General features: G+C 38.1%; 2 protein-coding genes across 2 annotated transcripts; both read right to left on the bottom strand.

Moving 5' to 3' along the window:
• Positions 1-56,780: 56,780 nt before the first annotated feature.
• Positions 56,781-118,621, bottom strand: LOC127953404 (zinc finger protein 501-like). Its single transcript, XM_052552644.1, has 2 exons — positions 118,065-118,621; positions 56,781-60,048 (listed from the first exon to the last, which is right to left on the bottom strand). Exons 1-2 carry the CDS (start codon positions 118,303-118,305, stop codon positions 59,078-59,080), a joined length of 1,212 nt encoding a protein of 403 aa, XP_052408604.1. The 5' UTR covers positions 118,306-118,621; the 3' UTR covers positions 56,781-59,077.
• On the bottom strand, positions 85,442-95,888 carry LOC127953390 (uncharacterized). The gene is made up of 2 exons (XM_052552625.1): positions 94,839-95,888; positions 85,442-88,661 (listed from the first exon to the last, which is right to left on the bottom strand). The coding sequence occupies exon 2, from the start codon at positions 88,240-88,242 to the stop codon at positions 86,725-86,727; it is 1,518 nt and encodes a 505-aa protein (XP_052408585.1). The 5' UTR covers positions 88,243-88,661; positions 94,839-95,888; the 3' UTR covers positions 85,442-86,724.
• Positions 118,622-144,179: the final 25,558 nt, after the last annotated feature.

The raw sequence follows: 144,179 nt of genomic DNA, 5'->3' as shown, positions 1-144,179 counted from the left end.
CAGTTTATAAATACAGCTATAAATAGCTTGTTCTTGGTTTATAAGCACATTTATTAAAAAGGAGAGTAAAGGGTCAGTTATCTTCCTATGAAAAAAAATAAAATAAAAATAAACAAACAACAACACAGATTGATACAGAACTCAGAAATGTTATTGTGGATTTATGATAAAATCAGCCTGTAAATGAATTCATTCTCCTCCAAGAAGACATAAGTAGTTCACACCAAACTGTTTTAACATGAAGCCATATACTGAAGATGTTAAATTTCGAAAGGGTTTAGGATACCTTAAATGGTGTGGCGATAGCGATTTATTAAAGTAACATAAAAAATACAATAGTTATTTTACTATATCTTTAACATTTTTAATTCCAACTCTTCATAATTTTTTATATACGTAGAAGTCATCATTTGAAGGAAGCACAGTAAGTTTCATAGCTTTATCATTTTCAAGAGCCAGCATAAAATTAAAACTATCATAACATATAAATCAAGCTTGCAATTCTTAGTACCAATAATGGCCACCAGATGGCGCTATAGGATTACTTTTAAATAATTATTGTAGAAACAAGTATGATTTAAATCATTTATAGAAATCTTTCAAAGAAAAATAATATGAATTTTATGTATTTTACTGATAAAATGACCCTCACTTAATTAGAATATCAAGCTGAAGTATTGTGAACTGTATATTAAGAATAATTCTTTATAGGCTTAGGGACAGATATGTTTTGAGTGACTCTTGAAGGATCAGCACCACATCCTCTTTTACCACTGTTTAAAGAATGTATCTTACAGTACAGGTGCGGATGAATTTTGAATGGCTTGAATGGTTTTGTCGTGGTGATTTTTTGAAATAACAGTAAAAAAGTAACCAGTAAATGTCTTTTATTGTTTTAAAGTGCAGCTTCTAAACACTTAAAAAAATTGTACACATAGAAGACAAGTCATTCTGAGGAAATATGCATAGTTTCATGACTATACAACACTATATGGATGATAGAAAATTAAAAAAACTATCATACATCTGATGTCACTCTGTCCCTCTGTCACCGTGGGTGATGTGTGTGTGTGTGTGTGTTAATTGAATTAGGTGTGAAACTATCAGGGAGCATTTAGTCTCCAGCGCCAACATTTTACAGAACTGCCACTTTCCTGGAGTCTCAGAATTACAATGTGTCAGGTTCTGAGAGATCTAAGATTCCAAAAAATTATTTAATTAGAATACCATGAAGTATTGTGAAATACTATATATTAAGACTTATATATATATAAGACTATATATAGGCTTTCTGAACCGATTACAGTGACTCGTGAAGGACCAGCACCACCTCCTCTTGTCCGATGGTTTGAGGAATATATCTTCCAGAATCCGGGATTAAGATTTAGGAGCTCATTTTTATTCCACCTCCTTTCCTGAAAAGTCTGTCTTGCAGAATTGACTAAAAATTAATCTTCACATTAATTCCTAATTATTTTGCAATTCTTTTTGTCAGTTCTTCTTGACCTGTTTTTTTTTTTCTTCTTCTTTTCTGACCTCATGACCCAGTCAGCATTTTTGTACAATGGTCAAGTCTTAACTTATCCATTTCTGTATTGCATTTGTGTTTGATATTTCTCATGGGTATTTCATAATTTTCGACTTTGAGTTAAAATAGTTTGAGTTAAAACTCTTTTTTAGTGCATTTCATCTGTAAAAGAAAACATGCCTAATAATTCTGCACATGAATATAAGGAGTTTTTCTCTTCCAGCTTTCCTGGACTATTGTATAACACTCATAAATTATTAAATAAAAAATAATGGTAGTTATTAAGATTGATATGGTTTGGAATTGGTAAAATGTGCTTGGAAAAAAATCACAAAACAATGTTTTAATGTTTAAGTTTGGAATATTAACTGACATGAATGAATGCTATATAAATATTGTTCATGTTAACATAATGTTTATAAATGAAATCTTATTGTAAAGTGTTACTAAATATATATATATATATATATATATATATATATATATATATTGTTCTGTGAATGTGATTTTAAAGTCTAGATGATTCGGATTAACCCTTTAACTGCCATATCCTTTAAAACCTCACTGCCAGAGGGATATTGTGAATGCATGTGCCCGCTGGGCACAGTTTACCTGATGCCACCGGGGTGGCGATGGCATTGGTGGCTTGAGCCCGCCATCGCTGCTTGCAGCTATATTTATTATTATTATTATTATTATTATTATTATTTTTTTTTTTCAACGTCTCGGGGGCTTTTGGGGCCCTTAACGTGCTTAAAAAGTCTTGAAAATTGGCACACAGATTGGAACCTGCGGCCATTAGGGCCGGGCAGAGACTGATACACGGGCGTGGCACAGGGGCTCTACAGCGCCCCCTGGAATATGGAGGGCCATATATCATACATTCTTGCTCGTAGACGAATGAAACTCGGTACACATATAAATCTCATCAATCCAAACAACTTTTGTATTGCATATCATAGGCTCCGCCCAACAGGAAGTTGGCTATTTAGGGTTTAGTATTCAAATTTTTCGTCAAAGTTGTGGGGGCTTTTGGGGTCCTTAACATACTCAAAAACTCTTGAAAATTTGCGCACACTTTGGAATCTGTGGCCTTTAGGAGCCTGCAGAGGCTGGGACCCGGGCGTGGCACAGGGGCTCTACGGCGCCCCCTGGAACACAGTCAGAAATGTTGATGTATAGCTCACACATACTTGCACATATTCATATGAAACTCAGTACACATATAGATCTCATCGTGCCGAACAACTTTCGTATTGCATGTCATAGGCTCCACCCAACAGGAAGTCAGCTATTTAGAGTTATGTAAAAAGCGCATGCTCTGGAATTTGAAATACTTGTCATAGGTTTTTTTCTCGATTGCCGCCAAACTTGGTCAACATGATCTCAAGACACTGGGGATGAAAAATTGCCAGGGGATTTTTGATATCTCGAACGGTTTGCTCGTGGCGAGGCGTTGAAATTATGGCGAGAAATGAGAAACAGGAAGTGTCTAATACCGTCCACATACATTTCCTGATTTTAATCAAACTTCATCAGATTATTCGTTGTATGATGTCGATCGCATATATGTGACTATTAGGAGTCAAAGTTATAGCGCCACCAACTGGCAGAAGGAAGTGTGTCATTTTCAAAATGATTTGAATTCAGCATCTTATTATTACTCGATTTGCTTCAAACTTCATCAGAATAATGTTAAAACACAGCCGATATAAATCTGCAAGGGGGATATTGATATCTAAAAAATTGTTGCCGTGGCAACATGTCAAACTGGAATACTTCTCAGGTGATTTTGAGGCAAATAACATACTTAGAATTTCACAAAACTCTGAACACACATCAGTATTTCTGATAGGAACTTAAATTGTGAATGGATTTTGGATAGCTTGAATGGTTTTGCCGTTGTGATTTTTTTAAATGACCTTACAAAGGGAATCATTATTGTATTTTTAAATTGCAGCTTCCAAACACGTCAAAGAATTTTTTCATACAGATGAAAAAGTCATTCTGAGGAAATATGCATAGTTTAACGACTTTACAACACTGTATGGATAACAGAAAATTAAAAAACTGTCAGACATCTCATCTCACGCTGTCCCTCTGTTTGAGTATATGTGCTTCAGACTTCCATTGTCTGAGAGATATAGCGCCCCTACAGGTTCAATTCCCGGACTTTTACTTTGACTTTTAAATCGGTTAAAAATACAAATAAATACTTAGATTTAATTCACACTGACAAGCTAAACCAACATATCTGATTATTACCGGTTCAGGGCTCATGGATAAATTATTTCTGGCCAGAGATACGTGAGAAATAGGAGAGATGAATCACCGCTGTGACCACGAGCGTCTGGAGTAAAGAGCTCAGAGAAAACGAATTTATTCCTGTTTTAAAGCTTTTAAAAATAAATTATTACAGCGATATCACACAATCAACCAATTAGAACACACCAAGAGCTAAATTCAGATGTTTTTGAACTGTTTGTGTGAAAATGAAATATTTGTGGCTGCCTATCTGAAATCACGCCTCCGATCAGCGCGTACAGTGTCGAGCTCAAAACAAACGAATTTATTCTTGTTTAAGAGCTTTTTTAAATAAAATATTACCACAAATGCACACAATAAACCCATTGTAACACAACAAGAGCTAAATGCAGGTGTTTGTGACCTGTTTAAGTGTGCAAGACTATTTGAAAGCGCGACTGGCAGAATAACATATCTCTCGAGCTGCAGGATTCTGTCTTTCGTCGTACGAACGAACACATCACGGACAAGATTATTTCAAAATACATAATAGCTTGGCGAATATAAACGAAAACAGCCACGTGAACATAAACTGGATCTACTGGATTTGAATATTAAAGTGACCACATTTACCACTTGCTTCTGTCTTCAATTTTAATCTATATAAAAAAGGAAACTCATTCGACTTGGCTGCTTTTTTAATGTGTGCGTATTTATTTATTTACCTTTTTATACATTTTGTATAATTTCATAGTTTGTGTATTACAATTATAAAAACAAAAATAAATTTAGCCACTCACATAGAAATAGCTTAGGCCTTAACCTTTTTCTGACAGTTTTAGGGATTTTTAAAAATCCTAAAAAAAACTTATTTGTGCTGCAAATAATAATTTCAAACTCATTTGATACTGACCTATGACATCCTGTGACATTATATTTATTTGAATTTACATAATCTCATAGATGTAACAGTAAATCTGTTCAGCTCACAGATCAATACTAAGCTGTAATGCAAGCAGAACTTTCACAAATGCTTATGAGTCATTTAAGGATTTGATAACACTGTAAAATAATGTCTAATTTGTTAACATTAGCAAATTCATTGATAACACTTTATAATAACTGCACTCATTATTAAATAGTCAGTTCATGCTTTATAAAGCCTTGTCCCAATATTAATAGTCAGTAGTAAGCAGTTTATAAATACAGCTATAAATAGCTTGTCCTTGGTTTATAAGCACATTTATTAAAAAGGAGAGTAAAGGGTCAGTTATCTTCCTATGAAAAATAAAAGATAAAAATAAACAAACAACAACAACACAGATTGATACAGAACTCAGAAATTTTATTGTGGATTTATGATAAAATCAGCCTGTAAATGAATTCATACTCCTCCTCATACTACTCCATACTCCTTTTTCAACATTATGCCAATATACTGAGATGTTAAATTGTGAATGGGTTTAGGATAGCTTAAATGGTGTTGCCATAGAGATTTATTAAAGTAACATAAAAAATACAATAGTTATTTTACTATATCTTTAAAATTTTTCATTCTAACTCTTCATAATTTTTTATATAAGTAGAAGTCCTCATTTGAAGGAAGCACAGTAAGTTTCATAGCTTTATCATTTTCAAGAGCCAGCATAAAATTAAAACTATCATAACTTATAAATCAAGCTTGCAATTCTTAGTACCTATAATGGCCACCAGAGGGAGCTATAGGATTACTTTTAAATAATTATTGCAGAAACGAGTATGATTTAAATAATTTATAGAAATCTTTCAAATAAAATAATATGTATTTTAGGAATTTTACTGATAAAATGACCCTCACTTAATTAGAATAACAAGCTGAAGTATTGTGAACTGTATATTAAGAATAATTCTTTATAGGCTTTATGGACAGATACGTTTTAAGTGACTCTTGAAGGTTCAGCACCACATCCTCTTTTACCACTGTTTAAAGAATTAATCTTACAGAACAGGTGTGAATGAATTTTGGATAGCTTGAATGGTTTTGTCGTGGTGATTTTTTGAAATAATAGTAAAAAAGGAACCAGTAAAAAAAAGTGCAGCTTCTAAACACTTCAAAAAAATGTACACATAGAAGACAAGTCATTCTGAGGAAATATGCATAGTTTCATGACTATACAACATTATATGGATGACAGAAAATTAAAAAACATACATCTGATGTCACTCTGTCCCTCTGTCACTGTGTTGTGTGTGTTTGTGTGTGTTTTAAGTGAATTAGGTGTGAAACTATCAGTGAGCATTTAGTCTCCAGCGCCAACATTTTACAGAACTGCCACTTTCCTGGAGTCTCAGAATTACAATGTGTCAGGTTCTGAGAGATCTAAGATTCCAAAAAAATATTTAATTAGAATACCATGAAGTATTGTGAAATACTATATATTAAGGCTTTATATATAGGCTTTATGAACAGATTAGACTGACTCGTGAAGGACCAGCACCACCGCCTCTTGTTTGATGGTTTGAGGAATATATCTTCCAGAATCCGGGATTAAGATTTAGGAGCTCATTTTTATTCCACCTCCTTTCCTGAAAGTCTGTCTTGCAGAATTGACTAAAAATTAATCTTCACATTAATTCCTAATTCTTTTGCAATTCTTTTGTCAGTTCTTCTTGACCTGTTTTTCTCTTCCAGCTTTCCTGGACTATTGTATAGCACTCATAAATGATTAAATAAAAAATAATGGTAGTTATTAAGATTGATATGGTTTGGAATTGGTAAAATGTGCTTGGAAAAAAATCACAATAAAACAATGTTTTAATGTTTAAGTTTGGAATATTAACTGACATGAATGAATGCTATATAAATATTGTTCATGTTAACATAATGTTTATAAATGAAATCTTATTGTAAAGTGTTACTAAAGTTATATATATATATATATATATATATATATATTGTTCTGTGAATGTGATTTTAAAGTCTAGATGATTCGGATTAACCCTTTAACTGCCATATCAAGTTCAAGTTCAAGTTCAATTTATTTGTATAGCGCATTTACAACAGCCTCCTGGCTGACCAAAGTGCTTTAACATAAGAGCAAGAATATTACACATACATAAAAATAGACCAGACAAAAAATTTAAAACCACCCATTTCAAAATGTAGCATAACACAGTAGTCAGTACACTAAGGAAAATAAAAAAGTTTTTAGCAAAGATTTAAAAATAGACAAGGAAGGGGCCAGTCTGATCTCTAAAGGCAGGGTATTCCAGAGTCGTGGCCCAGCCACTGCAAATGCACGCTCCCCTCTACGCTCCCCTCTATCCTTTAAAACCTCACTGCCAGAGGGATATTGTGAATGCATGTGCCCGCTGGGCACAGTTTACCTGATGCCACCGGGGTGGTGATGGCATTGGTGGCTTGAGCCCGCCATCGCTGCTTGCAGCTATATTTATTATTATTATTCTTCTTCTCCATAATGAATCGCATTTTTGAAGGCCTAAACATACTCAAAAAGTCATGAAACTTTGCACACACCTCAGAACCGGCGAAAATGTACATATGATATGGGTTTCAGAAGTGGGTGTGGCAAAATGGCTCAACAGCGCCACCTATACACATTCAACGGTGTGCGCCTTGAGCTACGTTTCATGTACATGTATGAAAATTGGTATACACATGTAACTCTCCAATACCTACAAAAAAGACTCTTGGACCAAAATTCTAAACCCAACAGGAAGTCGGTTATTTTTAATTTTATGAGCAAATTTTGTGTCATTTTTGTCATTTCCATGCGTTGTATTTTAACGAACTCCTCCTAGAAATTTATTCAGATAAACACCAAATTTGGTATGCCTCATCTAAAGGCCTTTGCGATGTTAAATTGCGAAGATTTTGAGTTTTCGTTAATGGGCGTGTCCGTGGCGGCCTGGCGAATTTCGATGATTCGCCATGAAAAATGAAGTTGCTATAACTCAGACATACAATGTTCAATCTGCCTCAAACTTCACATGGTTGATAAGACTCTGGAACTGAACAGATTGACATGCCCATATTCAGTTATAGTCATAGCGCCACCTATTGGCAACAGGAAGTTACATATTTTATGCTCCGAAGAACTACTCCTAGAAATTTTATGACATCAATGTCTTTTTTGTGGTCAGTCTAATCTAAAGGCCTGTGCAATGTTAAATTGTGAAGATCTTGAGTTTTCGTTAAAGGGCGTGTCCATGGCGCGGTGACAAAGTTCGATGTCTCGCCATGGGAGTAGAAGTTGTTGTAACTCAGGCATAAAATATCAGATCTTGCCCAAACTTCACATGCTTGATAAGAGTACTGACCTGCCCACATCTGGAGGCCAATATTCCATTGGGTGTGGCAAAATGGCTCGATAGCGCCACCTATACACTTTCAATGGAGTGCGCCTCGAGCTACGTGTCACGTACATGTACGAAAATCGGTACACATATGTAACACACCAATAGCTACAAAAAAGTCTCTTGGTACGAAATCCGAATCCCAGCAGGAAGTCGGTTATTTAGAATTTTCTCTGCAAAATTGGCATCGTTTTTGCCATTTTCAGGGGTTGTACTTTAACGAACTCCTCCTAGAGATTTATTCAGATCAACACCAAACTTGGTCAGTTAAATCTAAAGGCCTTTGCGATGTTAAATTGTGAGGATCTTGAGGTTTTGTTAAAGGGCGTGTCCATGGCGGCCTGACAAATTTCGATGTTTTGCCATGAAAAGGAAGTTGCTGTAACTCTGACATACAATGTCCAATCTGCCCCAGATTTCACATGTTAGATAAAACTTCTGCCCTTAATAGATCTACATGCCCACATTCAGTTATAGTCATAGCGCCACCTATTGGCAACAGTAAGTGACATGTTTTACGCTGCGACAAACAACTCCTATAATTTTTTTGAGATTAACATATATTTTTTGGTCAGTCTAATCTAAAGGCCTGTGCAATGTTAAGTTTTGGAGATCTTGAGTTTTTGTTAAAGGGCGTTTCCATGGCGCCATGACAAAATTTGATGTCTTGCAACAGCAAGAGAAGTTGTTGTAACTCAAGCATAAAATGTTCAATCTTCCCCAAACTTCACATGTTTGATAAGAGTCCTGGCCTGAACACATCTGAAGGCCAATATTCCATTATAATGATAGCGCCACCTGCTGGCAACGGTAAGATTGGCACATATATGGGATATACTTTGATATATTCCACTTATATTTAGGACATTAAATGCATATTTCTCAACGTTCACCTTTTTACTAAAGCCACACGATGGCGGTGAGCCCGGGTGCGAGGGCCCGTTCATCGCTGCTTGCAGCTTTAATTAGGGCTCAAGCCCAAAGGGCGAGAGGCCTATTGTTTTCCTTAGGATTATTTTTTATTATTAGGGCTCAAGCCTGGAGGGCGAGAGCCCTATTGTTTTCCTTAGGATTATTTGTTATTATTATTATTATTATTTATTATTATTATTTTTCTTCAAGGTTTCGGGGGCTTTTGGGGCCCTTAACATGCTTAAAAAGTCTTGAAAATTGGCACACAAATTGGAACCTGCGGCCATTAGGGCCGGGCAGAGACTGATACACGGGCGTGGCACAGGGGCTCTACAGCGCCCCCTGGAATACTTAGGGCCATATATCATACATACTTGCACGTAGACATACGAAACTTGGTACACATATAGAACTCATCAATACAAACAACTTTCGTATTGCATATCATAGGCTCCGCCCAACAGGAAGTTGGCTATTTAGGGTTTATTATTCATATTTGTCGTCGAAGTTGTGGGGGCTTTTGGAGTCCTTAACATACTCAAAAACTCTTGAAAATTTGCACACACCTTTGGATCTGTGGCCTTTAGGAGCCTGCAGAGGTTGGGACCCGGGCGTGGCACAGGGGCTCTACGGCGCCCCCTGGAACACAGTCATAAATGTTGATGTATAGCTCACACATACTTGCACGTATTAATATGAAACTCAGTACACATATAGATCTCATCGTGCCGAACAACTTGCGTATTGCATGTCATAGGCTCCGCCCAACAGGAAGTCAGCTATTTAGAGTTATGTAAAAAGCGCATGCTCTGGAATTTGATATACTTGTCATAGGTTTTTTACTCGATTGCCACCAAACTCGGTCAACATGATCTCAAGACATTGGGGATGAAAAATTGCCAGGGGATTTTTGATATCTCGAACGGTTTGCTCGTAGCGAGGCGTTGAATTTATGGCGAGAATTGAGAAACAGGAAGTGTCTAATACCATCCTCATACATTTCCTAATTTTAATCAAACTTCATCAGATTATTCATTGTATGATGTCGATCGCATAAATGTGACTATTAGGAGTCAAAGTTATAGCGCCACCAACTGGCAGCAGGAAGTGTGTCATTTTCAAAATGCTTTGAATTCAGCATCTTATTTTTACTCGATTTGCTTCAAACTTCATCAGAATAATGTTAAAACACAGCCGATATAAATCTGCTGGGGGGATATTGATATCTAAAAATATTGTTGCCGTGGCAACATGTCAAACTGGAATACTTCTCAGGTGATTTTGAGGCATATAACATGCTTAGAATTTCATCAAACTCAGAACACATATCAGTATTAGTGACAGCTAGACACTGGCAAAAGTTCATACGAGGGCGTGGAAGAGGCACTCTATAGCGCCACCTTTTGTCAAAAGTGAGGGGGTTAGTTTTAGCTACAGACACCAAACTCAGTACAAAAATTGTTCTTATCAAGACGGACAACTTTCTAATTCACAGTCATCAGCTACGACCAACAGGAAGTCGGCTATTTTGATTTGAATGTGGATTGTTTTTTACATTTAGCTGTGAATTAATGCATACTGCTCAGAGGAGAGTAACACTATACACACCAAACTTGGTCTACATGTTGAAAAAACATTGAGGAACTTAAATTGTGAATGGGTTTTGGATAGCTTGGATGGTTTTGTCGTGGTGATTTTTTAAAATGACAATAAAGATGGAATTATTAATTTTCCTGCATTTTTAAATTCCAAACACTTCAAAACCTTTTTTCATACAGAAAAAAAGTTATTCTGAGTAAATATGCATAGTTTCATGACTTTACAACACTGTATGGATAACAGAAAATTAAAAAACTGTCAGACATCTCATATCACTCTGTCCATCTGTTTGAGTGTGTGTGCTTAGACTTCCATTGTCTGAGAGAAATAGCGCCCCTACAGGTGCAGTTACCGGACTAAAAAAGGGAGGAGACTGTCTTTTGGTTTCGATTTTAAATCGGTTAAAATACAAATAAATACTTGGATTTAATTCACAATGACAAGCTAAACCAACATATATGATTATTATCAGGTCAGGGCTCATTAATAATTGATGTGTGGTCAGTGATACGTGAGAAACACGAGAGATGAATCACCGCTCTGAGCAGGAGCGTGTGGAATGATGAGCTCAGAAAAAACGAGTTTATTCTTGTTTTATAGCTATTAAAAATAAAGTATTGCAGCCATATCACACAATTCACCAATTAGAGCACACCAAGAGCTAAATTAAGATGTTTTTGAACTGTTTGTGTGAAAATGAATTATTCGCAGCTGCCTATCTGAAATCACTGCCTCCGATCAGCGCGCACAGTGTCACAAGTTCAAAACTAACGAATTTATTCTTGTTTAAGAGCTTTTTAAAATAAGTTATTGCCATAAATGCACACAATACATCCATTATAACACAACACTAGCTAAATGCAGGTGTTTGTGACCCGTTTAAGTGTGCAAGACTATTTGAAAGCGCGACTGGCAGAATAACATATATCTCTGCAGCTGCAGGATTCTGCCTTTCGTCGTAAGAACGAAGTGAACACATCACGGACAAGATTATTTCAAAATACATAATAGATTGGCTAATATAAACGAAAACAGCCACGTGAACATAAACTGTTGAGAAATAAATCTGAAGTGGATCTATTGGATTTTAATATTAAGTGACCGCATATACCAGCTGCTTCTGTCTTCAATTTTAATCTATATAAAAAATTTAACTCATTCATCTTGGCTGCTTTTTTAATGTGTGTACGTATTTATTTATTATTTTGCTCTAACAAGACTAAATCTATATTTAATTAAATCAATTACATTTTATTTTACATTTGATTTGTCCATTTCTGCATCTAAACGCCTAAAAACCTAAAACATGCTCTATTATACTATTGTTAGCAATTTCTTTATCGTCCAATTTATCTGGTGTACACTTTTATTTTCATAATAAACTTGTTTGTTAGATTATACACAGTTACAGTGGTCTATAATAAATATTGACAGGTTTTATTCAAGCTGTTTAGAATGAATGCAGTAGGCTAATTTTTTTTTAATGTAAATCCAAAAAAAATAAATAAATAAATAAATAAAAAACATTGGAAAATAATAACTGTTGTACTTTTTTTATACATTTTGTATAATTTTATAGTTTATGCATTATAGTTATAAAAACAAATAAATTTAGCCACTCACATAGAAATCTTAGGCCTTATCCTTTTTTGACAGTTTTAGGGATTTTTAAAAATCCTAAAAAACCTTATTTGTGCTGCAAATAATAATTTCAAATTAATTTGATACTGACCTCTGACATCCTGTGACATGATATTTATTTGAATTTACATATTCTCATGGATGTAACAGTAAATCTGTTCAGCTTACAGATCAAGACTAAGCTGTAATGCAAGCAGAACTTTCACAAATGCTTTTAGGTCAATAAAATCATTACAAAACACTTACAAATCATTTAAGGGATTTGATAACACTGTAAAATAATGTTTAATTTGTTAACATTAGCAAATGCATTGATAACACTTTATAATAACTGCACTCATTAGTAAATAGTCAGTTCATGCTTCATAAAGCCTTGTCCCAATATTAATATTCAGTAGTAAGCAGTTTATAAATACAGCTATAAATAGCTTGTTCTTGGTTTATAAGCACATTTATTAAAAAGGAGAGTAAAGGGTCAGTTATCTTCCTATGAAAAAAAATAAAATAAAAATAAACAAACAACAACACAGATTGATACAGAACTCAGAAATGTTATTGTGGATTTATGATAAAATCAGCCTGTAAATGAATTCATTCTCCTCCAAGAAGACATAAGTAGTTCACACCAAACTGTTTTAACATGAAGCCATATACTGAAGATGTTAAATTTCGAAAGGGTTTAGGATACCTTAAATGGTGTGGCGATAGCGATTTATTAAAGTAACATAAAAAATACAATAGTTATTTTACTATATCTTTAACATTTTTAATTCCAACTCTTCATAATTTTTTATATACGTAGAAGTCATCATTTGAAGGAAGCACAGTAAGTTTCATAGCTTTATCATTTTCAAGAGCCAGCATAAAATTAAAACTATCATAACATATAAATCAAGCTTGCAATTCTTAGTACCAATAATGGCCACCAGATGGCGCTATAGGATTACTTTTAAATAATTATTGTAGAAACAAGTATGATTTAAATCATTTATAGAAATCTTTCAAAGAAAAATAATATGAATTTTATGTATTTTACTGATAAAATGACCCTCACTTAATTAGAATATCAAGCTGAAGTATTGTGAACTGTATATTAAGAATAATTCTTTATAGGCTTAGGGACAGATATGTTTTGAGTGACTCTTGAAGGATCAGCACCACATCCTCTTTTACCACTGTTTAAAGAATGTATCTTACAGTACAGGTGCGGATGAATTTTGAATGGCTTGAATGGTTTTGTCGTGGTGATTTTTTGAAATAACAGTAAAAAAGTAACCAGTAAATGTCTTTTATTGTTTTAAAGTGCAGCTTCTAAACACTTAAAAAAATTGTACACATAGAAGACAAGTCATTCTGAGGAAATATGCATAGTTTCATGACTATACAACACTATATGGATGATAGAAAATTAAAAAAACTATCATACATCTGATGTCACTCTGTCCCTCTGTCACCGTGGGTGATGTGTGTGTGTGTGTGTGTTAATTGAATTAGGTGTGAAACTATCAGGGAGCATTTAGTCTCCAGCGCCAACATTTTACAGAACTGCCACTTTCCTGGAGTCTCAGAATTACAATGTGTCAGGTTCTGAGAGATCTAAGATTCCAAAAAATTATTTAATTAGAATACCATGAAGTATTGTGAAATACTATATATTAAGACTTATATATATATAAGACTATATATAGGCTTTCTGAACCGATTACAGTGACTCGTGAAGGACCAGCACCACCTCCTCTTGTCCGATGGTTTGAGGAATATATCTTCCAGAATCCGGGATTAAGATTTAGGAGCTCATTTTTATTCCACCTCCTTTCCTGAAAAGTCTGTCTTGCAGAATTGACTAAAAATTAATCTTCACATTAATTCCTAATTATTTTGCAATTCTTTTTGTCAGTTCTTCTTGACCTGTTTTTTTTTTTCTTCTTCTTTTCTGACCTCATGACCCAGTCAGCATTTTTGTACAATGGTCAAGTCTTAACTTATCCATTTCTGTATTGCATTTGTGTTTGATATTTCTCATGGGTATTTCATAATTTTCGACTTTGAGTTAAAATAGTTTGAGTTAAAACTCTTTTTTAGTGCATTTCATCTGTAAAAGAAAACATGCCTAATAATTCTGCACATGAACATAAGGAGTTTTTCTCTTCCAGCTTTCCTGGACTATTGTATAACACTCATAAATTATTAAATAAAAAATAATGGTAGTTATTAAGATTGATATGGTTTGGAATTGGTAAAATGTGCTTGGAAAAAAATCACAAAACAATGTTTTAATGTTTAAGTTTGGAATATTAACTGACATGAATGAATGCTATATAAATATTGTTCATGTTAACATAATGTTTATAAATGAAATCTTATTGTAAAGTGTTACTAAATATATATATATATATATATATATATATATATATATATATATATATATATATATATATATATATTGTTCTGTGAATGTGATTTTAAAGTCTAGATGATTCGGATTAACCCTTTAACTGCCATATCCTTTAAAACCTCACTGCCAGAGGGATATTGTGAATGCATGTGCCCGCTGGGCACAGTTTACCTGATGCCACCGGGGTGGCGATGGCATTGGTGGCTTGAGCCCGCCATCGCTGCTTGCAGCTATATTTATTATTATTATTATTATTATTATTATTATTATTATTTTTTTCCAACGTCTCGGGGGCTTTTGGGGCCCTTAACGTGCTTAAAAAGTCTTGAAAATTGGCACACAGATTGGAACCTGCGGCCATTAGGGCCGGGCAGAGACTGATACACGGGCGTGGCACAGGGGCTCTACAGCGCCCCCTGGAATATGGAGGGCCATATATCATACATTCTTGCTCGTAGACGAATGAAACTCGGTACACATATAAATCTCATCAATCCAAACAACTTTTGTATTGCATATCATAGGCTCCGCCCAACAGGAAGTTGGCTATTTAGGGTTTAGTATTCAAATTTTTCGTCAAAGTTGTGGGGGCTTTTGGGGTCCTTAACATACTCAAAAACTCTTGAAAATTTGCGCACACTTTGGAATCTGTGGCCTTTAGGAGCCTGCAGAGGCTGGGACCCGGGCGTGGCACAGGGGCTCTACGGCGCCCCCTGGAACACAGTCAGAAATGTTGATGTATAGCTCACACATACTTGCACATATTCATATGAAACTCAGTACACATATAGATCTCATCGTGCCGAACAACTTTCGTATTGCATGTCATAGGCTCCACCCAACAGGAAGTCAGCTATTTAGAGTTATGTAAAAAGCGCATGCTCTGGAATTTGAAATACTTGTCATAGGTTTTTTTCTCGATTGCCGCCAAACTTGGTCAACATGATCTCAAGACACTGGGGATGAAAAATTGCCAGGGGATTTTTGATATCTCGAACGGTTTGCTCGTGGCGAGGCGTTGAAATTATGGCGAGAAATGAGAAACAGGAAGTGTCTAATACCGTCCACATACATTTCCTGATTTTAATCAAACTTCATCAGATTATTCGTTGTATGATGTCGATCGCATATATGTGACTATTAGGAGTCAAAGTTATAGCGCCACCAACTGGCAGAAGGAAGTGTGTCATTTTCAAAATGATTTGAATTCAGCATCTTATTATTACTCGATTTGCTTCAAACTTCATCAGAATAATGTTAAAACACAGCCGATATAAATCTGCAAGGGGGATATTGATATCTAAAAAATTGTTGCCGTGGCAACATGTCAAACTGGAATACTTCTCAGGTGATTTTGAGGCAAATAACATACTTAGAATTTCACAAAACTCTGAACACACATCAGTATTTCTGATAGGAACTTAAATTGTGAATGGATTTTGGATAGCTTGAATGGTTTTGCCGTTGTGATTTTTTTAAATGACCTTACAAAGGGAATCATTATTGTATTTTTAAATTGCAGCTTCCAAACACGTCAAAGAATTTTTTCATACAGATGAAAAAGTCATTCTGAGGAAATATGCATAGTTTAACGACTTTACAACACTGTATGGATAACAGAAAATTAAAAAACTGTCAGACATCTCATCTCACGCTGTCCCTCTGTTTGAGTATATGTGCTTCAGACTTCCATTGTCTGAGAGATATAGCGCCCCTACAGGTTCAATTCCCGGACTTTTACTTTGACTTTTAAATCGGTTAAAAATACAAATAAATACTTAGATTTAATTCACACTGACAAGCTAAACCAACATATCTGATTATTACCGGTTCAGGGCTCATGGATAAATTATTTCTGGCCAGAGATACGTGAGAAATAGGAGAGATGAATCACCGCTGTGACCACGAGCGTCTGGAGTAAAGAGCTCAGAGAAAACGAATTTATTCCTGTTTTAAAGCTTTTAAAAATAAATTATTACAGCGATATCACACAATCAACCAATTAGAACACACCAAGAGCTAAATTCAGATGTTTTTGAACTGTTTGTGTGAAAATGAAATATTTGTGGCTGCCTATCTGAAATCACGCCTCCGATCAGCGCGTACAGTGTCGAGCTCAAAACAAACGAATTTATTCTTGTTTAAGAGCTTTTTTAAATAAAATATTACCACAAATGCACACAATAAACCCATTGTAACACAACAAGAGCTAAATGCAGGTGTTTGTGACCTGTTTAAGTGTGCAAGACTATTTGAAAGCGCGACTGGCAGAATAACATATCTCTCGAGCTGCAGGATTCTGTCTTTCGTCGTACGAACGAACACATCACGGACAAGATTATTTCAAAATACATAATAGCTTGGCGAATATAAACGAAAACAGCCACGTGAACATAAACTGGATCTACTGGATTTGAATATTAAAGTGACCACATTTACCACTTGCTTCTGTCTTCAATTTTAATCTATATAAAAAAGGAAACTCATTCGACTTGGCTGCTTTTTTAATGTGTGCGTATTTATTTATTTACCTTTTTATACATTTTGTATAATTTCATAGTTTGTGTATTACAATTATAAAAACAAAAATAAATTTAGCCACTCACATAGAAATAGCTTAGGCCTTAACCTTTTTCTGACAGTTTTAGGGATTTTTAAAAATCCTAAAAAAAACTTATTTGTGCTGCAAATAATAATTTCAAACTCATTTGATACTGACCTATGACATCCTGTGACATTATATTTATTTGAATTTACATAATCTCATAGATGTAACAGTAAATCTGTTCAGCTCACAGATCAATACTAAGCTGTAATGCAAGCAGAACTTTCACAAATGCTTATGAGTCATTTAAGGATTTGATAACACTGTAAAATAATGTCTAATTTGTTAACATTAGCAAATTCATTGATAACACTTTATAATAACTGCACTCATTATTAAATAGTCAGTTCATGCTTTATAAAGCCTTGTCCCAATATTAATAGTCAGTAGTAAGCAGTTTATGAATACAGCTATAAATAGCTTGTCCTTGGTTTATAAGCACATTTATTAAAAAGGAGAGTAAAGGGTCAGTTATCTTCCTATGAAAAATAAAAGATAAAAATAAACAAACAACAACAACACAGATTGATACAGAACTCAGAAATTTTATTGTGGATTTATGATAAAATCAGCCTGTAAATGAATTCATACTCCTCCTCATACTACTCCATACTCCTTTTTCAACATTATGCCAATATACTGAGATGTTAAATTGTGAATGGGTTTAGGATAGCTTAAATGGTGTTGCCATAGAGATTTATTAAAGTAACATAAAAAATACAATAGTTATTTTACTATATCTTTAAAATTTTTCATTCTAACTCTTCATAATTTTTTATATAAGTAGAAGTCCTCATTTGAAGGAAGCACAGTAAGTTTCATAGCTTTATCATTTTCAAGAGCCAGCATAAAATTAAAACTATCATAACTTATAAATCAAGCTTGCAATTCTTAGTACCTATAATGGCCACCAGAGGGAGCTATAGGATTACTTTTAAATAATTATTGCAGAAACGAGTATGATTTAAATAATTTATAGAAATCTTTCAAATAAAATAATATGTATTTTAGGAATTTTACTGATAAAATGACCCTCACTTAATTAGAATAACAAGCTGAAGTATTGTGAACTGTATATTAAGAATAATTCTTTATAGGCTTTATGGACAGATACGTTTTAAGTGACTCTTGAAGGTTCAGCACCACATCCTCTTTTACCACTGTTTAAAGAATTAATCTTACAGAACAGGTGTGAATGAATTTTGGATAGCTTGAATGGTTTTGTCGTGGTGATTTTTTGAAATAATAGTAAAAAAGGAACCAGTAAAAAAAAGTGCAGCTTCTAAACACTTCAAAAAAATGTACACATAGAAGACAAGTCATTCTGAGGAAATATGCATAGTTTCATGACTATACAACATTATATGGATGACAGAAAATTAAAAAACATACATCTGATGTCACTCTGTCCCTCTGTCACTGTGTGTGTGTGTTTGTGTGTGTTTTAAGTGAATTAGGTGTGAAACTATCAGTGAGCATTTAGTCTCCAGCGCCAACATTTTACAGAACTGCCACTTTCCTGGAGTCTCAGAATTACAATGTGTCAGGTTCTGAGAGATCTAAGATTCCAAAAAAATATTTAATTAGAATACCATGAAGTATTGTGAAATACTATATATTAAGGCTTTATATATAGGCTTTATGAACAGATTAGACTGACTCGTGAAGGACCAGCACCACCTCCTCTTGTTTGATGGTTTGAGGAATATATCTTCCAGAATCCGGGATTAAGATTTAGGAGCTCATTTTTATTCCACCTCCTTTCCTGAAAGTCTGTCTTGCAGAATTGACTAAAAATTAATCTTCACATTAATTCCTAATTCTTTTGCAATTCTTTTGTCAGTTCTTCTTGACCTGTTTTTCTCTTCCAGCTTTCCTGGACTATTGTATAGCACTCATAAATGATTAAATAAAAAATAATGGTAGTTATTAAGATTGATATGGTTTGGAATTGGTAAAATGTGCTTGGAAAAAAATCACAATAAAACAATGTTTTAATGTTTAAGTTTGGAATATTAACTGACATGAATGAATGCTATATAAATATTGTTCATGTTAACATAATGTTTATAAATGAAATCTTATTGTAAAGTGTTACTAAAGTTATATATATATATATATATATATATATATATATATATATATTGTTCTGTGAATGTGATTTTAAAGTCTAGATGATTCGGATTAACCCTTTAACTGCCATATCCTTTAAAACCTCACTGCCAGAGGGATATTGTGAATGCATGTGCCCGCTGGGCACAGTTTACCTGATGCCACCGGGGTGGCGATGGCATTGGTGGCTTGAGCCCGCCATCGCTGCTTGCAGCTATATTTATTATTATTATTATTCTTCTCCCCAATGAATCGCATTTTTGAAGGCCTAAACATACTCAAAAAGTCAGGAAAATTTGCACACACCTCCGAACTGGCGAAAATTTACGTCTGATATGGGTTTCAGAAGTGGGCGTGGCAAAATGGCTCGATAGCGCCACCTATACACGTTCAGCGGTGTGCGCCTCGAGCTACGTTTCACGCACATGTATGAAAATCGGCACACACATGTAACACACCAAGACCTACAAAAAAGACTCTTGGAGCAAAATTCTAAACCCAACAGGAAGTCAGATATTTTTTATTTTATGAGCAAATTTTTTGTCATTTTTGCCATTTCCATGCGTTGTATTTTAACGAACTCCTCCTACAGATTAATTCAGATCAACACTAAATTTGGTATGCTTAATCTAAAGGCCTTTGCGATGTTAAATTGCGAAGATCTTGAGTTTTCGTTGAAGGGCGTGTCCGTGGCGGCCTGGCGAATTTCGATGATTCGCCATGAAAAATGAAGTTGCTATAACTCAGACATACAATGTCCAATCTGCCCCAAACTTCACATGTTTGATGAGACTCCCAAACTGAACAGATTGACATGCCCATATTCAGTTATAGTCATAGCGCCACCTATTGACAACAGGAAGTGACATATTTTACACTGCGACAAACTACTCATAGAAATTTTATGACATCAATGTCTTTTTTGTGGTCAGTCTAATCTAAAGGCCTGTGCGATGTTAAGTTGTGAAGATCTTGAGTTTTCGTTAAAAGGCTTGTTCATGGCGCCGCGACGAAGTTCGATGTCTCGCCATGGGAATAACAGATGTTATAACTCAGGCATAAAATGTCCGATCTTCCCCAAACTTCACATGTGTGATAAGAGTACTGACCTGCACACATATGGAGGCTAATATTCCATTGGGTGTGGCAAAATGGCTCGATAGCGCCACCTATACATTTTCAATGGAGTGCACCTCGAGCTACATGTCATGTACATGTACGAAAATCGGTAAACATATGTAACACACCAATAGCTACAAAAAAGTCTCTTGGTACGAAATCCGAATCCCAACAGGAAGTTGGTTATTTTTAATTTTCCCTGCAAAATTGGTGTTGTTTTTGTCATTTTCAGGGGTTGTATTTTAACGAACTCCTCCTAGAGATTTATTCAGATCAACACCAAACTTGGTCAGTGTAATCTAAAGCCCTATGCGATGTTAAATTGCGAAGGAATTGAGGTTTCGTTAAAGGGCGTGTCCATGGTGGCTTGACAAATTTCGATGATTCGCCATGAAAAATGATGGTGCTATAACTCAGACATACAATGTCCAATCTGCCCCAAACTTCACATGTTTGATAAGACTCTTGACCTGAACAGATCTACATGCCAATATTCAGTTATAGTCATAGCGCCACCTATTGGCAACAGGAAGTGACATATTTTACACTGCGACAAACTACTCATAGAAATTTTATGACATCAATGTCTTTTTTGTGGTCAGTCTAATCTAAAGGCCTGTGCGATGTTAAGTTGTGAAGATCTTGAGTTTTCGTTAAAAGGCTTGTTCATGGCGCCGCGACGAAGTTCGATGTCTCGCCATGGGAATAACAGATGTTATAACTCAGGCATAAAATGTCCGATCTTCCCCAAACTTCACATGTGTGATAAGAGTACTGACCTGCACACATATGGAGGCTAATATTCCATTGGGTGTGGCAAAATGGCTCGATAGCGCCACCTATACATTTTCAATGGAGTGCACCTCGAGCTACATGTCATGTACATGTACGAAAATCGGTAAACATATGTAACACACCAATAGCTACAAAAAAGTCTCTTGGTACGAAATCCGAATCCCAACAGGAAGTTGGTTATTTTTAATTTTCCCTGCAAAATTGGTGTTGTTTTTGTCATTTTCAGGGGTTGTATTTTAACGAACTCCTCCTAGAGATTTATTCAGATCAACACCAAACTTGGTCAGTGTAATCTAAAGCCCTATGCGATGTTAAATTGCGAAGGAATTGAGGTTTCGTTAAAGGGCGTGTCCATGGTGGCTTGACAAATTTCGATGATTCGCCATGAAAAATGATGGTGCTATAACTCAGACATACAATGTCCAATCTGCCCCAAACTTCACATGTTTGATAAGACTCTTGACCTGAACAGATCTACATGCCAATATTCAGTTATAGTCATAGCGCCACCTATTGGCAACAGGAAGTGACATATTTTACACTGTGAAAAACTACTCCTAGAAATTTTATGACATCAATGTCTTTTTTGTGGTCAGTCTAATCTAAAGACCTGTGTGATGTTTAGTTGTGAAGATCTTGAGTTTTTGTTAAAAGGCCGTGTCCATGGCGCCATGACGAAGTTCGATGTCTCGCCATGGGAATAAAAGATGTTATAACTCAGGCATAAAATGTCCGATCTTGCCCAAACTTCACATGTGTGATAAGGGTCCTGGTTTGAACACATCTGTAGGCCAATATTCCATTATAACGATAGCACCACCTGCTGGCAACAGGAAGATTGGCACACATATGGAATAAACTTTGATATATTGCACTTATATTTATGAGTTTAAATGCATATTTCTCAACGTTCACCTTTTTACTAAAGCCACACGATGGCGGTGAGCCCGGGTGCGAGGGCCCGTTCATCGCTGCTTGCAGCTTTAATTCTTCTTCTTCTCCCGAATGAATCGCATTTTTGAGGGCTTTAACATGCTCAAAAAGTCATGAAACTTTGCACACGCGTCAAACCTGGTGAAAATTTTCGTCTGATATAGGATTCAGAAGAGGGTGTGGCAAAATGGCTCGACAGCGCCACCTATACCAAGAAAATCAACAGCCTTCCAGCTATGTTTCACGTACATGCACGAAAATTGACACACATATGTAACACACCAATACCTACAAAAAAGACTCTTGGAGGGAAATTCTAAACCCATCAGGAAGTCGGTTATTTTTAATATTATGAGCATTATTTGTGTAATTTTGGTCATTTCCATGTGTTGTATTTTAACGAACTCCTCCTAGAGATTTCTTCAAATCAACACCAAATTTGGTAGGCCTAATGTAAAGGCCTTTGCGATGTTAAATTGCGAAGATCTTGTGTTTTCGTTGAAGGGCGTGTCCGTGGCGGCCTGGCGAATTTCGATGATTCGCCATGAAAAATGAAGTTGCTATAACTCAGACATACAATGACCAATCTGCCCCAAACTTCACATGTTTGATGAGACTCCGAAGCTGAACAGATTGACATGCCCATATTCAGTTATAGTCATAGCGCCACCTATTGGCAACAGGAAGTGACATATTTTACGCTGCGATGAACTACTCCTAGAAATTTTATGACATCAATGTCTTTTTTGTGGTCAGTCTAATCTAAAGGCCTGTGCGATGTTCAGTTGTGAAGATCTTGAGTTTTCGTTAAAAGGCTTGTTCATGGCGCCGCGACGAATTTCGATGTCTCGCCATGGAAATAAAAGATGTTATAACTCAGGCATAAAATGTCCGATCTTCCCCAAACTTCACATGTGTGATAAGAGTCCTGGCCTGAACAGATCTTCCGGCCAATATTCCACCGGGTGTGGCAGAATGGCTCTATAGCGCCACCTATACACTTTCAACGGAGTGCGCCTCGAGCTATGTTTCACGTACATTTACAAAAATCGGTACACACATGTAACACTCCAATACCTACAAAAAAGTCTCTTGGTACGAAATCCGGATCCCAACAGGAAGTCGGTTATTTTGAATTTTCCCTTAAAAATTGGTGTTGTTTTTGCCATTTTCAGGGGTTGTACTTTAACGAACTCCTCCTAGAGATTTATTCAGATCAACACCAAACTTGGTCAGTGTAATCTAAAGCCCTTTGCGATAATAAATTGCGAAGGACTTGAAGTTTCGTTAAAGGGCGGGTCCATGGCGGCCTGACAAATTTCGATGTTTCGCCATGAAAAAGGAAGTTGCTGTAACTCAGACATACAATGTCCAATCTGCCCCAAACTTCACATGTTGGATAAGACTCTTGACCTGAACAGATCTACATGCCAATATTCAGTTATAGTCATAGCGCCACCTATTGGCAACAGGAAGTTACATATTTTACACTGCGACAAACTACTCCTTGAAATTTTATGACATCAATGTATTTTTTGTGGTCAGTCTAATCTAAAGACCTCTGTGATGTTTAGTTGTGAAGATGTTGAGTTTTTGTTAAAAGGTGTGTCCATGGCGCCGTGATGAAGTTTGATGTCTCGCCATGGGAATAAAAGATGTTATAACTCAGGCATAAAATGTCCGATCTTGCCCAAACTTCACTTGTGTGATAAGGGTCCTGGCCTAAACAGATCTGAAGGCCAATATTCCATCGAGTGTGGCAAAATGGCTCGATAGCGCCACCTATACACTTTTAACGGAGTGCGTATACACTTTAAACTGAGTGCGCCTCGAGCTATGTTTCACGTACATGTACAAAAATCGGTAAACACATGTAACACACCAATATCTACGAAAAAGTCTCTTGGTACGAAATCCGAATCCCAACAGGAAGTCAGTTATTTAGAATTTTCTCTGCAAAATTAATGTTGTTTTGGCCATTTTCAGGGGTTGGACTTTAACAAACTCCTCCTAGAGATTTATTCAGATCAACACCAAACTTGGTCAGTGTAATCTAAAGCCTTTTGCGATCTTAAATTGCGAAGATCTTGAGGTTTCGTTAAAGGGCGTGTCCATGGCGGCCTGACAAATTTCGATGTTTCGCCATGAAATAGGATGTTGTTGGCATAAAATGTCCAATCCTCCCCAAACTTCACATGTTCGACAAAAGTCCTGCCCTGAACACATCTGAAGGCCAATATTCCACTATAATGATAGCGCCACCTGCTGGCAACAGGAAGATTGGCACATATATGGAATAAACATTGATATATTCTACTTATATTTATGAGTTTAAACGCATATTTCTCACCATTCACTTATTAACTAAAGCCACTCGCTGCAAGTGAGCCCGGGTGCGAGGGCCCGTTCATCGCTGCTTGCAGCTTTAATTCTTCTTCTTTTTCTTCTTCTTCTTCTTCTTCTTCTCCCGAATGAATCGCATTTTTGAGGGCTTTAACATGCTCAAAAAGTCATGAAACTTTCCACACGCGTCAAACCTGGTGAAAATTTTCGTCTGATATAGGATTCAGAAGAGGGTGTGGCAAAATGGCTCGACAGCGCCACCTATACAAAGAAAATCAACAGCCTTCCAGCTATGTTTCACGTACATGCACGAAAATTGGCACACATATGTAACACACCAATACCTACAAAAAAGACTCTTGGAGCAAAATTCTAAACCCAACAGGAAGTCGGTTATTTTTAATATTATGAGTAAATTTTTTGTGTAATTTTGGTCATTTCCATGTGTTGTATTTTAATGAACTCCTCCTAGAGATTTCTTCAAATCAACACCAAATTTGGTATGCCTAATATAAAGTCCTTTGCGATGTTAAATTGCGAAGATCTTGAGTTTTCGTTGAAGGGTGTGTCCATGGCGGCCTGGCGAATTTCGATGATTCGCCACGAAAAATGAAGTTGCTATAACTCACACATACAATGTCCAATCTGCCCCAAACTTCACATGTTTGATGAAACTCTGAACCTGAACAGATTGACATGCCTCGAGCTATTTTTCACGTACATGTACAAAAATCGGTACACACATGTAACACACCAATACCTACAAAAAAGTCCCATGTTACGAAATCCGAATCCCATCAGGAAGTCGGTTATTTAGAATTTTCTCTGCAAAATTGGCGTTGTTTTTGCCATTTTCAGGGGTTGTACTTTAACAAACTACTCCTAGAGATATATTCAGATCAACACCAAACTTGGTCAGTTAAATCTAAAGGCGTTTGCGATGTTAAATTGCTAAGATTTTGAGGTTTCGTTAAAGGGAGTGTCCATGGCGGCCTGACAAAATTCGATGTTTCACCATGAAAAAGGAAGTTGCTGTTACTCAGACTTACAATGTCCAATCTGCCCCAAACTTCACATGTTAGATAAGACTTCTGCCCTATTCAGTTATAGTCATAGCGCCACCTGCTGGCAACAGGAAGTGACATGTTGTATGCTGTGACAAACTACTCCTAGAATTTTTTTGAGATTAATGTATTTTTTGTAGTCAGTCTAATCTAAAGGCCTGTGCAATGTTAACTTGTGGAGATCTTGAGTTTTTGTTAAAGGGCATGTCCATGGCGTCATGACAAATTTTGATGTCGCCACAGCAAGAGAAGTTGTTCTAACTCAGGCATAATTTGTTCGATCTTCCCCAAACTTCACATGTTCGATAAGAGTCCTGCCCTGAACACATCTGAAGGCCAATAGTCCATTATAATGAGAGCACCACCTGCTGGCAACACAAAGATTGGCACAAATATGGAGTAAACTTTGATATATTCCACTTATATTCATGAGTTTAAATGCATGTTTCTCACCATTCACCTATTTACTAAAGCCACTCGCTGCCAGTGAGCCCGTGTGCGAGGGCCCGTTCATCGCTGCTTGCAGCTTTAATTTACATTACGTTTGCTTCTGCTCATGTCCCTGTTGTTTGGTTCCATTTTGTTTTTGCCTTGTTGGCTTTTTTGTTCTCATTTATTAAAAAGTAATTTCTTCCCTTCACTTGGACCCAGACCCTGTACTTTCCTCTGCACCCTTCGCCATGCCGTGACAGAATCCAGCCAGCAAACATGGGTCCAGCAGGGAGGTTTCTCGATGTCCACCAGGGAGATCAGGCCATCAAGGATTATGCCAGGGTCTTCTGGGTAGGCCTAGCCGAGCCCTTCAGGTCCTTTATGCCATTTTGGCACCCTGAGGAGACGCTGGAGGATTATATCAACCTGGCTCTGCAGGTGAGCGGCTCAGCCGTCAGGGTGGGGATGCCTACCCAGGATGTTCCCTGCGAGGCGGAGGGGCTCACTTCTGGCTTTTGCGAAGCGGCAGCAGTGGCCACTCACGATGCCCCCGAGGCGGCGGTGTCTGCTCACGATGCCCCCGAGGTGGCGGTGTCCGCTCACGATCCCCCCGAGGCTGCGTCGTCAACAGTTAAATCTGTTGGCCTGGCAATCATGTCCAAAAAAACTTTAGTAACAAAGTCAGATGGATGAGCTGGGGATAATACATATTTAGTATGAGAATAGTTTTACCTTGCCACAGCTTCAATAATAACATAGCGACCGTTCCTATCTTTAATACAGTTTAAAACTTTGAATGGTAAATTACGTTTAATGAGAATAGCAACACCTCCACTTCTAGATGTAAAAGATGAAAATATATCTGCCCAAAAAAACCCTGTTGTATTTTAAATGTTCACTCAAATGAGTTTTTTGTAAAAGAGCAATTTCGATATTTCCTTTTTTCAAAAAAGTAACTTTCTTAATTTAAAGGATTATGGATACCTCGAATATTCCAAGTACAAATCCTGAGCACTCTAGACATTAAAAACTGTACAGACAATCAGTGGATCCATAATACATATAATCACAAAATATATTCCAGTAAGTGTATCCTTCAAAAATCTGAGCTTTGAACAAAAATTTAATAAAATACCAACAAAACAGAAAACTATTCAAGGGAACAAACCTGCCAAACATGCAGGAAGGACTATTCTTACTCTTTTCTTCTGTAGGCAACCACCTACCCCCACAAACACCACTCACATCCTTTAAAGGTCCCCTTCTTTATGATCCCATGTTTTAAACTTTAGTTAGTGTGTAATGTTGTTGTTAGAGTATAAATAATATCTGTAAGATGCTAAAGCTCAAAGTTCAATGCCAAGTGAGATTTTATTTAACAGAATTCGCCTAGAAAAAACGACCCGTTTGGACTACAGCCCTCTAGTTCCTGTAGTAATGACGTCACTAAAACAGTGTTTTGACTATCTCCGCCCACATGAATTCCAAAAAGGGGGGCCTGGTCTTGTTGCGCTCCGACGGAGAAGAAGGAAGAGCTGCGTTTTTGTTTGCCATGTCGTTGAAACACTGTTATTTTCATCTTGGAGTCAAATCATTTTTGTTTGGGCTTCAGAGGGACGCTGTACTTGGAGATTAATGGTTATAATTTATGTTTAACTCGGTTCCCGAAAATTATAATCCACATGTAAAACTATGTGTAGCACATTTTGCTGAGGACAGCTTGCTGAGGACAACTTCCTCAATCTCAATCAGTTTAATGCCGGATTCGCACAAAGATTATTCTTGAAAGATGGAGCAGTTCCCTCTTTGTCTGGAGAAGGCGTTGTTTATGTACCACAACCGGTAAGTGTATTTTATTATTTAAGTTGGTGCATTTAACAGTTTCTGTAACTTATTACACAAAGGGCAATGCTGTTTAGTTTTGTTAACTAGATGTTAGGGCTGTGCAAAAAAACGAATGCGATTTTTATGCGCATCTCGTCAGTAAAAACGCTCCTGTGATTACAAGTACATCTCCAGCACGTGCGTTCTAGCCCAATCACATTAGCAGGAGGTCAGTGTGCGCTCAGCTGCTGTCGAATCACAACACAGGATCCCACCGGAACTCGTTACGTATTTCTGAAGGAGGGACTTTATAGAACAAGGAAGTGATCAGCCGTTTTTATGACAGTGAAAACAGAGGTATACCGATAGGTGAATTTTGTGAAAAATACTGTGTCTTATTTACACGCGAAACATGAACACATGTTATATTGTATACTGTAAACTCAACGAAAGCTTAAAAAAGCGTGAATAACGGGACCATTAACATAGGGTAAACACCAACATCACCAAGCTCTCAGCAACATAATACAACTTCTTCACTCAGTGAATTATTTTGTTCATGTACCACATAACTTCAAAAGTTTGTCACGCTAGCCCAGACTATCAATGAACGCAGTCACGTCATCAGGTGAGGCGAATCGCTTCATCGTCCCATTGATGTTCAGCCTCAGAGTTGCAGGATACAGCAAGGCATATTCGATCTTCATCCTTTACAATCATTTCTTGACATCGTCAAAAGCTTTGCATTTCTAAATCACTATTGCAGAATAATCATTGAAGAATTAAATCCTCGGTCCCTCGTTAGCGCTCCTCTCGGGATCCGTGCCAACATGACGAGTTGCGCTCAATACTCACTGCTTATCCGTAAAGTTGTGGAACTTTATGATGACAGGCCTGGGTCGTTGCGCAGGTCCTGTAAAAGGCGCCAAGGAGCGATGAGCATGATTAAGCTTGATCCGCTCCCTGCTTTCGTTGTAATCTTCAAGTAATCGGGCAGCCACTTTTCAAAGAAATGCACCGGATCACTGCCTTCGGCTCCCTCTGGCAACCTGAGTAGATGAAAATAACCCGCAATTCTCCAGATCGTCGATATGCACTGACATCTCGCTCACTTTTTTTTTTGAAGATCAGCCACTGTAGCTTTGAATGTGTCATTGAGTACTAATCTGAACTCCTCTGGCCACTGCTCAACAGAATCTTCTGAGGTCTGATCAGTTTGCATGTGTTTATGCTGCGCTCAGCTTTTGATCCGAGTTGATAAGCAGCTCAAATGAGTAGCCTGTTTTGTTACACTTTAGTTTGTTTGTGATTTGAAGTTTCTCATGCAATAGAAATTGCAGTGCTTATGAGTTGGGAGATGTGGTGGTCAAATCAAAATCTTCTTGAAGGTTTATAACGATCAGCACTATTATTAAAAGAAGAAAATAAACACCAACCTGTTTGTTGTTCAGTATCTTCAGTGTGTTTGATTCTGCAGGATTCTGGTTTCAATAATATGAATAATGGTAAGATCAAACACAGAATTGCATTTACAGATTTCTAACCAACAAATACACTCAGTATTGAAACCAGATCTCCTGTAAAATGCCTTAACACTCTTTTCATTAAAGACATCAGCATAATAAATGAGGTGAAAGCAGGAACTATTGACATGACATAAAGTGTTTTTTCAGCAGCTCTGTTAATATTGAGCCTCAGACTATCAACACTCATTCATCAAGACATTCAGATCATTAGCAGGTCATTTCACTTTATTCTGAGTGTTTGCTGTTAGTAACACATTATACTAGTCAGGATATATGATAAAAGCCTGTAAGTGCCTTCCACTGAAAGGCAGTAGGCCTACTGTAATGTATCACAATTTGGCTTGGATAAAAGATCAATGATAAAGAAAAATGCTGTAAATATTTATTTTTAAGTTTATGTTTTCCATTGTTTATATCTTAAAGGAATTTACATTTTTTTTTATTGTTATCAGTTAGTCTTAAAACAAACTCAGTAAATGACACATATTTTTGAATTTGGCAGATTAGTTATTCCCACTGCGATTCAGCAATAAATGTTGGAATATCTCCATCAGTTTACAAATGAAAATGAGCACCAAATCAACAGGAAGAGTTCATTAAAGAGGACAGAGAGAAGATGAGTGATCCAGAGCCCTACTGAATCAAAAACAGTGAAGATACTGAACAACAAACAAGCTGATGTTAATTCTTGATTTGTGTGTATGCATTTACCTGTTTTTCTATTTTGGTGAGGATTTAAACCTGAATGCACATAAGGGCCTTTCGCACTGCAGGAACCTTTTCATAGTACCAGAACTAATTGTGGAACTACCCACTTTTGGGCGTTTTGGGATGATTTTAGTATCGGACTGCCTTTTTTTTTTTCGAGAACCAAATTAGCTTCTACTCCAGAGCAGGGTCTAACCAGCACAACTGGTACTACATGTGACATAAGTATACATTGATTGGCCAGTAGCGTTCAAAAACGGCCTCACCCGCCATGATTTAAAACGCCATGTAAACATACTGTAAACAATGTGTCAACTTATTTTGCAAGTATGATGAACGGTGATAAATATATATGGACGCTGAAGTGCATTCACTTGTAGCAAATGTAGCACTGCCAGTTGTTGTTGGAGACTTTTAGCCATCCTTTCCATTCTTGTAATCACTTTATGTATACGTTGACATTCCATGTCCATTAGTATAACATAAATATTGCTTGGTCAGAGAGCGACGAAACAGACTAATTCCACTAGGGAACCAGTTTCCTAATGTTTCTCAGACTTTCTAAAACAGTTTTACCAGCTAGATAAATTACTAGCTGAACAGTTAGCTCTGAGTGATTAATGTAAAAATCACAAGGCCACCAATGCAGATCTTAAGGCTAAGCTAAATGCACAAGTTTATGTCTCCCAAAATGCTTAACAGAGATGGGGCTAAAAACATGTTCACTTCTTGGAGGAGGTGACTTGCTGTGTTGAATCTAGAACATTTAGTTCAGAGGAAGCCTGTGCCACTGCTCAAGAAAGTGTGCCGATTTCAGTTATTAAGGTGATGCAGCACCGTAACAGCGCAGAGTCGTGGACCAGAATGCATTGTGCAAAGAAAGCATTAGAGAGTCATGAAAATCCCCAAACTTCAGAAGAACACAACCCTGTGACAAAGATAGCAGGTTTTGTAGTTCCTGTCACAAAATAGGCCATACAGAGGAAACATGCTGGTCACTGGGTAGGGTTAGACCTCCACCTTATTTTCAGAAAGATAGGAAACCTCTTTCTAAAGGTAGATATCAATGCTAATTTGCAGGTAAAACTCTTAGTGAGTTGACTGCGTTGTTCATGCAAGGCCTTCAGGTACTGACTTCACTTGCTAGTGGTTTAGCAGCTTAATAGCAATGTGTTTAATATGGAAACATCCCAATTTTAATAATCCTGTTTGTATTTTCAAATTTGTAATTGTGCTCAAGACATGTGCACATAGATCAGACAGTATAGTTGTTTGTGTAAACTACATGTGCACAAAGACTAGTTGAGTTCATTCTTTTAAAATACACAACTGTTTTACTGTAAGTGCGTGAAACACTTAGGTTTAAATTTGTAGATGATACATGCATTTTAGACCATGTGTCTTGTTTGAAATTGAGATAACTGTAATACTGGAATTGTATAGCAATTTCAAGTTGCATGTGTGTCTATGCTGAGTTTGTTTGTCTTCTGAGTGGTACACTCTGCTATTTTCCATATAGCTGTAGTTAAGCCACGTACAGGAGCATAGAATTGCCATGTGGCCACAATGTGATTCACAATCGTCTTAACAATGAAAATGCTTTCCTCACAACAGGATCTAATACCTCTGAACTTTGCATTTCATCATGCCCTTAACATAAACCATTGGTATGGAAGCACTCTGAGCCAGATCACACCCCATACTCACATTGTCAGGCTGGCTCCCTGTAAATTTGCATCACAATTGTAAAACTTCCTTGTCTTTGTTTGGATCATGATCGCACTGACACATAGCCTCTGCTAAATACAGACACATATATAAAACCCTTTGATTTTCACACACAGGATAAAATCTGTTTAGTTTGGGTTTACCTAATCACTTAGTCTTTATCTCACCAAGTTTGAGATATAAATAAGTATTTATCTTCCTTTCCTAAGTACAAACATTTTTATTGATATATCATTCAATTAATTTGATTTCTGTTTCTTTGTATGTTGTCCATTTCAGTTGCAACAATGAACATTTTAATTTCTGTATTTGGTTATACTGAATATTTGCTGATACGCTTACTGATGAAGGGTGTGTTAAAAACAATAATTTATTATTTTATTATAATGAAATGTATTGTAATGTTCCCAAAAACAGTGTAAGAGCTTTTAAGACCATCTTTTGTTCTCACCTTGACCAATGTTTTAAATACATACATTTAAGGGCTTTTTGCCAGAGACAAATTCAATCTGATTCAAGGGTGCAACACCATCTGAGGAAGATCTCTCAAGCAGGACTGAAAAGAAAAACAAAGACTGGCCAGCAACAGCTGCAACAAGTCTGGACCAGAAGCCTGGAGATGACATCTGCACACAACAGAAATAATGTTTTCATGGACTGTGTCACATTTTGCCTCTTTAGGTGTGGCGAACAGTGCCAAGGGGGGAATTTGTAAGTCAAAAATGATGAAATACATCGGTTTTTCCTGTCTCAAACTATCTTGAGTAACAAAAAGCCCACTTGGCACTCCTGATGGCATTGAAGTGATGAAGTCAATCAAGGTCTGTAGGCCAGCATGTGTTTACATCGGGGGTCTGCTAATTGTGACACCTTTTGCACAATGGGTGAAGCTGTCGTCTGCTGATTGGTCAGGTTGAATGTCTCACATTTGGGTTTCAGTCACAAGGTCAAGGAAGGGATAAAAGAAGACTGTGAATGTTGCTCTAGGCTTTTTTCTCTCTTCTGGCTTTTCTTTGCTGACTCCTTTGCTGGAGCTCTCTTCTCGGGCCTTGCCCTTTCTCCCTCTATTTCTCCCTCTCTCTTTCCTTCTCAGGTAATATTTTACATACATATTGGGTACAGTTAACTATATGTTTTACCATCCTTCATCTATTTTGTAACCAATTCAAGTGTAATCTATCGTTATTAAATCATTTCAATTATTAATTATGTGCTAACTAGTCTTGACTCAATATTAACTTGGTATAAGTGGCAATGGGTGGTAATAGAGTAGAAATGTACAGTTTTATAACATCGTGCTGATAACGTTTCTTTAGTCCTTTCGCAATCCTACAGCCTGAACGTCTGTAGGCAAACCACCCTTACACATTGCCTAAAGATTAGTAACATCGTAAATAATATTTAACAGTCATATACATGTGATTTAATTTGACATGACATGACATTCAGCCAAGTGTTGTGACCCATACTCAGAATTTGTGCTCTGCATTTAACCCATCCAAAGTGCACACACACAGCAGTGAACACACACACACACACACACACACACACACACTGAACAGACACCCAGAGCAGTGGGCAGCCATTTATGCTGCGGCGCCCGGGAATTAATTAACAGCTGTCTGGCAGTCAGTTGAAACATGTACTTACAAAGTCAAGGACGCTGGGCGATGTGGCTCTGAAAAGAGCCTTTGTGTTGTATGTAGGTGCCACTGACACACAAGCAGAAGAAAGAAAAGTAGGAAACCTTACTGGTTATGAGTGACATTTTGCAAACATCTGTATGAATTAAAATATATATGCAATTTTCAGCAGTCATTGTTCACTAAAATGAGCACGGCCAATCATAAATGCAGAGTACAACATTTTAAAAGAACAACACTTTTATTGTCTTTAAGACAGAGATGACTCAGACTTATTATTCAAACATAAATGTCAAAGATTAATTTAAAGTAAAACTCTTAATAATGTGCCTAGCAGTTAAAAAAATCTTATTGCAAAAGATGCCGGTTATACGTTCTCAGACATTTTATCCACTTTTGTTTGCAGCAAAAGTGAATCAAGAAGAAATGACTGAACATTTCACTATTAAATAATACATGGGTCTGTATTGATGAACAGAATAGTCAAAGAAAAAAATATTAATATTTTACAATAAAAACTGGCAGATCAGAGATTTTTTTATTACTTTAAGAAATACCCATTTAATTACTTTATTAAGACATTACTGCATGCTGCATGATGTTGCTTTAATTGATCTTATCCCAAATACTGAGAGTTATATTATAGTCAATCAAAATATATAATTACAAAGTCAAAGATGCTCTCTGATTTGGCTCTTAAAAGACAAGCAAGAGTCAAAAGAAGAAGAACGAGAGAAATGTATTTGATGAGACCTTGCAGCCCACAAACAAATAAGCCACAATAAAAGATGCATGTTCATTCTTAAAGTATAACATTTTTATTATTATCGTCCTTGTTAATAATAATTACAACCTCAGGAAGGTTTTTTTTTTCTTCTTAAAACGCAGCGTAGAATGCCTTCTCCAACATGTTTGATGGGTAATGTGTCCCCTCACTGTTGTTTTCGATTCTTTTCCAATTCTATATTTTTTTTTTTTTTGATTAAAGGAACCTAATTTCCGCATGATGACTGCAGGATAGGTCGTATAATGTATCCTTCCTATAATATGAAGCTTAGTTTGTAAAAAATACAATAAATAAATTAAACATAAAAATGACATGAACATTTTAATTTTGTCAGCTTTATCCATGAAATTTAATGACTGATAGAGCTCATAGTTTATCTGTCAATATGCGCTCTCGACCACTGATCTATGCTCGTGATGTGTTCTTTTATAATTATCATTGGCTGATAGAAATGTATTTTAGATGGTAATAAGTTCAAGACCCTCAATGATCTATTCTGTCATGCAGCGCTCAAAATTGTGGACAAGCCAGTTTTACTGTAAAATAATCTCTGAATCATATATATGTATATGTATATATATATATATATATATATATATATATATATATATATATATATATATAAAACATTTAAAAGAATCTTTTATCTCACAACTGTTGTAATTATGACTTTGGTGAATTATGCTTCTGAAACAGAAGGCTACATCCTAAAATTCAAATGATCAGTACTGACTCATTTTCTTTCTGTTTATTTTTGTGAATTTACATGTGTGCAGACTTTAACCTAGAACACTATCTAAGACTTGATGGCTGTTCAGTCAATTCTTCGTCATCAGTTAGAAACCTAGGTGTGCCATTTGATAGCAATCTTTCCTAAGAAAGCCACATTTCTAGCATTTGTAAAACTGCATTTTTCCATCTCAAAAATATATCTAAATTGCGGCCTATGCTCTCAATGTCAAATGCAGAAATGTTAATCCATGCATTTATGACCTCAAGGTTAGATTATTGTAATGCTTTATTGGGTGGTTGTTCTGCACGCTTATTAAACAAACTAAAGTTAGTCCAAAATGGACTAGTCCAAAATGTTTAGTCCAAGACCAAAATGGTTAGTCCAAGAGTTCTTACTAGAACCAGGAAGTATGACCATATCAGCCCGGTCCTGTCAACACTGGACTGGCTCCCTATCAAACAATGTATAGATTTAAAAATGCTTGAGGTTTAAATCTAGATTAAAGACCCATCTCTTTAACCTGGCTTACACATAACATACTAATGTGCTTTTAATATCCAAATCCGTTAAAGGATTTTTAGGCTGCATTAATTAGGTAAACCGGAACCGGGAACACTTCCCATAACACCCAATGTACTTGCTACATCATTAGAAGAATGGCATCTACGCTAATATTAGTCTGTTTCTCTCTTATTCTGAGGTCACCGTAGCCACCAGATCTAGTCTGTATCCAGATCAGAGGGTCACTGCAGTCACCCGGATCCAGTACGTATCCAGACCAGATGGTGGATCAGCACCTAGAAAGGACCTCTACAGCCCTGAATTATAGACCAAGATGGCGGCGCCAACACATCGCAAGGCTCAGTGTCTCTCCAGTTTTTGCAATTTTGCAGTATTATTCCTGCTCATCTCGGGTCTGTTCATACTGACTTTGGATATCGGTGAGGACTTTACCAGCAGTTTTATCACCAATCTTCGACTCATCCCTGAGATCGCTAGAACACCTGAGGCTACGCACTCTACCCGGCCGGGCGGAAGTGCTCGCAGGCAGCATCAAGATCATAAACAAAGGCAGGGTACGCGCGGAGGTCTAAGAGTCAAGCTAAAGCTAACACCACTCCGGCTCTCTTTACCCAGCATTTTCCTCGTTAATGTGCGGTCACTGGTGAACAAAATGGATGAGTTACGACTCCGCATCACCCACAGTAAGAGACTTCTGGACTGCAATGTCATGGTTTTCACAGAAACATGGCTACACAGCGACGTATCCAACAATGCTATTGAGCTAGCCGTACGCTACACGTTCTGGGCAGATAGAACGGCAGATGACTCCGGGAGTTCACTTCCACCATAATAACCGCAGTCTATATTCCACCGGATGCTAATGCCAAGCTTGCTTTAAACGAACTTCATGCAGCCATTAGTAAACAACAGACTGCTCACCCGGAGGCTGCTTTTATTATCGCGGGTGATTTTAATCACTGCAAATTAAAAAAGGTACTCCCCAAATTTCACCAGCATGTTTCCTGACACACCAGAGGAGACAAAACTTTGGATCATGTTTATACAAACATTAATGGAGCTTACATCGCGACACCCCCTCCCCCACCTCGGACAGTCTGATCACCTTTCTTTGTTACTCACCCCTAAGTATTCACCCCTCATCAACCGTGTGAAGCCATCAGTGAGGACCATCAAAGTGTGGCCAACTGGAGCAGACTCTTTACTTCAAGACAGGTTTCAACACACTGACTGGAGTATGTTTGCTTCTCAGGCTGCCTGTGGCTTTCAGACGGACATTGATATCTACACCTCCTCTGTACTGGATCACATCAACTCCACCATTGACAGTGTAACAACAGAAAAACAGATAACAACATACCCTAATCAGAAGCCATGGATGAACAAGGAGGTGCGACTTCTGCTGAAAGCCCACAACACTGCCTTCAGGTCAGATGACGCTCAGGCCTACAGTAAATCCAGGGCTAACCTGAAAAGGGGCATCAAAAAGGCCAAGTACTGCTACAAGCTGAAGGTAGAGGAACACTTTTCCAACTCTGACCCCCGACGCATGTGGCAGGGCATCCAGATCATCAGTGACTACAAGTCAAGCAATTCCACTCCAACGGTCACAGACGTCTCCTTCCTTAACGAGCTAAATGACTTTTATGCTCGCTTCAACAGCGACAGCAAGGAGACGGCCACCAAAATCTCAACCTCAGAAGACCACCAACCTCTCAAACTCACCTCCACAGATGTCCACACTGCACAGAGCCGGATCAACGCACGCAAGGCTGCTGGCCCTGATGGCATTCCTGGACGTGTGCTTAGGGCATGTGCAGAGCAGCTTGCAGGGGTCTTCACAGACATTTTCAACCTGTCCCTAATCCAAGCAACTGTGCCAACATGTTTTAAGTCCACATCCATTGTGCCAGTACCGAAACACTCCTCCCCAACGTGCCTCAATGACTATCGCCCCATAGCACTCACACACATCATTATGAAGTACTTCGAGCGACTGGTCCTAGCACACCTCAAAGACTGCCTCCCACCCACACTGGACCCACACCAATTTGCCTACCGCAGAAATACGAGCACAGAGGATGCAGTATGCACAGTGCTGCACTCTGCACTCACAGATCTGGACCATAACAACACGTATGTTAGGATGTTGTTTGTTGACTTCAGTTCAGCATTTAACACCGTCATTCCCTCCAAGCTGACATCAAAACTTGGAGACCTGGACATTAATACCACCCTCTGCAACTGGATTATGGACTTTCTGACCAACAGGCCTCAGCATGTTCGGTCAGGCCACACCCACTCCTACACAATCACACTTAACACTGGCGTACCACAGGGCTGTGTGCTGAGCCCATTCCTTTACTCCCTTTACACCCACGACTGCAAGCCTGTGCATGGATCCAACTCCATCATTAAGTTTGCAGATGACACCACGGTGATTGGCCTCATCACAGACAACGATGAGACTGCCTACAGGGAAGAGGTACCGCACCTGGCCACATGGTGCGCTGACAATAACCTTCTTCTTAACACCAATAAGACCAAGGAGCTCATTGTGGACTTCAGGAAGAAGAAAGGAAGCACTCATGACCCCATCCACATTAACGGGATGGTTGTTGAACGTGTCTCCTGCTTCAAGTTCCTGGGAACCACAATCTCGGAGGAACTGTCCTGGGCCACAAACACCTCCAGCCTGGTCAAGAAGGCTCACCAGCGCCTTTTCTTCCTCAGGACACTGAAGAAGAACTAGCTGTCTTCATCCATCCTGGTGAACTTCTACCGGTGTGCGATCGAGAGCATCCTGACCAGTTGCATCACAGTCTGGTATGGGAACTGTTCAGTGGCTGACCGCAAGGCACTGCAGAGGGTGGTGAAAACTGCCCAATGCATCACAGGGACACCACTTCCTGCTCTTGAGGACATCCAGAGGAAACGCTGTCTACGCCGAGCTCGCAGCATTCTCAAGGACTCCTCTCACCCTGACCATGGACTGTTAAACCTCCTGCCCTCCGGGAGGCGCTTCAGGAGCCTCCGGACAAGGACCACAAAATTCAGGAACAGCTTTTTCCTTAAAGCCGTCTCCTTGTTGAACTCTGCCTTCTGACACCCCTCAACACCCCCCACACCATACACATAGACTCCTCCCCCTCTTCAACACTCTGACTAATTTATTTATTCACAACAAGCAAAAAACAGTAACTTGTTATTACTTGCACTACTGTCTGTTCATCCAGGAACACTGTACAATCCATTTGCACACTGAAATATTTTCGGTGCACTTTACTGTCCATTGCAATACTGTAAATTATAGTGTACATACACTTTTACATAATTCATCTGTATAGTATGTTCATAGTACACCTATCTGTATATCATGCTAATAGTATTTAATATCTGTAAATTATGTCCATAATACTTATCTGTATTGTTATTGTACATATTATAGACATGGTATATTCTGTACTTACTGCTTATTGCACTTCTGGTTAGATGCTAACTGCATTTCGTTGCCTTGTACCTACATGTGCAGTGACAATAAAGTTGAATCTGACTTTGCTGCAGCCTGGAATTGAACTGCTGGTTTCGTCTGGTCATAGGAGAGCTGGTCCTCCAACTGAGCCTGGTGTCTCCCAAGGTTTTTTTCTCCATTCTGTCACCGATGGAGTTTCAGTTCCTTGCCGCTGTCCCTCTGGCTTGCTTAGTTGGGGACACTTCATCTACAGCGATATTGTTGACTTGATTGCAAATAAATGCACAGACACCATTTAAAATGAACAGAGATGACATCACTGAATTCAATGATGAATTGTCATTTTGCATTATTGACACACTGTTTTCCTAATGAATTTTGTTCAGTTGCTTTGACACAATGTATTTTATATAAAGCGCTATATAAATAAAGGTGACTTGACTTGACTTTTGCAAACAGCAAAACTATCTGAAGAGTCTCAGAAGTTCTACGTAACATGTCAACCAACCCATCACCAGGAGGGTTTTCCCAAAAGACGTCATCCAAATGACAGCTCTGCATCCAATCCGAGGCATGGGGATTCCCTGAGATGAGGCATCAAGCGCATCTCCAACTTTACTTTTCAGCGGAAATGCAAGTAAAACCATCAAACCTAATTTCTTGCTGAACTAAGTGCAAACTGATTTCAAGCAGTAAAAATAAGACACATATCTGCTTTTGTGATTTTCTTGGTGTAATCTAATGAATAACTTACTCCTGGGACTTCATTCAAATCCGTTATCATTTTCTCTAGTAACTGTGTGTGTTTATTTTAAGATAAAACTTTGCCCAGATCCTGAGCTTCCTAGCTTGTAACGTATAAATTTTCATTCTGTTTGTATTCTCAATATCGATAAAGTAATATAAACAGAATTATTAAGATGTACTGATTTTAAGTTGAAGAAATATAAACTAATTAAATTTGGAATCAGTTCAATAAAAGCCTGAATCTTTAGATTTGATTCTTCTCAAAATGAATGAGCTAATATTTCCTTACATGTGGAGGAGAATGCAGGCAGGCAAATTTGACCTAAAAAAACATATTACCAAAACATTTTGTGTTGTATTTGTTCTAGTTTATCCGGAAGAATAGACAGAGAAATAGTTTGTTGTGCCATAGGCACTTTTTTATGGCATGCCAGTGTTTGAATGAATGACTCAAGTTCTACAGTAAAGCACTTAATTGTCCTCAGAGACATAATGAGTTGCCCTAAAGCACATAAGAAAGAAGCGAGCGTGTTCCTCCTTTTCCTCTCTTTTAAGATAAAGGCCTTCATAGTTCAATTTGTTTGTGCGTGTTCCACATCAAATTCTTCTATGTAAGTTATCTCCCCGGTTTGAGACATTAACCTAGTTAATTAATGTTCTCTTGCCAGTTAATTTACTAGAACTAGTGAACTTTGGAAGGCAGTGCTCAGACAGAGTGTCTGAATGTTATGTTATGGGAGAATTGCGAAATCTTGATCAAGTACAACTGTGGTTAAATCCATGTTTTTGTCTGTAGACTAAACGTGCTGAAATCTGCAATAACGTATTTTATTAATTACAGTATATCTGTAAATCAATATATCTCACTCTAACGAGCGGAGATGGTTCAGTGCTAAAAGATAAAAATCTAAATAGTGCTTTGTGGTTGTTAAAGGGGTCATATAATGCTCATTTTCCCCAAGTTTAAATGATTCTTTAGGGTCTTAACCCTTGTGTGTTGTTGGGGACGTTTTCGTCCACTAGAGGGTAAAGTTGAGTTTTATTTTGGCCACAACTTTCTCTGGGTTTGAGCTAATGGAATGGTTTTTGGTGACAAATCTTATTTTGACCCATATTTTGGTAAAATTGAAAAATGTTATTTTTTTCAAAAACTCAACGGTACACTGTGGGCAAATTCACTACCCTTTTGGGATTTTTGTGGATGAAAACATCCACTAAATTAAACTGCTGTAAAAATGTATCAGATAAATATTTTCTTCAATTTTTTTTTTTGCATAAATCTATTCATCAACCTCAGTCCTGATCAAAACTATAAAAATTTTTTTCAAAAATTCCAAGATTTTAACTTTTTAATTACCAAGTTCATAAATGATGTCACTGATTTGGGAAGAAACCCCCCCCACAAAATTACATATTTCCAATATAAAAAGTGATTGTGGACTGGATATTTTTTTTACCTTTTATCACAGTCTTGGGCATGTCAAAGATTAGTAACAACATTGGCTTTGATGCATTGTTAGTTTTTGTGCAGCATTAGATTAAAATGTTTTCTCCCTAATTTGTTGTTGGTGGCTGTTTTTGCCCCATTGACTTCCATTATAACAACATTTTTTGATTGGAAAGCCACAACACCATATAATCATGCATTCTTGATTGTTTGTGGTTTTCCCTTTTGGCAAGAGGTAAAAAAAATAATATTTTTTTACAGTTGATCACTAGGTGGGACCATTAACCCTTTAGATAGGCCTGTGCAAAAAAAGGCTTAGTTTCTGGCTTGTATGGAGTTATATGGAGTATAATAGCAAATTATAGTGTGTGTGTGTGTGTGTTATAGAGAGAGAGAGAGAGAAAGAGGGGGAGTGCACCTTGATGTAGAGTATCTGAAAAAAACAAAATATGCACATCATGCTCTCAGAACAACATGGAGTAAACAATAAAAAAAGAAGTGTGTTTATACACCTGCTGCCTCTTGATGGTGAAAAGTACAGATGGCCTATATGTGAAATGCTCATCTTTTCTTGTTGGTAAAGCCAGTTTAAAAGCTTAAAATTCAGTAAAAAAAATCTACTTCTCATCAAATTTATGAACAATGTATTATGAACTAAAATGCAATACCAACTTCAAATAAGCTGCAGCTCGCTGGAGGGGTCACGCTACATAATAATTTCTAAAACTTTGGTACAAGTCAAGCCCTTTCTCGTGTTGCTTGCTGCTCTTCTCACCATTAAATATCCAGCACGATGGCATGCAAGTGTTTAAATCCATGTACTTTGCTTTTGTTTAGTCTATTCGCTTGTTAAGTCTGACGTCACGTAGCAGCGCTTCCGTGTCCAAACGCTCTATCAGTTACCATGAGAAAACAACAAAAGGTGCTAATATAAACTCACAATGTTATAGAATGCTAGCGAAAAAGTTATAATATTAACCTTTAACTCCATACAGAAGTACCAGATAGCCAGACAATGAAAATATGAATATAAAAAAATATATATAAAAATTATTTGTGTTTGAGACGCTGTGAGCACGGAGACTGTAGTGTATATCGTAAGTTTGAAAGCGTTTAACTTAAATTATCAATATGAATAAACAGTGCTCATAAACGGCTGCTGAGGTCATATTCTTGCGAGTTGAGGCCTGGACCCGGAAACAGCGATTCTTATGTCATCACTTAACAACCGAATACTTTCACCACCATTAAAAGGCAGCAGGTGCATAAATACACTTTTGCTTACTCCGTGTAGTTCTAAGAGCTGAGGTGTACATTGTGATTTTCTGATATTGTCACGTTTGGTGATACAGGAAACACAGGGAGATCCAAATGCAGGTGTGAGATTTTATTAAAGGGCAAATCCAAAAGGCTAAACAGTCCAGGCAGGGTCAAACCCAGAATATCCAATAAACATAACAAAAACAAGAACACATGGCAAGAGCCGACTCAGGAAGGTATCACAAATACGACAAGGACTCCGTGACACAGACTCAGACAGACCAGGTATAAATGCACAGAAGAATAATGAGGGAACAGGAGACAGGTGAGGAACAATCAATTACTCAAACAAGGAGTAAGGTGACCAAATAAGGGAAGAGGAAGTGATAAGGTGACAGACACCGTGGGAAAAGGAAGAACACAACCCAGACACTGTGACAGTATCCCCCCACCCCTCCACAGAGCAGCTCCCAGATGCTCCACGATAAACACAGGTGGAGGCTTAGGGGGAGGCACGGAGGGCCAGAAAAGAAAAACATGGGGAACAGGTACCAGAATGAAAACACAACACAGGGAGACCAGGAGGGAGGAGGACCGGAGGAGGTTCAGGGGGAGGGACGGAGGGGACAGACTAACAGAGGGGAACAGGGACAGGAGTGAACACACAAAACAAAAAAACAAACAATAACATGAAGCCCCCCCAGGGTGGAGCAGAAGACCACCATGTCCGTGTGGTCAGAGCGGAAGCCCCCCAGGGCGGAGCAGAAGACCACCACGTCCTCATGGTCGATGCCAGAGTCCCCCAGGGCGGAGCAGAAGACCACCACGTCCTCATGGTCGATGCCAGAGTCCCCCAGGGCGGATCAGAAGACCACCACAACCGTATGGTCCGGGCGGAAGCCTCCCAGGGCGGAGCAGAAGACCACCACTGCTGTGCGGTCAAGGCGTAAGCCCTCCAGGGCGGATCAGACCTCTGTGCAGCCGGACCAGCGGAACAACGAAGCTTTGGTAATCCTCTGGTGTTCTTACTGGACTCCAGAAGATCGGTGTTGGCCTGACTCCTTTCGCGAAGATCATTGGTGACTGGCACTTGTTCATGAAGATCACCGGTGACTTTACTCAGTCCTTGACCATCACCGGAGACTTGACTCAGTCCTTGACCATTACCGGTGACTTGACTTGACTCTGAAAGGTCAATGGTGACCTGCCTTGTCTCTGGAAAGTCCATGGTACCTAGCCCTGAGTCTGGAAGGTCATCGGTGACTAGCCCTGACTCTGGAGGGTCAGTGGTGACTAGCCCTGACTCTGGAAGATCATCGGTGATTAGCTCTGACTCTGAAGGGTCCACGAACACCTGACTCGACTCTGGAGAGTTCACTGTTACCTGACTCGACTCTGGAGGGTGAACTGGAACCTGACTCGACTCTGGAGGGTCAACTGGAACCTGACTCGACTCTGGAGGGTCAACTGGAACCTGACTCGACTCTGGAGGGTCAACTGGAATCTGACTCGACTCTGGAGGGTCAACTGGAACCTGACTCGACTCTGGAGGGTCAACTGGAACCTGACTCGACTCTGGACTGCCTGTGGAGACATGAGGTGCCTCCGCTTCGGGCACCGACTCTGGAACAGCCTCGGGCACCGCCTCAGTCATGGCAATGGGAGCGGTCTCGGGCACCGTCTCGGCCTCCGGAACAGCATCGGGCACCGCCTCGGCCTCCGGAACAGCATTGGACACCGAATAAATTTAATAAATTTTCTAATAAATTTTTACAGCAGTGAATTTGAAAATTCCACAAGGGTTAATCAAAAGACTGTAACATAGTTTGTTTAAAATTTCTCAATGGTAGTGTAAAAAAAACCCAGTCAATAGCTCTTTTCAAAACACACTGGTCTGTGGAATTCTCCTTTAATGTTAATGAGCTCTGTCCCTCTCTTCCATCTGTCACGGTTCATGAATTCGCATCTCTCTCTTGCCTGTTTGTGGTGGAGTCTGATTTCTGATCCTGGTCTCTTGTAAGATCGTTGTTTGGATGTTCCTGCCTGTTCGTTTGTCCTGCATGTCCGCCTTCACGTTGTCAGCATTTCTCGGATTATCACTGCTGTCAACTTCCGGATTTTTGTTTGCAGACAGGCTCTAAAAACTGCTAGGGCAGAGCATATCCACAAACTCATAGAAAATAATCAAAACAATCCAAGGATTTTATTTAGCACAGTGGCTAAATTTACAAATTACCAGACGCCACCTGATTCAAATATTCCATCAACGTTTAATAGTAATGAGTTGATGAAATTCTTCACTGATAAAATAGATAACATTAGAAATACTTCAGTTTCATCCATCGCACCCAAAGATAAACTGCAGTGCTTCACAACTATAGGACAGGAAGAGCTAAATAAACCTATCACTGTATCTAAACCAACAACATGTTTATTAGATCCTGTACCCACTAAATTACAAAAAGAGTTGTTACCTGTAGCCGAAGAACCACTTCTCAATATAATTATCTTTAGGTCACATCCCAAAACCATTCAAGCTGGCGGTTATTAAGCCTCTTATGAAGAAACCAAAACTAGATCCTAGTGAACTGGCAAATGATCAGCCAATTTCAAATCTTCCATTTATGTCTAAGATTTGAGTACTGCAGCTCTGAGAGCAGCATACAGTATTGTTCAAAATAATAGCAGTGCAATGTGACTAACCAGAATAATCAAGGTTTGTGATATATTTTTTATTGCTACGTGGCAAACAAGTTACCAGTAGGTTCAGTAGATTGTCAGAAAACAAACAAGACCCAGCATTCATGATATGCACGCTCTTAAGGCTGTGCAATTGGGCAATTAGTTGAAAGGGGTGTGTTCAAAAAAATAGCAGTGTCTACCTTTGACTGTACAAACTCAAAACTATTTTGTACAAACATTTTTTTTTCTGGGATTTAGCAATCCTGTGAATCACTAAACTAATATTTAGTTGTATGACCACAGTTTTTTAAAACTGCTTGACATCTGTGTGGCATGGAGTCAACCAACTTGTGGCACCTCTCAGCTGTTATTCCACTCCATGATTCTTTAACAACATTCCACAATTCATTCACATTTCTTGGTTTTGCTTCAGAAACAGCATTTTTGATATCACCCCACAAGTTCTCAATTGGATTAAGGTCTGGAGATTGGGCTGGCCACTCCATAACATTAATTTTGTTGGTTTGGAACCAAGACTTTGCCCTTTACTAGTGTGTTTTCAAGGGCATGTCCTCTTCAGCATAGGGCAACATGACCTCTTCAAGTATTTTAACATATGCAAACTGATCCATGATCCCTGGTATGCGATAAATAGGCCCAACACCATAGTAGGAGAAACATGCCCATATCATGATGCTTGCACCTCCATGCTTCACTGTCTTCACTGTGTACTGTGGCTTGAATTCAGAGTTTGGGGGTCGTCTCACAAACTGCCTGTGGCCCTTGGACCCAAAAAGAACAATTTTACTCTCATCAGTCCACAAAATGTTCCTCCATTTCTCTTTAGGCCAGTTGATGTGTTCTTTGGCAAATTGTAACCTCTTCTGCACATGCCTTTTTTTTTTTAACAGAGGGACTTTGCGGGGGATTCTTGAAAATAGATTTGCTTCACACAGACGTCTTCTAACGGTCACAGTACTTACAGGTAACTCCAGACTGTCTTTGATCATCCTGGAGGTGATCATTGGCTGAGCCTTTGCCATTCTGGTTATTCTTCTATCCATTTTGATGGTTGTCTTCCGTTTTCTTCCACGTCTCTCTGGTTTTGCTCTCCATTTTAAGGCATTGGAGATCATTTTAGCTGAACAGCCTATCATTTTTTGCACCTCTTTATAGGTTTTCCCCTCTCTAATCAACTTTTTAATCAAAGTACGCTGTTCTTCTGAACAATGTCTTGAACGACCCATTTTCCTCAGCTTTCAAATGCATGTTCAACAAGTGTTGGCTTCATCCTTAAATAGGGGCCACCTGATTCACACCTGTTTCTTCACAAAATTGATGACCTCAGTGATTGAATGCCACACTGCTATTTTTTTGAACACACCCCTTTCAACTAATTCAACTAATTGCCCAATTGCACAGCCTTAAGAGCGTGCATATCATGAATGCTGGGTCTCATTTGTTTTCTGAGAATCTACTGAACCTACTGGTAACTTGTTTGCCACGTAGCAATAAAAAAATATACGAAAAACCTTGATTATTCTGGTTAGTCACATTGTACTGCTATTATTTTGAACAATACTGTACCTCTAAAAATCATAAAAGCAGAGAACTTCAGAATCATTTAACCAAATTTGGTGAAACTTGAACACTTCATGTCAAAATTGTCTGACTCTCACCCTACCTTCCCTTTTCACCCTGGGATCCTTCCTAATTAAGGCTAAAGTAGGTCAACAAGAGAATCGATAAGCGTCCGCCAAATATTGAACACGCAGCTAGAAATGCTCTGATTTATGTTTGGTTGTGAATCCTAGCAGCTTTGAAACCAATACTGTCATTGCTATTGTTATTTTTCCGCCACAGAGGAATTGTAATACCAATTACAGAAATTCTCATTTCCAATGCCCTGTTTAGAAGCATCCTTCTAAATCAATCTTAACAAACACACCCACCAGAGAACTACTTCACTGAGAACTACTCACTTGAGCATTACACTCTCAATATCAACCCACACTTGACACTGCACACTTACACCACTGTTTTGCCTTATTTTGGTTTTGTTTTGTCCTCTTCAAGGTCTGTGTCAGTCTAGGTTCAAGATCCCCCTGGAAGCGGCAAAACATGTCTCGCACAAAAGACCCTGTTGGCCACTGGGAGGACCTCGAGACTTGGTTAAGTGTCACAACAGAAAGCCTCCTACCGAAGGCTACTGAAACACTGAAGCATCAGAGACAGGACCAGCTGGATGATAACAAGCCTCATGAGACAAGACACAAGTCAGAGCAACAGTCAAAAAGAACTAGCCAAGATCACCAGCTCCTTAAGCCACACACTCATCACCACCCACAAGCAGTGACACAAGAGTGACAGGCATGCCGCCCATCTCCAGCAGGAGTGAACACGCGCACAACGATGCGTCACACAGCTAGAACTGGAGGCTCAGGAACGATGGGCCAATGAAGTGGAACAAGGTGCCGAGGAGATCACCAGGCTAAAATAAACACTAGTAGCTACTACACAAGAAAGTGATTAAGTCAAGGCAGACTATGCTGATCTCTCCAACAATCTTGAGTATGCAGAACACCATCTTGGCGTCCTTGCATGTCCACGCACAAGTGCTCAACAATTGCAAGACTTGGCGCACAAGGCCTATTGTAAACAGCAGATGGCTTCAGAAAAGAGCATTAAAACCATGGCAGTTCTCGACTTCAACACTCAGAGTCATGGGCTGGCCCAAGCGGACACCCAACGTGAAGATCATGCCAAGCCAACACACAACGAGTGGAATGCATTCTCATCCTTCAGAGAACGGGACTCCCGCGCCGGTACATAACCTAAACCAAGGAACAACAGTTGGGATGGACCGCATGGATGACAATGCTCATTTGGGAACTCAAGAGGAGCAACCAGCCCAAGGAATCAGTGAGTCACAAGAACATCTCTAGACCCTGAAAGTGCTGTATTGGTCATCTGCCACTCCTCTGAAGAACACCAGATCAGTCCTGACATCCTACCCATTTCTTCCCAAATTCCAGTCCCTCAACTCCTGGGCGACCTCATTGAGAAGGGTATAGCAAGAAATTTTTACCTCTCCATCATCTAATAGCTAATAGTCTAATAGCACTCTCAAACTTCAAAGGTGTGAACTGAATCTCCAGGCATATTCCGACACAGGCCTACAACTAAAACATGTGGCCCATATTCACCTAAACGTGGGACCATTGAATCTCATCCACCCAGTGTACGTTTCACCACTCAACACCTATCCATTTACAATTGGGAAAGACCTGCTCAATCACTTTGAAACATTTAATAGACTTCAATCACCTGAAGATATGCGCTCAAGTCTGCAAGCCTCTGCCCTTCCAGTCAGTTAACCCCAACGAGTTGCAGTGTCAGCCACAGACACTGCCCACCCCCCACCCCCCCATTCACTGACTGACAATGCAAGGTCAAAGCAAAAAGCAAGCTCAACTCCGAGCATCAAGAACCAAGATCCTTTCATCTGCTCATTGCAAGCGTCTGACTCAGACTCAGGTTCTCTTTGAATCATGACTGCCATAAATGTCCAAGACACACCAGTGTCTGATGCAGTACTAGTTCTGTGGACTGAAAACTCAGAAGAAACCGAGACCGAGACATCAGAGCCTACCACACGCCTCAAAGCACAACCGCTTCCCTCTTAGTCCATGGTCAACAACAATGGCTACTTCTAAGATTGTCTGCACTGTAGACCTAAGATGGAACAACAGACTCGATTCACTACTTCGTCATTGTCCCTAACCTACCTCATGACATCTACATAGTAGCAGACATCATGGTTCATCCATGAACGACGTCATATGGGCTCCTCCATCACAACAACTGACACTGTAGTCAATTTCAAGAACCTTCGATCTGGTCAAACAATTCCAAATGCATGCGCAATGATCATGGAGCAAGAAGTTACAATACCTGCCTAAAGCAAGAGTTTCAGCATCCGCCTCAGCATGCGACCTGGCCAAACTCTCAACTGTAAGCTAGGTTTCTTCCAACCTTCCAGGACCTGCCTAAGACCTGCCACACCTCTCATGGGAGTGTCATCTCATGCTGTGTATGTGTTGATCAACAACTGTACGGCCAAAGATATCAACATTCCCTAAGCCAGTCATCTGGGATGGCTCATCAACCAAGCATTCCATTACTTTGAGCTAACAGTACCTGTCATTGGCCCTGTACCAGCCGAACTAATGTCAGATGAATGCGACGACACTGTAACTTTCACAAAGCCCTGTGAATTCATTGCCATCACTTCTATTCTGCCAGTGTCCAAAGAAAGTGTCTCTCAGTCATAACTAACAGATGACACTCACTTCACTGTCTATGCTGTCTCAACACAGAATCACCTGCACAGGTGACCGCCAAGGCCCAGAGTACCTCTAATGATTCAACAGAGGAACCCTACACCAGGTTTCAATGTACAAGCCCAACAAATCCTGAGTGAGGTGGATGTCCTCCACAGTGACATGGATTGCCAAGGACTTAAAAGAGGTTCTGTGTCAATACAAGAACTCCTTTGCAAAGGATTCGTAGCCTGTAGCCTGACAGATGTCCACATGGTGCGCATCCCAACACATACAAATGCACCACCAACATTCGTGCGGCAGTACAATATTACAATATTCCGATAGCATCATACGAATCGGTTCAAGATATCATTGACTCCATGCTTGAAAAGGGGGTCATTCGGCCCTGTAACAGCACCTACTCTGACCTAATATGGCTAGTCCTAAAGCCCAATGGCAAATGGCGGCCCACCATCGACTATCGCAAGTTGAACCAACAAATTCCCTTTTCGCGATGGCCTATGACTCAGTTGGACCAAGAGATTCCCAAAATCAAAGGCTCAACAATCCTTTCCACATTAGACTTCACCTCTGCAGGAGCATTACACAAAGAGTCCCTGACTTTCCTGCACTATAACCCACCCACCTCATCAGTAGCAGATATAACCTGCCACCAGCAGACCACTGGCATGCAAACCCCCACCTCCTCACACAATGAACTCTCACATCAATTTGCCACTAATGATCTCCTCACCCTCCAAGCTTCAGATCCAGTGCTACCAACCAGTGCCACTCCCATTTGCGATCCACTAACTCATCCCCTTTCCACCTCTGACCAATTCATCTGATCTCTGCCAACTTCACTAAATCAAGCACATGCTGCATCTCAAAGGCGGCGTTCTCACATATGCCTGAGCCCCTAACTGTGCCAAAGCTCATAGTTCCTCAGGGCCAAAGGGGACTGATGCTGACACTCCCCCACGATGCACCATGGGCTGGACACCATGGTGCCAAGACCACCTACGAAACGTTCAAGCAAGTGGCGTACTGGCCTGACATGCAGCAAGACTAACAGAATATGTAAAAGGATGCCTAGTGTGTTGACAATCCCAACCGGCAAATCCAAACAACTGTGCATGGTACTTCAGCTTCACCCAGCCAAGGCAGAATGCTCCCCATCGCCTGTCACAGAAATTCCTACCTCACTGGACAGGACCCCACGAGATTGTAGACAAGCTCTCACCTGTTGCCTATCAGATCAAAAACAGACAAGGGTGCAGCAAGCGAGTCCTTCGATTGGTCCTTTGAAACCAGATAGAGAGGCACCAGGGCTCAAACTGACTGACACAGACCAACAATCCCATGTTATATACCACACTAATTATAACTATCATTTTAAGGAAACATATAGTTTGTTTTAACAACCCCTACATACACTCCTCCACAGCACTGCTAGGACCAAAACCTAGTGGAGAGGAGTTGCTCAACACATGTAACACATCGGTCGCTGTTGGACAGTGTTTTTTCTCTGCTTCCTGCTGGCCTTGCTGCTTCTAATAGTAGCTCCGTGTATCTATTTTTTTCTTTAGAATCTTTCTCTTACTCTAACTCTCTGTTGTTTACAGTGATAAAATATAACTTTATTCCCACCATATTTCTGATATTATTTTAGAATTAGCACGCATCCAAACTTTAATCGAGTATAGTAAGAATGTTAGGGCTCAAGACTTTGGATGCATCCAGCTCAGGGAGTCTTGTACATTATTCGGTTCCGGCAACAGAGCCCCTGCAGCAGGGAAACTGGGTGACAGTGAGGCGACATAGTCGCGAGTTAAAACACCACTCTTCTGTTCCGATCAAAACATCAAACAGGTTCTCTCCACTCAGTGATACACCCACTGAGAAACCTGATGAAATTGCTCTAGTTAATAATAATAATACATTTTATTTAAAGGAGCCTTCCTCAAGGACACCATACAGGAATACATGAAACCGAACTTCCAAATTGCTGAATAGCGCATCTGGCATGAATGATTTCAATGTTAAGTCAATGCAAAGGCGCGTTTACGTGCGTCTTGAGGTCTCGCGGCGCGAATGAACCGTTTGGCGCGGCACGGAAGACGCGAATTTGCCTCATTCGCGTGTCTAGTTCGCGAATTGTGCTTTTGTGCATTTATGTGTTTGACACAAATTCATGTCTGCCGCCCAAGTTGAAAAATTAAAATTTTTTGCATCAATTCACGCCACGTTAAACAATCAGGAGCCTGCCCAGGAGTCACTCATTCAACATGGAGGAATGACTGATGTTGTCAGTGAGCAGTCAACCGGAGCTTTATGACACAAGTATCACACACAAGTTCATATTTCAGGAATAAAAAGGACCTCGCTTGGAAGAGTGTGTTGTAATACACATTTAACTTTTGAGTCACGTACACGTTTATCGACTCGCGGCCTTCCCGCTGTTTTTTTGCAACTATTTTCCCCCTACAGCTACTTTTTCGCTAACAAGATAATGCGTTTATTCAGAGGACATGTGCAGGAAAAAGTGGAAAAGACCTGAGTGCTCGATCAACATCAGCCATCTTGCAAACAGACAACCGCTAGCATGCGAATGCATTTAAAATGTTCAAGCAGCAAACTAGACGCGAATTTGACGCTCTATTCGCATTTGGTGTGAACACAGCATCAGTTTGTGCACGTATGACAGGATTTTTTTAAAAATTAATACAAGATGTATTCAGCCAGACGATGAACATTATCAATATTATTAATAATTATTATATGATGCAGTCACACTTATAGCAATGTTTGTTAGTTCTGTTTGTTGATTCAGGGATAGCATCATCTGGGGTCCTCTGAGGGTCAGCATCATCTCTTCTCAGGTGTTCTGGATCCAGACTGGAGCTTGTGTAAATCGTAGTGGCAAACATAGAAACAAATAGAGACATCATTAGCATAGCTGCTGATCCAACAAAGTAAAATAAATTAGTTTAACCCAAGCTAAAGAATAAAATGCGCATTTGATCAGATGCAACTACACTCACAATTTAAGATACATTATTCAAATGCTTGGCGAAAGAGATGCGTTTTTAATCTAGATTTAAACAGAGAGAGTGTGTCTGAACCCCAAACATTATCAGGAAGGCTGTTCCAGAGTTTGGGAGCCAAATGTGAAAAAGCTCTACCTCCTTTAGTGGACTTTGCTATCCTGGGAACTACCAAAAGTCTGGCGTTTTGTGACCTTAGGGAGCGTGATGGATTGTAACGTGGTAGAACGCTAGTTAGGTACGCAGGAGCTAAACCATTTAGGGCCTTATAAGTAATGATAATTTGTAACTGATACGGAACTTAATAGGTAGCCAGTGCAGAGACTGTAAAATTGGGGTAATATGATCATATTTTCTTGACCTGGTAAGGACTCTAGCTGCTGCATTTTGGACGACCTGTAGCTTGTTTATTGAAGAAGCAGGACTACCACCTAGAAGTGCGTTACAATAGTCCAGTCTAGAGGTCATAAATGCGTGAACTAGCTTTTCTGCATCAGAAACAGATAACATGTTTCGTAGCTTGGGAATGTTTCTAAGATGTAAGAATGCTGTTTTTATAACATGGGAAACATGATTTTCAAAAGACAAGTTGCTGCCTAATATAACACCCAGATTTTTGACTGTAGAGGAAGCAACAGTACAAGGAAGTAACAGTACAACAGTACATAACAGTACAACACTGAATGTTGTTCAGTTGCTTTGACACAATGTATTTTGTTTAAAGTGCTATATAAATAAAGGTGATTTGACACTAGGGGTTGTTAAAGGGACAATAAGTATCTTTTTAGATATTTTATTATCTAAAATCAATATTTTTATTCATAAATATGCCCTCAATGGTGTACAAATACCTATGCCAATGTTTAAACTAATCCTTGTAAATGAAGAATTTATTATCTTTATATACATGGGACGGGTAGGTCGACGGAGGCTTCCATGTAGTTCCGCCATCTTGCAAAACTATAATAGCAGAGAGGGACAAAAAGTACTAAGCCAACGCGTTTCCACAGCGCGTTTTCGGTCAGAGCCAGAAACGCAGGTGCAGAGCGGTGAGAGGCGCTTGAAACTGCACCGGCAAGTTTAAAAGTCTGGATTGCATTCTTATTATGGACCATACATATGCCGCGCCACAGGAGAAGAAAACATCGTCGCCAAAACAGTCAAAAATAGAACGTAAAAGGAAACGTGACCGTAGATTACAGAAAACAAGAGTTAATGCCGGGGAAGCTTTTTCTAGGTGGAAAGAGCTAATGCTTGATAAAGATTTCAAAAGAGACGCTGAAGTGGCCAGTTTTCTTCTCGACAGGTAAGTCAGTGTTACAATCTATATTATAATATTTTTTTTATATCTAACAATGCATATAATTCAGAAAATATAACGAATAAATTAGACATAACTACTAATTACAATATTTCATGTTTTCCACAGTCAGTAATTCATACTGTAACATTCGTTTGTTAGTTGTCATGTTGCAGTTTGTTTGAAATAACACACCTGTTCACCTGAAGGAAAACTCGACGAAGTGCTATTAGAAGACATCCTGTCAAAGCTTTTTGGTACATATCGCCTACCGTAGATGCAACGCGCATTTGAAAAAGCGAGGCGCTGGAGAGCAAAATTAGTTTGAATGCAAAATACAATTTCACCACTAGATGGGAGTAATTCCTACTCCGTGTCCCTTTAACGACTAGTGATTTTTTTAAATCAACTTTTAGGTGATGAAAGTCAAGTCGAAGTCGACTAGTCGCTGATGAGATAAGTTTGGAGCTGTAAAAATTATCTTTACACAGCTGTGGTATTTGACACAGTGCTGCATACACAGCTCATTTTTATCAGTTCATTTGTCTTTTGAGTGGTTATATTTCTCACAGATTTCTATTCGTTCTAAATCCGATACAGATAAAGTAGCACAGTAAAGATTACATTCATATGAATGCATTAGTAAGAGCAATTGTGTGTGTGAATTCATTCTACCTGGCAGCGTCTCTCTACTAGTGATGCTGTGGGATTTAGTTGAGACATAAATTCAGAACTTTTCAGTGTCTAAGCTATTTTATTGAGCAATCATAGAACAGTGTTTACAGTACATTTCCACACTGAATGATTCTGTGTGCAAGCGATCTGTGCGTGACGTATGAGCTACTGTCTGTAGCCTATGTGTGTGCGTAACAGTGCAGCAGCATATTCGATTAGAACAGCAATTAACTTACCTTTATGATAAGCGGTTTAGAATGTGCGTTCTCCCGTTCAATTTCCAGTGTCCAGTAATATAATCAAACATGCATGTGGAGTGCTTTCATAGTATGTATGTATTTGTTATTTTAACTTTTTGGAAATGGAGCATAAATGTGGAAGTCCTTAGAAGATTTATCCTGTTGCGCCCTATATAGGACCGGCGACTAGTCAACGTCAAGTTTAAAGCGTCATGGCAGACTATTGAAGTCAACTAGTCGACTAATCGAATTGTCGGCGCAAACCCTAATATACACACACACACGTACATACAGATATGCATTCTCCCCTCACCCCTCGCTTTTGCCGCTTTGTACCGCCAGTCTGAGAAGCGGGTTTGTGACCAGCGCTGTAATGGCAAATGGCTGATTGCCTGCGCTGGATTACCTCGACCCCCCAATTTCCGTCTCCAGTTGTAAAATTGTGTGTTTAAGGTGTATTGATTATGTGCTTTTGTGCTGCGGTGTTTTACCTGTTCTCACACTGCTCCCAAAGGAGCATAGTGTGGGTATTGTTTTTATTCTCCTCTCTTTTTTGTTATGATGTATCACTTTTCCCCTGTACTACTGTACTTCATTGCCTTGTACCCACGTGCAATGACAATAAAGTTGAATCTAGTCTAATCTAATAAAAATATGCATAGTGAATCTACATTTTCCCCTTACTTCAAATGAAACCTTAGTTTGTGGCTCATTATTAGCCCATTATATTTAATAACAAAACATGCTAAAACAGTACGATGACAAAGGGCTCTATCTTGCACCCAGCGCAATTGACTTTGTACACCGACGCATGTGTCATTCCTATTTTGCACCCGCGCAAAGCGCGCTTTTCCCGCCACAGAAGCACGTCGCTAAACTAGTGAATGAACTTGCGCTCCCTGGGTGGTTCAGCGCAAAAAAGGAGGCGTGTTCCGGCGCAAACAATCACTGGTGCTATTTTGCTGTTCCATTAAACAATTGCGCCACTGACCAGAAAAAACCTAGTCTAAAGTCAGTGGCGCGTTGCGCGTTGTTCATTATGCTATTTTAAGGGCGCATGCTTGACCATAATGTATAGCGTGCACAACGCGCATACACTTTGCTCATGTAATCTACACAGATGCAACAGTTATTTTTGCAAATCATAAATTGTTACACTAAAAAATATTAACACGTGAGATGACGGAAATCATTGTGGTGTGCCACGAAGATGTGAAAAAATAGGCATACATCTAGCTTACAAATTATTCAGGATAATTGTAGTAATTAAGGATCAGACCTGTTGGCCAAATAGTGGCAAGACATATATAAGGTCATCTGACAAATTGTGGCTATTTCCTCCCACGCCTGTTTAACCGACGCTATTTTGGGTGGGTTTCTCCCATCCCCATACAACACAACTTCTCTGTCTTTCACTGCTCTTACAAGAACATCAGTCTCCTCGGCTGTGAACCGCTCCTGGCGTGCGCCTGGTAAATACGCCATAATAATAGCAATCCATAATGGAACTTGCGCACCTGCTTTTAAAGGGAATGTTGGATGAAGTTCTGATTGGTTTATTTCACGTTACGCCCAAACCACACCTATGAATAATGAAGCTATTTCAGACCAACCCATTTTAGATTTGCGCCGGGCGCAAGAGCCATTTATCCCGCCGGGAAAATAGCAACAGCGCCGAGACCCGCCCACAAAGTTACTTGCGCTTCGCGCTTTGACACTTGCGTTTCAGATCGTTAAAATAGGGCCCCAATTCTCTTTCATTAAACTTTGAACTTTTATTAACAATATAAGGAAAATGTTTTATTTGCATTGTAACACACGAAAAAAAGTATTTGGGTTTCCCTTTTCTTTAAAACTATAGTAGTATGTGGTTCATTATTAGCCTAATTAAAACACAAGCCATAAAAAGTACAATGGTACAAATTCACATTGGCATTTAAACATTTGAATTTTATTAACAAAAACTAATAAGATGGATATTGTAACCAAAATAAATAAGGTATTTTCCCCCTTTTAAAACAAATGCTTAGTTTGTTGTTCAATGTTTTATTTATTTTAAATGGAAACAGCAACAATAATGAAAAACTATATTACAGGAAGTCTGTACAGGATTACAGGAAGAAATTAAACTTATTAACAAAACTTGTGCTTTTGGATCAGTATCTCGCATCAGTCTCATCATGCAACAAACCAATCCCTGTTGAAGCCTAAATAGAAGCTCTGCATATGCTTGCACCTGTTAATCGTTTATGTTTAATAGTTTATTTTGCTTTTGTGCAATAGATAAATAATTTGTTTTAGATTTTTTTATTTTTAAATTATTTTTTTATTTTCCTGCATCCTGCACACACACACACACACACACACACACACACACACGTCTTGTCCCGCGCCGCTCTCTGTTGCATCGGGTCTCGTGGGAGCAAGTCAGTAATCCACTGGCACTTGACGTGACAGTGCGTGAGCTACATCCTCTTTACAATCTCTAGATTATAAACACTGCATTCTGTCAGCAATGTAACGCAGCAGTAATGTATTAGACTTAACTGTAACAGACAGTAACAGTTGGTCTTACCTGAAGAATACAAAGCATTTTTTTGTTTAATTCGTATAATTTATCTATTATATTTATCTGTTTGTAATTTCGCCTATTTTCCTAGCTGCTTTATTCACCTACAAAATCACCCTAACCAAATAGAGCAGTTCAAGTCATCTGTTTAGTCATCTGTTTATTATTTTTTTCCATATTGCAATATACACCGTTAAAACAAATAATGACAATGTGAGTTTTTTTTCCAATATCGTGCAGCTCTACTAGTAAGTTTAATCAAGCTAATAGGCTCAGTAGCTTCTGCAGCATGAACACAGACATGTAGTTCTCCATTGTTGTTGGTGTTACATGAGGTAGCGGTGTCTGACAATAGTAGAGAAGTGGGGTGATGACTTTGTAGGGCTGTGACGGTTGCTGTGACAACTGCGTCACCGCGGTGGTCGGTTGCCATCGCGGTTGTCTACTGTCACCGGCGGTAGTGCATGTGACGTCACACACTCTATAGCAAGCATAATACACAATCTTGTATATACGTGTAATAACTGTAATAGTTGCAAATTCTAAGTCTATGGTAATTAAAAAATTACCTCAAACACAGCGCTTCCTTTAGATTGGCAGATTTGAGCTCAGGAAAATAGTTTGCATTCAGCAAATTAATTTAGTGTTGAGTCATCTGCATTTATGATCCATGTTTGCACAAGTTCTCGTGATCGCAAACGCTGGCTGGTCAGGTTTAGTGAGGCTTTCTCCAAACTTGCCAAATACAAACAAGACAGCGATAAATAAAAATGTTAACAAGAAATATGGCAACGATTCCTATTTTAAAGAGAGCGCGTGCAGATGAGGAGTTACTGAGCTTGCTTAGTGGTGGAAAAGTAAACCGGACGCAACACAACCGCATTGCGACAGGTTTAGTCTGTCTAGTGTCTATACAGGACATTTGGACTCGGTGTCAGTACCTCACAGACCGGACGGGGATTTATCATGTCGTGTTGTGCTGCATCCAGTGTAGCATCACTGATTATAATGAGTATTTTGTCAGAAGTTCTCAAATAAACACAAACTGACAAGTTAAATAGAATGTGTTAGATGAGTGAAACAGAGCTGGGCTGATTTCATAGACATGTGCATACATATATATAAATATATCCTGTATATAATATATATAAAATATATTATATGCATGTACAGTTTAAGTCAGCTTTAATCACCTTTTTTGGTAATTCCATGAATTAACTGACCACGACACTGCTTGCACAGTTTATTTCGCAGTTTGATATGAAAGGATACGCACAAAGGAAGCGTGCAATGGCGCCTTTGAGCACAGGACAGTTTCCGGATTCGCTTTACTTGCACCTGATAATAAAGTGAAGAGGAGCGTGTGTCTGAAACATCTCCTGTTCAGTCATTCTGCGACTAATATATTTATTCATTAATATATATATAAAATATATATTATTATTATTATTTTTTTTTATCAACACCGCGCCACACGCGGTTGTTGGTCCATGACTACCGCGGTGGTAAAAATCAGCCACCATCACAGCCCTATGACTTCGTTTCACAAAATATATGGATTGGCAGAACACAAAGACCCAAAGGTGTCATTTTCAGATTTATCCACTCTGGGACCCAAAGAAATAGTGAATTCATTCTCCCAAAATGATGGATCCGTCTGGACGAAACACATATACCTAACAAAATATTTACATAAACATCTAAATGCGTCTCCGCGTGTACGGGCCAATGTACGCTTCCCACGTACATTGCGGTGATGTGCTTTCTATCCAGTGTGAAATCTCTCATGTGTTTTGAAATTTGATAACCGACTGAATCTCTTGTCACAGTGTGAACACTTGTAAGGTTTCTCTCCAGTGTGGATCCTCTCATGTGTTTTGAGACTTGATGATTTACTGAATCTCCTGTCACAGTGTGAACACTTGTAAGGTTTCTCTCTAGTGTGGATCCTCTCATGTGTATTGAGACTTGATAACTGACAGAATCTCTTGTCACAGTGTGAACACTTGTAAGGTTTCTCTCCAGTGTGGATCCTCTCATGTGTTTTCAGACTTGATATAACACTGAATCTCTTGTCACAGCGTGAACACTTATAAGGTTTCTCTCCAGTGTGAATCCTCTCATGTTTTTTTAGACTTGATGAAACACCGAATCTCCTGTCACAGTGTGAACACTTGTAAGGTTTCTCTCCAGTGTGGATCCTCTCATGTGTTTTCAGATTCGATATAACACGGAATCTCTTGTCACAGTGTGAACACTTGTAAGGTTTCTCTCCAGTGTGGATCCTCTCATGTGTTTTCAGATGTGTTAACCGACTTAATCTCTTGTCACAGTGTAAACACTTATAAGGTTTCTCTCCAGTGTGGATCCTCTCATGTGTTTTCAGAGTTGATGATTGACTGAATCTCTTGTCACAGTGTGAACACTTGTAAGGTTTCTCTCCAGTGTGAATCCTCTTGTGCAGTTTTAAACTGCTTGCTGAACTAAAAGTCTTCTCACACTCAGAGCACACGTACTCTCTCACATCAGTATGTATTTTCTGATGTTCTTTTAAACTTTGTACATGCAAAAAACTTTTACCACACAAATGACATGAATGTGGTTTCTTCTTTGCATGAACTTTCAAGTGCTTCTTCAGAAGTGAAGCCCATAAAAACATTTTATCGCACTGATCACATGCGTTCTGCTTCTCTTGAGGACTTGATTCTTCATTTTCCTCTTTTTCTTCAATGAACTCTGAAATAAAGGTAAAATGATTTATTTTTGGTATATTGCTAAAACCTCTTCAACTCTGCAGACCCGGTACAGGGTCCGAAAATAGCATGCAAGATGTTCATGTTTAATTTACATAGCCTTCCTTATATGGTATCTGCCCATAAATGGGTTCATTTGAAAGCTTAGAGCAGTGGTTCCCAACCTCTTTCAACTCGCGGCCCACACAACCAAACACATATGTTTGCGCGGCCCACTTCAAAAAAATTAACTGACCCCGCTATTGTTGGGTTAATAACTTAGTACTCAGAAGCTAGATTTTAAACTATATTTATTGAATAAACTAGGGCTGTGCGATATGGACAAAAAAAAAAACTATAGCGATTTTTTTGATCAATTTTGCAATTGTGCTTTTACAGTCATAAATGCATTCAGGATTAATTTGAAACATATTTCCAAAAGAAAACCAATCAGAGCTTTATCAAAAAGTTGTAACATCTCTAGAACAAACATAAGTCAAAATTATCACTATAGTGAAGATGTAACAAAATTTATAGACTTGTGGCAAAAAAAAAAAAAAAAAAAAAAAATCCTGTATACAGGGACTTTTTTTTTTCTTTTTTGCCATGCATTGTTCATAGAGCTCATTAATTGTAGCGGTGCCTCAGGTGTTTGCAGTGTGTATACAGTAGGCTATTGTGTATGCGGTCAGCAGTGAGAGCGCATAAATATAACACGAAAGCACATTAAAATAATGCACGAGTGCGAATCTCTCTGTTCGCAGCAGATTTCCTTTGCTCTGTCACAAAACCGGTCGTGCTTGCTCAGATACACGCTGCTTTGCGAGGAGAGAGTGTGCACACTTAAAACGTGTCTCCTCTCACTTAAACTGCATCCTGTTCACTAACAAATTCACTCTATGCTCATGTGTTAGACATGAATTATTTTCGCACGTTTTTATTTCTAGCCTTTTACCGCAGTGAGAACGCTCTGATCCATCAACATTGGCTCAGAAAAAAGGCGCATCACAGACAGTGTGTGAACCTGGAGTTAGGCATATGCGCACGCTCAAATCGTGATTTTAGGATGTTTTCTTTTAATCGCACAGCCCTAGAATGTACTGGAAATTAACAGAAAATAATTGGCGGCCCACCTGCAATACGCGGACCACAGGTTGAAAACCACTGGCTTAGAGTGTTTTCTTTACAAAGAATACCATTAATTTGGGTTTTATGATACATAAAGTAGTCAAATTAAGCTAAGAAATATATCCCCCCCCCCCCATAAATTTCCGTCTAACGATTGCGAATAATTTTTCATAAGCATGTGTATTTAAAATATTTTTCACAAAATAGTCAAGTCATATATCACAAGAAAGCTCTCATTCTCAGGAATCTGATGATCTAGATCATTTTATTGTGTGACAATCACAGATTGAATGATCTTCAACAGAATCGCGATGTAAAATTTCTCACCTCATTGCAAATTATTATTTATTTATCTTAGCACCGCTTCAGTCAGCCACACATATATATAATCGATATAATCTTTTAGATTAGAATCTCTTCTTTCAAACAAGACCATTTTTATGTTTCTACGTGCTTCCATTGGTGAGATATAAAGCGTTTTGTACAAGTGCGCCTGTGAGACAGACGCGCAGACGCGCTCTTCAACTCATATGACAAGACTAAGCGGTTTTCTTCAGCTATATCTCTCAGATCTCTTTTGTGAAGCCCTATTGGTCGATATAGCGGTCAGTCAAAGCCCTGTCGTCCACTTAGAGGTGCGAAAAATGACACCATTGTGTGGGTCCGGGGGCAGGGAGCGGACACCGATGACCATTTCCTGTTGCGCTTGCCGATGGGATTGTGTGTTCTCGGCTGCTTGTAAACATGGAGCACGCGAGGGGAAACTACAAACAGACGCCTGTTATCAAACAGGCATGGATTATCAATGATTAATAATCATCCTTCAAGTTATGGATGACCACCGTCACCGTGGAGAGGTCAGGACGCGCATCTGGTGAGGCGAAACGCCCGTTAGTGAAGTGAAGTGACATTCAGCCAAATATGGTGACCCATACTCAGAATTTGTGCTCTGCATTTAACCCATCCGAAATGCACACACACAAAGCAGTGAACACACACACACACACACACACACTGTGAGCACACACCCAGAGCAGTGGGCAGCCATTTATGCTGCGGCGCCCGGGGAGCAGTTGGGGTTCAATGCCTTGCTCAAGGGCACCTAAGTCGTGGTATTGAAGGTGGAGAGAGAGCTGTTCATGCACTCCCCCCACCCACAATTCCGTTCGGCCCGAGACTAGAACCCACAACCCTTCGATGGGGAGTCCAACCCTCTAACCATTAGGCCACGACTTACAGTACAGTAGATCACGCATCTCAGTGAAATTACAGTAAATACACATGAATTATTACAGTTCTGGGTGGATGAGCATAAATTTGTTTGTTGACGCTCCGAAGGTCATTGTTAAAGCTTCGCGGAGCGGTTTTAGCGCTGAAAATGAGTCAAAGCAAACAGAGAGGACCCTGGATCATATTACAGATGATTGAGACAGGTAAGAATAACTCATTCAATCATTACACAATACAGAATAGACATAAATGAAATGATATGAAGCTGGAGATTGTGGATTCTATTTTAGATTGTGATAGACCAGATATTTTTTATAATTTTATGCATGTTGCTATTGTGCAATTTGACTTATTCTCTTTCAAAGACTGTTCAGAAAAACACACACACAAAAAAAGCACATTGTATTGAGATGGTTCTTCATATGTGAAACAACATAAATAATACTATTTGTCACAAACAGCAGCTTTTTATGTAACTTCTGAGTGTTTTCTGTAAAATAATATACAGATATCACATTATTCCATACTGCAAGTGTGCAAAAGATGACTTCATACTTATTTAGACTAAAATTTTATACAAAAATGGTATTATTCCTTCCTTCAGTTGGAATAGAATAACTTTTGCATAGATTAGGATAGAAAGAATTTTCCTCTATAAGCTAACATGTGCTAGAAAAACATGAATTTTGTCTGAAGTTGCTAGGCCTTTCAATGCCTGAGCTATACCATTTCAAACATCAGTTTACACAAATAAAATAAAAAAGCGCCTTGTTTTTTCCCTATTTATTATAACACAGACAGCATATATTGTCATTTTTATCACTTTCAACAGTGTTTTATGTAATTTCAAAGGGTTTCCTTTAAAATGATACCAAATTTTTTGAGCTTACACTTTTGCATGTGTATAGGGAAGCATTCAAAATTAGGTAGGAAAATGGAAAAACGGAAATCCCCAAAATAGCATTTGTGCTTATGTGGCTAAAAGCTGAGAATGTCTGTAAATACACAATTTACTTTTTTTGCTTCAGATTCATTGACTTTTACTAATTTAATAGGTAAACTGGGTGAAATTTTTGTAAGAATCATTGTTTTGGATCAATTTGACTCAAGGGTTTTTGAGCTGTATAAAAAAAGAAATATATACATTTTACTAGGGATGCGACGTTGGCAGATTTTAATCACTTTACCACCATTACAACCCTAGTAAAATGAATATATGTATATATTTTATATACATATATACATTTATATACATATATACAGTAGGTAGACAGCCAGAATGGGTAATACCGCCATGTGTACAGGGCTGCGGCGTTAACTGCAAGTTAGTCGCGTGTTAAAACCATTCACGAAACTACCGCCAGGTGACACAAAGGGAGGAATTGCAAAGTTAATGTAATTGTAAAATGAGATAAAAGTAAAACAATAACATTATGATATAACATTGTAACATCTTAAAAAAATTTTTTTTACAGTGAGTTAATTTCAAATCGTAGGATAGTCTTGGGCTACAGTCTACTCATCAAAAATTAAAAGACCTTTACACAAAGGATCTAATGGGTGCTATTGCTATTAAACAGACATTAAATATGATCACTGATCATAATCTAGATGTGCTCTGTTTGAGAGAAACCTGGCTAAAACCTGATAATTACATTATTTTAAATGAGTCCACCCCCCAAGATTACAGTTATAAACATGAGCTGTGTCTGAAAGGCAAAGGGGAAGTGTTGCTTCAATTTATAACAAAGTTTTTAGGATTTCTCAGAGGGCAGGCTTCAAGTATAACCCTTTTGAAGTAATGGTGCTTTACATTTTTCCAGAGAAACAAATGTTAATGATAAATCCCATTATGTTTGTACTGGCTTCTTTATACAGGCCACCAGGGCACCATATAGACTTTATTAAAGAGTTTGGTGATTTTACATCCGAGTTAGTTCTGACTGTAGATAAAGTTTTAATAGTTGGTGATTTTAATATCCATGGTGATAATGAAAAAGATGCATAAGGATCAGCATTTATAGACATTCTGAACTCTATTGGGGTTAGACAACATGTCTCGGGACCTACTCATTGTTGAAATCATACTCTAGATTTAATACTGTCACATGGAATTGATGTTGATGATTTTGAAATTATGCAGACAAGTGATAAAATCTCAGATCATTATTTAGTTTTGTGCAAACTTCATATTAGGACTGTGCAATTAATTGAAAAAAAATTATTCAGTTTCGATTTTGGCCTCCAATGATTATGAAAATCCAATGATCGAGATAAAACGATTATTGTGCCCCATTCCCCCCACTTTTGCAGCACTGCACTTTCGTTCCTCCATAAAAGCCCAATTTCCTGTGCAAATCAGTAAAATCATGTAATGTGACATTTGCAAAATGGGACGTGCTTGAATTATCGAAGTATATTTAGGGCCCGAGCACCGATGGTGGACCCTCTTGTATCTGCTCCGTTTAGTAGGCCCCGACCACCAATGATGCGAGGACCCTCTTGTATCTGCTCCATTTATTTTTAGGGCTCAAACCCAAAGGGGATTATTCTTATTAGGGCTCAAGCCCATTGGCCCTCTTGTTCCCCTAAGGATTATTCTTACTATTATTAGGGCCCAAGCACCGATGGTGTGAGTAGGGATGGGCATTTTGGGAAATTTCTCATTTCGATCATCGATAGGTTTCAAAAATGATTAATCGGGGGTATAATGAAAAAATCTGAAGATTGTTATGAAAATGAAAGAATAAAAAAATAAAAATCTGACATGAAAATCTGTCTGAAAACATGAACACATGATTAGGACAGGTTAGATAATGATTATGATGAAGCAATAAAGGAGCAAGAAATATCTGCCTGAGGTGAAGAGTAGCCTATACCAATAAACGGAAGCTAATTCTATGACACAGCCTATGATAAATCAGTTAACTGAGATTCATATCAGACGTAACATTACAACTTGTATCAGCACAATAGGATGCTAAGTTATGCGATAGACAGAGAGAGAGAGAGAGAGAGAGAGAGAGCGCAAGCTCCCGCTGATGAGTTTTCATGCGCGCTGAAAGATGGGCAAGGACAGATTTTACTATGGCTGTGTCCAAATTCAGGGTCTGCATCCTCCTTAGGATCCTTCCTACCCGGTTGAAGGAGGAGGGGTCCTCCGACGACCGCAAAAAACAGAAGTCGGTGTTTGTGAATTTGGACAGCCTACCCTTCTTTCAGTTCCCTCCCTTACCCGTTGCTCATATCCTGTCGCCTAGCAACCGTGACAGCACTAAGCAAGACGCGGGTGAAGAGCTCATCGTTCTCTCCCCGGAGCTTTATAAACACTTCTGTCTGCTCTTTCGTCTTTAGAAGCGTTAAAAACAGCTTCAATCACCAACAAATTAGCTGTGTGTAAGGGGATGTTCACACAGGCAGTAAGGAAGAAGCTAGTTTACGAAAGTAAACTTTTTTTTTTTTTTTTACATATAAAAGTACAAATGTAAAAAAAAAAAATGCTTAACGCTAAAACAAAATGACTAACTAGACAACCACTGAAAATATATATTTTTGAAAAGGCAGTTTTTAAAAAACTTAGAAACATCGAAAATAATACTCCTCCCTGACTCCTCTACCGCTCGCTTCGTCCTGCCGAAAAGAATTATGGGATAGGTAGGATGGGAAAGGATCCACCACACCCATCCTTCCAATTCGGGGAAAAGGAGGACATATTTGTGGGCCGCATTTGAAGGATCCTATGAATTTGGACGGCCTTTGTCGCGGCGCTGTGACGTAACATCCTTCAAATGAGTACTCCGAAGGATGTAGACCCTGAATTTGGACACAGCAGAAAAAAGTTCACCAAGTTTAACCAAACAACTATTATAAGGTATAAAACAGAGACCAAATAGCCTAGATATTTTAACTATGGCTAAAACTCAAAACTAAAATAATAATATTACATAAAAAATTATATTATATTTACCACGACCGGTACATTCAAATGTTTATTCAAAAAGATAAGTCGGTCTACGCGCTCAGATGAGAGCTGCGTGCGCAGCCGGTTTACATTTAGTGGAATAAATTCGCTCCGCTGGAACAGATGTTGCAGGAACAGCCAGGTACCACTGGACAAGTAAACCTTCTCTGTCCCTGAAACTAATGGGCAGCAAATATTTCACCACCATTTCAGCGAATAGCTTTGTCGTCTTCTCGGTTCTGCCTGCGTTGCATTTAGGTGTTACGGCAGGTGATTCAATGCTCGTCTGAGTTGCCGCTCTGTTATCGGCAGATATTTTATGTACAAATTTTAGATGATAGCGCATTGTATTTGTTGTAGATTTGTGTGACAGCTTGGCGCTGCACAGCTTACCCTGAACTGTTTTTTCATCGCTCTTCTCAAAGGGAAGCCAGCCATCACTACGTGACTTTGAGGCCATAATTATGTCTTCTTATGTCTTCTGAGGCATCAAGTGGGAAGCTAACCAATCAGAGACCAGGGCGCCACCCAACGTGCTGCCATAATCAATAAAAAAAAAATAATAATAATAATTTTGATCATCATTTACGTGATCGATCATCGCTGTCGCGGTCGAGTACTCGATCACTGTTGCACATCCCTAGGTGTGAGGACCCTATTGTCTCTGCTTTGTTTCTTATTAGGGCTCAAGCCTGAAGGGTCGAAGTTGTTCCCTTAAGGATTATTCTTCTTTTTTTTTTTTTTCTTCATTAAACCTTCCGGGGGTTTTTGGGGGCCTTAACATGCTCAAAAACTCTTGAAAATTGCCACACACAGGCTAGGACCTGGGCATGGCACAGGGACTCTACAGCGCCCCCTGGAACACATTCTTGAACCATAGCTTACACATACTTGCATGTATTTATATGAAACTCAGTACACTTATAGATCTCATTGAGCTGAACAACTTTCATGCTATATGTCAGTGGCTTCGCCAAACATGAAGTAAGCTATTCAGGGCTGTTTAAAAAAAGCATGCTCTGGAATTTGAAATAGTCCTCTGAGGACTTTTAACCATTTACCTAAATTGTTCTTATCAAGACGGACAACTTTCTAATTCACAGTCATAAGCTACAACCAACAGGAAGTCAGCTATTTTGATTCGAATATGTATTTTGGGGAAGATACCGTTGTGAATTAATGCATACTCCTCACAGGGGAAGTACACTATACACACCAAACTTTGTCTACATGATGCCAAGACATTGAGGAACATAAACTGCAAATGGATTTTGGATAAGTTGAATGGTTTTGCCATGGTGATTTTTTGAAATAACAGTAAAAAGGGAAACATTAATAGTCTTGTATTTTTAAATTGCAGCTTCCAAACATTTCAAAACCATTTTTCATTTAGAGAACATGTGATAGAGGAAATATGCATAGTTACACGACTTTACAACACTTTATGATTAAAATAATAAAAATTGTCAGACATCTGATCTCACGCTGTCACTCTGTGTGAGTGCTGACTGAGTGTGTGTGTGTGAGAGAGAGAGAGAGAGAGAGAGATGGGCATGAGCCGATTGGCAGACAGAGAGAGAGAGAGACTTAAACATCTCTTTAATCACCAGAAAAAAAAACTATTTTACTATTAGTAACTACTTTACTATTTTTTTTTTTGTCATTGTTGCTAATTGTGCTGTTTTCATTACATCTTAAGAGATCTATTAGGCCTTATCCTTTTCTGACAGTTTCAGGAATTAAACAAATTCTAAAAATACTTATTTGTGCTGCAAATAATAATTTCAAACTCGATACTGACCCTCTGACTAGGGGTCGACCGATTATTGGTGTGGCCGATTATCGGCGCCGATATTAAGCATTTTTATTGTTATCGGCCATTTTCAAAACCGATTTGCCGATAAAATTATTTTATATTGAAATGCGCGATCTGGCACTGATCCAGCCACCTCAGTCAGAGCGCACCGCTCTGTGGCCTACTAAGCCCTGCCCATTGTCGGTCTGATTTGTTGTGAGTCACGAGCCTGGCCAATCAATACGGCTGGTGCGGCTGGAAAATGTTCCACTCTCACACCGAAAGCACAGGAGGGAGCTGCTTCAGTGATCAACATCACACATCAATAAGTTCTCTCTGAAATCTCTCGAAGGTAAGAATGCAGTAAACGTTCCTGAAATTGCAATAAATCACTACACTGAAGTTGCAAAACAACTAAATATAATAGATTTATGATGACAAGCCCCGTTCAGTTATTACACTGTGAATTCCCGGTCAATGTCCGTCATTGCAGTGATATGCTTTAACGGATCATCGCATCAGTGCTGAGATAGTGAAACTAAAACCTACTTCTCACACCATTCGGCCAACTTAACGTTATATTGTGAATAGATTATCAACACGAATGAATTCACTCATGTCTGCCGCGTTTTTTTTTTTTTTTGTGTTCACATAGCTTCACTGAACAGCGTCCGTTCCGTTAGGGCTCTTAGTCAAAAAAATTAAGCATATTTGGAGAAATATTGCTTTATTCTAACATGATTGCAAAATAATTTATCATACATATTCAGATTTACCATTATGCAATTTTGAAGAGCTGAAAGGGCATCAAGCGCGAGCTCTGACGCCCTGACGCAACGCGAGCTCCCTATTCCTTATTTAGTTATTTCCGCGGCCGCGCTCTGTCATTTGACTAATAACCCTATGCTAATAACATAAATTGTCAGTAATCTCACATTGCACGTTTCTGGATGACGCTGTCCTGTATACTTCCTAGTTTGTATCGCCGTGATAAACAGTCAAACAAACATTTAACACATCAAAAAAATGACATTGCGATATTTTATTTTTCTGCAATATATTGCAATATTTTTTCTTACAAACAAAAATGGGGTGAGCACACTTACATTCTCATTTTAAATGATTTAAACATTGACACCATTGTGTCAATTGATTAATATGCGCGAGGGAGAGTATGGAAGGCCAAAAGGGTCAAATTCACGTGAATTTTAACGCGTCAACAACACGTTAAATACGTGTATTTCACGCGTAAACAACACGTATTTAACAGGTCAGTTTGAACGGGTCAATGTCATTGGCTGCTGAGGACTTGGGTCAAACCACTTCTGTGAGCTTAGAGGGGTGTACCATTCACAGACAGGCAACTATCATTTAACATGCTATAGATCAGCTTATTCAGCCTTATTATTTTGTCTTTTTTTGTATAGACTATAGAAATAATATAATTTAATTGCAGTTTTATGAAATATTTATTTTTTAATAAATATTAATTAACATTTTTTGGTGATAGTATAATGTTTATAAAAGTTACAGTATTTTGTAATGAAACAGGACTTTTTGTTTAGCTCTTGACTCGCCAAAATATACTATTTAAATACTGTTGCTTTCTGAGTGCCATACACAAAAATACCAACTCATAACTCCACGAATATAGCAAGGAGAGTCAAAAGTTATAGTCTGAATCTACTGTGACGATCCAAGGGGCTGTAGTATTTTATTTTGCCCAGCAGGTGTCATGGGGTAACACTTTTTGTGTTTTTAGGTTAAGTGCTGTGATGCAGGTGTGGAAAATTGATTGTGATTAACCATGCTGCCTATAAGATGCTGGCTTTCTTACCCTCTGGAGGGAAGGAGATTGGGGCTTGGTCTTTGCTGGTCTTGCTGTTTGGTGGTCAGGCGGACTTTCTCACGCTCTCCAGTCCAAGGCTTGATGTGTTTTTGTATCTTTATATTTTTTTTATGTTTTACCTCAATGTGGTTATGGCTGTTTTCTGATTAAAACACATATTTGTGCAAATTTGATTATGTTGTATGGACTCTCTATTCATGTTGCTTCTCCTTGATCCAAGGGGTTGTAACACTACGTTCTGTCAAATGTTTAATAGAGCTCTCCAACTGATTCATGGGTTTAGGTATTATTTACATAAAAGATCATAATGGATTGTATTGATTTTGGACTAATTTCAATCTGGAGAATCGGCTGTAAATAATGATATGCCATTTTCACAATCAGAGCATGTTTCATGAAGTTATAAAGGTAAAACCATGAGAATATTGTAGCATGTGTGTATTTGGAGTTTTTGTTTTGTTTTGTTATAATTCGATGACTGATATCTTCAAATCTGAATGACAGATTATTGTAAAATTGGGCTCATTTTAATCGAGAGAATTTAACATTTTCCACGAGCTATGCATGTTTCATGAAGTTATGAATGGAAACGTAACCTATGTTATTTTCTCAGTTGAATGATTTCATGTGTGTGATAATATCGTAAGTAATATATTTAGATCAAGTGAACAAATTATGATGAATTTGAGCTCCTTTTAATCTGGAGAATTTTCTATAAAATGACTTTTTTAGAAGTCTAATGATTTTGCATGATCTAATGTTTCATGGAGTTATTAATAAAAGCGCAAAGGGAAACTAAAGTTGTTTGTTGTGCTGTGCCTGTTGGGTTTTATGTGTTATAGCAATATATTTGGATCTCATCCATGGATTACAGTATCTCTGGGCTCATTTTAATTGGGATAATTTTCTGAAAATAATGATCTATGCATGATTCTTGAAGCTATGAATGAAAACGAAACGTGAAGTATCGAGCTGTTTTTCTTTGCAGCCTCAGTGCGCCAGTCTGCTTTCATGTGTCACAGCTCTATGAACGAAATCTTTGGATCTGATCATAGGATCTATGCATGTTTGGTGAAGTTAAGAGGCACGGGACTGAAACCTCTGATTTTTTTTTTCTTTTTTTTTTCTAAGATATATTACCTAAGTTTTTTTCTATGTGTTATATCTTTATGAAATATATATTTAGATCTAAATGATGTTTTATGGTGAGTTTCGACTGTGTTTAATCTGCAAATAGTGACTTGTCTTTTTTATGATATAGCCTATGCTTTTTTCATGAAGTTATCAGTGGAAAGCCTACATGACAGCTACCACAGATTTTTGGCTAAACTACATGCTCTCTGTGCAGTTTTATGTGCGTTATAAATTTAAGAGGAAAATCTTTAGATATAAATGACAGGTAGTTTTGGGCTCTTTTAATCAGGAGAATATACTCTAAATGCTGGTGCATAATTTTACACTGAAATCTTGTTTTATGAGGTTACAAGTGAAATGGTGACATCAATAGGCCTATTATTATTATTATATGGGTCTGGGGTTGACTTCTTGTACAAAACTCGCTCTAGTTTATTCAAAGCCTCAAACAATTTCTCAATGGTGCGACTAAAAAAAACTCTGAGGCCGCACCAGTGCAACGAGCCATTTAAGGGGAACCCCTCGAGCCGGGCCTCCAGTCTGTTTAGACTTCTTACTTTTATATTTTAGACATTCGTCAATTAACAATGAAAAAAAAAACTTGCTTCCCTAGTGGAAACAACAGGAGACCATGATGCCACGACTGTAAAGAGTGGCTCGACAGTGTTTTGTGTCCCGCAGCAGCACTGCTGAACAGTTCTGCATTCAAATAATAGGCTTAAGAAGAAGATATTTTAATTTACTAATAAACTAGTGTTTTCTGAATCTGTATCACAAGAATGAAGTTGCTGTCACGGAACAGAGAGAGAGAGAGAACCCAGGAGGCGAATGGCAAGTTAATGCTCTTTTAGTAGAAATAAGGCAAAGCCGCAACGGCCAAAAAACAAAGGCAGAGTACAGGGATAATTCCTGGTCAAAACAATGGAGCCTAAAGTGGCTTGTCTGGGAAGCCTGTGATCAGCGAGACAAGCTACAGGTGAGGCAGGGGACCCCTCGTTACTCCTCACGGCAGATAACTGGGGAAGAACAAGACAGGCAATAAACAGTCCATACAAAACTCTCCAAACGACTTGACAAGACAGGACAGGACAGTACTAGACTAATGGTCTGTAGAAAAAGCACAAAAACGTCAGAAACATCCAAAGTGGTTAGTAATAATCTAACAGGGAATGGAAAGAGACAGAGCTAGAAATAGAGAGCCTAATGATAGGAGATAGAGAGCAGGTGAGCGGAAGAGAACGAGGAACAGCTGAAGATGATGAGAGTAGAGATAAGTGAGCGCAAAGGAAAAGAAAGAACCAGCAGATGGAGACCGAACTGGAATCATGACAATTGCAATCCCGACTCGTCATCTCCTCATTAGAAGCGCTTTTAGAGATAAGTACATCTTTATGGGTTATAATTATAATGAAAGAGTTTTTTTATTTTGTTAAGTAGTTATTTAAAGCTATATTTATGTATGTATGTATATATATGTATATGTTTTCATTGAGTTTCGGTTAATTTTTTTACTCCTATTAAAGACAACACGGCAGAACGAGCAACTGTTTTGTTGATATTGTGTGTACAGTTACGAATAATGTATTATTTTTACCTTTTATAAGCAAAAATGATGGCATATCCAAGAAAAAAATTGCAAGTGATCATGCTGCCGTCTCCCTGTCCTGAAGCATCTCCTCACAAATGATAGGGTTGACGGTGGTAGCAGTAGAATACTTCTGTCCTGACCCTAGTACAAGTTTTCATTCTAATCCTGAAAGTATTAAATGCTTATGTCTTATAACATCACCTGTGTACCTAATTACTGATTGTCTGATGAGTGCATAATCGCTGAACAAAAAGTGCAGAATTGCTGAACAAAAAAAGAGGTTTCAATAAATGCCACCTGCTTGGCGATAGCTGTAAATGTAAGCACAATAAAAGCTGTTGATTCCTGAGATGATTGTTTTCTAAAGACAGATATTGATTTCAATGGTTTGTATATCTTAAACCTGAATTGATTGCTTGCCTCAATTGTAACTATTTCCCCCACACAAATGTTAATGCTCGATGCTAACTTAAGTCTTATACTATCACAAAACTTTTAAAACAGATACTTTAACTAAACTTATGTATGTCCTGAGATATTGAATATCAAATAAGATGGATATAAATAATTGATCTTGAACACTATATTTTTTCTTACATTTTGTCAGTTATTTCTCAGCAGGAGAATGTGCAAATATATATTTTTTATTTACTGAAAGTCAGAGTTGAGCAGTAAGTAGTTACTAGTAATTTAGTTATTTTAATAATATTGGAAAATTTAAAATTCTCTCGATTAAAATGAGCCCAATTTTACAATAATCTGTCATTCAGATTTGAAGATATCCCTCATCGAATGATAACAAAACAAGAAAAAAACTCCAAATGCACACATGCTACAATATTCTCATGGTTTTACCTTTATAACTTCATGAAACATGCTCTGATTGTGAAAATGGCATATCATTATTTACAGCCGATTCTCCAGATTGAAATGAGTCCAAAATCAAAACAATCCATGATGATCTTTCATATGTAAATAATACCTAAACCCATGAATCAGTTGGAGAACTCTATTAAACATTTGACAGAACGTAGTGTTACAACCAGGGTTCTAAATTAACTTTTTTGATCACCAGCCAATGTGGCTGGTAACTTTCTAAAGTTACCAGCCAATCAGAATTTCCACTAGCCATTTTTTTTCCCGGTAAAAATAACAAATTATGAGTGCCACTGAATGCATTTGATCATTTTATTAACATTGTTGGCATGAAAAACTTCCGTTTATAAACCTTACTCATGAATTCATAAACTGTTACCTTGGTTTAACAAATCGTGCCCACGAATTTCCAATCCGTGCGCTCAGTTTTTGTAAACCGTACCCTCGGTTTTTGAATCCGTACCCACAAATTCATAATCCGTGTGCACACTTTCGCAATCCGTTCCCACAGATCTGTAAACCATACTCACGGATTCATGCAGCAAGCCCCTGTTAACATACAGTTTTATTGACTATTATTATGTGGAATAGGTTTAATAATAATAAAGGAATAATCTTATAATAGCAACTGATTATTATTGTACAATAAACCTGGCATTGTGACTAACTCTGGAGTAATTTTTTCCTCTGTTGTAAATTGTTTTGGATAAAAGATTCTTATGCATAACCTGTATAATAATATATAATAATATATAAGTTATTTTTATCATTTTAATTTTTAGGCTAAATAAATGAGTACAAGAAAATAATTCATGAATTGCTTTATTTTTAAATAAACTTTGACAGTTTTGTAAATGCTTGTCTACAATTCTTTCTTAACATGCATGAAGACTTATTTTTCTGATTTTATTATACTAAGCTCCATCCACCCCACCTGCCAGAGTTAGATGCATCTTTCACTGTTAATGTTATTAATAAATAATGAGGCCGAAAATAACATTGCATTCAGTTAGAGAAAAAAGGAATGAAAACATAACCGGCATATTATTTGTTTTGTATTGCTTTTTACCCTTATTTTCTTTTTAGCGTTTTTTTTTTCTCCATAAAATACAGGCGCCTGTGTCTTATCCTATTGGCGATTAATATAATAATCACTATTAAAATAAACGCTAAAAAGAAGACTATTTGTGAATGCTGATCGTGGACTCATTGGATACTATGAAAAATAATGTTTAATAAACAGAAATGAATCTGCCGGTGGGGGCGGAGCTACAAATGCGTGTCAGTTTACAAATACAAATCCGAGGGAACGGATTGTGAAAGTGTGCGCACGGATTATGAATTCGTGGGTACAGATTCAAAAACCGAGGGTACGGTTTACAAAATCTGAGCGCACGGATTGGGAATTCGTGGGCACGGTTTGTTAATCCGTGGGTACAATTTGTTAAACCGAGGGAACAGTTTATGAATTTGTGAGTACGGTTTATAAACTGAGGGGACGGATTGCAAAACCGTCGTCACGGATTTATTTTTTTTTCTCCTAAAGGTGACGTGCGGGGATCTCCGTAATATCCTCATCCCCTGCCTCGTTCCTCTTTTCGCCCCCAGAAATCTGTCCCAACCACCGCCACATTTAGTTTAATCTTAATTTTTTTTCTTTAATAGCTAACTCCCTCCTCTTTCAGTCTATGCTCCCTGATCTGGCATCATTCATTCTTTTTCCTTGTGTTTTCTGATGGACGCTATTCGTTTCCATGTTTTTTCGCGCTGGTTTCACTGCAAACTGCGTGCAGACAATGAACATATGAAACGTCATCACGTAGCATTACAGCACAGTGTTCATGGGAAATGTAGGAAGTGCTGCCAGTGGGATAAATGACCGAGAACAGAGCCTCATGTCATTCATCACCAGCCGAACTGGCTAGTAAGTTTTAATTAACACCCGCCAAAATGAATTTTAACCCGCATTTGGCGGGTGTTAATTTAGAACCTTGGTTACAACCCCTTGGATCAAGGAGAAGCAACATGAATGCATGCATCAAATTTGCACAAATATGTGTTTTAATCAGAAAACAGCCATAACCACATTGAGGTAAAACATAAAAAAAATATAAAGATACAAAAACGCAACATCAAGCCTTGGACTGGAGAGCGTGAGAAAGTCCGCCTGACCACCAAACAGCAAGACCAGCAAAGACCAAGCCCCAATCTCCTTCCCTCCAAAGGGTAAGAAAGCCAGCATCTTATAGGCAGCATGGTTAATCACAATCAATTTTCCACACCTGCATCACAGCACTTAACCTAAAGACACAAAAAGTGTTACCCCATGACACCTGCTGGGCAAAATAAAATACTACAGCCCCTTGGATCGTCACAGTAGATTCAGACTATAACTTTTGACTCTCCTTGCTATATTCGTGGAGTTATCAGTTATGAGTTGGTATTTTTGTGTATGGCACTCAGAAAGCAACAGTATTTAAATAGTATATTTTGGCGAATCAAGAGCTAAACAAAAAGTCCTGTTTCATTACAAAATACTGTAACTTTTATAAACATTATACTATCACCAAAAAATGTTAATTAATATTTATTAAAAAATAAATATTTCATAAAACTGCAATTAAATTATATTATTTCTATAGTCTATACAAAAAAAGACAAAATAATAAGGCTGAATAAGCTGATCTATAGCATGTTAAATGATAGTTGCCTGTCTGTGAATGGTACACCCCTCTAAGCTCACAGAAGTGGTTTGACCCAAGTCCTCAGCAGCCAATGACATTGACCCGTTCAAACTGATTTTTAACGCGTACTTCACGTGTATTTAACACGTGAAATACACGTTAAATACACGTTAAGTACGCGCTGATTTTTAACACGTAAACATTAACGCGTTAAATACGTGTTGTTTACGCGTGAAATACACGTATTTAACGTGTTGTTGACGCGTTAAAATTCACGTGAATTTGACCCTTTTGGCCTTCCATAGGAGAGAGAACAAAAAAGCGCTCGTGTTGTTTGAAGACGGATCGCTGTCTCTATGTATCTCTCACGCGCGCTCTTTATCTGTCTCTCTCTCGCGCGCTCTTTATCTGTCTCTCTCTCGCGCGCGCTCTCTCGGTCTCTCTCGTGCACGCTCTCTCTGTCTCTCTCGCGCGTGCTCTCACTCTGCCTCTCTCACGCTCTCTCTGTCTCGCGCTCTCTCTCTCTCTCTGCCCTGTTAAACTTGCATGTGTTTTTCAGTCCTGTCAATGATAAACTTTCAATCTATGATGGTTAAACTGTGCAACTAATCCGCGAATCACATTCGGATTAACTAAAAAAGCACACACACGTATATATATATATATATATATATATATATATATATATACGTGTGTGTGCTTTTTTAGTTAATATATATATTGTTGGCGCTGCCATCTCAATTAGAGCTAGGTTACCGGTTCATGACGAAGGATTACAAGACTCACAACTCAGACATTATCTGGCGTTTAGCCTGCACACTCAAACAAGAGAGCAGCGGCCTTTTTATTAGTGATTGCACACCTGTGATCCACCCACTTCTTGATTACAGTCAATTAGAGAACATATACAATTACATAAGTCAACACCCCCACTTGTTCTTAAATTGACAGAATATAAACACAGTGCATCACATACATGCATTTAGATAAATCTTCATACTCCAAATAAAAAACACAGAAATGTATCCATTTTAGCTTTAGACACAGATTTTGTTAAAATGTCTGCCACCATATCAACTGTAGGACAATAATGAATAATTATTTTGCCATCATTCAGTACAGATCGAACAAAATGATACCTGATGTCAATAATCAATATGCTTACTCCTTTGTCGACACACCGGATTCTTTGTAAGTGCAATAGCACCCTGATTGTCCTCAAAAATAGTCACTGGTGAATATTCAAGTACATTGTCCATTCCATTGATTAGATTGGTCAGATACAAGCTTTCTTGCGCAGTAGCTGATAAAGCCATATATTCGGCTTCACATGTGGATAAAGCAACAGTTTGTTGTTTCTTAGACTTCCAAGAAATAACAGGCCCATTCTTAGACAAACTGAAACAGTATCCAGTAATACTATGCCTGTCATTCAAGTCTGCTGCCCAGTCTGCGTCGCTATAAGCCACAAGTTCAAGATCTACATCACTTCTATTATAACATAATTCCAAGTCTGCTGTACCTTTCAAATACCTCAACACATGTTTAGCAGCCACCCAATGTTGTTCTTTTGGTGCCCTTAGATATTGTGACAATTTACTAACAATGAAGCTCAAATCGGAACGAGTACTTGTCATCATATAGATTAAACTGCCAATCACTTCTCGATACCTCTTTAGGTCGACAGGTTCACCATCATTGTCAAATTTTACTTTCATTTCACATGGGGTTGATCTTGGTTTGCAGTGAGTCATATCAAATCTCTCCAAAATTTTTAAAATGTATCTTTCCTGATTCATTTTTACTTTACCATGTTCTTGTCAATGCCTAAGAAATGTTGAAGTTTTCCTAGATCTTTAATTCTGAATTTAATTCCCAACATTTCCTTCACATCTCTGAGTATTTGATCATTACTCGCTGCAATGAGAAGATCATCAACCCAAATAATCAGTATGACTCTTTCTTTATCAGTTTGTTTACTGTAAACACAATAATCTGCTGAATTTTGAACAAAGTCATTTTCAGTTAAGAAATCATGCAACATCTTGTTCCAATTTCGTCCTGATTGTTTCAGACCATACAGTGATTTATTGAGCTTACATACCAATTCTTCTCCTGTTTTTGACTCAACTTCAAATCCTTCAGGTTGCTTCATATAAATTTCACAATCTATAGGAGCATGCAGATATGCAGTTTTAACATCCATCTGATGTAAATTCAAATCATATTGTGCTGCAAGCTGCATTAAAACACGCACTGAAGTCATATCGGCAGTAGGTGAAAAGGTCTCATTATAATCAATACCTGCCACTTGACTATAACCCTTTGCCACATACCTGGCTTTATATACTCTCCCATCAGGATTTTCCTTTATAGCATAAACCCATCTCCCCCTACTGCCTGTTTACCTTCTGGTAGGGTTGTTAATGTGAAAGTGTTATTCTCTTTCAGAGAATTCATCTCATCCTCCATAGCTTCAACCCACTGCTCTGATTTTAAAGAGCCCAAGGCTTCCTTCAGTGTCCGGGGAGCACCACATGCAACACGATAGCAATAGTCAATAGTCAATGGCTGATCTGCATCATCTTTAACTTCATAATCATAATCTGCAAAGTACTGAGGGGGTCTTCTTTCTCTTTTTGGATATCTAGTACCTGGAACACTCTCTTTTTCACCCTTTGCACTGACTTCACCTTCAACTTTCATTTCTTGTGGAACTACTTTAGCCCTGTCTAGTTTTGGTAATAAGGTTTCAACCTCCTTCCGGTATTGCAAATATTCATCCACATCCTCCACTGTCTGAGTATCCCTTTCATTTGTACTTTTTGTGACAAACTTCACCAGTCTACTCTTAAGTACTCTCCCTGTGTCTGGATAGAAAACAAGATAAGCAGGGCTATTTTTGTCATAACCAACAAATATACCCTTGTCACATCGCACATCCAACTTTTTCTTGTTATACTTGTATGCATAGCACTCTAACCCAAACGCTCTCATTTTGGATAGATCAGGCTTCTTTCCAGTTATCAGGTAGTATGGAGTTTGTCCCAGACGCCTATTATAACATCTGTTTCTAATTATAGCAGCGGTTTGTACCGCATATGTCCACAACTCCTTTGGTAATTTACTCTCAATGAGCATACATCTTACCATTTCAAACAAAGTCCTCCAAGCTCTTTCAGCTGTCCCATTTTGATGGGGTGAATAAGGAGCTGAGGTTTCATGTCTAATGGCATTCTTGCGGAGCAATGACTGAAATACGGAAGATGTAAATTCTGTTCCATTATCTGATCTTATACATGTAATCTTACCATACGGTGTAATATCAGCAATTAATTTCTCGGTGGCTACGGCAGTGTCACTTTTGTTCTTCAAAAAATAGGTAAAGACAGCTCCTGAATAGTCATCTGTGAATGCTAAGGCAAATCTGAAACCATCTTTTCCTGCTGGTTCTATAGGACCAGCCAGATCTGCATGAACAAGTGCAAACACATCTTTTGCCTTCTCATCTGGATCTCTATTTCTGTTCTGAGCAAATTTGCCTTTTACACACACTTCACATTTCAAATTGGATCTGTCAATTTTACCTCTAATTTTCATCCCTTCTGTAACATTCTCCAACTTTAACACATCCTCATAATTACATTGACCCAGTATTTCATGCCATGTCTGAATATCATAGCACGCGTTACACTCATCAATCTCATTAACAACAGTACTCAAATAAAACAATCTGTCATACATATGAATATCAAAAATTGTACCATTTTTGTGAATGAGTCGGTTCTGTCCCTCTTTGAAGATTACTGTTGCTCCGTGTGAAATTGCCGCTTTGACAGAAAAGATGTCTTGAGAAAATGATGGCACATAAAGTGCCTCCGTCAACATCATGTCCACAATGCGACCATTGCTATTTCTCAAACGCAATTTAGCGGTACCCTTCTTCATCGCGATTCCACTGGCCCGTTTTCCATCAGCCAGCTCCAGAATGTGGCTCTGTGGCTTGAAACTTAAATCGAAATCAACGAACTTCTCAATGTCCGTAACAATATGTTTAGTAGCTCCAGAATCCACCATGAGACCTTTCATTTCCACGCCACCATCTGGGACTTTATTCACCTGCTCCACCATAAACGCAAATGTGTGATCCTCCTCTTCGTCCACCGTTTGCTTCACTTTATCCCGCTTTCTTCGACGACAATGCACGTCTATATTTGAGGTGCTTTTACAGAAACTACACCATTGTCTCCGTTCCCCGCGCTCCCCATCAACCACCGTGCACTCCGCTGCTTTGTGACCCTTCCGGCCGCAATTGTAACAGGTGAGTCTCATACACCAATTATCCCTTCCTTTAATTTTCATTATGCTATCTTCTCCCGAACTAGCAATGCCGAACTTCTCGGTGCTTTCATAGCTCCTCAGTTTCGCTTTAAAGTCAGCAAATGTTAGTTTTTCATCACTCTGCGTAATAAAAATAGAGAATGGTTTGAAAGTATCGGGCAAACCCTTTAGAATCATGGCAGTCAATAAATCATCGCTCAAAGTCTCTCCCGCATTCCGCAATGCTGTAATTGCAGTCTCTGAACGAATAATGTAATCTGTAACGGTTTCGTTTACACCTTTCTGAAGAGATGTCAACTCCGTATACAAACTTATCACACGTGGCTTCCCCTTACCAGCGTAGTGATCTCTCAAAATCTGTAATGCCTTTCTGCCATCATCCGCAGCCTCTCTCATCACAAGCGACATACTCTTGTCATCTAATAATTGGATCAGAACTGCATATACCTCTTCATTTTTACTGTCGTCTCTCTCCTCCGCACCCTCATCATTCACGGCCGGTGCTTCACTCAATATGATGGATTTCAAACCCAGAAGACGCAAATGTGCCAGGAACTTGGTTTCCCACAGTTCGTAATTCTTTTCCTCTCCGTCGAAACATAAACGATTCCATCGGTTCCCAAACTCTTTACTGGGCCCATAACCTGTTGGCGCTGCCATCTCAATTAGAGCTAGGTTACCGGTTCATGACAAAGGATTACAAGACTCACAACTCAGACATTATCTGGCGTTTAGCCTGCACACTCAAACAAGAGAGCAGCGGCCTTTTTATTAGTGATTGCACACCTGTGATCCACCCACTTCTTGATTACAGTCAATTAGAGAACATATACAATTACATAAGTCAACATATATATACACGTGTGTGTGTGTATGTGTGTGCTTTTTTAGTTAATCCATTGATTTGCATTAGACTATTGAGTAGTCACCTCTATTATTTTAGGTTATGTTTTAGTCATCAGAAAATAATTATGAGAGGTTAACCTATAATAATAATTTAAAGAGAGTCTTTGTCAGAGGCCTTTTTATTCTTAATTTTGACAAATTTTAATTTTTACACTAGACACATATCGGTTCATAATATCGGTTATCGGTCTCCTTGATCTGTAATAATCGGCATCGGCCCTGAAAAATGCATATCGGTCGATCCCTACCTCTGACACCCTGTGACATGACATTTATCTGAATTTACATAATCTCATAGATGTAACAGTAAATCTGTTCACCTCACAGATGAAGACTAAGCTGTGATGCAAGCACAACTATTTCACAAATGCTTATGGGTCAATAAAATCAAAACACTTTAAAATTATTTAAGGATTTGGTAACACTAAAATTATTTTTTGATTTGTTAACATCATTAAATGCATTGGTAACACTTCATAAAAGCTGCACTCATCTAAGCACTAGTAAAAAGTCAGTTCATGCTTTATATAGCCTCCCAAAAATAAAGTAATTACTTAGCATTTTATAAATACAGCTATATTTAAATTGTTCATGGTTTATATGCACAGTTATTTTGAGGAGATTAAAGGCTATATATATTAGGGGTGTAACGGTACGTGTATTCGTACCGGACCATTTCGTTACAGGGCTTTTGGTGCGGTGCACGTGTGTACCAAATGACGGAATGCAATATTTTGTGCGCGGAAAATAAGTACATTTTCGTGTTTCCAAACGAACATATTAAGTGGCGGAAGTCTCCACGTTCAGCGCAAATCCCGCCCTGCAGCTGATTCTAAGGCCAGCGACACACTGGATGCTTGGCGCAAGCATCTCAGCTGCGTGGCGTGTCCGTTTTTAATTCGGCTTCCATGTTAACAGGTTAGAGCTTGCAGGCTGCCTGCGTTGAGACGCGTTTCTCAGGCGCGGCTCGAGCAGCGCGGAAAACGCGTGCATGCTAGAAATAGAACCGACGCCTATTTTTCACGTGACATGCAAGCACGTAGGAAGCGTTTCCAGGCAAAATAGAATAGGAAAATATGTTTATATATCATTTTGTACACAAATACATATTAATTAATGACACATCGATGTTTGAAAGTCTATAGGTTGACATAAATTGAGATATAAATGTAACTTAAAAAATAAATTAATAATTATCGCTTTTCAAATATTGCACCTGTCAAACAGTCTATTTTGCCGTCAATGTTGAAGGTGTCCTTTATCGGTAGGCTTTATATTTATGCTCAACATGAAGTATAGATATTGTTGTCATGAAGACAAGAGCCTGGTCTGTCAGCAGTCTCCCTGTCACCTACAGCAGCAGGTGAAGCAGGCCTACAAGCTGGGATTGGTAATGCTGCACTGTAATCATAGTTATTTATTTATATTTTTCATTATATGATATTGGTTTGAGACTGAGAGTATTTAATTTCGTGGAGACCTTTGCAGCAGTATTTTATTTCTTATTCTTATTTATTTTATATACATTTTATTAAAAAGTTATTTTAATTGAACCGAACCGTGACTTTTAAACCGAGGTACGTACCAAACCGTGATTTTTGCGTACCATTACACCCGTTATATATATATATATATATATATATATATATATATATATATATATATATATATATATATATATATATATATATATATATATATATACACACACATACATACACACACACAGGTCCTTCTCAAAAAAAAATATCATTTTGTGATAAAAGTTCATTATATTCCATAATGTAATGATAAAAATTAAACTTTCATATATTTTAGATTCATTGCACACCAACTGAAATATTTCAGGTCTTTTATTGTTTTAATACTGATGATTTTGTCATACAGCTCAAGAAAACCCAAAATTCCTATATCAAAAAATTGGCATATCATGAAAAGGTTCTCTAAACGAGCTATTAACCTAATCATCTGAATCAACTACTTAACTCTAAACACCTGCACAAGATTCCTGAGGCTTTTAAAAACTCCCAGCCTGGTTCATTACTCAAAACCGCAATCATGGGTAAGACTGCTGATCTGACCATCATTGACACCCTCAAGCGAGAGGGTAAGACACAGAAAGAAATTTCTGATCGAATAGGCTGTTCCCAGAGTGCTGTATCAAGGCACCTCAGTGGGAAGTCTGTGGGAAGGAAAAAGTGTGGCAAAAAACGCTGCACAACGAGAAGAGGTGACCGGACCCTGAGGAAGATTGTGGAGGAGGAACGATTCCAGACCTTGGGGGACCTGCGGAAGCAGTGGACTGAGTCTGGAGTAGAACCATCCAGAGCCACCATGCACAGGCGTGTGCAGGAAATGGGCTACAGAGAAGCAGCACTGGACTGTTGCTCAGTGGTCCAAAGTACTTTTTTCGGATGAAAGCAAATTTTGCATGTCATTCGGAAATCAAGGTGCAAGTCTGGAGGAAGACCGGGGAGAAGGAAATGCCAAAATGCCTGAAGTCCAGTGTCAAGTACCCACAGTCAGTGATGGTCTGGGGTGCCATGTCAGCAGCTGGTGTTGGTCCACTGTGTTTTATCAAGGGCAGGGTCAATGCAGCTAGTTATCAGGAGATTTTGGAGCACTTCATGCTTCCATCTGCTGAAAAGCTTTATGGAGATGAAGATTTCGTTTTTCAGCTCGACCTGGCACCTGCTCACAGTGCCAAAACCACTGGTAAATGGTTTACTGACCATGGTATTACAGTGCTCAATCGGCCTGCCAACTCTCCTGACCTGAACCCCATAGAGAATCTGTGGGATATTGTGAAGAGAAAGTTGAGAGACGCAAGACCCAACACTATCGAAGCATCCTGGGCCTCCATAACACCTCAGCAGTGCCACAGGCTGATTGCCTCCATGCCACGCCGCATTGAAGCAGTCATTTCTGCAAAAGGATTCCCGACCAAGTATTGAGTGAATAACTGAACATAATTATTTGAAGGTTGACTTTTTTGTATTAAAAACACTTTTCTTTTATTGGTTGGATGAAATATGCAATTTTTTTGAGATAGGAATTTGGGGTTTTGATGAGCTGTATGCCAAAATCATCAGTATTAAAACAATAAAAGACCTGACATATTTAAGTTGGTGTGCAATGAATCTTAAATATATGAAAGTTTAATTTTTATCATTACATTATGGAAAATAATGAACTTTTATCACAATATGCTAATTTTTTAGAAGGACCTATATATACCAGTGTTGTAGTCGAGTCACCAACTGTCAAGTCCAAGTCGAGTCTCGAGTCTCAGTGTTCGAGTCCGAGTCCAAGTCCGAGTCACCAAAGAAGAGTCTGAGTCGAGTCCAAGTCGAGTCACCATTACCAGAGTTCGAGTCCGAGTCGAGTCTCGAGTCCCTTATTGTATTTTTTTTGTTTTTTGTTTTTTGAGGAAACAATAGCAACCAACTGAGTTGGTAGGCATTGAAGTCCATTATATGAAGAAAACATCATTAAATGTTTTCCTTAAAAAACTTAATTTAAGAAAAAACGCCATAGATATACTGGATGACATTGGGAGGAGTAAATGATTAGGAAATTTTCATTTTTTGTGTGAACTAATCCATTAACACTGTATTACAGAAATACACTCCGCGAAAAAAAGAAACGTGCATATTACAATGATTGTGTGTGTCTTTTTGTGTGTGTGTGTGTGTGTGTGTGTGTGAGAGAGAGAGAGAAGGAGAGAGCGCGTTTGTGCAAGTATAGGTCTCTGCAGGAAAGTAATGGGAGTTACAAGATCAAGGTGTTTTTACACCATGATACCTGATTGGTTGATGTAATAGTGACGTTCGGTTTAGGGGTGGGGTTGGGTAAGGGGGATGATGCAAAAAATTAGAGACTTCAATCCTGGTCAGACGGTGGGGTGGGTTTTTAGTATGTAAATTTATTCACAGAAAAGGAGAAGTGTGACAACAACTCATTTCTTGCAAACAGATTATTAATTATTAAAGTTAACTTCAAATATAGAAAATACAAATTCAAAATCAATATAGTTTTAAAAGCATTCCATATATATTGGATTTTACTCATTTAAGATTAATGCAATATCATTGATTACAATATGCAAAAGTAATTAAAAATATTAGTAAAATAACACAAAATATATCACAAGCATATAAAATACCTGCATTTCAAAATAACAATAATAAAGACAATGTATCTGATACGAATAAAAACCTGTAAGATGATCAAAGAGTTCAAATGAGCCCCGGAATATAAGAAGGAAAAAGGTAAGAAAAGACGAAGTCCAGCCAGAAGGGTCTAGTCTGAACTCAGTCTGAGTGGAAGAGAGAGGAGGAGATAGAAGAAGAAGAATAAAGAAGAGAGGTGAGTTCTCCTCTTATAGCCTGCAAGTCTGCACCAAACTAATGGCACATCTATGCAGTCACGTCTCAGACAGCTATTAAAACATTAGTCATCTTCTCTGAAAATACATTAAGCTCTTGCAAGGTAATTTCGGTTCCCTATTTCCGCAGATCAGCAGCTTGATTGTCCAAAGTCTAACTACCTTACCCAAAAGGTCAACCGTCTCGTTCTTCTCTGATTAGAAACCCACAAAGGGAGTTAATAGCTCCAAATAGCGGGCGAGATAAGATCTAATCACCTCTGCGTCATGCAGTTTTGAAAATACAATCCCTTCATAGAAATCGCTAATTCTAGCTTCCCTTGTTTCCATATATGTATAACAGTCTTCTAAGTCTAAAGTTCAGCTGAGGTCTTCAGCACAGGTTGTCCTGTACTTTTAAGCACGTAGCAAATGCACACATGATAAAAGTTAAAATTTGGATTACACCAGTCCCCCACTCGAGTCTTGACAAAAAGACTCGCACCCAAAATCCTTTCCCTTGAACATAAGATACATAATAGTCAAAAATAATAACAATGAATACATAATTGTAAATATAGACATATATGCATACAAGTTGGTTAAGTAAGACATTTTCTATTCAAAGAAAGGTTAGGTGAATAAATGAATAAAGCATAATCTCAGGCGGACTGCAGGAACCCCTATAACCCCAGCCATCTCAAAGCTGACAGGAATTCTTCACCAAGCTGGTCAGACGAGGAGCACTAAAAGCATCCGACCCCTGACCTCACCCGGACTTTTGCTGGGTCGAGGACTTGCTACAGTCTACCATCATGTAATCTAAACCACATCTTCATTTTTACGTTTAACTGCAGTAGCCATAGGAGTATATATTTCTTGAGGATTATTCCTTTTGCAAAGCATGATTAAAATACGCGCCGAGATATATGTCACAAGTAAAATGGTAACAATCATAGCAAAACATGTACCCAGATCACTGATGAAACCCCAGAAGGGCTTTCCTAAGATGCCTTTAACCCAGGAGAATACATCAGTTTGGTCAGAAACAACACTACTTTTATCTATTTCATCTCTTATTTGCCTCATGTGATTAATGACATCGGTCATGTTATCTGTAATGTCAGGAATATAAGTACAACATTGGTCTCCTATTAACGCACAAACTCCACCCTCTCGAGCAAGAATATAATCGAGGGCAGCACGATTTTGCAAAGCAACTAATTTAACATCCTTCATTTCCTCTGTTAATAAGTGAAATCCTTCTATAGCATAATCAGCAAAAGATTCTAATTCCAAGCTAATATTATCGATTAAATAAGCATTATGCACTGTGCCATACCATGGAAAAACTCCCTCCAATGTTTTAATACCTGGAGAGATACGAAGGTGAGGTCTGTAATCCTGTATACGGGGGGCTCGTTTAACTCGTCTTGAGCGCCGTTGTTTAACTAAAGGTTCCCCAGTCCTTGACATAAAAGTTAAATGAGTGTCAAGTGTGCCCACATAACAGCATCCTGACCATGCCTTTGGCAGCCAATGATAAGCATTACTGCCACAAATCCAGTATTTACCTCTCAAGGGTATATAAGGGATTTTATCAGTTGGGATTATTGAATCATGATAAACTTTAAACATTCTAGAGCCACTATCTGTCATTAGCGAGTATTGAGTAGAATTTTCAGAGGACCATAAGTTACCAGAGGAGATATCTGGTCCCCAAGGCTTTAATTTTTCTAAATTTGCATATCTACGAGCACACATAGAGTGTCCCATCCATTTATCTCTTATTCCTGAATTTTGGCAAATACATATTGGTATAATTTGATCTGTTCTGCCCTGAACTTGTAATGCGGATGGCATGGAATCTGCCGGTGTGAATCTGATATGAGCTATCCAAGGAAGAGAGTCATGATTATACATATAATTACACACAGTTACACATTCCTCTGCAAATTTAGCATCTACTCCGAGCCGTAACATATCACGTCGTACTGTAGACATCCAGAAGGTCCAAGGCGAATCAGGTGCACTAAGAAATATAGTTTGCAACCATATTAAACACTTTGTCTGTACCTCAGGGATCGCTACCGGTTGCAACCTAAAAGGTTTGTCCGTAGAATGCGGAGTATTGGCACACACATAACAGTCAGAAAGTCCTTCTGTGTGTGTCGTATAATTAAGCAATCTCCACCACAGATTATACTGGTGAGGAGGACGTTCAGCCATAAGAGGGTGTGTACGCTCATACAAAAGTTTCATTGCTGGTTCCGATGTGCTTCCTTTAGAAGGGAATTGTCCGAGGAAAATTACCAAAATGGTGTATATGAAACAACTCATTTTGTCAATTGATTGGGTATAAGCATAAAAAGCAATATCTGAACGCACAGTTTTCAGAGTCACAGTGACACCACGGAAATTGGTCGCAAAACCAATATCTACTCTTACGGTTTACCACTGGTCTCTCAGATGTCGCTGGGCCGAAGAACAGCGAAACCACGGAATGTCCAATTCCAGGGATGAAACACCGATGTTTGAAGTACCAGATCCCGACAGTCGCTGATGTTGTGCCTGGTACCACGTCAGGCAATGGTGGGGTCGGCACAGACCCAGCCACGAGCACTGCGATCACTCCTGGGTCGCTTTGAATCGTCTTATGGGCGGCACTGCCCCAGAAGTCTCCCCAGGGAGTCACTCGTTGAACTGTCCGTGTTGGATGAATATACGCCGAATAATTTCTCGACAGCATGCACGGACACCTGCCAGAAATATAGAGTAGTAGGAACAAAACGATTGGATACAAAAGAATACAAATACAACAATATGCAATGCCAGAGCGGAGCAGCAAGCGTTATAAGCAACATTATATACACAAGTTTATATTCCCAGGTTAAATACATCCAGCCCGGTTGGGCTCATCATCAACAACCTAGAGAGAAATAAACACTTAATCATTATATGCACATAGCAGCCGTTTGTTGGTAAAGTATACACCTGTGGGACCTAATTCATACTAAAAGGCATTATTACAAATACATAATTCACGGGGACAGGCATGATGGATTGTAAATTAATTTAGTTCTGTAAGGCCGGGCTAAGTGAAAAGTTAATCTCACTCCTGACATGCGTCAGACCCTCAGTCACCCCCAGAATAATTCTATAAAAATTACCCTTAATTCAGATAGAGAATCCATCATCCCTGGTCCGTGGCATTTTGAGAGGGATTTTCAGTATCCGCAAGCGGAGAAAGGGGCTTCACTTGTGCAAGATGCTTCCATCGAGTCAGACCTGGCTCGATCTCAACGAGAAGAGATGTTGGAGTGGTCAGCAGCACTGAGTAAGGACCTTCATATCTGGAAGACATTGAACCTACATTCCCTACTTTCTGAATCATTACCTGATCCCCCACTTGTACAGGATTTTTAGCCGTTAAATTGAATGCAGCATTCTTTAAATCTCCAGCATTCTGGGCACAGAGGGCGCTGAAATGGGCATCTTTTAATGCGCACGAGAGTACCTTAAGATAATCTTGCAAGGTATCTTTCAGTGGACCAGAAGGACCTGTGCGCATCAGTGGAGCATCGTACGGTAGTGCCATAGGCCTTCCCATACAAATTTCAAAGGGTGTCAACCCTGTGGTACGATTTGGGGTGGCTCTCATCCCCATGAGAACAGCTGGTAGATGTTTGAACCAACCACCGTCATACTCACTCAGTTTAGCTCGTAGAGCCATCTTCAAACTTTTGTTCTGTGACTCAATGCTCCCTGATGATTGGGGCCTAAAAGCAATATGCAACTTCTGTTTTACCCCCAAAGCTTTCATGCAAGATTTCAAAACCTTACCAGTGAAATGAGTTCCCTGGTCACTATCCAGGGATTCACAAATTCCCCACCTAGGGAAGATGTCTCGTAGAAGCACTTCAGCAACCTTTTCTGCTGTGGCTGTACGCAGAGGAAAAGCCTCCACCCATCTAGAGAATTTACAAACGAGAACTAACACATATTTATATCCATGATCAGACGGCAAAGAGATAAAATCCAATTGTAAATGTGTAAAAGGTCCCCTCGGACGAGGGCTGTGGCCAATTGGTATCTTACCTCTCCCAAAACGCGGTTTCGTCTGTAAGCAGTGGATACATCTGGACAGTCTGTCCCTCACAGTCTGTAACATTTCTGGCCAAAACCAGGTTTGTTGCAACATAGCATTAGTTTTATGAACCCCTTGGTGTGCAATACTGTGATATAGGTCAATTAACTCAGTTTGATATCCGCTAGGCGGAACAACCTTCTCATCTGTCACATAAATTCCTTCTTCAGTTCGAATTGCTCCTAACTTTTGACACATTTCACGGTCTTCATCTGTGTACAATTTGGATAAAGTTTCTGATCCTGCACAATTTGGATGAACAGGGAAAATGGCAGTTACCTCTCCATGGGAAGCACCCTTGGCCGCTTTTCTCGCAGCTTTGTCAGCCAGCGAGTTTCCTTTTGCCCACCAGTCATTGAAAGTGCTGTGACCTGTAACCTTGCAAACCGCAACACTGTCAGGTAAAATTTTCTCGCATGCATCAAGAATTTCTTTAATGATGGTCTGATGACTTATTGGGGTACCAACGGTGGTCAGATAGCCGCGACGTTTCCAGACAGGGCCATAACTCTGCACTACATGATAACTGTATGCACTGTCTGTAAAAATGTTCACATAAATGGAGCTATTTTTACTCGCAGTTAGTTTAAGTGCTAAGTCTAAAGCAGCTTTCAAAGCATGCAATTCAGCGATCTGAGCACTTCCTCCCCGCAGCGACCCTTCAGCCAAGACTTCGCCCGTCCTCCCCTCTACTACCGCCCAACCTGTGTAACGTGTGTCTCCTTCATAAAAGCTGCTGCCATCCACGAAGATGTCCATGGCGTCAGCAAATGGTTCATCTCTGATGAAATGTCCCTTGTCACAAATAACCACCTCGGCACAGTCGTGTGCACTCCCTTCGTTCTCCATCAGGGAGGCAGGGTTCGTCCGGTTATCTGCAACAACAGTAAGCTGAGGACTCATTAAAGCAGTTTCCCACTTAGCTCGTCGCTGATTTGAGATAGATTTCACCTTTGTCTCAGACAGCAAGCGCAAAAAGCGGTGTGGGGTATGTAAAATAGTCTGATTGTAGCCGACGATGTGCTCAGTGACCTTCAGTGCCCATTCTGCACAGTCCAGCGCCATCAAACACGGCATTTGTCCTTTCATAGATGAAGGAATCACAGTTGAGTAATATCCAACAGTTCCAAAACTTTTGTCACCTTTATGCTGTCCCAGCACACAATTGTAAGCATTTGGGCCTACATGTGTCCAGATGTGGAACGGTTTTGTCATATCAGGGTGATGTAATGCAGGTGAGGAGGCTAGGGCGGATTTGAGGAGAGCGAAAGACTCAGCCATTTCTCCCGTCCACTCTAGAGGGGAAGTGCCCGGAAGGCCTCCTTTAAGAGCCTCTGTTAGAGGTTTAGCCAAATCAGAGAAATCAGGAATGTATACCCTATTGAAGTTAAATAGCCCCATTAATGATCTTAAGCCAGTAATTGTGGTTGGCTTTGTCAATTGTGTAATGGCTATGACCCGATCTGGAAGAGGTCTTTTCCCCTCACGACCGACGCTCTGACCTAAAAATGTCACTTCAGGTTTAAACAGCTGTGCTTTCTTTTTACTTAGAAGGAAGCCAGCCTCTTGAAGTGCTCTCAGCAGGAGAGTGAGTACACTCAGATGCTGCGCCTTATTTGGAGATGCAAGGAGAATGTCATCACAGTATTGAATTATAACAGATGGCGTGCACGAATTTACAACCTTAGAAATTGCGTCACGAACAACTGAATGAAACAAGGATGGGCTTTCACAAAAACCTTGTGGAAGCCTTCTCCAGGTATATTGTACCCCATTACAAGTAAAAGCGAATCTGTATTGGTCTTCCTCCCTTATAGGGCAGGACCAAAAACCATTTGTGATGTCAACTGCGCTAAAATAGCGGTGATTTGGAGAAATGTCATTTAGAATGGTTGACGGATTAGCAACAATGGGGGTTGCCTTGGTGGTCACAGCATTCACTGCGGTATAGTCTATAGTGAGCCTATAACTCGAGTCAGGTTTTCGTACAGGCCACATGGGTGAATTACATGGAGAAACACATCTTACCACAATCCCTGCTTCCTCGAGCTGGGTCACAATTGCCTGCGCCGCTCTCTCTGCTTCTCTCCGAAGAGGATACTGAAATACTGGAGGAGGTACAGGACCTGAAACATTCAGAGGTTCAATTCTGCAAAGACCAACATCAAGTTTAGAGGTTGACCATAAATTAGGAAATTTCTCAGAAAAGTATTGGATTATTGGAGAGTCAGTAGACTCCTTTTCATTTGCTGTAACAGCTCCAAGGTTAAATTTAGGACTTCCAGTTTTCCTAACAATTGGAATGGGAATGGGCAAAACTTTACTAACTATTTGATTTTCAGTTAATAAAATATCTGCTTCCAATTTCTCCAATAAATCCATGCCCAATACAGTGCCCACTTGGCTTTCACCCACCCAGAATTGCACCCAAAAGGGTTTACTGATTGGATAAATTGCTAAGGGAATTAATTGAGACTGTGTGAACAGACCGCCACCAGACAATCCTTGAAGAGTCATGTGCTTGTTAGTTAAAGGTAAGTTAAGATCTGTAATAGAAACGCAGGCCCCAGAGTCAATTAATATATAGCTATCCTGGCCTCCTAGGTTAGCATGCAAAAATGGTCGGGGGTCAGATTGTTCCATTAAGATGGAAGCAATCTCCCGTCATTGTGTAATCTCAAGTGCTCTTGTTAATTTATCAACTTGCTGCATGAGCATCTTCAGCTGGTTCTGCAAGTCAGCTTCCTTTTGCTCAGTGTCATTTCTATTCTCAGTACGAGGGCGAGGAGGCAGCTGTCTCGGTGCTGGCTGCGGTTGGAAAGAGGAACTTGGCCTTTTAACCCCTCGCTCTCCATCTCGCTCAGGGCACCTATTTGCATAATGCCCTGTTTTCTGACACTGATAGCAAGTAACTACAGGGGGAGGAGGTGACCCAACTGCAGCAACTGCTCTTTTCGTTTGGTCCACAATGTCCTGAGCCCTGGTTCCCCATGCGATGAAGGCTGCCCAGTCTCCAATCGTGGGAAGGGAAGACCTGAACAATTGAGTGAATTTTGCATTCATGTTAGATTGTGCAGTGTGCAACAAGATATGAGAATCCAGATCAACAGCTTCTTTGGTTGCGACAAACTCTTTTAAAGCTCGTGTAAAACGCTCAGTATATTCAACAAAGGGCTCATTAGGACCCTGTCTAATCAATGTCACATTAGTGAATGTTTGGATTCCTGACCCGATTACACGCTGCACTTCAACACGCAGATCATTAAACTGTGTAGCAAAATCATTTGCATTTGCAGGGGGATTCGCTGGGGGTGTGAGGTTCACGATCTGCCCGGTGTATGTTGAGGGGCAGACCTGTTCACAAATAGAATACAAATCTTTTACTGCAAGGCGATTAGCCCTTGCCATCACCCACAAGCGATCCCAAAAATCAGAGTTGGTACAGTTAGATTTCATAATTGGCAGCGTGTTTACAATACTAGTTAAATCACGCACACCCATACTCCTATAGACCCCCACTTGGCCACCTGCTGTCGCCTCCTGATGTCCTGGCAAAGTCTGACCAGGCAGGGGAACAGTAATTGGTGCCATCGGGGCTGTTGGACCATCTCTCTTATCATTGTCAACTTCACTGTAACGAGGTAATCTTGGATACAGTTTAACATACTCGCCCCAATCAGCTTCAGCCTCTCCCAAACTGCCTGGAGAAATTGATGCCACTTGGATTCCTCCGTTTTCAGACAAATCAGTTACATTTCTGCCTGCTTTAGCAATAGCGCGTTTAAGCTTTGAAGCATATTCCTGCCAATTGTAAATATCATCAATCTTAGGAGCTTTGCCTGTATCGGTTCTGGGCTCCTTTGTTACAAGATCTAATAAATCCCACATATCTTGTGTGGCATCTCTGGCTGCTTGTGCCAAATTATCAACCTGTACAATTCTGCCATTTCTGTCTGTCAAAAGCCCTTTTGCTTTCCTTATCCATAAACAACATAACACACGTGCATATTTCTTTTGTTTTTTGTGGTCCGTAACTTCTTTCAACACCCACTCACTCTGTCTACGTGGACCCCAAATCTCTCTAAACCCATCTTTCACCATTCTCTGCCTTATCTCTTCTACGTTACCAATGCCCAAAGCAGCAACTTGAACAGTGAGAGCTTCATTTGGAGTTTCTTTATTTTGAACAGGTGCCATTATCTCTGTGCTGACAACTCCAACAATGAAAAGGTTTATTCAAATCAGATACTCTTAATTGAAAATTAGTTATTTATTTATCCTTACTTAATTCACCGTCTGCCAATTTATTGATTTTAAATTTAGTCGCAAGGTGGGGTTCTGTTTGTGTCGGAAACTGCCAAGTCTAATCCCAGAGATTATATCCAAAATAAACAAGAGAACGGCATTCAGACCCGACCAGCACGCTGTAAGTAAACCCTCACAGCGCGTGTCTCAAAATACTGTTGCCCCTTTGGTAACCCCAAAAGTGCTCGCAATACACCCCCGGTAACCCCGCAGGATGTAAAGCGCAGATATTTATCCACACTACCAGTAACCCTCAATAGTGAACAACACATTTAATGCCGCGGATCGCCGTCTCGTCCCCCAGCGCGCGCTGATTTTTCAATACGGTTAAACCACCGTCTACGGTTAAACCACCGGCTACGACCCAGGCTCGTTCTCTTGCTGCAGTCAAGAATATGAACGAGGTGGATCTACGGATATATCTCCTAGACCCGGCAGGCAACACCACAGAAGCCCATAAAAGAGAAAAAGATGAGCTACTCACCTCTCTTTATTTTGCCTTGCGTTTGCATCAAACTTCAATGAAATGAAAACTTCAACGATCCCAGCGGTGCCTCCAAAAACTGATGCAAAAAATTAGAGACTTCAATCCTGGTCAGACGGTGGGGTGGGTTTTTAGTATGTAAATTTATTCACAGAAAAGGAGAAGTGTGACAACAACTCATTTCTTGCAAACAGATTATTAATTATTAAAGTTAACTTCAAATATAGAAAATACAAATTCAAAATCAATATAGTTTTAAAAGCATTCCATATATATTGGATTTTACTCATTTAAGATTAATGCAATATCATTGATTACAATATGCAAAAGTAATTAAAAATATTAGTAAAATAACACAAAATATATCACAAGCATATAAAATACCTGCATTTCAAAATAACAATAATAAAGACAATGTATCTGATACGAATAAAAACCTGTAAGATGATCAAAGAGTTCAAATGAGCCCCGGAATATAAGAAGGAAAAAGGTAAGAAAAGACGAAGTCCAGCCAGAAGGGTCTAGTCTGAACTCAGTCTGAGTGGAAGAGAGAGGAGGAGATAGAAGAAGAAGAATAAAGAAGAGAGGTGAGTTCTCCTCTTATAGCCTGCAAGTCTGCACCAAACTAATGGCACATCTATGCAGTCACGTCTCAGACAGCTATTAAAACATTAGTCATCTTCTCTGAAAATACATTAAGCTCTTGCAAGGTAATTTCGGTTCCCTATTTCCGCAGATCAGCAGCTTGATTGTCCAAAGTCTAACTACCTTACCCAAAAGGTCAACCGTCTCGTTCTTCTCTGATTAGAAACCCACAAAGGGAGTTAATAGCTCCAAATAGCGGGCGAGATAAGATCTAATCACCTCTGCGTCATGCAGTTTTGAAAATACAATCCCTTCATAGAAATCGCTAATTCTAGCTTCCCTTGTTTCCATATATGTATAACAGTCTTCTAAGTCTAAAGTTCAGCTGAGGTCTTCAGCACAGGTTGTCCTGTACTTTTAAGCACGTAGCAAATGCACACATGATAAAAGTTAAAATTTGGATTACACCAGGGGATTATTTAGATTGCATGATTCAGAAACACCCAGCAGTTTGAAACCACCCACATGGTGATAAACGCCCACTTTTGCTCTGCAGAGACCTAGTCTCCGTTTGTGTGTGAGTGATCACTCACACCCAAACGCTCCCTCACGCTCATCGACGAGTGATTTAGCGTGAGTGCGTTTGTATGTGTTCAAGTGAATGTGTGTGTGTGTGTGTGTGAGTGTGTGTAACGCTCATGTTCGTTATTTCCAATGTAGGCGCGCGGTATGCACGCTCGCTCATAATGGAAGCATCCAGGCGCGTCCGCAACGCGCAACTAGTTAAAAACATCTCAACTTTTCAGAATGCCACAAGCGCACCGCGGGTCATGTGACAAGAACTAACCAATCAGCTTCATCCTTTCCCGCAAGTGCTCGAGCGCTTTGGAAAAAAAAAATAAAGTGAGTGACGTCAGTGAGTGTGTCGTCAAGCAAAGAGAGCGAGGGGTAGCAGTGTCTGATCCCGGCCGGTCTTGGGCACGAAACATTTTTTATAATATTTTTTGTCAAAAACAACGTGATGAATGCTCAAATTCGAGTCTGAGTCCAAGTACGAGTCATCAGTCCACGAGTCCAAGTCGAGTCCAGAGAATGGAGTCTCGAGTCGGACTCGAGTCCAAAGAATAGTGACTCGAGTCGGACTCGAGTCCGAGTCCAGGACTAGAGTACTCCATCACTGATATATACATACATACACACACACATATACATATATATATATATATATACATATATATATATATATATATATATACACACACACACACACACACACACACACATACATACATACACACACATATATATATACACACACATATATATATATATATATATATATATATATATATATATATATATACACATATATATATATATATATATATATATAATTGCATAAGTTCATATTTCATTTTTTTTAACAAGTGTACAGCTGTACGGTTTAATTTTTTGCATCTTGAAAAAATCTTTGTGTTCTTTGTCCCTCTGTGTTTTATTTAACTTTTCAGTTTGGAAGATCAATGATTCTTTAATTCTCCTTTTATGAATGCTTTAAAATGTATAAATATTCCTCACTTTAGATGAGCTCACAAAAATAGATATTTTATAAAAGCCTGACTTCATCATGAATTACAGCTGGAATATATGTCAATAAAGCAGTTATTAACAAACCGAGCAACTATTATCATGTGTCTAAATAATAAGATTTATATATTTACACTAAAATAGTTAATTAATAATTTAATTTCACTTTCTTAATGATCTCATAAACCACTGACAAATCCTAAATAAGTGGTTTGTAAATAATGCAATAATTTATAAATAATAAATTGACCCTTAAAGTGTGAAAATACAATGATTGAACTTTATAGATATGCTCAATAACAAAATATTTATATCTGTATTTAAGAACTGCTTAAAGGCCATGTTGCAGGTTAAACACCACTTTCGATTAATGGGTACATAAATCACTCAAGATATGTATATCATTTTTAAAATGTCTCAAAAATGGTCTTAAAGACCTATTTTTTAAATTTTTTGTATTAACGTTTTTTTTACGCAACTCGGTGATGACGTCATGTTGGGGAGAGGTCGAGGAAAGGTAGCCTCATCCTAGTATGATGAAGCGTTCCAGGCAACCCGTAACCTGTGTTTTTCCAACCTTAAACCCATGAAAGTGCACTGGAACGGCAATCAAATCCGTGACTTACCACCCGTGAACTCGTGTCTCATACTAGATTGATGCACTCAGAGTTCCGAGGTCACACAGCACGCGAAACAACGATGACAGCCCATACGAATAATACTGCCTGCGGATGCTGTGTTTATGCAAGCAGTACACGTTGAAAAAACGATTTACAATAAAATAAATAATCTAGTTACAATTACTTGCGCTCAGAAAGTTTGGCGTAACTTGCCTGGAATGGTACAAAGTCATTAGTAGTATATATATATAAAATTGTACTTATTTATTACTGTCATTGAATAGCACCGAGTGAAAAATCAACGTTTTCTTTATATCTAGTGTCAGTGATCATGAAGTTCGTTCAGAGAAGTACCGGTAACCTTTGTCATAGTGTCGTAGAACTGGTAAATTTTGTCTTTGTCATCTAGAAATAAAAGGCATCATGCTAGCTATATGGACGTTTCTAAGCGTTTATCTCGTCCTCCGGTGAAAATGTTGTTGCAAACGTAGCCGTGTGTCTGTCGCTGTGTTTGACAGGAGCTTGTGTGGGTGCCGTCCCATGTAAGCTGCGTTAGAAAGCTTGTGCTGTAGGGAAGTGAGTGCGTTTGGGTAGCTGTTGGTCGCTATCTCACTATCGATCTGTCTGTCTGTCTATCTATATACTGTATCTAGTATATCTATCTATCTATCTATATGTATTTGTCTATTTATCTATAATCTGCGTTCTGCGCTATCTGAATACTCTTCTCTAGTCACTCTCAATGCTCTCAAGGCGGCTTTGGTAAATTTTCTTCCCAACGTGACGTGATGCAATGCATTGTGGAAAGGAGACCGCTGTAAGATAGTACCTATTTTTTCGTATTATATTCCGTTTTGTGATACCCAACAACATAAAATCGATGCATAACAGTTTAAATGTTTATTACCAACAAGCAAATTGCACATATTCGTTAAAAAAAGTCCAATTGAAAAGGAGATATTTTATTTAACAGAAATCACTTTTTAAAAACTACAACAAACAAATTGTTTTGACTACAACAAGCATTTTCCAGGATTTGTGATATGACAAATATTGATGAATGGGATGTGGATTGGTTGAGCTGCACTAGAGTGTGATATATATGTAGTTGACCATGATGAGTGGAAGAGAAAAAAAAACTCCTGGAAGAGAAAAAAAGACTGAAAAATCCAAAATTATTAGATCCTCCTGAGAAAGTCATGAAACTTTGCACACGCGTCAAACCTGGTGAAATTTTTTGTCTGATATAGGATTTAGAAGAGAGTGTGGCAAAATGGCTCGACAGCGCCACCTATACAAAAAAAAATTTGCAGCCTTCCAGCTATGTTTCACGTACATGCACGGAAACTGGCACACATATGTAACACACCAATACCTACAAAAGACTCTTGGAGCAAAATTCTAAACCCAACAGGAAGTCAGTTATTTTTAATATTATGAGCAAACTTTGTGCAATTTTTGCCATTTCCATGCGTTGTATTTTAACAAACTCCTAGAGATTTATTCAGATCAACACCAAATTTGGTACGCCTAATCTAAAGGCCTTTGCAATGTTAAATTGTGAAGATCTTGAGTTTTCGTCGAAGGGCGTGTCCGTGGCGGTTGAAATTTTTTTTTTTTTTTTGAAAGCAAATTGTTTTATCAAATTGTATCTTATGCAAAATTGCCAGGTGATTTTTGATATCTCGAATGGTTTGCCCACATACATTACATGAGTTTGATCAAACTTTATCGGTTTGTTCGTTGTATGATACCAATCGTATATATGTGACTATTAGGAGTCAAAGTTATAGCGCCACCAACTGGCAGCAGGAATTGGGTCATTTTCAAATCCTTTGAATTCAGCATCTTATTTTTTATCTTTTTGTTTTCATAGTTATCACTGAACAAGTAGGCCTATGTCAAGTTAAACAAATAATTTCTAAAATAATATTTATCATGCAAGCAGAGAGATGTCACAACAAACGTTTAGTGATAATTTGAACACGACTGAATCAATTCAATGCGCACATTTTCATTAAGTCTAAACAAATGTGTGCGTGCCGTGCAAACCAGCAAAAAGGTAAAGATGCAAACATGTAGGAAAAGTTGAAAATGTATCTATATCCAAGTTGATTTTTAGCCTGCTCTTGAGAGAGAACTGTTTGGGTTTTTGAGAGACTAAGTGCTTGCATAGAGAGACTAAGTGCTTGCATAGACTAGCACAGCTGTTTGATTGGTGAGCGCTCTGTGCTTATTCCATTAATTCGTATCATATCATAGCCTAAGGTTTAAATAATTGCCTTTTAAATATTTACAAATAATATAACGTGTATGATGTATTATTATAGGTGAAATTAATTCTCATTTCTGAGAGATGCACTAGACGCAACAGCAATGCGGTCGGTGTTTGAGTTGTGCTCTTTTCAATTTTTATAGTTTACATTCATTCACTTCACACTCGTGACTTTAGAGTTCTGTGTATAATATTGCGCTGAGCCCCTGGCTCAACTGTTATCTAGTAAACCCCGGACTGTGTCAGCTTCAGCTGAGTACTCAGGCAGAATTATTCCTTGTCCGTTATTATTTTGAAGCCATTATCCATGCCATTCCGAATAAGGTATTCAGCTTCAGGCCCAACCCTAATTATAACATTAAATATTTTATTTTTTACATGCAACACAAGGTCATAGAAAGTAACAGCTCCACGCAATATTGTAACCCTTAAATTCAGGTCTTACTTGCAAACACTTTGTATGCATTATGGTTAATACATGCTCGAGTAGTCAACTGTTTCCCACAGCGCACGACTAGTCTATGCAATCACTAGTACAGTAAGACAAAAATTTAGCTGCATGTCCGCATGCCAAGTAGAGCCAAAATATCCCTTCTAGCTGCATCGTGGCACGAACACTCATATAAACAGTAGCTATGAAGATAGCGCACAGAGGAACACATAAACTAGTTGTCAGTGCTGTCCTGTGATTTATCACTAAAGTAGCTTAGAATCTCAAAAAATTTTATAGCATGTTTGTGTGCAGCGCACATGAAGCACAAGCGCGTGCATAGAGAGCAGTGGTCTGTGGTCGCGCTGCGGGTTCCCGGTTTGTGTCCGTTCTCGGGCTGTTCTGTGTATTTTAACTTTAGAAAAGTTAGAAAAGTAGAAAACTACATCAGTGTATCATAAACGCAGCCGTTTTTGTCTTATGTGAATGTAAACAGTTGAGAAAGAAAACAAAGTGCAGAATTTTTGCTTAAAGAGACAACAGCCTAATAAATGCGCTGCCTGTCATTAATGTTAATCAAAGAACAAAAGAAAATCATTCACTGATCTTGACTGAATATATTTAATAACTTTGCTTGATTAATCTTTATTTTATTTATAAAAAGAAAACTATGCAGTGTTTTTAAACTTAATTACAGTTTACAGTTTAATTACAGAAATTTAGTTTAGTTTTATTTATTTAGGATATTGCTAATTGATTTGTTTGTTCCTTTCTTATTACTTGTCTTTAACACTTTAATATTTGACATTTATATTAATCTAGTTGTTTTTGCTATGGTATTTTTTTTTTAAATCACAGGCAAAATTCCTCTTGCAGTCTTTTGTAGGCTGCTGATTTTTGCTCATGTTATTCAGCTGCAACAGAATGCTTTGTAAAAATGTTTGACATCTAAATATTTGACTTAATTTTTTTTTATATTGGATTTGTTACCTTATTGGAATCGATAAGAGTCGGATTCGATAAAATTCAAATGATACCCAACCTTAGTAAGAAATGTTAAGAACATAGATAAAATAACTGCTGATAGTCAATCATATTTACAGTACAAACCTTATCAGTGAACTATGAGAAAAAAAAAAAAAGAAAAAAAAGAAAAAACCAAACAAAATAATCATTCATTAATCCTTAGTGATGGGATGGCCTACCGCGGGTCTAAACCTATAACCGTCATCACCGCACAAAAAAAATAAAAATCTATGTATCTATGCACCATCCATTTGTATTGACTAGAGTACCTGTGTAATGTCTTGTAGCCTATATATTCATTTTACTAAAGCATAAAATACAGGCGGATGACTCATGAGAAAGCCAAAAAAGCAGGACCTCAGTTTTTAATTGCATGTGCTTATTCTGCTTAACACAAATCTCTCACGTGGTTGCGCAGCCGACAATTGCGCATTTAAGGTACTATTCTATCGAAACATGGCAGAGATGGCTAACTTGGTGGCAAAGCCAAGTGTCACGTCGCCAATATGGGCACATTTTGGCTTTGAACCTGATGAAAAAGGACTTCCAGGCAATTTTAATGAGCCCATTTGTAGAATTTGCTACAAAAAGATTCCGCTATCACGTTCAAATACGTCCAACCTGAGGACGCATCTTACAATACCGTCTTTTTTTTATTTTATTTTTACTTATAAATAATATTTATATTTATCTTATTTATAAATATTCTTTATATTTAGGCTATCTTATTTGTAAGTAAAAAACAACCACAATATTGTGAGCGGTTTACCGCAATACCACGGGAATTTATTGCTTTTCATCCACGGTAAGAAAAATTCAATACCGTCCCAGGCCTATTAATCCTAATCGAGGTAAAATGTTCAATTAATCGAGGTTTTGATTTTAGGCCATAATCGTCCAGCCCTAGTACATACATTTTCAATGGAGGGACAGAAAGCTCACGGACTTGATCTAAAATATCTTAAACTGTGTCCCGAAGATGAACGGAGGTCTTACGACATGAGTCATTAATGACATAATTTTAATTTTTGAGTGAACTACCCCTTTATACACGTTTAACAGCCATTTAATCAGACATTTACGAAGCATTTGTGAATCCGAAGGAGAGTTTTTGTGTAGTTCTGATTTATGCGCAAATTAGTTCCATGAATGATGCTTATATATGCTATATAGAGGAGGAAGTCATGGCCTAGTGGTTAGAAAGTTTGACTCCTTACCCTAGGGTTGTGGGTTAAAGTCTCAGACTGGCAATACTATGACTAAGGTGCCCTTGAGCAAGGCACCGAACTCCAAAATGATCCCCGGGCGCCAGAGAATAAATGGCTGCCCGCTGCTCCAGGTGTGTGTTCACTGCTGTGTGTAGGGTTAGGTACCGAAATCCAGTACCAATATGGCACCGGTACCTATGGAACTGGTATGCATCAAACCGAATCAGCGCACAGATTTCAGTGCCTCATTTCTGTGCCTCTTAAATGCCTGAGCGATCAATTGAAATATTTGTCCTGATTCTCTGAAATGTACACACGAAGCATGGGCGTCACTAGGCTTTTTTAGCGGGGCTTTATAAACTGTACACAAATTCACAATCGCCTCAAAGTCTGACCGCTTAAATGTTATATGAAAACAGCAGCAGACCTGTCTCCTCCTCGTCTTTCAGCACGTCAGCAGATCAAACACAAGCGGACTCAAACACAAACAGAGGACACAAGATGTGTGTTTATCAACAGATTGTTAGAATATCGGTGTCTGTGCAGTTGTTTGTCATAAATACAGTTTACAAAAGATCACGCAGGAGCAATCGGTATCTCATCTACTTTAAAGCTTTCGCTCCGTTCACCAATCATCAAACCACAGCTGTTTCCATCAGTGAAAATTTAGCCCTCAACACATATGAATGCATACTTGAATTATATTCAGTTTAAATATTCGAATATTATAGTTTACGTACTTTATGCATAGGCCATATGCACCGGTACCATTTTAAAAGTATCAAAATGGCACCGGTATCTAATTAAACCCAATCGATACCCAACACTAGCTGTGTGTGTGCACTATGGATGGGTTAAATGCAGAGCACGAATGGGTCACCATACTTGGCTGTATGTCACTTTCACTAACATGTATTTTAAATAATTTTAAAAGGCTATTGTTTACGGTCTATTTTTATTACCCCAAAAATTGAATTATAAATAGATGACCCTATGGAATCCATAAAAAAAAAATTTCAAATTAATTTACATTTAATAATTTAGCAGTATATGAAAGACAAGAAAAGTGATAAATTCAGTTAAATTTTTTATATACTTATTAAATAAAATAATCAAAAAGCATGTCTAAGTAATTAAGTTATACAGTTTTATTTTTACCAAATTCTGTTGTCCATTGCATTTCTGCATTCCATTTTATTGGTTTCTCATTTTTTATAATCAAAAGCATCTCAAATTAGTAGATTTTCTTTAAAAAAAAAAAAAAAAAAAGATACAGGTGAATGTCAAATTAGAAAATCATGAAAAGATTCATTTATTTCAGTAATTCAACTCAAATTGTGAAACTTGTGTATTAAATTCCATATAAACAGACTGAAGTAGTTTAAGTCTTTGGTAATTGTGATGATTTTAGCTTACATTTAACAAAAACCTACCAATTCAATGTCAGGGACATTTACCCATCCCTAAGTTTAGCTGCAGCTATAGACCTAACATCACCTGTCCAGACTGTGGATGTAGAGAGGCTATTCTCACCCCTGAAATTGGTATTTTTAAATTTGTTAAAATGTTGCTTATTTAGAGTTAAATATTTGTGAGAGATCTATGTATTCTATTCCATTACAGGTGGAAACAGCTTTAAGAAACAGACTGAAGGACCAACATTTAGACGCATGCTGCAAGGTGGATGTGGATGGGCCCCATCAGGATGAAATAGACTATTGAGAGTGAGTTGTCATCGTCATAGTACAGAGCCCCTCCCCTCGAGATCACAGTCTCCGCCATGTTGACAGGACACCGGCGGCGAAACAGGATTGTTTACGTGTGTTGTTAACTCTGTAGTAGAGGAGGTTCTCACATTTCCACACTGTTTTAACATGACTGGAAGTTACTGCTGTGTTAAAAACTGCTCCAGTACCTCACACGATACATATGGAACACATAAGAACAATGGAATACAGTTTTTTAGGTTACACCAAGCGCAAAACAGAGGTATTTGGAGAAGCTCTCAGGCATCCAGAATATCGACCCATACGAGCTCCCTGCAGCGGAATGGCACAGAGACCTGGACCATACATCCACGCACATATGGACATTGTGAATTATCTTGTTTTTGGTCTAAATTACTAAACAATGCAGGAGTTTAAAAGCCACAAGTCTTTGGAAAGTTACTAGTCTTTCTGCTGTGGCTGGGTCCATCTACAAGCCTCCAGGTGGTGGAAACAGTGTTGTACTGGCCAAAGTAAGTTTTCTTCACATGCATTTTAGCGTGTTGTATTTACACTGCATCTAGCAGACACTTCTTGACCAAAATGAAAACGTAATTAACTGCGGCTGTTTCGTAAACACTAGATTGTAACGAGATGTTCAATGGTCAAATTAGAAGCACTCACTTCCTGGGGGTTGAGCGTACTGCGCAGACTCAAACTGAGCTTCATGACGTAGATGTCACGTGAGCAACCTGTAAATCTTCTAATCGCTGTGCCAAGAGAAATCTGAATCACCCACCGAATCTTCCAGAGAAGGTGAGCGTGAACAGGAGCAAATTTTGGTGTTTTAGTGTTCTGATTAAGTATCTCCCTTGACTTCATGTCTCCATGCCCCCCCGATAGCCTCAAAGACAGTAAAAGATTGTCTGCGAGCTTCTCCTCCTGTCCATACGGTAATTTATCTACTGTGCCACAGAGAGTCGCTGGTTATGATGCAATCGTTAGCCTGTTTCTTACAAAAACTGCTTCTATGGGACCATAAGGTAAGATACAAGGTAATGGAGCGTTTTATACATTTTCGTGTTTCTTTAGAAATAATTAATGGACAAATGGAGTCTTTAAACGCCTCAGATGTAAAGTTATTCGCTGTCAAAGTGATGCCAAAATGAATGGGAGTCAATGGAATGCTAACAGCAGGTGGGGGTCGGCTAGCCAATGGCGGCACCCAGTGGTGCTTCAATAAAATATGAAACCCTGCCCCCCTGCTCAGACCCCTCCCAAATCAACATGTGACTCCTCACTCTCAATAGAGATCTTGTAAAAAGGTTCTACATTGTTAATAAAAAGGACTTTGATATTTGGAAATAGATAATATTGTGATACCTTTGACATTTCAAATTGGTATTGATGATGTTTACATGTAAAATAAATTGCAATCGCTTTCTTTTACCATCTAGCCTGACAGTGATCGTTTTTTCATGAATAAATAGGAGAAGAAGAAAAAAAAACAAAAAAAAAACCACAAACCATCTTTAATTTAACATTTATTGTCAATATTGGGCTTGCGGTTCATGTGGATAGAGGGTTGTATCGGGTCTGGGCTCCCGCCCCAGATAGCAAGCAGACGTTGATTCAACGTCGATTTTTGGTTGTAAAGGTCAGTATCGGTCGTCGATCAAATTTCGATGTTGGATCAACGTTCACTATTTGGTCGGAACATCAGAACGTTATTTAGTGGAAAATAAAGCATCGATTCAACGTCGAAATCACGTTGACTCATCAACCGACACAGCCGACGCATCTGATCGAAATCATAACGTCGGATCTATGTTGAAACTTGATCAGAGGCATCGGAGATCAGCGCGTGCACTCTCACAGAAAGAAAAAAAAAAAAAAAAAAGAGTAATTAAATGTTTTTTTATTCATTATTTTATATAGCCTCGTGGGTTGTCCGTCTGCCACTGAATATTATAGGCTAAGTTACTTAAAGGTCTGAAGTGGAATTTTTTTTCTTCTTTTTTTAAGGAAACAAGCGGTGAGAAAACAAATAGAGTGCCAGCGTTAGAGGTTCAAGTCAACTTTTAGGTCTCATAGTCATAGTATACACACACCCAAGCCGATTTTGTAATGAGCTAATCGCGGGTTGAGTGTTTCGGTAAATTCTGCGTGTTTTAATGAGCGCGCGCTGAACACTAGAGTAGCGTTCAGTCAGATTCAAACACTGGAGCGGAGGGAGTTGGCATGGAAACGGGCGATTGACAACACTGGCAAGCTGCAGCTCTGTTTCTCTCTGCTGTTTTCACTGATTTCGGTAAGTTTAGTAAATTAAAATTGCACAAATATCATATGCCACTGTTGCTGACATCTCTTTTGCTTGTATTTGACCAGCATCTGTTGAATTTACTTCATATAAATGGTTTAGTGTTTTCGAACAAGTCCGTGAGCATCTGAACCATTATCAGAGGAGGTAACGTATGCTAACTGAGCTTTTATGAAGAGTTTGGGATTTTAATAACACATTTATGTGTAGATGAGAGGCATTGACAGTTCTATAAAATATTTTCTGGTCATTTTTCAATGGATGATTGAAAATAGGCTTTTTTATTTAACCTAAATATACACTAACGTTACCGTTAATCAGTGACGTCATTACATCAGAGTCACAGTTCAAACGCAATTTGATCTCATCTAATGATAAACAAATATTGATAAAAACTGTTCAGGATATTAATTAAATACATATTCTTTCTCTATTCTACATTTCTAGTTGCTTGGTTTATTGTGATAAAACTGTCGTTGTATACTGAATATTGTTGGCTCTGTGACAGATTGCTTGTTATATTTCTAGATTCTTCTAGTGCCAGGGCCGTCGCCAGAACAAACCAAATGGGGGGGCATTTGATTTTCATAGGGGGGCACACTTTTTTAATGATCTGAGACAGACCATAACATAAACCCATATTAGGCTATAACTAAAATAGACCACAATAGTCTTGTTTTGTTCAATTATTCAAATAAAATACTTCACCGTTTGATCTCAACGTCTCTGTTTATTGTCTCTTAACATTTCCAAAACCGCCAAAAATTTATTCTGAGATCGCATGCAACGCGCAGCTCAGCTGTGCAAAGGAATTGCGTATAAACAATACAATACTGTATGTTTAACTAAATTAATTGCATGATATACATATACATATACTTACACACAAACTGCATATTGTAATTTGAATTAATAAAACTACTAACACAAAAATAACATATTGAAAGGTCTGCTGCTGGAGACTTGCCATTGGCTGTTGTATTTGAATAATTAATGAGGTAGGTCTTTGCAAGGTTTGGGTTCTGTTTTGGGATGTTTTAACAGTCATTTATGAATATAATTATATTTAAAATTATGTTCTGTGTAATAATGCGTTGAATAATGAATCGTCTGAATCATTTCTGTAAGGTAATGTGTTATGCATATCTGGTGTTACCGTTGTAGTGATTACTGTTCCTGTGAGCCAAGTTCTGCTGAAACAACGTTATTAGTGCAATGATCTAAATCAATAATATTCAATATCAAACGTCTAACTTCGCGTTCACACTGGCTGCGTCAGGAGCGTCAATTATTCCTCTTGCAGTTCTGCTCACGACGCAGCAGAAAGATTTGTGAGCGCTCAGATGCTCTGACGTAGTCCGAATGCTTATTTTTGTATGAAAAGTGTCCGTAAAGCTATCAAACTTGTTGATCTTGAGCAGACTAACCACAAGGAGTTTAACGTTATAAGTTGATCTCATTAAATGTTGTTGTGGACGAAATATTAAGATCCTTTACTTAAAATTAACGATCTCAGACACCTTGGTCCACGTATCACTTTTAATTATTTTTTTATGTCCCTGTACGCAAACAGGGACACATCATAGATTACTGCAAACGCGAAACAGCAATAATCAACCTGTCCTCTATTTTGCTTGGGAACTAATGTGATCGGAGCTGCGTCCTCTGGAATCCTCTCAAGCGGTTGACTTCTACGTTCCGATTGGTTGCTGCCCAACCGCGTCATAGCTCATTACCATAAAGTTGCCTTGATTTAAACTCTGCTCGACGCTCTCAAAGGCCAAGTCGCGCCGCGCCACTCCTGGCCGCTGCTCGACGCTGGTTTACATTGAAAATGAATGACTTCCGGCCACTTTGACGCTCTCGACGCCGGCGGTGTGAATGCACAGTAATGCAAGTTTGGTTAATTGTTCTGTGCGTTACGTTTAGGGGGGCACAAAAAGTCATTTGGGGGGGCACTGCCCCCCGATGCCCCCCCTTGACGACGGGCCTGTCTAGTGCTTGATGATCTTCTGCATCCCATGATGAGCAAACCTCCTGTCCAACAACATCTCCAAGGCACACTGATCCATATGACTAGCAGGTTTACCCCAAACATACACTAATGCTATCCTTACCAATTTCTGAAATAATATCACAATTTAAAATAGCAGTTTTTGGTGAAATGTAATTTATTTCTGTGATGTGCAGCTGTATTTTCAGCATCATTACTCCAGTCTTCAGTGTCACATGATCTTCAGAAATCATTTTAATATGATGATTTACTGCTTAAGAAACATTTCTGATTATTAACAATGTTGAAAACAGTTGTGCTGCTCAATATATGAATGTATATATGTATGTATATATATATATATATATATATATATATATATATAGAGAGAGAGAGAGAGAGAGAGAGAGAGAGAGAGAGAGAGAGAGAGAATTCTTTGCGAAGTAGAAAATTCTTCTTGACACTAACTTGATTAATTTAATGTGTCCTTGCTGAATAAAAATATGAATTTATTTTTAAAAATGTAGTCTATATTACCATTTAGAAGTCTGGGGTCTATATAACAATCAAGCTTTAAAATAAATAAATAAACTATGTTGTTATAAACGGTTTACACAAAAATATAAAACAGCGATTTTTTTGAACATTCATATTTATCGGAAGTGTTTCTTTGGCAAATAGCAGTATATTATAATGATTTCTGGAGGATCATATGACGCTAAAGACTGAAGTAATGATGCTGAAAAATCAGCTTTGATCATAGCAATCAACTGACCCTTCGCAAAACAAGCGTCCCTCCTTAAAAACTGTAGCTAAGTCTGACAAGCCATGCTGCTCTCACAGTACACACCTTGTTCTCACACAGCGAATAATACATCGTGGACCAAAGAGGAAACTGACAACACACAGACAGAAGAAGACAGAGAAGGTCACTTCTGGTATGAAACAAGTTTTCAGCTTTTAAATTTGCCCCCCCTTTTTTTTCAGAAATTCATTGCTGATTTAATGTGTTACAGATCGCTGTAGTGCCTCAGTTCAAGCAGCACACATGAACCAATTGATTCATATTTAATTGAAGCACAAAATAAAAGATGTCACACGTCTTTATACAACATTTTTCAAGTTTTAAGTCCACCGAAGTTAATCTACTCTCCTGTATTTTCTGCACCATATGGCACACCGGATTATAAGGCACAGTCTCAAAACTGAGTTTAGTTGAACTTTATTCTACTATTTAACAATACGCTCACATTATTTTTTAATCAGTCTTCTCCCACAGATCCATCAAAGTCCTTATCTTGTGTGTCTGAATTGAACCGCTTTCTTCATCAAACATGCCGGGTTCCCTCTCATCATGGTTGATCGCTGCCAGCGTACGCAGTGTATGTATTACGTCCCTGTGTCATCGGGAAACGGTCCGACAGTCAGGTAAACGGAGCGCTTACCAAAGTCGCACACCAACATTTTTACAGATTTTGGAACTCAGTGTACACATAAGGCGCACCGGATTATCAGGTGCACGCCTGATTTTTGAGAAAATGAAAGGCTCTTAGATGCGCCTTATAGTGCAGAAAATATAGTAATTTGTTTGTCAGGCAAGATGGCAGTATTGGCGTTATGATAGGTCAGATCACCTGTCAATCAAGCTCACTGTGAACGTTAAATTACATTTTAACATGTATTCACAAAGAAAACATCTCATGTTTCACTTCTGTTAAATGTGATGAAATAAATCATCTTTTGTGTGAAATATGAACAGCTATGCTAATCTTTCTCCTTTTGTTTTCTTGTTTCTCCAGCCTCGCGTGTGGAGACTTCAGAAGATGCCAGACCTCACAAAGATTTCAGATGATGGAAACTATAGATGAACATGCAAAGCTGCTAAATAATCCATATATTGTAATCATTGCCCTAAAAGGTAAGTTTTCATGGTGATTTAAGGTGTGCTCCTACATTTTCTGCTTGTACTCCCATGTATTTATGATACAAATGTAAATGAACCTAAAAAGCTGTTGCATGCCTTTCTCATAAGCGCTCGCCTGTTAGCAATGCTTATTTTATTTAAAGAGGTTATTACTGAGATCATTAAAAAAGTAAATGTGACGAGTGGGGTGGGGCCGAGAGCCTTGGGAACGGAGCGAGGCCGGTGGAGTGATTGGGAAATGAGTAGGGATGAACCGGTTCCAAATTTCCAAGAACCGGGTATAAGATAAGACGTGTGCATTTTGATTCTGCTTAACGATTCCAGCGTTTGAATTCCAATTTGCTTAAAAACGATTAAGTGCAGGAACAGAAATAATTTGCGCCCTGTTTGTGTGCAGCGTGCATGAAGCGCAAGCGCGTGCACAGAAAGCAGCGGTCGCGCTGTGGGTTTGCGGTTTGTGTCCGTTCTTGGACTGTTCTGTGTATTTCCACTGTAGAAAAGGTTGTTCAGAGTCGAAACTGACTTCTTTCATATTTGTCGACCAATATACAGAAAACCACATCAGTATATCATCATAAACACAACCGTTTTCGTCTTACATGAACGTAAACAGATGAGAAAGAAAACACACATGTACAGTGTTTTTGCTTAAAGAGACAACAGCCTAATAATCGTGTTGCCTGTCATTAATGTTAATCAAAGAACAAAAGAAAACCATTCACTGAATACATTGTAAAAATACATTGTAAAAAATAGAATACATGTTTGACATCTAAATGTTTTACTTAATTTTTTTTTTTTTTTTTTAAATATTGGATTTTTTTATCTTATTGGAATCTAAACTAGGAATCAATAAGAATCGGAATCAATAAGCAGAATCAGAATCGAAATTGATAAAAATGATACCCAACCCTAGAAATGAGGGATACCTGCTCCACTCACCGGTCTCGCATCCCACGGAGGAGATGGGAGGGATACAAAAGAAGAGCGACGACAGTGAAGGATGAGAGAAGACCAGGCCTGGACTTTATTTTGGGTTTGTGCGTGACAGTCGTCTGCGAGGGGCTGGCACGATGTTTTGTCTTTATTTTATTATTAAAGCTATGTTTGATTGTCCGCCGGTTCCCGCTTCCCCATTTCTGATGCCGTTACAGTAATATTGTCACTTTATTAAACGATCCTCTACGAAAATATAGTTTCACAGTGTTATCAATGTACTTTCAGGCAGGAACTTGTCAGCAAATCTACTTCACAGCACATCAGTGAAAGCAGTTAACCGTTACAGACGTGTTTGTTGGATCAGGGTCAGATCTGAATTCTGCAGGTAGGTAGATCTCCAGGAACATGATTATACAGCCCTGTTATATTGGTAATGTATGATGGATTTTGTTTTTATAGAAGGCTTACTGGGATGAGCGTTGAAGATCTAACAATATCTAACAAATTTGTGAATATTTTGAATATAAAAGGAAAACGACATAAAAGCAGATCATCATTGATTCAGCTCTGTTGTTGCTGCGGTGTGTCACGTGACAAGCAATGACGCGTCACCATGGAAACCATAAAGTGACACATTAATAATGGTTGCTTTGAAAATTTATTTGTTTGTTGTTTGTTTATTTGTTATTTACAGTTCGTGTTATGCTCTGTTCATTACTGTCCTGTCTAAATAAACAGGACATTTGCATTTACATTTGGGTTATACAGTGTTTTTAAATTATATTTTGCACTGGGGTGCCTTGAGATTTTATGCACTTTTGAAAGGTGCCCTGACTGAAAAAGGTTTGAGAAAGGCTGTTCTAGATAATACACAGGTAATGTGTCCTGGCAGTTGTTCCCGGATCGTTAGATTTTGGTTCATTCACTCTGCCAGTGATTTTCCGGAATCTGTGTGTGTTCATACACAAACCATAAAAATCCCGTAAAGACACGACATTACGATGTGACGTGTTTTGTTTCACTTAAGCTGGCGAGCGATGTCAGCTTCAGAACGGATATTGAGGAACTAACTGATCTCTGCTTCCAGTTCGCACATATTTTTTCGTCACAAACATTGATCTGTCTTTTTTTATCTAGCACACTACACATAAGTTATTTACTTTTTTTTTTTTACAAATTAGAGCAAAGTGAATAGAAATTAACTGAATAGAAAAGGTAAGTGCTTTTGGAAAATGGCTGAAGACTCAGGTGTTCAAATTAATAAAGGCTGGTCATTCTACCATGATCTTATCTACAAATATTACTATTCTCATAAAGTCTGTAAATATGTCCAGTTCTAATAAACACATTTCAGGAAAAAAAATATTCAATAATATGAGCAAAATGAAATGCAGCCCTGCATAAATCTGGTATAACTGAGCCTGTGAATTTGTTATTTTGTAGAATAGGATTTATGCAACTGTAATGAAGATTTTGAGAAGGTTTTGTTGTGTTTGTGAGAGAGAAAGAAACAAATTACAAGCTTGAAACTCCAAAAACATTTTCTTGATGATTTATTGAAATATTCTCTACAAATACAAATTCCAATGTCACAAGTGCTCAAATTTGTTATAATAAATGTACAAAGTGTCTCAATTGTGGCCTACACGATCAAACCTGACCTGATAAGGTCACATCTCTGATATTACAAACAACTAATAACTGATTGATCTATGTACCTCTGTCTTCTTTATAAATCATCATCTCACTCATATGTCTTTTATTTTGTGGAACACAAAAGCAAAGAGTGACAGCCTCAGTCACCATTATTTTTTTATATGTGTATATATATATAATATTTTTAGAAAAGCAATGATAGTGAACTGTGACTGAGGCTGTCAGTTTTTTTAAGGTTCTGCCTTGCATCTTCTTTTGTGACCCACTGAAAATAAGTCAAATACATTTGGTCTTTTTTTATTTTTTATTCAGTGAATATAGCTTTTAATTTGTTACTTGACACAATTTATATTAGCATATAATATACTTTATACATATTTGTGTATTTGTTTGTAAAAGCATTTGATTTGCAAGACTTCGATGGGTTGTGCTCTACACATTTGTAACCGTGTATAAACTGTATTGTATAAATAATAAAGAAATTGTGATTGAATGTGATGTGTTTAATAAAGTTTTACTTATACATGCTAATTTATTTAGTAGTAAGATGTGAGTTTTAAAACAAGCAGAAAATGTTAATAGTAAAGTAGTTTTACCCAAATGAAATCAACGTCGTTTCAACGTTAGGTAAGCAAACCAATTAGATCGATTTATGTTGAAAACGTATTGATTCTATGACGTCGTTTCAACTGACTGAAAATCGACGTCGATTCAACGTTAGGTAAGACAACCAATTGCATCGATTTTCCATTAGTTTTGAATGGCGCGCCTGACGTCGGATCAACGTTAACCCGATGAGCAAAACGATGTTGGATCGACGTCGGAGATCAACGTCGTTTCGACGCCGTGAGAAACGTCGATTCTACGTTGATTCTATGTCAGTTTGCTATCTGGGGCGGGCCCCATATCGCAAGCCGTTTTAGCATTTAAAACTTGTTTTTGACTATCCATAAATGTAATTTTGGATAGTCACAATTGTAATTCCAGATATCTATATTGCAATTATGACTCGTCGTAATTGGAATTAAGATATCTACAATGTTATTGTGACTAGCCGTAATATGCATTGAAGATATCTACAATGTAATTTTGACTAGTCACAATACACATTCCAGATATCTACAATGCTATTACGACTAGTCATAATCTTCCATTGACTTCCATTGAAAAATATTTGCAGATATCTTCAAATTAGTTTTGACTAGTCATAATTCCAATTCAAGATATCTTTAAATATGATTTGCCTAGTCAAAACTCTAATCAAAGATATCTCAAATTACAATTTGACTAGTGATAATTCAATTAGAAATATCTTCAAATGAGTTTTGACTAGTCATAATCCCAATTCAAGATATCTTTAAATATGATTTGACTAGTCAAAATACAATTTAAGATATCTTTAATTCAAAACTTTTAAAGATATCCAAAATACATTTGTAGATATCTGCAATTCATTTATGACTAGTCAAATTACAGTTGTAGATATCTTGAATTGGAATTTTGACTAGGCAAAACCCAATTAAAGATATCTGCAATTTAATTATGGATATCCAAATCAGATTTTTGACTGGGAAGAACTATATTTAGAGATATCTGCATTTAGCTTTGTGACTAGGTGTAATTGCAATGTAGATATCTGGAATTAACAATTTGACTAGTCAAAATATGTTTATAGATATCTACAATGTGCATGCAAATACACCTTTGTTGAGCCCCACCTTATACGTTTTATTTAACCAATCCTGCCTTGGAAACTGTTGCCATTCGCAGTTTTGTCTAAGAATTGTATAATAAAAGTCCTGCGTCTTTGGGTGATTTTAAACTGTTTTATACATAAGTAATTCAAAAGTATGGAAATAAAAATGTAGCTGGAGCATGTGTAAAAGCGGTAGGCTATACAGAGAGGACTTAAATAGGCTTTTGAACCTGTTTTATATCGTAATGTTGAGACGTGTGTGCTGTGGATTAAATTTTGTTAGCCTTTATTTACAAACGAACACATGTATAAACCTCATGTCAGCCATTGCAACATTTGATATAATGTTGAATCAGTGTCTATTTACATTAAGTGCAAGCCTGCCCTGTTATCAGATGCTATACACTATATAGAATAGTCAACACTCATAAACGACGCAAACTCAGTATCAGCTTTAGTGGATTAGCGGTTAAAATGTGTGCTTTTCGACGCAATGGACTCTGGTTCGCGTTCGCCTTTTGCCAAACATTTTTTTGTCCTTTTTCAAATTTCATATAGTATCGGAAAGGCATTTATTTTCAATAAAAATTAAGGAAATAATTAAGAGGTTGAAAAGAAATAATTGGTAGGGTGAGGGTAGGTGTAGGGAGGGCTTTATTAATTGTCCCAGTAATGTGGCATCTATAGATTTAAAAATTTTAATTAAAATGATCATTTACACTCACCAAGTTATTATTGTGTATTGTTTTATAATGTACTACAATACTGAGGTGCAGATAATTGCCATTATTTGAAATAAGTAGTATAAATAGCAGAAAATCTTGCTATTTGAACATAGTGTAAATATAATCTATAATTATTTGCACTTAGTGTAAATGGCACATCGTTAAAAAAATACTGCTATTTTCACTTTGTGTAAATAGCATCTATCGCTAAGAAAATATGCTATTTACACCTAGTGCAAATAGATGCTGCATAAAAGAATACATTGGCGGTCATCACTGAACACAGTAGAATATCATCATCATGGATCTAAAATAAGATACATACTCCCATGTTTTACTCAATTTACTCAATTTATGGAAGCTCGTTTCTGCCACTGCATAAAGAAATTAATTAATTAATAAAGAAATAGCTATTTTTTTTAATCTCAGTTCTCTCTCTCTCTCTCTCCACCTATATTTATATATATATATATATATATATATATATATATATATATATATATATATATATATATATATATATATATATATATAGTCTCGCATTGTCTATATAGCTATCGCAATTCTGAGGAAAAAAAAGTCAGAATGAATGGTAAGATATTTTTTTTAAAGGTAGGCCTATCTTTTTTTTTAATAAATAAATAAACAAACATTGTTTTTCACTGTCTAAATATATAATAAATAAATTCAGACGAGCAGTTTGTGATTTTCTGCCTTTATTGAACATTACACTGCATTTGGTCTGTTTTGCAACATGATTCAGTTAAAACTCAGCGCTATACATATATGCACGCTGGAGACCTTTTACCACACAAGGCTGCATCCAGATTTATTTAATAATCCACGAAGCACTTCATCCGGTAGCTTTTCTCTCCGTGACAACAAAAGCAGACTTTTATTATGTTGTTAGCAGTTAGCAGAGTAAGCGGGGAGGAGCTGAGTAAATTTATTTCTATCGTCACACAACAGCATTTCGACTAGGCGCAATCGCAATTCAGATATCTTAAAGTATAATTGTGACTAGTCGAAATTGAATTAGAGATATCTCTAATTACATTTGCGGATGTATGACGCATCTATTGAAGATATCTATAAAGTAATTACAGATATCTTAAATGTAGTTTTGACTAGTAATAAATATTTAGAGATATCTCTAATCCGATTTCTCACTAGTGCAATTATAATTGCAGATATCTCTAATTGTCATTGTGACTAGTCGAATTATAATTATGACTATCCGCATCACAAATGTGACTATCCGAAATTATATTTATGGATAGTCAAAACAACGTTTTAAATGCTAAAACGGCTTGCTATAGGCCCCATGCAAATCTCGCGGGTGCGGCCGGTTTTACCTTTACCATCTGAGGCGTTTAAAGACTCTGTTTGTCCATTATTTATTTCTAAAGATACACGACAATGTATAAAGGGCTCCATTACCTTCTATGTTACATTATGGCCCCGTATAAACAGTTTTTTGTAAAAAATAGGCTAACGATTGCGTCATAACCACTCGGCTCTCTGTCGCATTACCGTACAGAAAGGAGGAGAAGCTCACAGGCAATTAACTTAATATGGCGTACTGGCGTTACATTTTAAAATATTATACAAAATAATTAATCAGAATACTTACTCCTGCTCACTCACGACAAAGAACTCCCCGCTCAAGCTCGTCGTCTCTGCAAGATTAACGATGGCAGTTTGCACGCACAGCTACTAGAAGATTTACATCTGTCAGACAGGTTGCTGACGTCCTCAAGCTTCGTTTGAGTCTGCGCGTCAGAAACGGAAGTGCTAAAAAACGCTAAAAGTGGGCTTCATTTGTCTCAATTGAGTTCCAATGGGGTCGCTGTGTCCATTTCTTTTACTGTCTATGGGAACGATGGTGTGTAGTAGAACTGGAGTGCAAAATGCATTTTATTTTGAGTATTCCCGCCAGAGCATGTGAGCGGAGTCGTAATATTTCCTTAAGAGCAATGAGCGCCTTTGTGAAGATTCAGCTCCTCATGCTCAACCCAGTCCAAAATCTAAGCGTTCTGTGCATTTCATCTTGTGTGTGGTTTACACGTGCTTTATAATCTATTTGTATTTTGTAAAGACGCACATTTCAGCTCGTGTGTTTGTGTGCATTTGTGTTTTAATGAGCCTGTTTTGAATATTCTATTACACAACAACGGCAGCTATTTTCACAGAAAATAAGTGAACGAAAATCAAACAAACTTCTTCAGTTTTTGCACTTTAGGTATGCTATGTTTGCAAAGGTTAGATTATTATATTGAATACATTTTAATGATTCTAATACAGTTAATAAATTATTAAGAAATTAAGAATTTCGTTTTGAAAAATTGCCATTTATCAGCATGCATTATTTTAGACAAAGATCCAAGAATTTCAACATAAAATGTATCTAGTAGGCCTAATTGTTTGTGTTATATATATATATATATATATATATATATATATATATATATATATATATATATATATACCCAGGAAAAACCCTATCATTAAAGATGAATGAAGAATAAACACCAACCTCCTTGTTCCTCGTGTTTTATTTCTGGTTCCTCGTGTTTTATTCTCAAGGATTCTTTTTCCTCGTGTTTTATTTTGCAGGTTTCTGTTTCCTCTTGTTTTATTCTCCAGGTTCCTGGATCTTCGTGTTTTATTCTCAGCATTTCTGGTTCCTCGTGTTTTATTTCTGGTTCCTCGTGTTTTATTGTGCTGGTGTCTGGTTCACTCGTGTTCTCTTCTCTCTCTTCTTTCACAAACTGCATCTTCACAGCAGCAGATCTCAGTTCAGATGATAAACTCCTCCAGATATTCTTGGTCGCTTCAAAACTCAGTCACGATTGTTAGGATGAGAATATTACAGGTATTTTACTGAACTGATTCAAAAACTAATTTTTTCTCTTAGAAACGTGTCTAACCGTTTGTATTAAGGCAGCACACCGACATAACAACAACAGAGAGCGCGGCGAAACTGAACTTCTTCCTCTGAGGTTTAATGGTGTTTCTTAAACCAACGTATGTGTTTAGCGCCTCCCGCTGGACTGGAGTGAAGCGCGACAGTAGTGATGTGTCCTTCTGACAATTGTGTACGACTCGGGAAGAACCATAGACAGTAAAACTAAGAACGAGTCGTCTCGGGGGGTGATTCGTTCCGTCGCGCTTGACGATAAAGGGACTATTTTTTTGTATACAGACATAATAACAACAAAACTGTGTTCACTTTGTTGTGGAAATTCCAATTCAATAACAATTTGTAGAGACTTAGAATGAAAAACCAAACAGAGTTCTGTCTTTGTATTGCTTTAATTATCTGCAGAGAATGATCTGGTTTACACACAGCTTCTGAGTCTGTGTGCAAAGAGATAAAACACAGACTCACAGACCACTTTTTATAGTATGTAAAAATATACATTGAAGGACAGTTTAGGACCTCTAAGCCAATCATGTTGCTCAGTGCACATCACCCCATAACACATGCACATCTCATGCACATTACATCATAGATGCCCGGTAACTCTCAAAAACTGCCCATCCCTGTTACACAGTTTCCCCTCAAATGTTGTTTTTCAACCTAAAGCAGTTATGTGCACAAGTTACATAAAATAACTAAATGTCCCTATGGACTATATATACTACCTTATTCATTGTATGTTTAAAAAGATACTTAAATGAGATTAATGCAATCAATGGCAAATTAACAAAACTAAACATTTCCATAACAACTTATAAAATGAAGATGATAAACTAGGTGTGCTGTCTCTGCAGGCTTTGTCTGCACTGATTTTCATTTACAAACACGTCATTAAAATGAACTGTAACTCAAAGAATACTCAACGACGAGACATGTTAGAGATATCTATAGAAAGCCTGACATGTCTACTTTTAACTAAACAAGTGCTGCGTAACAAATATGGAATGATATTCCGGACATTATTCAAAAGGAATTGCAAATTGTATTTGCAATTGCGTTTTCAATTTGTGGACGCATAAAATGTGACATTACCATTTGCATTTTCGTTTAAGCGAACGCACAGTGTCTGCCACATTTAAAATGGAAATGCAAATTCCGTTTGAAATTGTGTTTCCCATATCTTACGAGCTGAGCCTGTCATTTTAAAATAGCAATATTAATTACCACATTTGCTTTTTCACTCTCTCTGCACTGCGCATGTAAACTGCCAAAACTCAAATAGATTTGCAATTCCTTTTGCATTTGAATTTCCGACATCTACACAGAAACATGTCAATCAAGTGACAGGGGTGGGGCCATTTTATTGGGTGTGTTTGCATTGGGAAGTTACGTCACTCACAGTTGACGGTACTAAACAATTATCAATAGACGATTTTGCAGAATGTTTTAAAAAAAGGAAAGTAATTGGTGAAATTGTGCAAGACATTTTGACACTCACGCAGCAAGTTGATGACAGTTCATATGGTACAGATTTCCCTTTACTCATAAGCCATTTGGTTTTGGACAGGTTAAATGAGTTTGTGGCCTTGACGTACAGCATCATCAGTAATGATGTCAATCTAATGCCGCGTTTCCACCGAAATTACCCGGAACAATTGTACCAGGAACCTTTTTTCCCCAGGAACTGAGGCTTGCTCATTGCATGATTCTGATATTCATGTAAAGATTACAAGTTGTTGGTATGATCACCCGTTGCGGCTGAAGTAGGATAAACAAAAAAATGAAAATAAAGTAAGTCTGTGTTGGTGCGGGTTTTGAACACACGCAAAAAAAAAGGCACGCCGCGAGACAACAGTCACGAACCACCGAGCTACTGATTTACATTGAAGCAACTCCGGATCTCTGGATTCAAGAGAGGACTCTCTGTGTCACATTGTGCAGCTGCTTAAGTGAAATGTGACCATGTTAATGTGTTTACCTATTATGAAAATAAACCATAGCAGAACGATGACTACATTTTATGGTTCATGATGTTAAAGAATATTTCATGACATCTCAGACAACTGTACATTTGTGGCTACTGTGGTTTCAGAATAAACGCTATCGTTAACTCATATTTACCATAGTAAAAACATGGTACATACCACATTTTACTAGTTAGACTTTTTCCAAAGACTTTTTCCAAACTATAATTCCTGACTAAATGTATAATCAAGTGAAATATTGTGAAGTTTCGATAACAATATACAATACTATACCATTCAAAAGCTTGATGTAAATAATATAAATGTAACAAATAGATAACTGTAACAAATGTAAAAACAATGTTGTTCTTTCAATTTATCCCCGCTAAAAAAATAATAATAAGGTTGTTAAAAGGATTTCTGAAGGATTGTGTGACTGGAGTAATGATGCAAAATATTCAGTTTGAAAGTCAGCTTTGATTGTTCCTAATAAACTGTTTAATTGCACTCGCCAGTGGATATTAAATCATGTTGTGGGATAATTAAATATATTCTAAACTGTTTTATGGTGTCTCCTTTATCTATACATCTTTTACCTATTTATTTGTTATTCTAAGGTAGGTAAGGAAAGTCGACTCTGGACAAAACTATAAGCATTTCAAAAGTACTTACAACTTGCTCAGCAGACTTCCCTGTGGTCAGTTCTAACTTATGGCTCTTAAATTACTACTCTTGCAGACAATAACTTGTCGATAATAAAATATAAGTTTTATAAAAGTTAACAAAAGTTACATCAAAGTACAATAGTAAAGTTTCAAAATCAAGGTATAATCAGCTGGTATCAGGCGTCGAGGGATACTGTGCTTGTTCAGTATCCATCCGTCGAGTCTCTCTCTCAGTCTTTTATACACAGATGTCGAACGCTGGTTCTTCTGATGTCATCACCTGGAGTGCTGCCAACTCCTCTGCCGAGGCTTTCAGTTGTTTACGGTGCATTGCTTTAGTCCTTTTCCTCTTCTTTTTCCTCTTAACTGTCTGTGAAATACACCTTAACTACTATATTGTCCATTTATCATAAAAACTATTTCTAATACATAAGTGTTTCTACTCTAAATCAGTCACTACATACATTTCATGCAAGTAAGCAGTTTTCTTAATGTTAGTGAAGTTACACAATAAATGTTCCATATAGCATTAATCACAGGGCTACAGGGCTACAAGAGAAACAGCATTAAGGGACCAGTGGATGGAGTTTATTTTTACAGAGCATCAACGGAGTTGTGCAAGTGTTTGTGTTTGTTCCCCTGCATTTCTAAGATGCTTGTTTTACAAACAAGGCCCAGTTTGACGCCGGATTTGCACATCGTTTATTTTTAAAGGATAATGCAGTCCCAACGAAAAAGGGTCACGATCGTGTGATGGAACCACATGCGGTGAGTAAAACTGCTTCAAATATCTCTGTGTTGTTAACTTAGCTATCGGCGTGTAAGCACATCAAGTAAACAACATGCGATGTTGTCATCAAACTGCACTTTCCACATGTACAGCTTAAAAAAAGAAAAATAAAAAAGACGACATAAAGTGGAACTTAGTCATTTTCCAAAACCGCTAAGCAAATACATACAGTTTCAGTACATACCACATAAAGATGTCTTTGCTGATGATCCTCTTGTTAAATTTCAGCCTTTGGATCTGATTCTGGATCATAAATATACGCCGAATCTGACTGTTAGCCATGGTTTGTTTTGGTTGGTTTTGTCCTCACGGTAATGTCACAGCTTCCAAACGCTCTCAACGCAAAAGCCTACTGGCGCTTGTGATTCTTTAGCTCCGCCCACACATCACGCCTCCAGCTGGTCATGTTTTTCCGGGAAAATTTCTCTTATGAATATAATAAAACTAAAGACTTTTTGGAGTTATGAAGGATGCAGTACTACTCTATAGGTACTCAAGATTAACAGGATATTGAGTGAAAACTAGCATTTCACCCCCCCTTTAAACTTATTATAGATTTATTTTGTCTTCACATTCTTTCTTGTAACTCCTCCCTCACAGTGGCACAACTGACTGAAATGGAGTAAATTGGTATTAACTAAAGTTCAGGGCTTGGGCATGACCAAACAATCACCTGACTTCCTAGAACCTCCATATATACCGGGCCACGTCACACCGCACTGCTAGTCTCGTTCTCTCGAACCCAGCCTTCCCTCCCTTCTCATCCATTTAGTCAACCTTCTCCCTCATTTTATCTCTATAAGGTTGTATGGGGGGGTCCTCATTGTCTGGCCTAAATATACACTAGAGTCCGTACCCCACCCTGAGTCTCTCTGAGCCCTCAATTCAAGAAGCCCTGATCAACCTGACCTTCATCCCATTCCCTCGACCCCTTCATCCTCTTTCTACTCTTCCCCAGTTCCTTAGTTGTTTGTGGCGTGGTCCTAGCTTGTGAAATGCTCATTATGCAGCGTATTATGCTGGCCTTTGTCTTCTCAGGTGTAAATCACAATGATATTCATGATACCTTCATATGATTTTTACCAACAAAAAGTGTCTTAGAAAATTTAAATCAATATATTGTTTTCTGTGAGTAAACAAGATGATATTCACATAATTTACAAAGAAAAATTTGCATAACATTTTTTTTCTCAAAAACACAATCATGTACATACATGCTGCTCACATATTATTATAGCCAAGTTTGTGCTGATTACAGTGAGATTAGACTTTAGCCATTTAGATGTCAGGGCATGACAAAACTTCTCCCGGCCTCAAAAATACCCTTAGACTCCAGAGGGTTAATAATTAATAGTAATTAATAATAATAATTCATTACATTAATATAGCGCTCTTCTAGGCACTCAAAGCGCTTACATTGTCGGGGTATCTCCTCATCCACCACCAGTGTGCAGCATCCACCTGGATGATGCGACGGCAGCCATATTGCACCAGAACGCCCACCACACACCAGCTTACTGGTGGAGAGGAGACAGAGTGATGAAGCCAATCAGCGGAAATGGGGATTGTTAGGAGGCCATGATGGTCGGAGGTCAATGGGCGAATTTAGCCAGGATGCCGAGGTCACACCTCTACTCTTTTCAAAAGACATCATGGGATTTTTATTGACCACAGAGAGTCAGGACCTCGGTTTAACGTCTTATCCGAAGGACGGAGCTTGTTGACAGTATAGGTTCCCCATCACTATACTGGGGCGCTAGGACCCACACAGACCACAGGGTGAGCACCCCCTGCTGGCCTTACGAGCACCTCTTCCAGCAGCAACCTATTTTCCCAGGAGGTCTCCCATCCAGATACTGACCAGGCCCAGCTTAGCTTCAGTGGGAAACCGTTCTTGGGTTCCAGGGTGATATGGCTGCCGGCCTTCCATAATGCTTCAAATCTGTTCTGAAGATGTATAGGGGCTGGGAGAATACCAGTATTTCCAAGCCTTGTCATAGTCGAATATGGGGTAGAGAAAGCTAAAGCAGCAATATGAGAAACTCGTGGCAATCTGATGTCTCGTGTTACTTTGGGTCTCGCTCCCTGTTTGTGCCATTGATTATTGTGGCAATCAGTTTCGCATTGTTCCTCTACAGTTGGTATAAACTGTTGAGATTCAGAAGATTCATGGGACTCACCAGCTGTATGCTGAGGGGGTCCATGATGATGGTCTGCTGAGTGTTCCGCCTGTTTTGGAAGTCCAGCAAGGAACTTTGTTTCAAGAATCACAATCCTCTGTAGATGTTTGCAGAAGTTCATGCAACAAGTGGATCCAACAGGAGCCATTTTCTCTCTCTTTTGTTTGAATGTAGGCAGTTGTTATCCCGTCTCCGGAATGTAAGCTGCTGGCAGTGGGAGGCAAAGTCTTCCTAAATAGAAACTCTGCATATACGCTTGCAGCAGTTAATCATTTAAATTTTATATTAGTTCAGGTTGCATTTGTGCAATAGATGAATAATCTTTTTTTTGGTTTGGTTTTGGTTTGGTTTGGCATACACGCGCCTACTACATCCTTTTAACCATCTCTAGAATATAAAACACTGCATTCTGCCTGCAATGTAATGTGGCAGTAACATATATCTCGGCTTGTAACTATACTCTAATTACTATTTAGAAAATTATAACAAGGTAAATTACTCAGCTACTAAAGAAGTAATCAAATTACAGTAACGTGTTACTAAGTAATGCGTTACTGCTCAATTGAGTCCCATTACCCAATTTGAACATTTGCACTTAGGGGTGCAAGGTGGATGTGGATGGGCCCCATCAGGATGAAATAGACTATTGAGAGTGAGGAGTTGTTGTCATAGTACAGAGCCCCTCCCCTTGAGATCACAGTCTCCGCCATGTTGGCAGGACACCGGCGGCGAAACAGGATTGTTTACGTGTGTTGTTAACTCGGTAGTAGAGGAGGTTCTCGCATTTCCAGAATGTTTTACCATGACTGGAAGTTACTGCTGTGTTAAAAACTGCTCCAGTACCTCACACAATACATATGGAAAACATAGGAACAATGGAATACAGTTTTTTAGGTTACACCAAGTAGTGTTGTCACGATACCAAACTTATTGTTTCGATACCGATACCTAGTCAAGAATTGCGATTTCGATACTTTTTCGATACTTTTCCTGTAAAGGGAAAATACATTCTCAAATATCATTGATGTGCTTTATTTTAAAACCAACATTCTAATCATATAACACACTAATAAATGAACATATGAACAGCAGATATATTAAATGTTTGAACAAAATATGAAATATAAAAATAAAATAAAATAGAGCAACATTCAAGGTAAAGAAAAAAAATACATTTAGCAGCATTATCTCAGCTATCATAAGAAAGATAAGAGTAAAACATTTATCTTGATTCTGAACTTTGAATAAAAAATATGAACAGCGATTATATTAAACAATGTTTCTGAACTCAGAAGATTAAATGTCAAAAGTTAAATAATATCAATTAGCAATGGCATTCAAGTAAAAAAAAAAAAAAAAAAGCAAATAAAATTTAGCAGCAATATCTTCAGAGGAGAAAACTCAGCCAGTGAGCTTTATTGAGTGTCATCTTTTTCTACCAGCCATCATGGACAGGCTGCCACAGTATCACTAGTGCTCGCACATGCAGTCTAGTGATGCGCGGGTCGGGTTTTTTTTTTTTTTTTTTTTTCAACCCGCGGGTCCCGCGTTTATGAAATAATTTGGCCTGCCCCAGCCCGCAAATAAAGTAACATTTCTTTACCCACCCCGACCCGCGTATCGGGGACATCACGGAAGATACGTTGCTACTAGACTCATATTTCTTGTTCACTGAAGCTCCTCCCTCCACAGCAGAACATAACTCCACGTTTAATCCTCGATTATTGTGAATATTATATATGAACTGTCTGACCAAACAATTAAAATGTTAATTATGCAAGAAAACCTCATCCTTTGTTCATCTGAACAACTTATTTAAACTATTTAATGCGATTATACACACATTTTAGTAAAGCCAAATCAGTTTAGTAAAGCATTAATGCAGGCAATAGTGCTTTTTTGCTTGCGTGAGGAGAAAAAAAACAAAGACGTCCATAAGGAGGCACTGGAAGCGTGCGTTGCACACACCAACATAGAATATGTCTCTTACAAATCTGGAACGCAGTCATTCTTTGAAGTATAGATACTAATAAACTTAGGTATCGGGATGTTTTTAATTTCCGAGAATCGAGATACTTTGAAGTATCGGTGCACCGTGCAACACTAACACCAAGCAAAAAAAAGAATATCGACCCATACGAGCTCCCTGCAACGGAATGGCACATAGACCTGGACCATTTACCTCCATGCACATATATGGACATTGTGAACTAGTTTATGGTGTAAGTTACTACACAATGCAGGAGTTTAAAAGCCAAAAGTCTTTGGAAAGTTGTTAGTCTTTCTGCTGTGGCTGGGTCCATCTACAAGCCTCCAGGTGATAGAAACAGTGTTGTACTGGCAAAGGTAAGTTTCTTCACATGCATTTTAGCGTGTTGTAATTACACTGCATCTAGCAGACACTTCTTGACCAAAAGGACAAAGTAATTAACTGCGACTGTTAGGGCTGCATGATGTGTCGTTTAAGCATCGATATTGCGATGTACGAATTCACGATAGTCACATCACAGGATGTGCGATGTAGGCTGTCGTAGTTGATCCGTTATTCATTAACTATATTGGCCAGCTGCTCCCTGGCCCTTGACGAATGTGATGCGCGGATTAATTGACATAATAACATTCGATATTCAATTGAACAGTTATCAAAAAATGGATCGGGAGGATTTGATTATCATTCAACCAAATGCTTGGGAAATATACCTGCCTTCCTGTGCCGTTTTCCCTGTGCTCTACCGAGGAAACGTAGAAATCGCCGGAGACGTGGGAAGCAAAGGGGAGTTGCAGTGAGGCTGAAATTTCAGCTACAGCTCCAGCGGGCAGCTGATGGACGTCCGTTACTTCCGATGGAACGTGGCTGGCATGTCTCTAGGCGATCACCAGAGCGATTGTACCGGATGATTCATCCTACGTGGTCAGTTTCTGTTTCGTTGTGCTCACCTGGGCAAGTGAACTGGAGGATTCAGTCTGCGTGGTTGTTTGGTGGCTGTCGACCTTTCGCTGTTTCACCTCGGATACGACGCAGAAGTGTGAACTCTAACAATCTTCTACAACTTCATCATCAGCCACAACGGAGCTCAGAGCAGGTTTTATCCAAGATGGCACTAAAATGCCCGATCACTGGTAAATAAGACCTTTATTTTAAATGACTTTGTATCAAATGATTTGGACGTTATTAGTAACTGAGACATGGCTGAAACCTGGAGATCTGGCGCCATTGACTGAACTATTACCTCAGGACTATCTATTTTATCTCAGGACTATCTAAACTCCCCTCGGACTACGGGACGGGGTGGAGGATTAGTTTCTGTTTTTAAAAATAAACTTTCTTGCCAGTCACTGTCCACCAATGCATTAAAAAGCTTTGAATTACAGCTATTTAGATTAACTGTTGAAAATGCAGTTGTGGTGGCACTTATATATCGCCCTCCGAAATCCACAACAGATTTTATTGGTGAATTTGCTTTTAAGCGAACTTGTAACACAATATGATAGACTCTTAATCCTTGGTGATTTTAATATTCATATTTGCTGCGGTACTGATTCTTTGTCAAAGGAATTTGTAAATCTGATGGAATCATTTGAACTCCTTCAATGGGTAGATGGCCCTTCTCATGTACAGGGCCATACAATGGATTTGGTTTTAACGCACGGACTATCTGTTTCTGATATAACAATGAGTGAATTAAATTTTTCTGATCATAAGCCAATAATTTTTTTCAATACCTTTGGTTCCTGAGTCGATTCCAATGCATAAGCCAGTACATTGGTCTCGGACACTAAATTCTATTGCTATATCTAACTTTTCTCAAATGTATAAAAACATCTGTGATAGTGAATTTCTAGACAGCTCTCTTCCTAATATTGATTTAGATGAACATTTTAACCGTTTTAACTCTACTTGTGTAAGTGTCTTAGATTCTGTTGCTCCACTTAAACCTAAACTCTTAAAGAAAAAAACTGAGCAGTGGTTGAATGAGACTGTACATAGTTTTAGACGGCTATGTAGACAGGCTGAACGAAGATGGAGAAAGCATAGACTTCAGGTGTATTACGAAGCCCTGAGAGATGCCTTATCTAATTTTCAAAATGCAGTTAAGAAGGCAAAATGTCAGTATTTTTCACAAATAACTGAAGCATATAGACAAAAACCAAAGTTACTTTTTTCTACTATAAACTCTGCTCTAAATCCACCCATTAAAGCATATTCGGTACCTTCCCACCTAAATGGTGATGATTTTCTTAGATTTCATAGGCCAGAAATTCAGAAATCCAGATTTCTTAGAAATCATAGGCCAGGTACTGACGAAACTCAGAACAATTATGACACTGAAAACACTCAGTTTATGCTACCTCCATGCTCCTCAGTCTGTCATGAATTTGATCCTATTTCTCTTTCACATCTACAAGAAATTATAACCCATCTTAGGCCTACAATTTGTTTACTAGACATTATTCCACCTCGTAGTTTAATACAACTTTTTGACACATTAGGACCAAGTTTACTTACCATTGTAAATAAATCACTTAGCTTAGGGATCTTTCCAGCTGATCTCAAAAATGCCTTTATACTTCCTTCAATCAAGAAACCAGATCTTGATCCTGCCATTTTGAATAATTATCAGCCTATCTCTAATTTGCCTTTTATTTCAAAAATTCTAGAAAAAGTCAACTAAATTCCTATTTAAATTCCCATGCTATATGTGAGAAGTTTCAATCCGGCTTTCGAGCACTCCACAGTACCGAATCAGCACTACTGAAGGTTTTTAATGACATCTATCTGACAACAGATGCTGGAGATTCTATAATTTTAATGCGTTTAGATCTTAGCTCTGCTTTTGATATGGTGGACCATGATATTCTTTTGTCGAGACTCGAATATGATGTGGGGCTGAAAGGAACAGTATTAAATTGGTTTAGTTCATGTTTAAGCGATCGAAGATTCTCTGTCCGTTTTGGCTCCTCTATGTCCTCTGTTGCTCACCTTCGATGGGGGGTCCCTCAGGGCTCAATCCTGGCCCCTACACTCTTTACCCTATATATGCTCCCTCTGGGATCCATATTTAAAAAATATGATGTGTCATTTCACTGCTATGCAGATGATATTCAGATTTATGTCCCTATGAAACGGGCAGGAAAAAACTCATTTGAGCACCTGTTTGTTTGCCTAGATGAAATAAAGAAGTAGATGTCTGCTGTGGCGGGGGAGGCATGGTTTAGCAAGGTCTGCAACCATAGACAGTAAAAGAAATGGACACAGCGACCCCATTGGAACTCAATTGAGACAAATGAAGCCCAGTTTTAGCGTTTTTTAGCACTTCCGTTTCTGACGCGCAGACTCAAACAAAGCTTGACGACGTCAGCAACCTGTCTGACAGATGTAAGTCTTCTAAGTGGCTGTGCGTGCAAACTGCCATCGTTAATCTTGCAGAGCTTGAGCGGGGAGTTCTTTGTCGTGAGTGAGCAGGAGTAAGTATTCTGATTAATTATTTTGTATAGTATTTTAAAATGTAACGCCAGTACGCCATATTAAGTTAATTGCCTGCGAGCTTCTCCTCCTTTCTGTACGGTAATGCGACAGAGAGCCGAGTGGTTATGACGCAATCGTTAGCCTATTTTTTACAAAAACTGTTTATACGGGGCCATAATGTAACAAAGAAGGTAATGGAGCCCTTTATACATTGTCGTGTATCTTTAGAAATAAATAATGGACAAACAGAGTCTTTAAACGCCTCAGATGTAAAGTTATTCGCTGTCAAAGTGACGCCAAAATGAATGGGAGTCAATGGGAATGCTAACGCAAGTGAAGTTCTGCTAAAAGATGGCAGCCCCCACCCGACTTCAACTTCTGGTCGATTTCCTTGCCCCTTGTCTGCAACGGGAGAGAGGGTGAAGAGATCAGCGGTGGTAAGTGGGTTAAGTGAGAGACAAGTGACACCTGCTTCTCATTTCAGTGATGGGCATGGGGAAGCAGTATTTAAGCCAGCCGCTTTCCAGAAACGGGAGAGAGATCTGAGGGCTCGTGGGAGGAAGCAGCAGATGGAACGCGAGAAGCCAAAGTGAATGTTGATTATTTATTGATGTGCATTTGGCGAGAGTTTGTTTTCTTTTCTTCTTTTATTTATGAAAAATAAAGTTCCCACGAGCCTCAGTACGCCGACCCTGGTCTCCTTCCTTCTCTGCCACACGAACATTGTTACATCTGCCAATTTCCTAAAATTAAATGAAAATAAAACAGAACTTATACTCTTTGGTCCTTCTAAAAGCAGTTTAAACCACCTCCCTGAAGCATACACACTTTCTTTGCCGGTTAATACCTGTGTGTAAAATCTTGGTGTTTCATTAGATAGTTTGTTGAAACTGGATAAGCAAGTGAATTCTGTTGTCAGATCTTGTTTTTTCCATCTACGTATGCTGACTAAAGTTAAACCTTTTCTATGTCCCCAAGCTTTTGAATGGGTGATACATGCATACCTGTCATCTCGACTAGACTACTGTAATTCTCTATACTATGGAATAAATTCAACAACTCGAACACGTCTTCAAATAGTCCAAAATGAAGCAGCGAGACTTCTAAAAGGCACTCGCAAATGTGAAAATATTACCCTGATCTTAGCATCCCTTTATTGGTTGCCGGTTCGCTTTAGGGTTAATTTTAAAATTCTTTTATTTGTCTATAAATGCCTAAATAACCTAGCTCCCCTCTTTCTATCTGAGCTCCTAGAGCATTACAATCCTTCCAGAGATCTTAGGTCAGGTACACAGAAACTTTTATCTATACCACGATACAAGTTAAAACACATAGGTTACCGTGCCTTTGCCATTGCGGGCCCGACACTATGGAATAGCTTGCCTAATCATGTTCGCTCTGCACCTGACTTGTCAGTTTTCAAGTCACGCTTGAAAACACACTTTTATTCAATTGCTTTTAATAACTTGTAGCTTGTGTTTTTATTTTATTCATTTCTAAAAAAACAATTTTGGCTCTGTTTGTCGTGTGATATTTTATTGTTTTGTCAGCTTGTCTGTATAAATGGTGCTATATAAATAAATTTTGACTTTACTTGAACAGTCTTGAAGGAGCTCCTCGAGAGATGCTTAGCACTTGTTGGCCCTTTTGCCTTCTGTCTGCGGTCCAGCTCACCCCTAAACCATCTCGATTGCGTTCAGGTCCGGTGACTGTGGAGGCCAGGTCATCTGGCGTAGCACCCCATCACTCTCCTTCTTGGTCAAATAGCCCTTGATGCCTTCAGTGTGACTCTACAATTTTCATAGTCAGGAAAATAAAGAAAACTCTTTGAATGAGAAGGTGTGTTCAAACTTTTGATCTGTACTGTATATATAATAGATGATATATATATAATATATATAATTTCTGTCCCCCTCACTTCTGAAAAGATCGCTGTTGGACAGTGTTTTTTCTTTGCTTCCTGCTGGCCTTGCTGCTTCTAATAGTAGCTCTGTGTATTTTTATCTTACAATAACTCTCTGTTGTTTAGTGATAAAATATAACTTTATTCCCACCATATTTCTCATATTATTGATCAATCTTATCAGATTACTTATTTTAAATCTGTGAGGGCAGTGCACCTCAGCCCCTGCAGCAGGGAAACTGGGTGACAGTGAGGCGACATAAGCCCTATTCGGACGGGACTATTTTTACAGGGGGTCGTTAGAGAAATCTGCGTTTCACAGACGTACTTGGTGATTTTAATCCTGTCCGAATCTGCCACGTCTGTGTTTTTCTCACACAACCTCTGTGATAATTCCAGAGCAAATTACCTACCGTTTTTTTCAGCAAACTCAGTGATCCTCTGAGAAAACTAATCCCGTCCGAATGCGAATGTCTGTGATTGCTGGTGATATTTTATTTCACAACGCGTTTCCTTGTGTGTTTTGGCCAACGTGAATTACCGTAGATGCTCTACCGCGCGGATGTTTGATATATTTGCTTAGCGGCAAATAGATATTAATAAAAAATATAATACAAATAATAAAATCAAGAGCAATATCGCGTAAACTGTTAATACCGGCTATCCCACGTAGGAGGGGACGTTCTCGCGACCTTGTGCAACGTTCCCTAAAAGTTATCTAAAGGTAACGAAAGTTCCGAACCTTTACCTCCTTTGGTTATGAAAGTGCTGCAGTTCAAGGTTCCTTATATGACTATAGGGGGACGTTCTATTTGGGGCATTTTATGGTCACATAGAAAACGTTACAGAGAGGACATTTGAGACGTTAACAGAACGTTCTCGCATGGTCCTCTGTTGGTCATATAATAACGTTCCCAAAGTGACTTTAGGGGAACGTTCCATACTGGTTGATATATGGTCATGAAACAACGTTACAAAGAGGACATTCCGGACGTGAACAGAACGTTCCCATACGGTTCTCTGTTGGTCATATAATAACGTTCCGAATGTGGTTATTATATGGTCACACAACAACATTAAAATATGACAAATTAATGAACGCAAAGATGTATTAAATCTACATCTAATTAATGAAAATATTAAATAATAATATAAAAAGTATTAAACGTATTTGTTAGATAATAACACTAACATGCTAGCCAATTTATTAGGTCCTCTCTGCTATTTTTTTAGGATTTGATATTTGTTAGGCTACTTCAAAATAAAAACTATGGCTTTTACTCTACAGATCTAAAATCCTTGATGTGTCCATAAATCCCTTATTAACAAATAGACATACAAAACAATACAATGTCATAGATCAAGGCAACGTGAAAATAAGCGATGCGTAAGTGATGCAGTTCAATTTTTCACCACATTTACATTGGAAAATTGTGGAGCTCTGACACTGTCTCATAGCACCCGCGTCGAAGTCGTGCGTTAAATTTTAATTTATCAAATGCACTTTACGACTTAATATAGTCTAAAAATACTTACTACCATTGCTGCAGAATGGTGAACACATTTACCATTTATTATTTTCTATATAAATGTCCAATATAAATGTCTATATAGCTTACTGTACATTTCTATACAAATATTAAAAATGAATATTTTGGTGAGGTACTGCCACACCCGCGGCTGTCTGTATTCAGAAGGGAGAGCTGCAGCCCAATTCAACTGTGAGCCACTGCTGCTGGTGCATCGTCCTTTCTTTATGTGCGGAGTGCGGAGCGCGCGCACTGCGGGGCATGGAAGCGGCTATGCAGTCCCTTGCATTTTTTTCCTGTCACCAGTGTAAAAAACTTAAAATACTCAATTTTTGGTCAAAAGAATAATACATTATTTAAAGCTTTTATTTGTGTAAACTGACAATATCAAGAAAACTTTAGCTAAATAAACCACCACAAAAAGGACTGTTTTAAATCTGCTATGAATATGAAGTATGAAGATTGTTGTATTGTACTGTATCTTCTATAAAGATGAATATTACATTTCGTTAATTTAAAAAGCACTTTAATGTTGTATAAATAAATAATAAACTTTTGTTCTGTTAGATGTGTTTTGGCTAGTTTTTGTATATTGTATAATTATAATATATATCTAGGTAATGAAAAAAAATATATATATTTATATTTATATATTTACATTTATTCATTTAGCAGATGCTTTTATCCAAAGCGACTTAAAGATGAAGACAGTGGAAGCAATCAAAAACAACAAAAAGAGCAATGATATATAAGTGCTACAACAAGTCTCAGTTAGGTTAACACAGTGCATGTAGCATGGGATTTTATATAATATAATAAATAAAAAGAAAACAGATAGAATATTTTTTTTTTTAAAAGAATAGAGCAAGCTAGTTAGAGGTCTTTACACATACACATACAATTGCATAATAAATGAAAATAAAATAGAATACAAAAGATTAGAAAGGTAGTTAGATTTTTTTAAGAATATAATTAGAATAGTGAGTGTTAAAGTTAGAGGGTCAAATAAAGATATATATATATATATATATATATATATATATATATATATATATATATATAACAAAAACACAAAAACAAAAACTGCTTGAGCGATTCAGGAAAGCAGCTGCTTGAACCTCATTCTGGGAGAAGACTTATTTATTTTTTACCATGAAGAAAAAAATCAATCGGGTGAGTCAGGTTCTGCACATCTGAGAAGAAGAAACAGGTATGACGTTTATACATCTTTATCTTACACATTACAATAATGTGTATAATGTGTACAAATACGATTTTTCATGAGAAATGTTCGCCTATCTATAAGACGAATAAAACACGACAATTTTACAACCGGGAAATATGACCTATGGGTTTATTTGCACTTCAACATTTTTAAATAAATTGTAAAAATAATACTAAATTACAATTATTATAATATGAATTATTTATCAGTAAATAGTACTAAATTACTATATTTTTATTTATTTATACTCATTTAATTTATATATTTGAATTCTAATGTATTATTTCTTGATAACAGACGCTGCTAAGTATAAATTAAAAATGTAATTAAATTTAAATTAAAATTTAAATTAAATTTAAATTAAATTTTAAATTAAATTTAAATTAAATTTTAAATTAAATTTAAATTAAATTTTTAATTAAATTTTAAATTAAATTAAAATTAAATACAATTTTATGCATTTAGCAGACGCTTTTATCCAAAGCGACTTACAGTGCATTCAGGCTATCAATTTTTACATATCATGTGTATAACACACCGTTGCCATGAAAAACAAAGCGTTGCTATGGACGCAGGATTCTAACCTTATATAGAGACGGAAATGACTATTTTCTTTAATATTTTCTTTATTATTATTTTTTCACATTATCCTTTACATAATATAACGTAATTATTAGTATTATAACGCAATATACAATTATATAAATATACATATGTTTTTTTATATAAAATAAAAAACGTTTAACACCTAGGTCACAAATTCTAAATCTGGCAGTGGGTATATAAGCTGGGGTCTGTGACCTCACCCACTCAGTGGACATCCCAACTGGACATCCCAACTGTCAGTTTCTCTGAGGTAAATATTTTAATTAACCATTCTATCTAAATTAAAAACATAAAACTAATTAAAAATGACATATAATGTACTTTACATGATATAAATAAAAATAATATGGAATTATAAGGACAGTAGCTTTTGAGCGAAATTTCCTCATGGTAAAACTGCCGTTTCCACAAGAAATTCAATAAATTGTCATAAAATTGAAGGACTGTCTTTTCCAGTATAACAAATGTAACACATTTACTCAGACAAACTGCTTTTCCGTCTTTTTCTTTAACTTTAACATTCTCACAGGCTTGGCTGTGAGCGCGCGCGTGTCCCTCAACCTCCGCACGAGCGCGACGGTGCCGTCATCACAGTGGACGCTAGACCCCATTTCGCGCAAATGTGTGCACGGCAGTTTTTGTAATTTTGCACGAAACTCTGCTTCCAGAGCTGCACGACCTCGAGCGTATTCTGGCCAAACAGCAAGCACCCAGTTTGCGCTTACAAAAAAAAATAAAAAAATAAAAAAAGTAATAAAAAAAAATAGAGCCTAGAAATAAGCAGAAAAAAAGCAGAAATAAGCCTTTTTGGTGAAAATAAAGGTCCATGTTTAATAATTCTTGAAAATAAATTTGTATTGGTTTTCTTTATAGCCTACATAACAAAACCAGAACAAACTATAAATACGTAAATACAAAATAAAATAAAAACAAAATAAAATAATAATAATAATAATAATTATACAAATTACACTTTAATGCACAACCGTAGGCAATTCACAATTCAGGCATTGTATCTAATATCATCTGTATCCTTTGAAGTAACAGTTGTAAATAAAATTGTCCCACGTTGATGTATATGTGATTTCAATTCACTTTGTCTCTTTTCTGTGCTTTCCAGACCCTGCCCTACAGACAGATTACCATGTCATCTCAGAAGGTAGGCTTGTCTTGCAAAAAAGGTTTTCAAATTTACAGCATATTGCTGACATGCCAGAAAAAGGGAGCGATTTCACAGCAATGTGATTAGTTCAGTGTTATATCAAAATGTTTTTCACCTTATAATGTGGCGTGAAAGATCCCTGTATTTGCCTAAATATTTATGATCTTTAGGTTTTTTACTTAAATTACATGCGTGTACCCATTTGCAGAGAAAAAAACACATAGCTGTGTCACACAACTGGATGCCTGCAGAAGCTAGGAAAAGAGAATACAAACGATTATGGCAGAGGGTACAACAGAAAATGAGAAATGTGCACATTAACGCAGCTGGTCCTAGTACTGTGCTAAACAGTGAAGCAGACAATCCCAGGGACACTATGCCAATCTGGAACCCGGGCCTAAAAAATGCAATGACAGGAGAATCTAATAGTGACAGCGATGAAATGTCGTTTGTCAATGCTGACATCAGTGCAGTCACATCGCTACAACATACAATGGCAGAAGACACAGAGAATATGGTTCTTGATTATTCCAGTAGTGACATGGATGGAGAGTTTTTTCAGAATAATGCCAACATTGATATGCCCACTGAAAATTTAGAAGAAGAGTTAAAGAGGTGGATCAATGAATATAATATCAAGCACAATGCTGCAGAAAAACTGCTCAAAATTCTCAGGAATCACGGGCATAAACACCTGCCATCTACTACTAAAACATTATTAAAAACCGATCCTATTGAAAGCCAAATGGTGTCTGGTGTGGAATGCATTAAATTAGGAGTGACTGAACAATTAATCATGTGTTTGAATCGATATCCCTACAATTATGCAAAAGACATCACTGAGCTTGAGATTTCCCTCAATGTAGATGGACTGCCACTCTTTAAGAGCACTGGTAAATCTTTCTGGCCTGTACTCTGCACAGTACATCTAAAACCAGCAAGCACATTTCCTTTGACCATTGCCCTCACTGAGGCCAAGCCCAAATCACTGGACTTCATTAAAGTCATATCAGATGAACTGAAAATGATTCTAATGAATGGCTTTGCATGGGGAGAAACAACACTCAATGTAAGATTGAGATGCATTACCTGTGATGCACCAGCAAAAGCCATGCTGAAGTGCATCAAACAATTCTCAGGTTACTATGGCTGTGACAAATGCACCCAAAAAGGCAACTGGGAGGGACGCATCACTTACCAACAAGTGCATGACCTCACTTTGAGGAACGATGTCTCATTTAGAGAGCAACACCAGCCAGAACATCATCACGAAAATGCTGTGTCCCCTTTCAGCAATCTCCAAATTGACATGATCAAGTCTTTCCCTGCTGACTACATGCACCAGTGCTGCCTGGGAGTGATGAGAAAAATGCTCCTACTATGGTCACAGGGCAAGTCGGGGCATCGGCTATCGCCAGCTCAGCTGAGGGAGGTCAATCAGAGGCTAAGGAACTTGAGAAATGACATACCCCATATTTTTGCCAGGAAGCCACGTAGTCTGGAGGAATTGGAGAGGTGGAAGGCCACTGAATTCAGGCAGTTTATGCTCTACACTGGCAAAGTTGTTCTCCGGGGAATCCTGCCAGAAACCCTGTACAGTCATTTCATGGCCTTTAGTGTGGCTTTGTGTATACTAGTGTCTCCACATTTAACACAAACCCACAATGTGTATGCCCATGAGCTCCTCACATATTTTGTAGAACAAGGCCGGCATATATATGGGAAAGAATTCTTAGTGTACAATGTGTACTGCTTCACCTCACTGCTGATGCCACCACATATGGATCATTAGACAAATGCAGTGCCTTTGCATTTGAGAGCTACATGCACCAGCTGAAGAAGATGGTTAGATCAGGAAACCATGTTCTAGTCCAAGCAGCAAAACGGCTCCAAGAACGTTCACAGATTCCTATACAAACAAGTGAAGAGAAACCAATACAATTGAAACATCCTAATAATGTTTACATTGTTAGCCCAACATCCTGCTGTGAAGTTCTGGAGAGGACCAACTCCGGAAAGCTCTTATGTAGAGTCTTCTCGCACTTAACGTCGTACCTTTATGAGCCATGTGACTCGATGATCTATGTAGCCTATGTATGTGGTCCATTAAAGATGGAGATCCTGGACAAGACAAACTTGCAAGGAAGGGCAATGATCCTTGAGGACGGGCATGGCCGCAAAGTTGTCTTTTCTCTCCTTCATGACCTTGATTAATGAAATATGGAAATATGTACATAGTTAGTATTATTTTTTTTCTGTCATTGCTTTAATGTCTTAATTTAGATTTCATATACTGTATATTGGCCCTCTTTTCTAAGGAGTGTCTGTTCTTCTGTTTGTAATGTAGGTTGGATTTTACATAGTTATTTTTGAACAAGAAAATGCAATTGCTGTGGCGCCTGCATTATGGGTAGAGGAGGTGAATGGGGTAAGGGGACATGCGCACACACACACACACACACACACACACACACACACACACACACACACACACACACACACGTAATACCGGAAATAACATATTCCCTGAAATGTTTTAGGTTCTGATTTGCTACTGGCCCCGTAGAAACGCTGCTGCCATGGCAAAGGCCTCCCAAAGGCCAGATAAGGAGCTCTGGAAGCGGCACAAAATAAGAATACTCTCCGAGACTGGTGAGAAAACTGAATAAATATATAGTCATATGGAGGTACACTGCCTTTACACAGTAAAATGATTACAAAAACTAAAAAGACAACTCAAATTTGCTCTGTCCTTAGACAACTATAAGACAGCCAGAGAACGAGCCAAAAAAGCTGTAGAAAGTTCAAACGTGGACACAGAAGAAGAGGTGCTAAAAGAGCGGAAAAAAAAGTGCCATCAAAATACTGGACCGAGAGTGAAGGTAAACACACGCGATTGCTTTTTGTCATGCATTACTCCACTTTTTATGTATAAAAATCATGCCATGATTACAGAGAAAACTACTCTATAAAACTAAACTATATATAAACTGTTTCATCCTGAATAAATAGGAGAATGTGAGATTCCTACCAAAAAAAGGAGAAAAATGTCCACATCCTCTCAGAAGCCATCAAGCCTCCCAAAGCCTCCAAGTTGTAAGTAACAGATTTAACTTTTCATTGTCATGTGTCATTTCTTGTGTTGTGTTGATTTGATGGTGGTGCGTCAATTAGTGAACAGGCAAAATAAGTGCATTGCCAGCTGACGGGAAGAAGCTATTTTGTGTGAAATACAGTACAAACAGATTTCTAATGAAAATCCTATTTTAAAAATGTTTTGAATTTGGTTGGAGTGTTTTATATTGTGTGAGTTGTAGGTTGGTATTTTTTGTCATGGCATTTTGTGTAATATTCCTTGTGAAAGTATTCAACTCCCCTGAACTGAGTTTATCCCATGCTTTCAATGTCTGTTTTTAGACAAACCACCTCCTGACATCACAGCTCACTCACCTGAGGAAGATGAGCCATCCCTGCCAAATCTTTCTGCTAATAATACTTTTCATGGTATGCATTTTTAATGTTGATATTCTATTCATCTGTTAAAATAATTTTTTTTTTTTAATCTTCAAAAAATTAAGATTATGGCTGCATTTTTTTTTTTTTTTTTTATTGTTTTGCATCTCTGTTACCTTACATTATACATTCATCTCTGTAAAGCTGCTTTTAAACAATCTGCATTGTTAAAAGTGCTATATAAATGAAGATGACTTGACTTACTATCCAAATAAGACCATACTGTAGCTATTGCATCTGGCAATACAGTCATGCCAATGTCTGTATTTTATTTCTTGAAGTACCACACATATGCCTGAATATTAAGCAAATAACTAAATGTCAAGATGAACCCCCCCTTCCACCATCATCATCTCACCCATCTAAATTTTTCAGATTTCCAGCATCTCATCGAGCAATCTGAGCAGCGGATGCTCCTCGCAATAGAGAGAATGTCGACAGATATTTCTAATTCTATTGAGCGTCTGATCCAGGCTATTCAACAGAATCGTCCTGGTCCGGCAACCATCACAACACCACCACAGGAGACCATTGAGAGGCCCTGCAAAACATTGCAGGAGCTGCAAGCTTTCATATTAAAACTTGAGGACCCAGAAGGGAAAAAAAGGATGGTATGTTGATATAGCACAGGGGTCAGTAACCTTTTTGTGACAAAGTGACATTTTTAATTTCAAAATGTAGATTTGTGTGCATGTAGGCTAAATTATCTGAATGAAATACATACATTTCTCGCATTTGCTTGTGTGTCAGCAATTAACCCTGCTCCATGTGCCATTGCAATACTAACATTTGCTTCATTTATCTTTAAATGTTGCATAGATACAGTTTTTGAGCCTGATGGGAGGTAACATTGGAGACGCTGTGAGGAGAATCCTTCGAAAAATAGCCACCAATGAGGCCTGGTCAAATTACAGCCTTAAAGGCCGAAAAGGAAAACTGACCTTCATTGGGACAGCCCTCCACCATATTGTTTTAAGTATGCTTTTCAAAACTTCTCTCTTCTTTTCACTTCATCATGCAACTTTTTAAAGAGCAAATGATAAACAGAAAAATGCCTGTACTGTCCCTGTACCTTCGAATAATATGTTTTCTCGTTTTTGACTTCTAAAGGAAAAAAAAAAAAGTAAAAAAAAAAAATTTTATTCAGCAAGGATGCATTAAATTGAACAGAAAAGAGAGTTAAGATTTACATTTCAAATAAATGCTGCTTTTTTTTCTTTAATTCATCAAATAACCCTAAAAAAAAACACAAAAATGTGAAGAAGCACAACTGTTTTCATCACTAATAATCATAAATGTTTCATATGGTTTTAGTTTTACTTATTCACTTATTCATATTGCTCAAAAAGTGTACTTTTGGATTTCAAAACTTTATTAAAATAAACTAAACAAATAAATGTAAATGTAAATATGAGAATTAAAAAAATAAGAACAAAACAGATGTATTGTGATATAGGTGACAAAATATTGTGAGAAAATAGATATGAAGTTATTTAATGAGCTTCCTCACTTAACCAGTTATCTGTGCTTCCTCAGCAATGAAGTTCCACATTTCCGAACACGAAAATGCATGCAGCAAATAAGCAGTTCACAATATTTTCTTCAGTGAACTCCAAAATTCTCCCACATTAGGTAACGTTATAGATTCAGGGCGTGGCGCGTGGACACAAATCAACTGATATGGATTTTAAATTATTTTATTAAAAATTATTTTATCAACTTGAAATACAGGCATATTTTTGTAGATGTGTTGCTAAAAATATGCATTACATTTGCATGTGATTGTTTAAAACCCGTATTTCCCGTGTCCGACACGGGTGGATATTTTTCATCCGTTTGAGCAAAAACCTACAGGTACCCGAACCCGTGCAGGACTCTAAATGTAAGCTACACCATATAGGCCTATGCTTATATTTAATTTCAAAAAACACAAAAACAATTGCAATATTACAATAAATACAAATTATTGTATACTATCACAAGAACCATTTATGAATTAGTTAATTCGTTTTTCCGATTACAAAATCAAGTCATTATTTTAGTAGCATGAAAAAAACAATAGGATTATAAATTAATATCTCACTTAAATATACAGTTTTCCTCGAGTGAATTCAGTGAAATCCAGATTGTGTCTGTCTCTGTCTGAGCTGAGCGGCAGTGGCGTGAACGCGGAAAAAAACTCACGCGAACCAGCAGTTTTTTTTCTTCACTCTTATCTAAACTCATATGATTGGTTATTGCATCATGAGTTCATCAGATTCGTGTCTGATTGTTTATAATGCTCAATTTTGCATGTCATGTATAGGCTGACTTACTGTAATATGGCGTAGGATAACACTTTTAATTTATTTTCACATTTTATGTCAATAGTGATAATCGTCATATATTTATTTAGATTATTTTAACCCGCTTGTTGAATATGCATTTGTATCCATTTTGGAGGGAGCAGGGCAATTGCGTCATCAGCAATATTATTTCCACATCGCGCCGTTCCCCGGTGCCGTCCGAGGCGATTGGACTGAATCGGTTGATCAGTTCTTATTATAGAATCAATTGCTCTCGTGCAGGGCTGCTTCACTGCGTTATGTGAGAAAGCGGTGTTCTTTATAAAAGTACTACAGAAATATCGCATCTATTAGGACTAATGGGATATTATAACAAATAAAAAATATAAAATAATCAAATTATAATTATAACTATAATAGCCTAGTCATATTTAAAAATGTAATCATGTATAACAATAACGTCATAATAATGGTCCATTTTAAACGTTTAAGTGTCTCTTTTTTCAATTTTTGTTCGGTGGAGCTGTGACTATTGTTCTTGTAAAAACTTTTCAGCATAGTTTGGAGCCCTGAGACTTTCACATTTATTTTGTTACCTTTTTTTTCTCTTCTAGGTGCTTGTGCCAAACAATTTCCGAAACACACAGAAAAGGAAATTGATACATGTATAGGGGAAACCCTCAAACATGCACCTCACCGTGCCAAGTTGGTTGCGACACCTGTAAGTTGTTTTATTCAGTGAGAGCTCTCTCTCTCTCTCTCTCTCTCTCTATTCTCTAGAATAAAATAACTGTTTTGATTTATTTACTTAGTACCGGTACTTAAACAAAGTGGAGTTAAAAGTAATTAAAGAGTCATTGTAGTGATTGATAAATATAATGTTTAATTTTTTCAGGCAGCGGAAGAACAATTTCGGGCACCTCCTGAAGATGGAGACAGTGACTGATACACACACACACACACACTATATATTTAATATAAATAAATTTTTTTTTTTATTTGTTGTTCACCATTTACACAACATAAAATTTATATAAATATGTGTTCTTGTTGTTATTACTGTTTCTTAATATTTGTGTGTGTATAATATATATATATATTAGGGGTGTAACGGTTCACAAAATTCACGGTTCGGTTCGATACGATACACTGATGTCACGGTTCGGTTCGGTTCGGTTCGATACGTTTTAGATACAGCAAAATCTAAAAACATCTCAACTTTTCAGAATGCCGCAAGCGCACCGCGGGTCATGTGACAAGAACCAACCAATCAGCTTCATCCTTTCCCGTAACAAGGTTGAGAGCTCAGCCAAGATGAAGGAACAGCTGATCATAGTTGTATATGGATCGCAATTTTGAAATAAATTCAGTAGCAGAGCTACTGCAAGCGATTTTTAGAGCTGCAAATCCATTTATCCTTCGCTGAAATTTCCGCGTCTCATGGAGAGAGCACGTCATTGTTGCTTAGCAAAGACAGACACCTCATGAGCGCTTCTGCCCGAGCGCTTTGGAAAGGAGGAGAAAGACGCGCTTAGCGTTTTCCATGCGTTTTTAGGCACGATATGTGAACGGCCCCTAAGGCGCTCGCTCACTCAGCACGCGCTGAAGGCTCATTGCAAAATGTCTAATGCATTTAACAGACCAGAAATATAAGATCCTAAAATAACCAACAGGTCTGGTGTTTGGGTTGGATTCCCTGTAAGCTATAGTGTCTAAATGCTGCAGGGATAGTTTGCTGCGTGCATGTTTCTCCTTTTTTTCGTCTTTTCCCAGATAGTACTGACGCATATATCCCAGATATTCCCGCTGTTTTTTTTTTTTTTTGTAATCCCGCTGGTGTACCCTGTCATGTTGCAGATGCGACATACCGTTGTTTTTTTTATCCACCACTCTCTTGCCATCACCATTATAGCTTAAAGGGAATCCAAAGTGCACCCAAACACCAGACCTGTTGGTTATTGGAGGATCTTCTCATTTCTAGTCTGTTAAACGCATTGGCTATTTTGCAACGAGCCTTCAGCGCGTACTGAGTGAGCGAGCGCCTGCTGAGTAGCCTAACATAAACATATAAGATGGTGTTTTTTTCTTCTTCGGGAGTGTCAGGGGCGTTGCCTGTTACGTTGTTTGGGTTATTGGGCTACCTTGTTGAACGCATATCATTATATTTCTTTCTCTCTCTTTTTTCTTTTTTTTTCAAATATAATTAATTACTCCAACGAACCGTTCGGTATACATAATGCGTACCGCGTACCGAACCGAAAGCGTCGTACCGAACGGTTCAATACGAATACGCGTATCGTTACACCCCTAATATATATATATATATATATATATATATATATATAAGTAATATATAATTTATTTATAATCTGTTTTTGTTCACACAAAATAAATGACTGATTTTATCTTTGAATGTGTTAAACGTGCATGCTTATTCCT

The sequence above is a fragment of the Carassius gibelio genome, chromosome B3, assembly GCF_023724105.1.
Source record: "Carassius gibelio isolate Cgi1373 ecotype wild population from Czech Republic chromosome B3, carGib1.2-hapl.c, whole genome shotgun sequence".
In the NCBI taxonomy this organism is placed as follows: domain Eukaryota; kingdom Metazoa; phylum Chordata; class Actinopteri; order Cypriniformes; family Cyprinidae; genus Carassius; species Carassius gibelio.
The sequence above is the reverse complement of the archived record's forward strand: the minus strand, read 5'-3'. Positions and strand labels throughout refer to the sequence as shown.

What these genes read in the sequence shown, in the direction of transcription:
- LOC127953390 (XM_052552625.1), bottom strand. Translation starts at nt 88,242, where the DNA reads ATGAGTTGTTTCATATACACCATTTTGGTAATTTTCCTCGGACAATTC.
- LOC127953404 (XM_052552644.1), bottom strand. Translation starts at nt 118,305, where the DNA reads ATGCAGTTTGTGAAAGAAGAGAGAGAAGAGAACACGAGTGAACCAGAC. An exon ending in AAAACACGAGGAACAAGGAG is followed by an intron (nt 60,049 to 118,064) that starts GTTGGTGTTTAT and finishes CCTTTATTTCAG; the next exon opens with AGTTCATTGAAGAAAAAGAG.